Here is a 144179-nt window from a genome sequence, read left to right on the forward strand (position 1 = left end):
GAGATGAAGGAAAGCGGCCCAGACCTTCCAGTGTGCTCATTCTTGTTGTCTCTCTCTTTTGCCTCAGGGGCTATACAGACAGCTGTCTCCTAAGCATAGAGGGGCTGTGCAGAACGTGCCAGGTGCTGGGCATTCCTGTAGTTCACAAGGAGACAGTGGGTGCTGTCTGGCTTGAAGTTGCATCCCCCTCTCCCCTAGAAGTGGGTCTCTCCCAGCAGGCTATATAGGGAAACTGGTTCTTCTGCTTAACAGCAAAGCAAGAGAGATTCTGGCAAAACACTAAATATATTTATAAGTCATCTTTGTCTGGAACCAAATGAGGAAGAAACAGGTGCACAGGGGAAAGGAGGAGGGGAAGTGAGGTGAGGTTTAAAAGTTCCAATCATTCATGAAAGATAAAAGACATCTTCTGATAGCAGCACGGAAGCAGACAGCTGTGCTGGGCAGACCCTCCTGAGTCAACTGCAGACCGCTGTGTCCCAACAGGCGTCTCAAAGCCCCACTCTTTGGCTAGTCCAGGGAAAGTGGGTAGTATTTTGATTGTTACTGTTGTTGCTCATCCTGGTATTGGCAGATACGTTAAATACCGCAACTTTAATGAGTCCTGTGTGAAAACAGAGCAAATAATCATTAGTCCCTTTCCCTGTATTTCTCACTTGCTCTATGAGAAAAAGATTATTAGCTTAGCTATCAACTGGGAGAAAGGCTCAGAGTTCCTTCTTAATGCCTGCTCTTGGCCTATGCTAAGCAGGAGCTTCTGTTAAAGGCTACTTGGCCTGTCTGGGGACCTAGAAGGGGGCTCACTGACATGTTCAGGGCCACAGTGCTCACACAGAGGGACTCTGATGTCTTGAGATTAAGAGTGACTAAGGTGAGTGTAGCATCAAGCTTTTGCCTGCTACCTATAAAGGTACAGCAAGTAAGGACAGTTCTGAGGTTCTGGCCTTGAATGGTCTTCAAAGACAGATTTGTAGGTGGTGGCTGGATATGTGGTCTGGAGACTAAGGCAGAGGCTGGGACGAGAGAGGCACATTTGAGAGTCATCTACATTGAGATAAGAGCTGAAGCCTTGGGAAGAGATAAGGCAGCCAAAGAAGGGAGCTTAGATAAGGAAGAAAAGCCTGAGACAGACTCTTATGGGATGTGTATGTTTGAGGGGTGAGAGGGGAAGGAGAGCCATAAGAGCACCAGGAAGAATATTAAATATGGCAAAATGCCATAGAAATCTCAGGAACAAAAAATTCTGGCAAAAGGAGGGAATAGGTACCATGATGATTACAATATTAATACTAATAAACCACTTTTTTTTTTTTTTAATCCTCACTTGAGGACATTTTTCCATTTTTTTGTTCAGACAGACTGGAAGGGAAAGAGAGGAAGAGAGAGAGAAATATCGATGTGAAAGGGACACATCGAGTGGCTGCCACCTGTATGACCCAACCAGGGCCAGGGACAAACTGCAACCGAGGTAAGTGTCCTTAGTGGGAACTGAACCCGGGTCTCTCGGGATCACAGGCTGATCCTCTAACCACTGAGCCAAACTGGCCAGGGCATAAACCACTTTTTACTAAGGGCTTGTTAGGTGCTAGGCCTAAGAATTTTACATATAACATTTCAATGCAATCCTCAAAACAGCTCTGGGTAGTATGTACCGCAACCCTCATTTAACTAATAAGGAAATTAAGGCTCTGGGAAGTTACTTGCCCAAGGGCACACAGCTAGGATTCTCACCATGGTCTGCCTGTGTGACTTGGTTGAAGAGGCTGAGGAGTAAGGAAGCAGCATGTCCTCTGTGAGAAGTGAGCACTGAAATGAGCCCAGCAAGTCACAAACCACCCCACTCAGAAGAACCACTGTAAAAAGATGTGCAGGAAAGTGTACTAAATGCATACTTCTGCCACAAGCACTGAGGCAAGTGTGGGAAACGAGAAATCATAAGGATGGCGATGCTCCCCGGTAGTAGTACAGTTTTCCCAAATCAATGATAACTTTATGTATTTGAACTGGTTAGGACATCAGGTATGATCTGAATATACCACAATATAGATAAAGATGAATTTTAGGATCTTTTCCTGCCTCAGAGGGAGGATGAAGACTTGAATGGGAAAATACATGGAGTTCTCACCAATTCCAGACTTCTAGTTCTTTTCATTTTTAGAGGGGGTGAAGAGTGAGGATAAGGCTAAAAAACCCTACCTTTTATAATCAAGTGGCACTGACAAGGCAGAGCGGAGAGAGGTTAGCATATTTCACTATGAGATTTTCCCATTCACACATTAGATTATCTACCTGATTTAAAGGGTCTTTATTATAGGTACTGGTTTAATCGGGAACTACAAAGCCACAGGCTTTTGAGTCATTACTCTTAGTTTTGAAACTGATTCAAATCTCTTTCTTTTTTTTTTTTGAAAAATTTTTGAATTTTTATTTATTGATTTTTTTTAGAGAGAGAGAGGAAAGGATAGAGAGATGAAGAAAGAGATAGATTAGATGGGAGGGAGGGAGGGAGGGAGGAAGGAAGGAAGGTTGATTTATTGTTCCACTTACTTATGCATTCACTGGTTGATTCTTGTATGTGCCCTGACCGAGAATCGAACCTGCAACCTTGGCGTATGTGGATGACACTCTAATCAACTGAGCAGCCTGGCCAGGGCTAAATCATTTACTTTCTTAACAATCCCATTAACTGGGGCAGGGATTATTAGTTCTACTACACAAGGGTCATCTGGATCTAGTTCAAGAATCATCTAGAACTGAAGCTGGCTACCTCAATGAAGGCAGAATCCATTACACAGCCCCAGCCCTGTCTCATGATGTCTGCTTTCCTTGCTTTACAGGACTTGGAAAGATAAAGGATATGAGAAGGTTCCATGAACTGGCAACACCTTTACAGCCAATATTCCATCTCCTACCCACAGTACTATGTACACAATTCTTTTTCATACCTGGGCAAGTATGAGGTCAGTGTATGATTATTTATCTGGAGATATAGGTGTATGTTCGAGAAGGGGAGCGGGGGGGTTCAGCTTGGGCAGTTGGATCATTTAGAAAGTCCCAGATGAGGATTGTGTCATCATGTGAACTACTGACAATCTGGAATTCATCAAACTGGAGTCGGAAAACTCTTCCAGAATGCTCCTATAGAAGCAGAAACAGAAACTTCTGAACTACTCAAAATCAAAAGGACACAAATTCAGCAACACATCAAAAAGAGTCTATGGAAAGTCTATGTTATGTTGATAATTTTCTCTACCATTTAGCTGTTTCAAGAATACAGAGAAAAAAAACTTAATTTGAATGAAAGGCGAGATGGAAAAGTCAAATATTGGGCAGTTGATTTCATGCACAAAGTAATATTCATTAGAGCTGAGACATGTCAAATAGTATGCTAGTTTCTCATTGCTAACTCTCCTAGGCTTAGGATGAACAAGACCATTGCTCAGTACCTCCCTGGCCTTTACCTCTCTCTGTACCTCTAGGATTCTTCTACAATTAGAGGCCAAGTATTGATGAGCAATAAGAAGTGGTGTGCTAGTAAGTGTTTATCAATTAATTAACTCTCCCCAATTTGTAAAAGCATCTACACATTTTCATGGTGTAAAAATTCCTATCCTGGCCAATTTCAAGCTACCTGTATGAGGCCAACCAGCTTTAAACATTCATAACAATTTAATATTTGACTCTCATTAGCAGTTATAAGCATATATAGCACACCATTGTAGTAACCACTACCCTGATCACTTCCAGCATCCCAGAAAGCACTCTCATGCCCCTTACAAAGTCAATACTACCTTCATTCCACTGCTCTCATTAATTCATTTTTCCTGTTCTTAGATTTCCTATAAATACACTCATAACAGCATGTATTCTTTTTTCCTGGTTTCTTTCACTCAACAGTATAAGATTCCTCTCTGTTACTGCATGCAACAGAAGTTCATTCTTTATTCTACTGATTGATATTCCATTATATGAACACACTACAGTTTATCATCTCCTATGGTGGACATATTATAGCCTTACTGTAGTTTTGGCTATTATAAATAAAGTTTCTATGAACATTTATGTGCATGTCTTTTGATGGATATATGCTCTCATTTCACCTAGGAGTAGAACCGCTGGCCCATGAAGACGTATGTTTAGCTTTAGTAGAGATGGCAAAACAGTTTTTTAAAAGTTGTGCCAATTTATACTCCTACTAGCCATGTTATCAGAGTTCCAGTTGCTTCATTTCATCAATAAATTGATACTGTCAATCTTTTAAATTTTAGTTATTTTGATAGATGTATAGTGGTATTTCATTGGAGTTTTAATTTGCATTTTTCTTTATGAAGTTGAAACAGTTCCCCTCTATTCCTAGTTTGCTGAGAGTTTATCATGAATGGATGTTGGATTTAGCCAAATGCATCTATTGATATAATCATATGATTTTTCTTCTTTAACTTTTGATGTTGGGTTATATTAACTGATTTTTAAAAATATTATACTTGCTTTGAATAACTGGAATAAATCCCACTTGGTCATGATGTGCAATTAGTTTTATACACTGTTGGATTCAATCTGCTAATATTTTGTCGAAATTTATCTTAATATGTTACTTCATTTTATTGACATTATTTAAAAGGTATTAGCTGCCCTGACTGGTGTGGCTCAATGGCTACAGCGTCGGCCTGCACATTGAAGGGTCACAGGTTTGATTCCCGGTCAAAGGCACATGCCTGGGTTGCGGGTTCTATCCCCAGTGTGGGGTGTGCAGGAGGCAGCCGATAGATGTTTCTCTCTCACACCGATGTTTCTCTCTCTCTCTCCCTTTTTTTCTCTCTAAAAAAAAAAAAAAATTTTTAAAAAAGCATTTATTAAAACCCAACATATATTTCTAATAAAACTCTCAGCAACTGAGGAACAGAAAGGAACTTCCTAATCCCCTTATAATATGTATCTATGAAAAATCTATGGCTAACACATATCTCTATGTATGTATATATAAAATAGTGAAAGACCAAATTCCTTTACCCCAAGATAAGGACATGTACTGCTATTAATTCTTTTGAACATTGTACTGAAAATCTTAGTCAGTACAATAAAACAAGAAAGAGAAATAAAAGGTACACAGATCGAAAAAGTAGAAGTGTATTGGTACACACTTGCATTGAACAACCCAGAAATTTCAAAATACTATTTACAATAGCATTAAAAATATGAAATACTTAGGGATAAACATGACAAAAGATGTATAAGAGGTTTATACTGAAAGCTATAAAATGCTGCTGAGAAGTTTTTAAAAGACCTAAACAAATTGAGAGATATACTGTATTCATGGATCAGAAGACTTAATACTGTTAAGAAGTCAATTCTGTTCAATCCAAATTGATCTGGATTTAACACTATCCCAATGAAAATCTCAGCAGATTATTTTTGGGGCTGGGGGTGGGATAAAATTGGCAAACAGATTCTATTTTTTTTTTTATTTTTATTTTTTTTTTTAATCCTCATTCGAGGACATTTTTCCATTTTTTGTACAGACAGAGTGGGAGGGAGAGAGAGGAAGAGAGAGAGAGGGAAACATCGATGTGAAAGGGACACATCGAGTGGCTGCCACCCGCACGACCAACCAGGGCCGGGGACAAACTGCAACCGAGGTACATGCCCTTAGCGGGAACCGAACCCGGGTCTCTCCGGACCGCAGGTGGACGCTCTAACCGCTGAGCCAAACCGGCCAGGGCGGCAAAACAGATTCTAAAATTCACACGAAAATTCAAAGGACCCCAAAAATTTTGAAAAAGAACACAGTTGAAGGACTTGACTTCATGAGTTATTAAAAAGCTACAGTAACCAAGAAAGTATGATACTGGCATTAACACAGATAAACAGACAAAAAGATCAGTGGAATAGGTCCATAAGTAGACCCCCATACATATGGTTAATAGGTTTTTGACAAAGCCGCAAAGGCAATTCAGAGGAAAAAGGATAGTCTTGAATAAATGGTGCTGGACCAACTGGATATCCATATGAACTTTGAACCATAACTTGTACCACAAAAATTAACTCAAAATGAATTATAGACCAAAATGTAGAACCTAAAACTATAAAGCTTCTAAAAGAAAACATGGGAAAATCTTTGTGACTTTGGACTAGGCAAAAATTTAAAAAAATATATGTAATATCAAAGAACACAAACCATAATAGAAAAAGTTGATGTATTTGACTTAATCAAAATTAATAATTTCTGCTTTTCAAAAGATTTTTTAAGGGAATGAAAAAACAAAATGGGTATCCTGAATATGTAATGAAATCTCAAACCTCAATAAGAAAACCACTCAGTTAAAGAAACGGGCAAAAGATTCAAACAGATACTTCACCAAAGTAGATATAAACATGGCAAATAAACACATGAAATGATGATTAACATTAGGAATATGCAAATAAAGATCACAATAAGGTACCACCAGACACTTATTAGAATGACTCAAATTTTAAAAAGACTGTACAATAAGTATTGGTGAGGATGTGGAATAACTGCACATTTGTATTATAATGTTAAATGGTATAACTACTTTGAAAAACAGTTTGGCAGTTTCTAAAATTAAACATACATTTATTACCATATGATCTAGCAATTCTGCTCCTAGAATTTACCCGGGAAAATGCAAGCATATGGTCACATAAAGACTTGCACATAATGTTTATAGAAACTTTATTGTTAATAGCAAAAAATTGGAAACAATCCAAATTTTCATCAATTGGTAAGTGGATACACTGTGGTATAACCATACAATGAAATACTACTTAGCAATAAACTACTGATTTACATCAACAACATGGGTGAATATCAAAATAATTAGGCTTAAACAGGCAAAAAGAGTCCATATTCTTTTTTTTTTTTTTATCCTCACCTGAGGACATTTTTCCATTTTTTGTTCAGATAGAGTGGGAGGGAGAGAGAGGAAAAGAGAGAGAAAGAGAGAGAGAGAGAGAAACATCGACGTGAAAGGGACACATCAAGTGGCTGCCACCCGCATGACCCAACCAGGGCCGGGGACAAACTGCAACCAAGGTACGTGCCCTTAGCTGGAACTGAACCCGGGTCTCTCTGGACCTCAGGCCGATGCTCTAATCGCTGAGCCAAACCGGCCAGGGACCATATTCTTTTTTGATTTCATTAATTAAATCATAGAAAATGCAAACTAATCAATATTGACAGAAAGCAAATTAGTGGTTGCTTGGGACTAGAGCAGGGAAAAATGGATGGAATGGAAGGGGGGATTACATAGGGAGCATGAGGATACATTCATTGTCTTGGTTGAAATGATAGTTTCATTGATTAAAATTTATTAAGTTGCATACTTTAAATATATCCACTTTTTGTATGTCACTTATATTTCACTAAATCTGTTTTTAAAAATTTAAGACAACTCAATAAATGAGGACAAGATTTGAACAGACACTTCACAAAAGAACATGAAAGATGTTCTAGATGCCGTGGCTGGTTTTGCTCAGTGGTTAGGGTATTTGGCCCTTGGACCAAAGTGTTGCAGGTTGGATTCCAGTCAAGGGCATGGACCTGGGTTGCTGGTTTGATCCCCAGCCCCGGTAAGGGTTGTGTGGGAGGCAACCAAGTGATGTATCTCTCTCACATGAGTGTTTCTCCCTCTCTCTTCACCTCCCTCCTTCCCTTCCTTCTATTCTCTCTAAAAATCAACAGAAAAATACCCTCAGGTGAGGATAAAAATTTAAAAAAAGATGTTCCACACCGTTAATTACCACAATGCAAATGAAAACTATAACCACTACCCACTCACTCAAATGGCTATAATAAAAAAAAAACAAAAACTGACAATACTAGCCCTGGCCAGTGTGGCTCAGTCGGTTGAGTGTTGTTCCATGCACTGAAAGGTTGCTGGTTCAATTCCAGATCAGGGCACATGTTGGGGTTGCAGGATCGATCCCTGGTAGGAGGCAGCCAATTGATATTTCACATCAATATTTCTCTCTCTCTCTCCCTTTTCTTCTCTCTAAAAATCAATAAAAAAAAATCTTAAAAAAAAACCTGACAATAGTCCGGCTGGCATGGCTCAGTAGTTGAGCGTCGACCCCATGCACCAAGAGGTTGCCAGTTTGATTCCCGGTCAGGACACATGCCCAGGTTGTGGGCCTGATCCCCAGTGAGGGGCATGCAGGAGGCAGCCAATGGATGTTCTTTCTCATTGATGTTTCTATTTCTCTCTCCCTTCCTCTGTCTCTCTAAAATCAGTAAAGAAAAATAAAATAAAAAAACAAACACAAAAAAAACATCGACTGGTTGCTTCTCATATGCACCCTGATTGGGGACCGAACCTGAAACCTGGGCATGTGCCCTGACCAGGAATCGAACTGGTGATTTTTTGGTACATGGTATGGTGTTCAACCAACTGAGCCACATGGCCAGGGCAACAAGGATGAATCTTAAATGAAGTAAAAAGAGCCAAAGGCAAAATGCTACATACTGTATGATTTAATTTATATGACATTCATAAGACAGGAAAACTACAAGGACAGAAATCAGATGAATAGTTGCTAGGGGTGATTTTAAGGGACAGAATTTTGAGAGGATGATGGAAATTTTCTATAACTTGATTGTGGTATTTACACATCTGCAAAATTCATAGCAGTACACTAAAAATGAACAATTTTTCTATATGTAAGTTATACCTTAAAAACCAGACTTAGATTAATTGTAAATGAACGAAAGAATTTGTTTTAAAAAATGTGTGAAACATGAAGGTAAAGCATGTTTAGTACTGAAAGAATTAGCTTTAAATCCAAAAAGAAAGAAAGAAATGTAGCTCTTTTCTAGAGCAGAGCCTGCCTAAATGTTGAGCCAGGATTCAGAATACTGAGGATTCAAATGTTTGTTCTCATCTTTTTCCTGAATTATGCAAAAAACTCTGTCTTCCCTAGTGCCCCACCTAATCTTCATTTTCTAATGAAAGCAGCTTTTAACCTTAGAACATTTTCTAATCCAGGCCTTTGGCAAACACTATGATAAAGAATTCAATGCTTTCAAAGGTAACATTAGTCCTTTTGTGTCACTTCTTTTTCCAAATGTCAAGATGTTCAGGCAAGGGGGTATACAGGGAATAAAAAAGATGGGATTTAAGTTGCTGTAGGCAGCATCCCTTGAATAGGATGTAGAACTAAGGGGTTGACCAGGGGGTTCATGCAGACTCCCATGGCACTTTTTGCAGGTACAGGTGCGCAGGTCTTCAGATTCTGGACAGGTTCCAATTTGAGTAATTATGCTCCTTCTCCCTAAGTACCCCCTACTGTTTCTGGTGCATACAGAATTCTTATTCACTTCCTGTACTAAACTGATGTGTAGAGTTGCTGTGCAGCTGTTAAACAGCTGCCACATTTCTCTCCATATATAGTCTCTAAAGCACTTTTGGATGAAAGGCGCTATATAAACATATTTTATTGTCATGTATTGGTTGCCTTTCCACTTAGTAGTAGGTTTTGTGAGGTTCTAACTATCAAATCCAGATCTGTATTCCACAGCACATCAATGTTTAATTTCTTCTCCTTCCTGCTCCCCAACTCCCTTTAAACAATAAGACTCTTACCACAAGGGTCCGTAGACAGAGAGTCCCTGCAGGAGCACGGGGATCCAAAGCAGCTACAAGATCCCACACTTTAATTTTTCTAAAGATCAAAAAGGGGACAAAAACCTTATTTAAAAGCAAAATTAAGAGAGTACAAGAAAAATACCAAAACATCATGACAATAAATATGTATGGTGAAGAAATATATAAAAACTTTTTTGTTTTGGAGACTTGGTTCTTATATTCATTCTTGGTCTTGACAGGGGAAAATGTATGTGATTAACTTAAAAACGAGAAACAGGTTATCTTTAACCAAACTGATGAAGATACTGAACAGTAAAGTTATAACATATTTTAGGGTTAAAAAGATCTTATATATTAGACCTCTTAATAAAAGGATCACTTAGATCTAAACTTGTGCTCTGATGCATGTCCTTTTTGGTCAGTTTGAAGAATGGCCCAGGTCACATGTACTAGAGGACTGGGGTCCATTTAAGAGTTCTGGAGTTTATATTAAAAATACTCATATTTTGATTTAAATAAAAGTTTAGCCCTTCTAAACATTAATTATAGTTCATATCTCCTCAAGGTAAATAACAGACAAAACCCAAGAAAAGTGGGTACAGATAAAAACCATGGGAATGAGAAAATATAACCTTGGCCCTAACTGGAACATGTCATCACATCCTGAACAATTTCCCAAGGGTATGAGAGTGATGGCTGACTCAAAGCAGAAGAAGTAGGCCTGCTACACTTCCTGCTGATTGAATTGTCTTAACATATCAATATAGTCAGTTCATACACACTAACATAATGCTGTTAGGTTAGTTTCTGATATTTAAAAAGCTGCCAATATTTGAACTGTAGCTTTGTACCCCTCTAATTAGGTACCCTGAGAAGAAGAAATGATAAAGAGGTTTTCATAACCAAATATACTTTTGTAAGAATTTACTATGTTATTTAGTGTTGCTAGACATGGGATCCATCCACAACATGAATGGATTCTATATTCATTGGAAATGAGACAGAATAAAATAAAAATTATTAAACTCATTGTAACTGAAATGTGAGGAAAAGTAAAGACAAGGGAGCTGCAGTTTTTGGAAACATTCAAAGATATCAAAATTTAAGATCCTACCACTTTAAGCCCCATAGATATTGCCTTCCAATGTTTTAGTTTTATTAGTAAGTCACTATTTTATATTCATATCCCTATTATACTAGATTTGTTCAGTTTTTTGCTTTATAGAGAAAAACAGAAAAATATATACCCCAAAACCCAAATATCAATAAAAATCATAAGCAAACAAGTACAATTAAATAATTGGGAAGAACATATATATATATTTTTTTTAATCCTCACCTGAGGACATTTTTCCATTTTTTGTTCAGACAGTGTGGGAGGGAGAGAGAGGAAGAGAGAGAAACATCAACCTGAAAGGGACACATCTAGTGGCTGCTACCCGCATGGCCAACCAGGGCCAGGGACAAACTGCATCTGAGGTACGCGCCCTTAGTGGGAACCGAACCCTGGTCTCTCTGGACCGCAGACTGATGCTCTAACTGCTGAGCCAAACCGGCTAGGGCTGGAAGAATATTTTTGAAAAGAGTAAACAAAGGAGAGGTGACTACCTAAATTAGACAACAAGAACTATTATATTAGGTCCTTTCTGTGAAATCTATAATCTCTTAGGGACAAGGAGAAGCTATAGTTAATATCCTAAGGCAGGAGGGATCAAGATGTAGATGCAAACTCACCCATCATAGGCCCCACTGACTATCCTCTTGTTATCAAATCGAATACAGCGCACCAATTCCTCATGGCCTTCTAATACTCGTAAACATGCACCACATTCTATGTCCCATAACCTGGAAAAGAAAATTGAGTCACGTGAATTTTCATGTATTCTTCCCAAGCTTGGGATGTTATAATAATATACTTTAATATCTTAAAATAAATGTTTTCCCATTGATTTTTTTATTTTTTAGAGAGAGTGGAAGGGAGGGAGGTAGAGAGAAACATGGATGTTGAGAGAGACACATCAGTTGGTTGACTCCTGCACAGCCCTGGTCAGGGCTGAGGAAACCCGCAACCAAGGCACGTGCCCTTGACTGGAATCAAACCCGAGACCCTTCGATCTGTGGGCCGATGATCCAACTGCTGAGCCAATCTGACCAGGGCATACTTCAATATCTTTTAAAAAATCCACAGAAATAAAATAAATCAACACCCATACAAAAATGTACTGCTTTCAATGTAATTTATTTCCTTTCTGCCGTATAACTCAGGTAGAAAAATGTATGATTTAAGTTCAAACGTAGTATATATAGCACAATGCTTTATATAATTCTGTAACCAGGGTCTCCAAGATGTGAATTCAATGCACATAGTTGCCTGGGAAAGAAAAACACCAAGTCAAGAACAGTAATCTTCCTGAAATCACCAATAAGAACGAGATGAAGAATGTCAGTGACATCCTGCCCTCACAAAGCATGCCCACATCTTTCACTGAGGACACTCATGCTGTCACCCATTGTCAAGGACAGTCTTTCTCATTTAATGGAAATGCAAGGTAAGTTCTCAGAAACTTTTATATACTAACATACAAAAACTGTATGCTTTCAGACCAATCCAAATGATTTCTATGAATGATAATTTCCTTACATATAATGACAGCTCTATCAGTTGTTTTTTAAAATGGCCCTTTCATCCTCTTAGTACTTCTTTGAAGGAATGGAGAAGATTGATAAATCATCCAAATTCAATTCATATCTGTGTTGTTCATTTTTGTGAAGGGAAAACACCAAAAAATACTTCAACTTATGGATTCTTTATAATTTCAAAGACTGGTAACTCTCTGGCCAATTATGCAATGATAAGAAAACAAAATGTACACTTGCTAGTAGGGAAACAAATGTTTCTTTTTTTTAGACTAGTGGCAAAGAGAAATGGCCTTTAGCTATTTATTAGCACTTTCCAACTGTAGACAGGTGAAATTTAAAGAGAAGGGCTTTCAACCTCAATCTACTTATCTCTCTTACTACTTCATTCAAGCAGTACCTTTTAAATAGGTCTATCTGGTGATAAAACTATTACAGGAAGGAAACACATCAACAAAAGGCTTTGCTGTGCTGCCTCTCTGCTTGGGGCAAACTTTTGACCTGCAAGAAGCTACAGAAAGAAAAAACATTTTATTATAAACATAACACAGTTGAAGATTTGTTTGAACTGTGCACAAACAATAAATGGCAGGATAATACTGATACCTTCTGGGAATGGCACCTGCTGCTCACCTGATCGTGTTGTCAGATGAGCCACTAACAACCAGCCTGTCTCTGTACTGCAAACAGGCGATGCCGCGTTTGTGTCCATTTAAGGTTCTCACAAATTCACAGGTACTAGTGTTCCATACCTGAAACAGAAAATGGCATTTGGCAGTTGATTTGATGCTTTCACTAATAAAATCTATGGCAAGTGGAGTCCTGGAGAAGCAGAAAACAGGACTGAGCCAAGTCAACTTCTTGAGCTAAACCAAACCAATCCAATGACAAGTTTGATACATGGTAATATAGGGCAAATTTGTAGCTTGCTGCTATCACATGAGGATCCTTCAAACTGATTTACTCTTACGGTGTTAATCTGGTCTTACATACAAATTTTCTTGAACCTAAATTTACCCATTCTTCTTACACTCACCATTATTTATAGTAATAAAATACTTAACCAAAACTGTCACACAACTTATCTCACTTATTACCTTTTTACACATAGACTAGTATCTGAATTAAATATTAAGTTAGTCTATAGTGATGTTTCAATATGAAATTGCCCTTGATCATGTTTTCATATGAACTTCCTTATTCTTAAGTTGGGGACTTACTGAAAAATGCCTTTTACCTTTATAGTCCTATCTCCAGATGCAGAAACAATGTACTTGTCATCAAAGTCTACAACATTGACAGCAGCTCGGTGTCCGACTAGCACCCTCCGGAGGGTGATGTCAGTTGGGGAGGCCATATCCCATACAGCAATGGAACGGTCTTTGGAGCAGGTCACCATCATGCCATTATTGAAACGCAAGTGCAGAACTGCTTCACAATGATGAATCAATGTGTTTAGCATTTCACCTGTATTTACATCCCACACCCTGGAACAGAAAACATTAAGAAGGCTTTCTGAGATTTTGATGGTACTGATGCTACAGTCTATTACCAGTATGTGACCCCTGCACTTCCCATCCCTCCTGCCCCACCTTCATAGCTAGTACCATACCCTACTCTTCTTCTGCAGCTTTGAAGCTGAACTGAGGTAGAGTACTGATGGACCATGGGGAAGTGGTAGATAGAGGGCTGGACTAGGAGAGTGGGAAAAACAAGGAGATGGGATGCTGTCAATGTGAAATGCTTAGGACACACTACTTGAAATATGGCATGTGTGGGAGGTAGGAATGAGGTAGCAGCCACCATCATGTACTAATTGGACCCAGATCTCAAGATTATTCTAAATCTTCAGACATTTAATCTGATACCATTAATAAAATACATTTAAAACTGAGAATCTGATTAGTAACAGCAGCATTGGAGTCCTATGGATAGCCCTCAGGACTAGAACTGATATAGGCAAAGAAGCTTCTGCAACAAACTGATTTAGTACTGTGGATTTGAGCTTGATGACCCTGAACCTTAGATTTTACCACACAGGTCCAGGCCCAAAATTACTTAGACCCTAAGTCTAAGGCCCCACTTCTGTGCTTTGAGTGGGGACTGGGATCAAGAAGAGCCATCCACTGTAAATATGGCTTCACAGTAGAAGATGGGACCCTTGGATAGCGTGAGAATTTTATGTGATGAGGGATACAGTATTTGACTTTGATTACTCCATTTTTGTATATTTACTTTGGTTTTTATAACATCAGTTATTTCTTTTTCCAGTTTAACCCCCTTTTTTAGAAAATTGTTTTTGCCTTATCCTATAAATGATGTTAGCCTCTTCAATGCTTCAGCTTCCTTGAGGCACTCCACACGCACCAATAAATGTTAAATGTCGATAACTATAAGAACAGAGTTTGCTATGCCTTTAAGTCAAAAGACAAGAAACAAGAACAGCCTTTTCTATTCAGAGGATAACTGGGAATGGTAAACATTTAACTTCAGAGAATCTAACAATGCAGTTAACTGCTCCCCCCGCCACCACCATTTTTTAAAAAGTTACTTTTGATGCATTATGTTTGCTAAATCTTTTAGCTTACGGCAAAATTCCTAACAGGGTTTCCAGCAGTGCTTTTGGTACCCAGAACTCAAGCTACACTGGACTCCAGCAGCATAATGGCTGTGTCATCAAATCACTAATGCCTCTGGAAATTGAAGGCCCCTCCCTGAGTGAAGCTTGCAATTAAAAACTGCAGGGACAGCAGGGGAGGGGCTGGCAAAGAGAGAGCATTGCTCACCTATATACATTTTAAAGGCGATAACACATGCCTGCACTACAGTTATAAGCACCTGAAAGGAAGGCTTCATTTCATTCATGTCATTCCCTTGTGAAGTGTTTTTTGTAAGGAATGCAAGGTTTACCAAGTTACTATAATAGATGATTCCAGCAAATTAAAACAGAACGTGTAGTTTCTTAAATGTACAAAAATGTAAACTTACCTTAATCATTCCTAATTCAAGTTTTCTAGTTCTAGATTAACACAACAATGGAGGGAGAGCTGATGGTTTATTCTTCATTAGTTATGAAGTTACAGAACTATGTTCATGCAGATACATACAGAATTACTATCTATGATAAAGACAGAATGGATCTAATATTTCAGAGTTCAAAAGATCGTTTGAAATTTTCTACCTGACCGTGGAATCCGATGATCCAGTTATGATCACCCTCTCGTCATACTGGAGACACAGGACAGAACCCGTGTGGCCTGTGAGAATTCGCTTGCATTCCAATGTGCTTTTATCCCAGATCTAGGATGGCAAACAAGATCCTTTTGATCACTGTGATAATGGGGTGCTGCAGAGACTTGCTGGCTCTATTATGTGTTTGATTCCCCAAAAGAATCAAAGCCCAGAGTAGTATGGAATGCATTCTTTTCTCTAGGTATAGCTAAGCACCTATATATGTAGCTTCGGTACAAATGCAGACTTTATCCTTTTCATTAAGGAACAAGGTTAGCCTATAATTATTTGAGGGCCAAGAGTAATAGCCCATTCAGTGCACTTCAAGAAGAGAATTTAGCCCTGGCCGGTTTGGCTCAGCGGTTAGAGCGTAGGCCTGAGGCCCTGAGAGACCCGGGTTCGGTTCCCGCTAAGGGCGCGTACCTCGGTTGCAGTTTGTCCCAGGCCCTGGTCGGTTGTGCGGGTGGCAGCCACTCGATGTGTTCCTTTCACATCGATGTTTCTCTCTCTCTCTCTGTTCCTCTCTCTCCCTCCCACTCTACCTGAACAAAAAATGGAAAAATGTCCTCGGGTGAGGATAAAAAAAAAAAAAGAAGAGAATTTAGCAATCCATTTGTATACTCTTCTGGGGGGAAGCAGGTATCTGTCCTTTAAGGATTTTGGCTTTGGGACTAGAAACAATCTAAAATGCTCATTAACTTCCTGGAAATAATATTTAGAATTTATGCTTTCGATTGTTTTATGAATGTGGTCACCCTAGCTTCATTAGCTAAGTTCCCACAACTGAAGAAACCTTACCTTGATAGTGTTGTCTCGAAGGCCGCTTACTATCTTCTGATCATCATACTGTAAACAGTACACTCCTTTGCTTGTTTCACTTCGGCAGTGGATTCTCTGTAAACTGTGTCTTCCACATCTCCAATTAGATTCTATTGTCTGAAAAAAAAAATAACATAAGAGGCAGTAATTAGGAAAGGAACAGAACTAAACTCTTATTTGACTTTAATGGCAATCAATGACAAATGCTCAATGCTTCACTCTATTGGATATATAGCACTTAAGGAAAACTAAAAAAGCCACTATTTAAAATTATGAAACATTTTTCCATTTGTGAAGTAAAGATTTATTTTCTAGAACTCTCCATATAACTCATTCAGCTAAATCATAAACCTGGTGGAAAGAAACTGCTCACCGATAGAGGGCAAGCTATGAACCACATGAGGTTATGTGCTCAGTGTTCTTCTTACATCATGGTGGCCATTTCTACCAGCCAACCTCCATGGAGGCTCAATTCAGAAGATATCTGAATATCAGGTTAAGAGTGTAACTTTGGCCTGGCCGGTGTGGCTCAGTGGTTGAGTGTCAACCCCATTCATCAAAAGGTCATCGGTTTGATTCCTGGTCAGGGCACATGCCCAGGTTGTGGGCCCGATCCCCAGCGGGGGGCATGCAGGAGACGGCCAATCAATGTTCTCTCTCATCGATGTTTCGATCTCTCCCTCTCCCTTCCTCTCTCTCTAAAAATCAATAAAGACAAAAAAGAGTGTAACTTTAGCAGTCTCATTGCTATTATCTGAAGACATCATAGTCTCTCTTTCTCTCTCATCTATTTATCAGTAAACAGTGTTTAAATACAAATCTTTGCCTGGCTATTTACTATATTTTACCTTCTCTATTCTCTTACAAAGAAATAGATTTTTAACCCACATCAATAAACCTTAATGGGTTTGCTGTAACAATGCTATTACTGAAGATTGTTGATGATTCTCTAGTATTTGGCAAATACCCAAATATACATAGATTCTTACCTCAATGTCTTGTATAATTTTAGGATAAAGTGCTCTGTAAAAAGAGTTGGGAGGAGCATTCCCATCAGGAGGTTTGTTTTTGAATAAATATTGTCCCCTAAAAAACAATACATATTTCACAATAAAAATCATAATATTACACATTCACAAGGAGCTTCATATTTCTTCAAAGTGTTTCAAAGTTACCATTCATACAGTCTCCATAACTAGTCCGGAGAGATGTGAAGTTAAGTCTGGTTTGGGGAGTCTCACATCAAGGAGTAATTTTCTGGGCTCTAAGGAACTAGGCCAACATTGATTTGCTTTGGTGTAAATCATGATGATTTCCAGTGTAGAACATCCAAGTATCAGGTCTTCAGGAATATTATAATGTCAATAGATAAATAAAATACATATAATCAGAATTCATCTATTGGTCTATTAGACCTCTGGATAGAGAGATTTAATGACTATAACCTTTAGAAAATTTTGTTCATGATAATACCTATGTACTACCTTTGAACTACTAGGCGTATGCCTCACAGTCTTTTTTTCACTGAGTAAAGCTGTGCTAATCAGTGGAGCCTAGCATCATGGACAGCAGGAATGCCCTTCTGCCATGAACACTTTTTTTGTCTTCATTTATGTGGGTTATGGTATGTTGGCAACTCAGGCACCCAGGCTGCTGGTGATCAGTGTAGCTATGCTTTAAAAGGAGCAATTCAGTGTTCATTTGCACAGAAAACAAAAGGATCATAGGAGTATTCAGAAAAAGTTATGGAAGAAGAGGAAAAAAATGCCTAAAAGTACTATGCTGTCAAGTCTAAAGCATGAAATTGACTTTCACAGGTGTGTTCCAGGCTATGTACACACATACACACATCTTACTGCCTTTCCTTGATTCCAGTGAGCAACATTTGTTAGCATCTCCTTCCTCATGACAGCACATCTTTGGAATACTCATATCCCAAGCTAGATCTTTGCTACCAAAAAAAATCAGTAAATGGCAATCACTTCCTGCTGGGTAAAAAATTTAATTCCTTATCCTGAAGTTAAGAACCCACCAAACACGGTGTGGAAGCTAGTAAACCCCACTATGGGTGTACTAACTGCTGTTCTCACTGGCACCGTGCCTTGCAAAGTGGAGATAGGCAGAAATGCCTCTGAGTATAATCCTGGCACCAGAGAAATCATGTTTTCTCTGGGCCAGTCATCTACTCCTCCCTCTATAGCTCCATTACAATATAATTAATTGTTCAATGTCTCTAGGAGCGCTTCTCCCCTGCCCTCTTCCTATTATACACCTTGAAAATTAGCTGAGAAAATTTCCTATCAGGAAGGTAGCTACTGGCTCTGACTTCTGTGTTAATACAAAAAGGGAAATCTGCAGTGGAAAAGCTAAAATAATAGTTTTTAAAAAAGGATAAACAGGAGCAAGCAACAGGATACACCAATATAAAGAAAAGGGCAAATAAGATACATTGAAATAATTCTGGCTTAAAAGTATTCTCTAAACAATCTTATTCTAGCAACACATTGCTGACAAATAAATTCTAAATAGAGATTCTAAATCTGGTTAATAATTATAATTTAATAATTTCAATTCCAACATCCTTTAATGAGGTAGGAATCACTATATTAATTTTACAGATAAAGAAATCAAACGTGAGGGAGATTAAGTAACTTTCCCAAGGTCATATAACTAGTGAGTAGAGCTGAGATTTGAATCTAAGTCTGACTTCAGATCCCATACCCTGAACTACTATATTGTCTCTCGATGTCCACCATTCCTCAGAGATTCCTGTCCTCCTTTTAATCTCTGCCAATTACCAGGCACCCCAGGATTTTCTTTATCAGTAATGAAACTATCTCTACAAACTAAGGAAAGGGAAATCATATAAACCTCAGATCTCATTTTCTATTGCACTGTAGTTACCATGGCTTGCTAAAGAATCTGAATTCAAATCAGAGGTGCTCCAAAAAAGGGTGGCTAGGTATTGAAAACTGGTTTCTGAGTCTGTAAGTCAACACCTTTTATGATAGAAGCTCTTTGACAACAGGAAACACCTTCTATATGAAATACCTAGTACCTCTAAGAGTCTGAGTACATGATAAATGCTAAATATTAAATTCAGAATGTTATCATAAAATGTGATCTGCTGATTAAGAAAATGGAGTTTTCCCAAGTTGTCTTTTATTATACTTTTAAGAGTTACCGTTACTGAGCAGAGAGCATATTCAGTATTATTCAAGACAGGAAATAATGGAGTTCATGTCATAGGGTCAGACTGTAAAATTCATCTAGATATAAATTACAAAAGCAAAGCAGAAGTTAAACCTAAAGCTTTATTAGAAAATTATATTTACTTGTTTATTTTTGGTTGGACAAAATGGATGAAACTATCAATGACAGCATATGGGGACTTTATTGACATAGTAAGCTCAGTAAGATAACTTAAAAGAATAAAATGAGGCCAGGTTAGTGTGGTTCAGTGGTTGAGCATTGACCACTGGACCAAGAGATCACCAGTTCGATTCCCGGTCAGGGCACATGCCTGGGTTTCGGGCTCAATCCCCATTGGGGGTGTGCAGCAGGCAGCCAATGGATGTGCCTCTCTCATCGATGTTTTTATCTCTCTCTCACTCTCCCTTCTTCTCTCTGTAAAAATCAATAAAAACATAAAAAAATAAATAAAAGGAAAAATAAACAAATGGGACTATATCAAACTAAAAAGTTATTTTAAAAAAGGATAAAATGAATAACTGATCATAGACTAATTTTTTTTTTTAAGTGGGAGAGAGGACACTAACACAGGAAGAAAGGCAACATATAAGAATAGAAGCAGCCATAGAAAGTCAAGGGGATACTGGAAGAGGTTTTCATGGGGTGTACAAATATTAGTCACTTCATGGAGCTACATTAAAATAAGATGATAAATGTGGCCAAAGACAAAGGAATATAGTCAGAACTCTAAAGGATACTCAAAAGAGCAGAAATGAGTTCCTGTGGTTGAAGAGAGAAGAGAAAGAGTGATAATTAGAGCTGGATCCTGGATTATTTCTCAGCTATACCTTCCAATACTCCCTTTTAAAAGGCCAAAAGCCATCTCCTTCAATGACCTTATTTTTTTCTCTTTATAACTAACATAAAAAATCTTGCTGTTTAGTGCCAACTCTAAGCAAAATTGTGAAGTCTGCTTATCTTTGGCATTTTCACATGCATCTGCCCCAGTCTGCCCATATACTTCTTGTTTTCCCTATCTCAAAAAAAGACTTTGTAAACTCCCACTGTCTGATAAAGTTTCACTGTCCTTTATAGTCCAAATAGGAACAAAATATATTTTAATAGGGAACAAAACCTTTACAGCTATGGGAATGAATCTCTATAATGGAAATTTCAGGTCAGGAGTGATTTGGAGGAGAGTTTCTCCCTTCCCTCCCTTAAAGGGTAGAGGAATAGTCCTAGCTGCCCTAAAATTTTCCCATTAAGCAACTGTCTGCTCTACTTCTCAGGCTGTAAAGCTGGTCTTGGCACACTTGACAAAATGATAGACTTTGAATACCATACAACTACATACTATTTTGCTTTTTTTATACTATAGAGTTTATTTCCAAAGTATGAAATGTTATTAAAGATAAGGTTTCTATTTTTCTGTATAGTGAAATAAATGAGGATAAAATATATATTTGGAGAAGAAAATAACAATATTCTTTCATTTATGCAATTTTTTTTTTTAATTTTTTTGGGTACGTGTCGCTAGCGGGAACCAAACCCGGGACTCTGCTCCGCAGGCCAATGCTCCAACCGCTGAGCCAAACCATCCAGGGCCATTTATGCAATTTTTATATAGCTAAAGAATTGCCTGGCATTTGCTTCCTTTAATTGAATTTGAGAGAAATATTAAAGTCTTCCTAATAGCCAGAATGATAGAAATCTCTTGCAGCACTTGGTATATTTACAAGGCATTTTTGTTTATTATATATTAATTATTTTTAGAGATTAGAAAAAGAAAGGGAGCCAACTATATTTTTAAGAAAATTGCTAAGAAAAGCTGATCCTTAATTCTTCACTGTTTTGTATCTCTTTATGATCCAAGATAAACAACTGATAAAATTAATTGCTCAGGATAATGCTGAGCATATCTATCAACTAAAATATTTAATGTCACCTTTATTTTATGGAAATATTCACACCTGACTTTCTTAGAGTGACATTCTAGAGATATCCTCTAAGAGCAAATTATATTTGGAAGACACCTTCCAGAAGTTCTAATAAAATGGTACCATTATGTTAAGAAAACAAAATTGGTGAAGTCTCAGGCTGCTAACTACATAATGCCTTAAGAAATTCAAGATTAAGCAATAAAATAGAAGTCTTATGAAGAAACAATTATTTATACCAAATTTCATTTTTCACTTTTCTGATGGCTAAGGTTCTTCTTGTAGTTGGGCATAAAAATAATTTTGATTACAAAGGTGATAAAACACCACAGGCATGGACTAAAGGCAAGGAATCTTCTGAAGAAGAAAATAATTATTTTTTCTGGACTGTTTTAGGGGAAAGCTGGATCATCTGATGGCTTCTAAGTGATTCTAAGTCATCTACTTACCTTACAAATTGCACCTCAGCCCTTTTTCAGGATACTGTTTCTGCCTAGAGAACAGAATGCTTTAAACGGGAGGGCTGGTCAGTTTTTTGTTAGTTTTTGCAAAGCAGTATTAACACATTATTATATCATTTATGTGTGATTGGTCAGAAGAAAAACTGCTGAGTACATGAACAACTATTTTACATTTTTTGCTCTAAACCAGCAATATCACTGTATTAAATAAGAAGCAGTCTCACTGGTTCCCAACAACATTCCAGTGACTGAATGGCCAGGCCCTGAAGCTCTGTAATAGTAAGAAAGTTAAAAGGCTCACCATCCTCTTCGTTCTGCCAGGCCTCTCCACAGAGAATCTGTCCTGACCATTCTCTCGATGAGCTTTTTCCATAACATGCCATCAGAAGTCACTCGGTACCATTCCTTGCACACAAGTTCAGCAGCACACAGTGATTTGGCATCCAGATATGACAGAATATTCTCAGCAATGTGATCCAAACCCCGAGCTTTTGGTGGGGGGAGGTGGCAAAGAAGAAGAACATAGGTTGTGAATGATTTGTTGCAATAGGTCTTTGAAACAGAACAGAGTTTATTCTGCAATGAAGGCACATCTCTGTCCCAAGTGTGGTCCAGTTTCTTTTTCAAGCAGAGACTTAGGTCAAATGAGTGTCAATAATTTTTCCATAAGGTTACAGAAATGAACGCTATTTTCTATCTTCCTTTAGATAAGGAAGTTAAAGCTAACATCCAGCAAACCCCCAAGACATTAAAAATAAAAAGGATTCCAGAAAACAATTCACATCTATCTGTATGGATTTCAGCACTAGGGGATATTCTATGGATGGCATCTCAAACTCAAACTCTGTGATTCAGGCCCCCCCAAATCTCTATATTAGGTCCATTTCTCATTCTGTTTCTATTACTGCTGCAGTTCCAAAGCTGTTCAGTAAAAGAAATATCCTTTAAATGTACTGGAAGAGAGGCACTAAGTCAGAATGTGCTGGGTTATAGAATTTTGGGCATGCAGAAAGGAAAGAAGGAAATACAGATTGGTATAGGAACATCCCGAGAGAAAAGACAGAGAGGAATGTTTAAGTTCAAGGATGAGTTTAATTTCAGATGTTTTAAAAAAACTATATTTGAGAATAGTTGCTGCTATAAAACCTAAATGACAGTTGACCAAAAATGAAAAAAATCCCAGACCAATAGATAACTTGGTTAGAATTTCAGAGACTGTTTTGTAGGAGGTACAGAGAAAAACAGTGGAAGTAGATCTTGGGCTGTGAAACTAGATGGGCTTCCCAATTAAAATTCTCTACCACTGGAGTTTGTACTGAGGTCTCAGAGGAATAGATCCTATAAAATAGGATGATCACACTAATAAACTTTTGGCTGTTGTTCTAATTCACAAGTGAAACAAAAACATTCAAAGTTATTCTCTTTACAAGTTACATATCAAATGTTTCCTAAAGACATAAATAAAGCAGAAGGATTCCTTCAAACTTTGACTACCTTAGGTACAAACTTAACAAAGAGAAAAGTATACCACATTTTATTTTGTGCCCTTCCCCTGAATTATACAGACACACTTGGACGCCATTAGCAACAATCAAAATGTGTTTAAACATTTTTCTAATTATAAAGATTGTATGGATATCGTCACATTTTTCAGTAGATTTAGAAAAAAAAGCATTAAGTGAATTTTATTTGGTTGGCATCATGTTCGTGTGTGTATTTTTATCCTCACCGAGGACATTTTTCTATTTTTGTTTAGATAGAGTGGGAGGGAGAGAAAGGAAGAGAGGAGGAGAGGAAGAGAGAGAAACATCAACGTGAAAGGGACATGCAGAGTGGCTGCCTCCTGCACAACCCCAACTGGGGCCGGGGACAAACTGCAATCGAGGTACATGCCCTTAGCGGGAACCGAACCCAGGTCTCTCTGGACTGCGGGCCGACGCTCTAACCGCTGAGCCAAACTGGCCAGGACTCATATATATATTTTAATTTTAATCCTCACCTGATGATATGTTTATTGATTTTAGAGACAAAGGGAGGGAGGGAGAGAGAGAAACATCGATGTGAGAGAGAAACATCAATTACCTCCCGTATGCACCCAGACCGGGTATCAAATCTGCAACATGGGTTATGTGCTCTGACCAGGAATTGAACCTGCAACCTTTTGGTGTATGGGGTGACACTCCAAACAACTGAGTCACCTGGCCAGGGCAATCATGTTCATATTTAAGCATAAGCAGATGGAGGCATCCATAACCTCATTCTTATTAAAGGAACATGATCATAAGCCAATTAAAAACAATAATTAGCTTTTCATGCAAAATACAGTGATGGTACAATTTCTGCATCTTTTTTCCCTCTGAAATCCTTATCCAAGGATATTTTTCATTTATCTTCGGATAGAGTGGGAGGGAAGGAAGGAAAGAGAGAGAGAAACATTGATGTGTGAGACACATAAATTGGTTGCCTTCCACATGACCCTGACTAGGGTTCAGGATGAACTGCAATCGAGGTATGTGCCTTTGGCTGGAATCAAACCCTCGACTTCTTGGTCCGTGGGCCGATGCTCTAACCAATGAGCTAAACTGGTCAGACCAATTTCTGCATCTTTATACTGAAACTTTCTATACCATCAGAAGTTTCCAAAATCCATTCCTGTGCTTTTAATGGCTGCCATCAAATTGCTCCTGATCTTTCACAATGTCCATATCATAAGTCTTTGGAAGTAATTTCATCTAACACTCCAAACAAACTCATTACATTAATGGATTACAGGCATTTTTTGAAGTAGTTTGGTTTACTAAATGTAGCCAGATGGTGTAGGTTTACAAGTTAAAATGGCTGTAGAGCACTAGACTGATGATTTAATATCTTATAAAATGCTCAGCAGATACACACCAGGGATCAGTATTAGGCAAAGGGACACTCCAGTCTAATCAACTCCTATTCAATTCTTAGTGGTATATGCTTGAGATAGTAACATGCCTCAGTGAATGGGGAGAGCACAGTAATTAGGTACACATAGGTTGTTCACACAAAGAAAACTGTTTGCCCGTGGCTAAAACAAAATCCAATGAGTGAAGATGGGCCAAAAATCTATTCTATTTAACAAAAGATACAGGCACAAATTCAGCTTTAAAATGGTTATTTCTAAGTTATAAAGAGGCATTTCTTTTGTTTTAAAGGGCAATTTAAAATGCAATTTTGGAAAAAAAAATTTTAAGCTATAATTGGCAAAGATTAAGCAAGTGGTAACAAGCCGTTTTGGGGAGTGTATAAGTTAGTATATGTTTCTTAGAGGATAGTTTGGTATACGTAATAAAAGCCTTAACATGTTCATAATTCTTTAACATAGAAATCCCACATCTGGTATTTTCTCCTAGGATGCCCAAAAGATAAATGAATAAGAATGTCCATCACAGAATAGGAAAAACATTTAAAAATACCTAAATGCTCAATAAAAAGATTAAATAATAGGTGCTTCAGCCATCACAAAGAATATAGAATCCTATAAAAATATGTTTTTAAAAAACAAATACTTAGAAAAATACATTAAGAGAACATAATAAGAAAAAACTGTTATAGCAGGGCTGGTGTGGCTCAGTTGGTTGAGCATCGACCCAATCACCAAGAGGTTGCCGGTTCGATTCCCAGTCAGGGCACATGCCCAGGTTGTGGGCCCAATCCCCAGTGGGGGGCATGCCGAAGGTAGCCAATCGATGTTTCTCTCTCTCTGTCTCCCTCGCCCTTTCTCACTTTCTAAAATCAATAAAGAAAATTTTTTTTTTAAAGTTACACCCAGCTTTCAAAGGAAATATATACCCACACCTAGAAAAAACAGGAAGGCTACATGCCATAATGTTAATAGCACATTAGTAGTTTTCTCTGAATAGTGGGGTTCTGGGAAATTATATTTTTAAATTTTTAAACTTTTGTGAATTTGCTAAATTTCCTAAACATAACCTGTATAATCAGGAAACTGAAAAAAAAACTAAGATATGCTATTTTGGAGATTCACTCATCTTTGTACTATTTTTTCTTTTAGAAAAAGCTTTTCACACAGGTGAGAATCTTATATTTTCCCGAGATAGGATTTCCCCCAAATACTGATACCTATGTCATGTCCTAGATCACACCATCAAGCATTCAGTAAAACAAACACAGCACCCTCCAAAGAAAGGGTTTTAACTTTGTATATGTGTGTGTGTGTATGGATACTTAAGTGTGTTTGTGTGTATATATATTAAGTATATGTATTTAAAAACCATTATATATCTATTATAATAGCTATTTGATTACTGTGATAGCGAGACTGTAAAGTTGTAAAGTAATGTCACTACAAGGCTCCTGAGATACCCTTCTTTCTAAAATACTCAAAAATGTTTCTTATTCATTCTTACAATTTAAATATTATGTTGATAAACCCTCTTAGAAATTCAAAGCCAAGTATATAAGTTAACATATATTGAAACTAAGACATATCTCAAACCAGATAACACCTCAGAAAAGATGTTACTTGGACTGTTGTGTGGGTAAACAGGGTGAAGAGAAGAGCATGAGATAGGGAGAAGATAGAGAAAAGAGGAGTTTCTATTCCCAGAGTGTGATTTTTTTGTATTTATACCCCAAGAAGGTACGATTAAAGGACTCAGTTTGTAAAACTTAAGCCAATAAAGACGTTTAGAAAGAGAGATGTATAGCTGAAGATTCAGTACCACTACCATTGTAACATATCTTCCAGGCAAATTAATGGCTCAAAAACACCCGCAGACATACCTGGCAGAGCAGTTATGAAATCCCTCTGCAGCATAGGTTTAAGATACGAGTTTATGTGCCCATGTTGGTAATGACACATTTGGGATATAAGATGTTCCACAAATTCCACTTGATCGGACTCTGACCACTGCTCAAAATATTTGACACACAGTTCCTTTTCCTTCTCATAGCTTGCCGAGAGTTTCCGTTGCTTGGGCACAATCATACTGGAAGTGCCATTGGCAAGTTTTGTCTGTAGAAGGGGTGGATTAAAAAAAAAACCACATAACAATAAGTATTGAAAATGAGGGAAATATGTAATTTGCTGGCCTTGCATGCTACGTTATGTCTACATGATGGAGCCCACTCTGTTACTTTACTAGTAACTGAACGTTTGTAAACAGCATTTACAAGGAAAGACAGAAATACCACAGTAAGTTGGTAAATTGGGAATATTGATGGACAACTAAGCATCCATTTCCAAAAGTTCACAGGAAGACATTATTTGGGGATATACAGATGAAATCCAAAAGCTGAAAGCATGGTAAGTTATTTTTATTATTATTATTATTTTTTTATCCTCACCCGAGGATATTTTTCCATTTTTTGTACAGACTGAGTGGGAGGGAGACAGAGGAAGGGAGAGAGAGAGAGAAACATCGACGTGAAGGGACACATCGAGTGGCTGCCACCCGCACGACCAACCAGGGCCGGGGACAAACTGCAACCGAAGTACGTGCCCTTAGCGGGAACCGAACCCGGGTCTCTCCGGACCGCAGGCTGACGCTCTAACCGCTGAGCCAAACTGGCCAGGGCGCATGGTAAGTTATTATTACTAACAAGCAAAAAAGCTAATAATCCTTTTCTTTTGCCAGGCAAAAAAATTTGGACTTTATTCGGTAGAAAATGGCTAAATAGCAAAGCTTCTTGGACAAGAATAAGTAGAAAATGCAGGAAATGGCTTTGTAGTTAGAGAAGAAGTGGCACACAGCTCTAAACTGAGGTGCCTTAGGATGGAAGACAGATGAAAAGAACTGTGAGCAAGCTCTGTCTTCATTTGTGATGGGGATGTAAGCTGGGTTAGCACCTTATTTTCATTCTGATTTTTCCTGTTCTTTTTTAAGGCTTGTATAAAACCTTCTCTCAGTCTTAAAATACATTCATTCATAATTTGCTTTTTCTTGTATACATTAGTTACTAGACATTTATACAATTACTGACAATTTATTTTTTAATAGTCAAATAAGAAATCCTCCATACAAAGAAAGGACAATGAATAATGTGAGACTCTGGTACCTTTGGAACTAAAGCTTAAATAACATTTATATGCTTCATCTACCTATTTTCTTTTCTCCAAGAAAATCCCATCTCCAATGTCATCAAAATTATATGCCATAAAGACTTTTTTTTACTAATTGGTTCAGTCAATAAATATTAATTAAGCATTTACAACGTGCCAAACACTGTTCTAGGTGCTAGGAATACAACACTGAAAAATACCACTCTCTGTCATTGGGGCAACTTATATTCTAGTGTGTTCAGCAAGTTAAAAACATAACCAAATAAATAGAAAATATAATGTCTATAGTGCTATGAAGAAAAATACAGCAGGATAAGGGGATAGGCAAAATTGTATGATGGTCCTAAGAGTCTCGGCTTCTGGTGTACACACATCTTCTTTCAGTTTTTCAAACAAACATGTAGGTACTGCTGTGGTTTAATTAAGGTTCTGAATTAGTTGACCTCAAGGTTGGGAGATCACTCTGGTGGTTCTGACCTACTCGAATAACCCTTGTAAAAGCAGAGTTTTCACCAATTGGTTGCAGAAGAGGAAGAAGACCATGTGACAAGGTATGTAGTCATCCTCTAAGAGCCGAAAGCCAGTAAGGAACTGGGGATCTCAATCCTACAAAGGCAAGGAACTGAATTCTGCCAAAGACAATGAACTGAGAAGAGAATTTCCCCCAAGAGCCTCCGGATGAGAACTCAGCATGGCTAACCCTTGATTTCAGCCTTGTGATACTCTGAGCAAAGGATCCAGCCATGCTGTGCCAGACTTCTGACCTAGAGAATTGTGAGCTAATGGATGGATGTTGTTTTAACTTGCTAAGTTTGTAGTAATTTGTTATGCAACAAGTAAAAAACAAAACAAAACAAAAAAAACCCTAATATAGTTATTTAAGTCTAAGGGGGTTAGAGATAGCTTTCCTAAAGAGATGACATTTGGCCCAGCCAGTGTGGCTCACTGGTTGAGCGTCGACCCATGCACCACCAAGAGGTCACAGATTTGATTCCTGGACAGGGCACATGCCCAGGTTGCAGGCCCAATTCCCAGTAGGGGGCATGCAGGAGGCAGCCAATTGATGTTCTCTCATTGATGTTTCTATCTCTCTCTTCCTCTCCCTTCCTCTCTCTCTAAAATCAATAAAACATTAAAAAGAGATGACATTTGAACTGAAACATAAAGGAAAGAGGGAACTAGACATTTTATTACATGGGGGTAGAATGGTCTAACAAATGGGAATTTTGAGAGCAAACGTATTGGGTGACCAATAAATCAACATTCTTGATGATACTTATAATACTGTTGAAACTGGATTATCCCTCTCTTTTAAAAAATATATCCTTCTTTCTTACTGTGTGACATTTTTTCTATTTTAATTTTCATTGAGGTATACTATAAATAAAAGTGCATCATTTTAAGTGTAAAGCTTGATAAATTTTCACAAGGTGAACATATCCATGTAGCCAGCACCCAGATCAAGAAATAAATTATCATAAGCCTCATAAGCTCTGCCCTGTGCTCTTTCTTTTTTATTTATTGATTTTAGAGAGAGAGAAAGGGAGAGGGAGAGAGAGATATAAACACCGATGAGAAAGAACATCATTGGCCACCTCTTACGTGCTCCCCACTGGGGACTGGGCCCATGACCTGGGCATGTGCCCTGACCTGGAATCAAACCGGTAACCTCTTGGTGCATGGGTCAACGACTGAGCCATACCGGCCAGGCTGTGCTCCTTTTCTTTCATGTCACTAACCACCCCTCCCCCAAGGATAACCACTATATTTTTAAAAACTATCTCCCATCACAATTTATAGTAGCATCAAAAAAAACCCAAATGTGATATTTGCAATAAATTTAACACAATATGTGTAATACCTGTAAACTGAAACAATAAACATTGCTAAGGGAAATTTAAAAAGACTTAAATAAATGGAGAGATATACTCACAAACTGGACTCAATGTTGTTAAGATGTTTACTTTCTAACTGTTCTATAGAATCAATGCAATATCAATCAAAATCCCAGCAGGCAAACTGACAAGCTAATTTAAAAATTTGTAAGGAGCCCTGGCTGGTTTGGCTCAGTGGTTGGAGCGTCAGCCTCGAGACCAGAGAGTCCTGGGTTTGGTTCCCGCTAGGGGCACATACCAAAAAAAAAAAGGAAAAATTTGTATGGAAATGCAAAGAACCTAAACTTTAGCCAAAACAATCCTGAAAAATAAAACAAAGATGAAGGACAATACTACTGAATTTCAAGACTTACAAGAAAGCAATAGTAATCAAGATAGTGTGGTTTGGTGTAAAGACAAACACGCAGATCAATGGAATAGAATGGAGAGTCCATAGATAGACTCATACATGGCCAGTTGATTTTTGAGAAAGGTACTAAGATAATTCAATAGGGAAAGGATAGTCTTTTCAACAAATGATGTTGAAACAATTGGATATCCGTTTAGAAAAAACAACTTGTTATTTACTTTAGACCATATACAAAAATTAACTTATGTGGATTCTGGATTTATATATAGAACTTCTAGAAAAAATATAGGAGAAAATCTTGTTGCTATTGGGATAGGCCAACATTTCATAGAAATGTTAGTATGTAGAAAAAATATAAACTTCTGGTCTCCAAAAGAAACAGTTAAGAAAATAAAAATTCAGCCTTGACTGGTTTGGCTCTGAGGTTAGAGCGTCGGCCTGGAAACCAAAGAGTCTCAGGTTCGATTCCGGTCAAAGGCACGTACCTTGGTTTCAGTTCGGCCATGGCCCTGGTCAGGGTCGTGTGGGAGGCAACCAGTCGGTGTGTCTCTCACATTGATGTCTCTCTATCTTTCTCTCTCTCAGTCTCTCCACTCCCTCCCTCCCATTCTATCTGAAGATAAATGGAAAAATAGCCTCGGGCGAAGATTAAAAAAATAAAATAAAAATACAAATCACAGACTGGGAGAAAATATTTGCAATATATGTATTTGACCAGGTACTTATATCTAAAATATATAAGAAACTCTCAGAACTCAATAAGAAAACAACCCTTTTTCTTTAAATGGGTAAAAGATTTGGAGAGACTCTTCACCCAAAAAGATCCATGGATGACCAATAAGCACATGAACATCATTAGTGTCTAGAAAAATACAAATTATTGGCAAGAATGAGGAGGAATTGTGTCTTTTATACATTGCTGGCAGTAATTTTTTGTTTTTTAATCCTCACCCAAGGACATTTTTCCATTTTTTGTTCAGATAGTGTGGGAGGGAGAGAGAGGAAGAGAGAGAGAGAAACATCGATGTGAAAGGGACACATCGATTGGTCACCACCCACACAACCAACCAGGGCCGGAAACAAACTGCAACCGAGGTACGTGCCCTTAGTGGGAACCGAACCCAGGTCTCTCTGGACCACAGGCTGACGCTCTAACCGCTGAGCCAAACCAGCCAGGGCAGGAATTTTATTTTAATACTTATCCGAGGACACTTTTTCGTTTCTTGTTCAGATAGAGTGGGAGGGAGAGAGGGGAAAAGAGAGAAACATTGACATGAAAGGGACACATTGAGTGGTTGCCACCCACACAACCCAACCAGGGCCAGGGACAAACTGCAACCGAGGTACATGCCCCTGGCAGGAACCGAACCCAGGTCTCTCTGGACCGCAGGCCGACGCTCTAACCGCTGAGCCAAACTGGCCAAGGCGCTGGCAGTTATTTTTAATGGTACAACCACTTCAGAGAAACTGGTTGACAGTTTCTTATAAAGTGAAACATATACTTACTACATGACCCAGCAATTCCACTCCTAGGTATTTATACCCCTGAATGAAAACATATTTCCACATAAAGACTTGTCTATATATGAATATTCATAGCTGCTTTATTTAAAATAGTCCCAAATTGAAAGAATCCCAATGTCTATCAAGAGTTGAACTGATAAACAAACTGTGATGTGTCTGTACAATGGAACAGTATGCATTAAAAAAAATGAGCTACAGATACACAAAATGACAAGGATAAATCTCAAAAACATGGTGAACAAAAGAAGTCAGGCACAAAAGAGTATATACTTTATGATTCTATTTATATGAAACTCTAGGAAGAACAAATCTAATTTATAATAATAAAAACAAATCACTAGGAGCCTGGGGCTGATTGTGGGGGTAGGACTGATTGAGTGAAGGCAGAAGGAAAGTTTTTGGGGCAATGAAAATGTTCTATAGCATGATTGTTACTCAGGTGTATACATTTGCCACAAACACAATGGGTATATTTTATTATTTGTAAATTGCCTTAATAAAATGAATTTTAAAAACTTCTAAGGATAGATTATTCTTAAGGATAAATGTCACTGTAATATTAATTTCATTTTTAAGTAAGATATTATATTTGTAAAGAACGCTGGAGATACAGGCCTTTGTTATCAACCGTCTTCCCTCCATCATTCTCCCATACAGATTTTTCTACTAATGTTTGAAGTAAATGCAGCAAAATTTCAATTTGAGAACCTATAAAAATCCACAAGGGTACAGTGAAAAAGTTCAATTATTAAAAACCCAAAGGTTGTATATTTGAGTGTATGGGAGAGAGGGTAATGGTTACTGGTGGCAATAGAATTGATTTGGCTTTCCCAAACAAAAGCCCAATGACTCAACCACTACTGTTCAAATGTCTAGGAAAGCTGACAAACGACCTCAGTTTAATGGTAACACTAACTTTCTGCCACCCCTGCACATCTTCTTTTCTGCTTTTCTGTTTACAATGAACAGTTATCTCTAAAAGAAGGAAGAAAGAAGCTGTCAGGTGACAAGCACACAAAATGAAAGAAAAGATTTTATACGACTGTCCACAGCTTAGTCCTCAAAGGCTAAGGGCTAACATTCCCCCCCCACCCTGGCCTGAGGACATAGCACATGCATCACTTTCAAAATTACCATGAATTTCTCTGAAGCTGCTGCAGGGCCAAGAGAGAGAAAAAGACACACCTGCAGACACCAACTAGTCTAACCAAACACCATTGTCAAGTGTGATGACTTTGCTAACTATATAGGTTGGAAGATACAGCATGGACTGGCTAAACTTGATAGTAAAATGACAGATGTTTCTAATTTGCATGCAAAACCTGCTTTCTTTAACCACTAAGAAAGGAAGTGGTAAGCAGAGAATGAAAATGTTCCAGAAATAGGACACCATTTGGACTCAGGGGAGCAAGGCCTAGGTGAAGAGTAATATTTATGACTAAAATGATGCAAATGATATTTAAAGATTCTGTTTGGCTTTAAGAAGGGCTTTGAAGGAAGACTGGCATTGCATTGGGGGAAGGAGATATAAGGATTAAGATGATGGATGAATGTAACAATAAAATGGGCAAGGATTGTACTGGGGCTAATAAGGCTATAGAGCCCAGGAGGCATAGAACAAGAATTTTGACTAAGGCTGAAACTTTAGAGTTATCAAGCAACTGAAAGTCATTTATTGAGTGACTACTCTGTGCCAGGCACTTTTTCTTTTTAAAAAAAAATGTTTTATTGATTTTTTTTAGAGAGAGAGGAAAGGAGAGAGAGATAGAAACATCGATGAGAGAGAAACATCTATTGGCTGCCTCCTGCATGCCCCCTATTGGGGATTGAACCTGCAACCTGGGCATATGCCCTGACCAGGAATCGAACCAGGACCTCTCCATGGGACTATGCTCAATCCACTAAGCCACACTGGCCAGGCTGTGATGGGCACTTCTCTCGGTGCTAGGGAAACTGTAGTGAATAGGCACATTAAATTTCTTTACCTTCTCTGGGGAAGGGTAGAGAGAGAATATATAATAAATATGTTAATTCCAGAAACTAATAAGTATTGTGAAGAAAACAAAATAAGGCAACATAAAATACGGAGTGAGTAATACAACCTACTTTAACTGAGGTAGTCATGACAATATGCTGAAGGAGGTAACATATGAGCTCAGCTCTAAATGATAAGAGTCAGTCTTCTGAAGATCTGGGGGAAAGACCTTTCAGACAGAAAGAGCAAATCAAAGGTGTGTTCAAGTGAAAGACAAAAAGAAGGCTTGTACAGCTGGAACAGAGTGAATGAGAGAGACAGTGGTAGGAAATGAGGTCAGTGATCATATAAGGCCAGATCATATAAAGCCTTCTGGGCCTTAGTAAGGAGTATGGATTTCATCCTAAGTGTAAAGGAGAGCCCCTGAGGTTTTGAAGTAGTCAAATATGACATCATCTAATTTATGCTTTAGAAATATTTACTAGCTGCCACACAGAGAATGGTAGAGGGGCTGGGAGGTGGAAAGAAGATAACAAGAGCAAGTTGTGAGAGCAGAGGCAGGGAGACCAACCAGAAAGCTGATAAAATAATCCAGCAAGTGGTGATCGTGGCTAAAATTAGAAAATTAGAAGAAAGGTATTTTACCCTCACAAGAGAGGAAGGAAGAGAGAGGGCCTGCTGAGAATATGAGTCTGAATTATAATGCACATTCATTTCAGTATAATGATTTACTTCTTCAGGAGAGCTGATCTGTCAAATATTTAATCTGGTACATTAACCTGAATGGGGACTGGACAAGGATTCTTGCTCCTGCAGCCAAGAGAAACAAGGTAAAACATTCAAGAGTCTTGAGGAGGAAGGGAGGATTTTTTAAAAATATGTTTTTATTGATGGTAGAGAGGAAGGGAGAGGGAGAGAGACCACTGGGAATAGAACTGGTGACCTCTTGGTGCATGGGATGATGCCCAATCAACTGAGCCACACTGACCAGGGCATAAGGGAGAATTTTTTAAAGGTATACTATATTTTCTATTGGCTGCTGCCAGGCTTCAGTTAAATAAGAATTCAAAAAGTGATTTTAAAGTTCTTTTTTCTATTATTTTTGTTTGATTTCTTTGTAAAAATATCTCTTAAAGTTAACATGGTCTTGGTTGAATAAAGAGGAAACGGTATTGTCTACATTTTGATTAGGACAGAAGGAAATAAGCACACCTAGTGATGGAGATAGTGACAGCAGGGAGGTTCAGAAAAGCAAAAGGGACCCTGAAGAGATAGAGCCCATTGGCACGTTGGTGTCTATTAACAAGAAGATTTCAAGAGAAACAACAAGAATTTGGCCATAAATTGAACACACAGAGTAAAAAGTAATGAATGCTCAAAAGTGGGACATAACTTTTAACATTTCAGTTTTCAGTTCTTCCGAAACCAACTTTCAGTGACCAGAGAAGTAGTCCATAACTTTTTGGGGTGAGAGTGCAAATGAGAAAAAAATGGTTCCTGTTCATATAGATAGGACATACATTTCAACAGAAGTAAACATCACATTTCACAGTGGGATTATTGCATTAATATTTTAACAGCTTCTACTAAATATGATTACATATTAGGTGAACTCATAAGTATGTCAGATCTGATTAGTGAACATGGAAGACAGGAAGGGGCAGATTTGTCAGCAGAAAGAAAGTTTACGTTATGAATCTGACTGATTTCTAATAACCAACAAGAAAAAGCTTGCAATCATTTCAATTCTTTTAAATAAAACTCACTAGGAAATAAGCTCACAAATGTACCAGTATAAATGATTATCTGAAGTCTGGACATTTGCCAATCTTTTTTTTTCTATTTACTAATTACAAGAAAAAAAAACATTAAAAAATTGACCAAAATCAAAGCCAAGGCATTTTGATTATTTCTGGATTTTTGAGGTAGTTAAAGGAATAGGATAATCACTTAACATTTTTAGGTTTCAAAATTGGGGGTCTTGTTTCTGTAGTGGATTCCCTCATGCAACTTTATAGCTTCCAGGGCGATAGGTTCTTTTGTTCTAAACCAAGAAACTCACAGCAGTTTAATTTACTGCTGCATTATTGTAGCTACGAACTACACACACCTCCAAGGCTGGTAAACCCACTGATGTAGACAGTGCCACCTTAAAAGGATTTTTGGATGGGTGTTAGTAATGGAGGAAAAAAAAGGACATAATGTTTAATTATAAGAAATGATTGAAATAGGCACAGACATACCCCGGGTGCCTCTGCACTGCAGCAAGCTCTAAACTTGTTATCGTTAATGGTTTAAATTTCACTGTGCTAATCATTTCAGGACACAAGCCTTTCTTGATAATCTAATGAATTATTCCAACATCCTTCAGCAAAAAAAAATCCTCCATGACAGCACTAATTACAAGACATTTTCCCAGTGCTTATGTAAAATATGACAGAGCAGCAGCTTAGGGAATTGCAGAAAACTGCTTCTAATTTCCACTGAGAAACTGACAAACACCTCTCTTTCATCTCTCCCAGCTCTCAAGTAAGATTTAACTTTCTCATTTAGTTAATTACCGAGTGAGGATCATCATTTCCCCGGATCGGAGCGGCACAGAGCCTTTATCGTGTTAACTTGTGAACTTGATCGATGGCTGCTGCTAAAACTTAATAACTTCACCCCCTGGCAAATTGTAAGATAAATATAATAGGAGAAACTCTGACAGTAAAAACCTGCCAGAAATGAGCACTGTGTTTATGTTTCTTTGCAGGCAGCAAAAAAACAACCGACAGCTTATTACTGGTTGCGTGTTACTTATATTTAAAAGACTCCAGGCAGTTAACTTTCTATGTACTGTTAAAACTTTGCTCACAAGATGGGGAAAAATGGGAAAATGCACCAGTGATGCAGATCTGGGGAAGTGAAGAAAGAAGTGGGGGGGAAAACTGGGAGAAGAGCAAAGCAAGGGAGCAAATATATTGTGTAAAATCTTTTAAAGTTACCATGTTTATCATATAAAATGTCTAACCAGCATAAACAGGCATAGGATCTTTTTATTTTTTTTTTAAATTTGAAATTCTAGGATACTATATGCACTATATCTAGTAGCAAAGCAAGAGAATTTCACTCATTCATAATTTTTCAGTGACCATAAATTCATGCCTGAAGAATTCAATTAACTGCAGAATTCCTAGATCTCTTTTCAAAAACCCCTAAAGCTAGAAAACCATTCACTAACTACACCATTTAACCCTTTGTGAACCAAGTATCCTATAGCTAGGAAATGCGTAACTTTGTCTAGAACATGTCATCTAGTCTTATATCCATTCACCTTCCACATCTAAGCTGGCCAAATGAGAAGAAAATAGTCCGGAAGTTCTTATTTTGGTCAAACTTGAATATGGGCTTGGAATTTTAACATTTAACTGTGGAAGAGTTTGTATCATGGCCTAGGACAGCATGAATTTTATGCCTTTAACCAAAGTACCAAGGACAATAGATAAGGTAAAACAATAATAGAATGGCTGCACACCAATGACAGTCCCGTCTACCCCCCACGACTGATTAACAGGGCTGAAAACAAATCTATACATAAAGCGCCAGGTCTGTCACACTGACCATCCTCAGAACATAGAAATATATTACAAAAAAACAAAATGTGAACTAAATTTTGGTAAGGGTAGAGAAAGGTAGAAAAGTATTGTAGGACTTGAGTTTAAGCCTAAGTTGTAAGATTGTATTTAACATCCATTATGTGCTGTGAGAGCACTAATAGCTGAAGTCCAAGGGGCCACCATTTTGAAAGTTAAAAGGATTTGGAAAACTGAATATCAAAAGGAAAATCAAATTCATATCCACTGGAGGAGCAAATCTTATTCCTCATTTTATTTTGTTTTTCTTTTCTTTTTTTAATCCTCACCTGAGGACATTTTGGCATTTATCTTCAGATAGAGCAGGAAGGACAGAGGGAAGAGAGAGAGATAAACATCAACGTGAGAGAGAGACATTGGCTGGGGACAAACTGCAACCGAGGTATGTGCCCTTAGCGGGAACCGAACCCAGATCTCTCTGGTCTGCGGGCCGACGCTCTAACCGCTGAGCCAAACCCTTCAGGGCTTGTTTTTATTTCCATTAAATAGGGATCTATTGGGATCAGGCACAGAAAGATCAAGTGATTTATTAAAAAACAACATTTATAATAGACACACTTAAGAAAACATAAAAAACATAGAAGCACAAAGAACATAAAAATTGCCCATAATGTTCACCATCAACAAAATAAACAATGTTCACATATTGGTGGGTATATAGCTTTCTGGTTTTAAAAAAAATCATTAGTAAATTATTTGATATTGAGGGGAGGGTGTTTCTGTGTCATCTAGAGGATTCTTTGTCTATAACATCAAATTAATCATAGCAGGCAAAATTATCTCCTTTGCTGAACACCTTAGAAAAGTCAAGATCAGATCCTGTAGGATATGGAATTAAGGTGATAGTGACTGTGGAAAGAAGGGGAGAGAAGAGGAGGAAGAATGAAAGAAGAGGAAAGGGGGAGGTGGAGGTGGAAAGGGAAGAGGGGGAAGAATGGGGAAAAAAGCAGAGAAGAGGGAGAGGAAGAAGGAGGGTAGAAAAGAGAAAGGAAAGACAAAAGTGACTGGGGATGGGGTAAAGGAGAGAGTGGTGACTGGGGGTAGGAGAGAGATGGAAAAGAGACGGGAAGGGTTAAGTAGGGGTAGGGAGAGATGGCAAAGGGGAGAGAGATGAGGGGCTAGGGAAGAGATGGGGGAGTAGGGGTGAGGTGGAGAGAGATGAAGGGAAAAAGAGTAAGTATAACCAAATGTAAAATGGACCTAACATTACCAAGCTCACCTGCATCAAGAAAAACAATATGCTTGTTGGACAAACAGGTCCTCTCCCACACAATAAACAACAAAACAGAGAGGTGATGAAGGATTATTTTCTTAAACCACTACTTAATGTTTCAGGCAATGTAATAAAGTTTAATTGTCTGGAATCTGGCTGCTCTTTCTGTAAACTTCCTCAGAGGTTGCTCATCTGAATGTTAAATAATGTTAATATTACCAAATTAAATTTCTGTGTTTGAAAGTGAAGTTTAAACTAAGAGTCTTCTCCCTGACACCCTCTGATATCCTCCCTTTATTTTAGCATCAGAAAGTTAATTTCTACCATAAATAACAGGAAATGATGGAGGCATTGGCTACCAGAGGAAAACACAAAAAACACACTTAAAGCACAATTAAAAAGTACATGGGAAAAATATCGTCAGTTTTAAATAAACAGGAAGAACTATGCTTCTCCTCATTGTGCTCTTATCCTTACATTTTTGTGTCCAACAAAAAGGTCTCAATGACTTGGTAAAACTTGCTCCTGAAGAAATCCTTTGAGAAGTATATCTAAAACCTGGATTAAGAAAATACAAGGTTTGGGGGATAGGATCTCAAGAAGCCAACTCAGCTTTCTAGAAGAAATTCAACTCTTTCCAAATGCTTGTTAATGCATGTTAAATGCAGCAAGAAATAATCCTATGAGGCAGCAGCGCAGGCCTCTCTTAGCTGCAGTGAATGAAGTAAATGACTTGTAACTTCTGGAAGTCTTGGTTATCTGCAGGTAAAACTTTAATAACCCTTGGAGCATCAAGGGACTAAAGACATTTCTCTCTGGAACAGTTGGGTAATTGTTTTCTTAATTTATCCAGGAAAAAGCTTAGGTTGGATGCAACGTCTGTTTTTTTTAGCAGAGGCGATCAAAATAACTTGCTCAAATTCACATAAGTTAGTTGTGTTCAGACAAAATTTTAAAATGCAGTTGTTACATAAAGTGTACATTTTTTCTAAAATGAAATTCTGCTCCTTCTTTTTAATGACAATGAAGCTCCAAGTTAATGACTAACACTTATGCAGAAAACCTACAGGACTGTTTTGCATAGATGGATAAAAACATTTTCTATAGCCAAAGAGCAGTTTTTACATGAGCACCAAGACCACAAGTGCCACACTCAAGACAGTTCAAATGTCCTGAAGGAGTTATGTGTCTGTAACAGAATATCATAAAAAATAGCACTGTAATTTGGAAACAATTCTATCCCAGCTCTACCATTTACTTGGGCTAAGTTACTTAACCTCTCTGTGTCTCAATTTCCTTGTCTGTAAAAGAGTGATTGTTACAGTACTTACCTGGAAAGATTGTTAGGATAAAAATAAGATAATACAAGAAGGCATTTAGAAGAGCACCCTGCACATAGTAAGGGCATTAGCTGTCATTATGCTTTTAACTAGAAAGGACTATAATGTACATAGTTGCTGACTAAATATAATTTTCTTTACTTTTACAATAATTATAAGTCCAGAAACCTTTACTTTTAAACTCTGACATAAGCCCTTTATACCTATACCTAAAAATTGGTAAAATGAATTTTTAACTCAAACTAATAAAGGAGTAGATATTGCATTTTGAGAGTACAGCGGTGCCTGGCCGACGTGGCTCAGTGGTTGAGTGTCGACCCATGCACCAAGAGGTCGCTGGTTTGATTCCTGGTAAGGGCACATGCCCAGGTTGTGGGCCAAATCCCCAGTGGGGGGCATATAGGAGGTGGCCAACTGATGTTCTCTCTCATTGATGTTTCTAACTCTCTCTCTCTCAAATCAATAAGGAAAAAAAAAAAAAAAGAGAGTGCAGTGGTAAAATGCCTTGTAGTGTAAGCATAATTGAAATCCCCTTCTCTCACCAACAAGGATGATACTATCACTACATTGACACTTCATCCATAAGTACTCTAACTTGGTAATCTTTATTTTTTATGTTTTATCCTCACCCAAGGACATTTTTACATTTATCTTCAGATAGAGTGGGAGGGAGAGAGGGGGGAAGAGAGAGAGAGAGAAACATCTACGTGAGAGAGACACATCGAGTGGTTGCCATCCACACAACCCCAATCAGGGCTGGGGACAAACTGCAACTGAGGTACATGCCCTTAGCGGGAATCAAACCCAGGACTCCCTGGTCTGCGGGCTGACACTCTAACCCATGAGCCAAACCAGCCAGGGCTAACTTGGTAACCTTTAATTGTTTTCTAAGGTTAGTTTCAACACTTTTATGTATTAATAAAATATGTAAAATATTACAGTGCAAAATTTAAGAATCAAAGTAAAACTGAACTTCCAAAAGGAATAATGACTGATATTTAACAATTGGAGAAGACAGAAAAGAGCAAAAGAAGGATCTCAAAATATATTCTACAATATGGAATAAAAGACATTTGAACGTCAATTTTTTTTAACTTTCAATTTTTCAGAGCAATTGCCAAAACATATTCCCACAAAACTCAAATTTATTGAGGGAAAAACAGTAAGGAAATTATTGGAATGGTAACAAGACTCAATATATTACTGGTTTCTACCAAAGAGCTAACATCCTCTAGGGTACAGGGTGCATTTTGCTTCCTTCAGACTCTGTAGCTTGTTTTAATAATCAGCAAAGATAGAGAGCTAGGGCAGAAACCAGACTAAAATTCCAGCTGTCATCAGCACCCATCCTCCTCTCTCTCAAAAACTGGAAGAAAAACTATTAACTTGTGATTTTGTCTGAAGGTTATTTACATTTCCCTAACATGAGCACTATTTTTATGGGGTTCCATGGGCCAGAGACTGCAGATTTTTGGTGTTTCTGAGGGAAGACTGAATCTTGAGGATCACAAAAAATTTTCTTTTTCAGAATAGGACCAACTCCCACCAGGGATTTTGTGTGTGTATTTACTGGGAGTGAAGGTGGGATAAAAAAAGGAAAATCAGAAACAGTTACTTACATAATGAACTTGATTTAGAAATAGGAATTGTATTTTCTTTGCAGAATTTGGCTTTCTTAAAGCATAAAATGGCTTCTATAAAGACACTTCCAGGTTTACTCCCCAACCTTTTTACTTCACTTGGGTGTGGCTTAAGCTCATATGAAGCACTATAAATATGAAACTCAGGGGTAGCGGTTTTTTCCCCATGAAATTTTTCTGTGTCGAATGTTCTGAAGTTACGCTTGTTTCTCCTTTCTGTTTAAGGAATACATACTGAAATTTGATGCTTTGGAAATAAACCACTACAAAAAAGTATTTGTATAGTTGACACGCATGTAAATAGCCCCACAACAAAAATGAGGCAGCATGATGGTCCAATCCTATCACTAATTAGTTACGTGATCTTGGGCAGGTCTCTACTGCTATGGCACATCATCTATAAAATGAGTGCATGAACAGGATAAACTAAGTCTCAGTCTGGCTTTTATATTTTGAATCTATGATTCAGTTCCACAGTATACTAAAAGAGCTGAGCAAAAACTTTAAAAATAGAGACTCATTCTTCAGATTTTCTTTTTAATCCTCACCCGAGGATATTTTTACATTTATCCTCAGACAGAGTGGGAAGGGGGGGGGGGGAGAGAGAGAGAGAGAGAGAGAGAGAGAGAGAGAGAGAGAGAGAGAGAGATCTATTGGTTGTTACCTGCACAACCCCAACCGGGGCCGGGGATGAACCGTAACTGAGGTACATGCCCTTGGACAGAATCGAACCTGGGACTGGGACTCCCTGGTCCACAGGCCAATGCTCTAAACACTGAGCCAAACCCGCCAGGGCCACATTTTTTTTTACTAAAAAACTAACACATTAGAGTTTAAGGATATATCTAAAGTAAAAAGAGAAATATTTTTCATAATATAAACTTGGGCAAGCAATACATTCCAAAATTTCAAGAATAAGTCAAGCTTTTCTGCAACAACTGAGTTTTTTTATGCAAAGAAATGCTATCCTTCTGAGTGACAAGTACACAAGTAACATTATTATTCTGACTTTTATACATGCTAAAAAATTATTCCAAATTAAAAATTTAACTTTAGTCCTGGCTGGATAGCTCAGTTGGTTAGTGTGTTGTCCTAACAAATCAAGGCTGTGGGTTTGATCCCAGTCAGGGCACATAAAGGAATCAACCAGTGAATGAATAAATAGGTGGAGCAGCAGATCAATGTTTCTCTTCTCTCTCTTTCCTCCCCCTTACTCCCTCCGCCCAGCAAATCTATAAAAAAAATTTTAAAGAAAAAAAAAAGAATTTAAAACTTGTAAGTGTTAAACTTTCTCAGAGCTGACACTAGGATCTGAAAACCTAATAATGTCTTCTTGAAGTCAATTTGTCTCATTTCTGTCATATTTATGCTCTTATTTCTCCATTCATCTTTCTCCATAGTTTCCAGTATTTAAGGGAAGGTTTTCTAGAAAACTGTCAATAAATGAATACATCGCCTGGCCATTTTGGTTTAGCTGTTAGAGCATTGGCCTGTAGACCTAAGGGTCACAGGTCCAATTCCGGTCAGGGGCACATGCCTGGGTTGCAGGTTTGATCCCCAGCCCAGGTTAGGGTCATGTGGGAGGCAACCAATCGACATGTCTTTCTCACATCAATGTTTCTCTCTCTCTCTCCCTCCCTTCCACTCTCTCTAAAAATATTTTTAAAAAGAATAAATTAATATATCTCTTTATTAAAAATCCTTTTACTTCATATGATGGCAAAAAATTACATTAATTTAATACACCAACTTGTCTTAGTTAGGGCCAAATCAAAGCAGTAGGGCTACATGAAGAGCCCGCAAATAGCTATGAAAAGCCTACTGGGATCCTCTTAATGCTTTATCAAGGTTATAGTGGTCATAATCAGATGGCTGCTGTTCTCTGACAGTCTAATTTTCAGCATTATAGCCCGTAGTTTGCTATATCTTAAAAACCTTTTTCTTTCAGATTCCAAAGGCCAACAAGTTCCTTAAGGTCAGGGTGGCATATTAGCTACTGTAATAGATAAATAAAGATGAAAAAAAACAGGAGTTCAATTTTCATTTGAAAATTAAGTTTCAGTAACAGTTACAAACAGAATTTATGGCATCAACTTCCACGGTGATAGTATATTTTGAGTGAGCAATCTAATGGGCCTACATTGTAAGTAAAGCTGAAAGAATAGTCTGACTTGGACTAAGAGAGCAGCAGGGACAATGTGGAGTGGAGTGGAGTGGAAGGTAGTATCAAGACATTTTGGAGGACACAGTCTTCATAATAATAGCTAGGAGACTGAACATTACTTATAGAGTAAGTAAAATAAATGATTATTTTAAAAGTAGCACACTACATAGTGCCAGATAAGCCCAGGTACAAGCCCTGTGTCTGCAATGTACAAACTATGTAGGCTAGTTCTCCCCTGTAAGCCTCAATACTTTTTCACATGAAAAGGGGGATAATACCACCTATTTCCTAGGGTTGTTATAGGAAATAACAGGATATTATGTATAAAATGCTAAGCATATTAAGTCTGGCAAATAAATGCTTAATAAAAGTATCTGTTACTGTTTGCTATATATAGAAACCATCATAGCAATTCAGACTGTATCAGGACCTGACCATCAAACTCTGAAACTGAAGTTTTAACTGAACTTCATATCAAATTCCCCAAAAAGGGAAATTATTAATTTCAATATTTTAAAATATGCTAACTTGTTACCATTAGCTGATATGACTGGGGATAAAACTGCGAAGAAAGAAAAAATAATTTAAGGTGTGATTAGATTAAAAGAGCAGTCCAGTAAACCAGGTTCAAAGGCTCTGGGTGAAATAAGAGGAAACTACAATTTAGGAATTTCTGTCATATACTGAGTTATTGCATTTAAACAAATATGTTGAGAACTTTCTACGTGCAAGTGCTATACTAGGCAATGCAAAGGTCACACATATGGTAAATATTGACGTTGACTCTAAAATTTATATGGAAATGCAAATGACCAAGAATAACTAAGGTAATATTAAAGAAAAACACAAAACTGGAGGGTTTACCATCAGAGGTTAAGAACCGACAAAAACCTATACACGTTTGGCCGTGTCATTTATGACAAAGAAAACAATCCAGTACAGAGGAAACTACATATTTTAATAAATGGTGCTAGGTCAACTGAATATCACATTTTAAAACACACACAGCCCTGGCCAGTTTGGCTCAGCGGTTAGAGCTTCAGCCCATGGACCAGAGATACCCGGGTCCAAGTCCCACTAAGGGCACGTACCTCGGTTGCAGTTTGTCCCTGGCCCCAGTTGGGGTTGTGTGGGTGGCAAACAGTTGATGTGTCTCTCTCACATCGATGTTTCTCTCTCTCTCTTCCTCCCTCTCTCCCTCCTGCTCTATCTGAAGATAAATGCAAAAATGTCTTCGAGTGAGGATAAACACACACACACACACACACAACTTCTCATCTGCACCTAGTACCACACACAAAAATCTAAAAAGAAGCTCTGGCCGGTTTGGCTCAGTGGTTAGAGCGTCAGCCTGCGGTCCTGAGAGACCCGGGTTCGGTCCCCGCTAAGGGCGCGTACCTCGGTTGCAGTTTGTCCCAGGCCCTGGTCGGTTGTGCAGGTGGCAGCCACTCGATGTGTTCCTTTCACATCGATGTTTCTCTCTCTCTCTCTGTTCCTCTCTCTCCCTCCCACTCTACCTGAACAAAAAATGGAAAAATGTCCTCGGGTGAGGATAAAAAAATAAAAAAATAAAAAAAAAATCTAAAAAGAAAACATAAGAGAATATCTTCATGACACTAGGGTAGACATAGATTTATTAAGTAAAATGTCAAAATACTACATAAGAAAAAGATTGGTAAATTGGAATTATTAAAATCAAGAACCTCTGTTCCATCAACAGGCACCATTTAAAAAGTGCAAAGGCTAATCAGAGTAGGAGAAAATATGTGCAACACACATATCAAAGAACTTGTACCCAGAATTTATTAAAAAACTACAAATCATTAAGAAAAACATACAACCCAGTAGAAAAATAGACAAAAAATTTAAACAGGCACTTCACATTTAAATGGTCAGTTAACATATAAAAAATGCTCAATTTTAAGTGTTAAGTGAAAATTATTTACTTATTTTTTAATCCTTACCAGAGGATATTTATTTTTTCAATTGATTTTTTTAGAGAGAGAGAAACATCAATATGAGAAACATCAATCTGCTGCCTCTGGGGATTGAGCCTGCAACCTGGGCATGTGCCCTGACTGGGAATCAAACTGGTACCTCTCAGTCCATGTGATGACGCTCAATCCACGGAGCCACACCAGTTGGGCCAGAGGATATTTTTTTCATTATTTTTTAGAGAGAGTGGAGGGGGGCGGAGGAGGCAGAAAGCGAGAGAGGGAAAGATTGATGTGAGAGAGACGCATCAACTGGTTGCCTCTTGCACGTGTCCTGGGGCTTGGGATTGAATCTGTAACCCAAGCACATGATCTTGACCAGGAATCGAACCTGAGACCCTTCGGTGCTTGGGCCAACACCTTAACCACTGAGCAACACTAGCCAGTGCTGTACACTTAAAAATGGTTAAGAATCTAAATTTTGTTATATGTTAAAAAACCCAAAACCCACCCATAATGTAATACTGCTGCTATCTAATACCAGAATACTACAACAAAAAAGTCAGACAAATGTAGGTCAGTGAGAAAAAGGAACAATGGAACTCTCATTGACTGCTGGTGAGTGTATAAACTGGTACCACCAATTTGGAAACTCCAATTCCCTTCCTAGTTACATACCCAGTGCTCCTTAGAATACATGTATTCATTGTACCCATTCACTAAAAGATATATACAAAAGTTTTTGTAGTTATAAAAATCTGAAAGCAACCCAAATGTTCATCTATGGTAAAATGAATAAATAAATGTGGTATATTTATATAATGAAATATTGGACATCAGTGAGAATAAAAAATCATTACTGTATACAAACAATGACTCTCAAAAACACTGTTGAGTAAAATAAGTCAAACAGTAAATAACATATTGTATGATTCCACTTATATGAGGTTCTAAAACAGGCAAAACTAATGTATGATGTTAGAAATGAGAATAATGGTTACCACCCTTGGGAGAGGAATGACAAAGAAGGCAGGAGTAGGCTTCTGGAATGTTCTTTTACTTTCCTTTCTCCTTTCTTTAAAAAAAAATCTTGGTGGTAATTAACATAGGTGTGTTCACTTTGCGAAAATTCACTGAGTCAAATTTAGGGTCTCCTGAAAAACTGTATTAGTAGGAGATTATATTCATAGAAAGAGAGAGAAGGATGAATGAAGTCCTGTTTGGTAACAGATAGTCCTAACCCTTATTTTCAGATATAAAAGAAACAGGAAGTTCTAATAAAAATATTTAAATTTCTGCTACGGAACAGCATTAGCCTCTGTCTTCAATTGCGACCCTATGGCCACATACAGACAATTGTTCCCATATGCCACTACTCTGAACAAGGTTAGAGCTCCCTCTAGCACTTTTAACTAAGGAAACACCACAGGCCCTTACAGAGCTGACACATTTTGGTGCTGCCCATGGTTAAATGCAATATGGCAATTTTTATTTTTAATTTTCTTTAATTGTTGCTATGATATGAATAATTAAGAGGCTGCCTAAGCCAGTTTTGTAAAGTTCACAATACAGAAAGCCAGGAGAGAAATATCTACTTAGAAAGGAGGCTTAAAAATGGTTACAACTGCTATAATATTACAGAATTTGGAATATTTATTCATGATTTGTGACAACACTATGTCTCACCAACAGACATGCTACCAAGCACTTCCTACAAAAAAATTCTTCTGATCTTCACCCATTTTTCTCTTTATGGCTTCATAACCATTGTACCTACAATACTGGATAAGAACAAAGTAGGTCAGTGTTAGAAGGACCTTGCTCTTTGGTGGAAGAGAAGAGAGGTTTGGTTGTAAACACTTAACCTAGTTCCATCTATTCTAAACATCTATTATTTAATTAAGTATTTAAATAATACCCTGGACAATAGAGACCTATTCAAATTGAAGTCTGTATTCTTTTCCCATGCCTGTAAACTCCCTTCTCCACTGACACCTTAACCATTTGAAATTATGATATCAGGCCCTGGCCCGTTTGGCTCAGCGGTTAGAGCATCGGCCTGTGGTCCAGAGAGCCCTGGCTTCAGTTCCCGCTAAGTGCGCGTACCTCGGTTGCAGTTTGCTCCCGGCCCTGGTTGGGTTGTGCGGGTAGCAGCCACTCGATGTGTCCCTTTCCATTCCCCAAATATGGAAAAATGTCCTCAGGTGAGGATTAAAAAAAAAAAATGGTATCAGTGCTTCCACTCAACAATGTCTATTTTATGTTTGGGTATAACCAGGAAGTATAATTTAGATATGATGATGTAATCCTACACACTCCAGGCAGAATTTAGGCAGGCTCTAAAAGTTCAATGACTGTAATACAACCATCAGGGAATGCAGCCAGAAATAAAAGGGGCATCATTTCTCATTCTTCCCCACCCTGAAGGAAACACTGCTTTTAAACACTTTTGTTAAAATTAATACAAATGTAAAACTAGCTATAATGAATAAGTTCCTTGAATCAAGAAGAAAGAATGCAAAGGAAGAGAATGTAGGGTCACCTTAAAAGTAAATTCATTTTAGTGAAGACTATTATGCGTTATTCACTATTCTGAATTCTAATTCTAAGAAATAATTTTTTTGAGTTATAATATGGAACAAACATTTCCTATTGACCTGTTTTGGGCATATAGATCCCTCCAAAAAGTGTGTTCATAATTAAAAGAAACTTTAGCAGTTTCCAAGGGAAATTTTTATCAATTTTTTTTTAGTATTTTAAATGGTGATTAATACAAATCAGTACAACATCTCTCATGCTCTGGTTACACACAAGCACTCCTCTGCCAAAGACAGAAGTACACCATGAACATTAGTCCTGGATCTTTCCTGCACATACCACAAAGCCATGATGCCAAGTCGCCACTTAGTTTGGTTTTGCATTATGTCTTCTGGTCACATTAACACAGCCACACTCATTCCAAGGGCAGCTCAAACTAGAAGTGAAATATTGTCTGAAAACAGTTATTCATTAATCTACTGAGAGATTCAATCATGAGTTGTGTTTTTCCTAAGACAGGATTCACTACTGCTTCTCTTTCAATTCACCTAGTATCTGTTGGGAGCCATATATCATGAACTAGAACAAGAATTGACACATCTAAATTAACATGACAGAAAAGCTATTTGATGCTGCCTCTTGGTTTCTCCACTCCACTCTCTTTTGTGGCATCCAAAGGCTTCAGAACCCTGGCATTAATTAAGCAACAGTTTTATTACACAAAATCAAAGCCTGAAAAGAAAAGCCTAATACAGAACAGAGGAGAGTACAAAGTTCAATTAACTGTTTTGCTTTTTTGTGGTTGCTAATTGAGGTATGCTTAATTTTTATCATCTCACATGGAATGTTGCAAAGGAAAATACTGTAAGTGCAAAAGAAAAACATAAACCTAAAATGCATTACTGTACCATAATTTTATATAACCAAGTTGCTATACCCTTAGCCAAGTGTCTGGCACACTGTAAATATTTAAAATATTTAATAAGTAATGGTGTAAAAAGGCTGTCAAATTTGATGGCACAATCTCTGGATTTTAATACTTTAAACATATATTTCACTGGTTTTTTTTTTGGTTTATAAGTCAATCAGACTCAACATATATAATTTGAGGATCTACCTTTTAATTTACTTTTGCATACAATTTGCCTTTTATAAGTAACTTTTTTTTTATGTATTTATTTTTTATCCTTACCCAAGGATATTTTTCCATTTTTGTTCAAATAGAGTGGGAAGGAGAGAGAGGAAGAGAGAAAGAGAGAGAAACATAGATGTAAAAGGTACACATCAAGTGGCTGCCTACTGCATGACCTAACCAGGGCTGGGGACAAACTGCAACTGAGGTACATGCCCTTAGTGGGAACCGAACCCGGGTCTCTCTGGATCAGGCTGATGCTCTAACCGCTGAGGCAAACCGGCTAGGGCTATAAGTAACATTTTTAAAAATATGTTTTTATTTATTTTTTTTAGAGAGAAGGAAAGGGAGAGAGAGAGAGAAAATTGATGTGAGAAACATCGATTGGCTGTCTCTTGCACGCCCCCTAATGGGGATGGAGCCTACAACTAAGGCATATGCCCTGACCAGGAATAGAACCAGAATCTCTCATTCCATGGGACTATGCTCAATTCAATGAGCTACACTGGCCGGGCTATAAGTAACTTTTATCACACATTTTTAATTGAGGAAAAGCATAGAGTAAACAATAGTCTAAATTTTAAACTTCCTAAATTTTAAACAAAAGCACTCAATAATAGTATTAAATGACAATCAACAGCAACCTAAACATTTAACTAAATATAATAATTACATAAAGCTCTCACTTAGAATCTACCCTTATTGCATGTTCTCATGTTATAATGTTGAGATAGTGACTCCCAGAAGTGTCCCAGGCTAGATGTATTCAAGTTTATATTACTCAGTAGCCAAACCTTTGAAAAGCATCCCATATCCACAAAACTGTATCACTACAAAAAGAATTTACTGTAATTTGGATACATGTGGTGTCTACTCTTACTCCTTATCATTTATAACAAAATATTAAAATGCTATATTTCTTGGATTTAACTTCAGAACCCTTAAGTATTACCCAGAGAAAAAGTTAAAGAAAATTCCTTTAATCTATCAATTTTAAAGTAGAAAATGATACTATATTAATCCTACCAAACACACACACACACACACACACACACACACACACACACACACACGTGTGTGTATGTGTGTGTATTTATACTTATATCAGGATTCAAGGAAACTGATTTTAAAAAAAAAGTTCTCTCATTAAACTGTCAGGTTTGTAAGTACTCCAATAACAAGAATAAGAGAAAATATACAAACTGAAAATGAACCTCACACACAGATGTAAATAAAGCCACTCTTTAGGTTGCCCATTAATCCACAAGTGGCATATTCATCTTATTTACAGTATTATACCCCCTGCCATGATATTCCATTACAGAGTCACGCTACACACTCCATAGTTAACACTGTAGGAACCATCTCTTTTAAACATGGTCTTCTCTCTATATTTCCCTTTTGGCTTGCTCCCAGGTTAAAAACAACAACTTTATAATTAAATTTCTAATGCTATTAGATATCGTAAGAAAATGTGGATAAAGTTAAAGAAGTGATGTCTGAAGTATAAGACATAATTAAATTTATGTTCATTCTTCTAGAAACATTTCAACATTCCTGTTTGCCATGGTCTTAGTGCTCCATGTGAGCAAGTACTCCTTACATGTTTTTACAAGCCTCAGCATGAATTGAATGTTAATATTAACTATCAAAAACTTCAATTCTTTCCATTAGAGTGTGTGTGCACGCGCACACACACACACACACAATCTAATATTCATGTTTGTTTGCTTTTTGTTTTCATTTGCTTTTGATGAATCTATTTCTTCTTAACCACTTAGTCCTGGTTCCAAGCCTCCTCTCTCCTGTCTGAAACAGAGAATTTCAAGGTCTAAGTATTAATCCTCATCATGTTTTCACAATCATCAAACTATCTAGAAGTATGCACAAAACTATAAAAATATTTACTGAAGTTCAATCAGAGCCTGGGCTTTGAAGCCTTAAGGGATATTTTTTAAATTGACAAAGTTAACCAGGAAAAATAAAATTTTAGTACAAAAGGACTGCCAATATATGCTTACATTGTAAATCCTAAAACAAACAAACAGGATGAGATTTGTATTCCATAACAACTTCTAAAATAATTACTAAGGTATGAATCACCACTTTAAACAGTATTGGGCTCATACTGTTTCACTCATTTTATATGTAGAACAATGGAACACATAGCCATGAAGTCATATTAGATCCTTTAAGGCCTTTGTTTATAAGGTAGGTGATTATTATTGAGCAAGCATTTAAAGTAGAATCACTGAGTAGGTAACCCAGAAAAGAGATAATTTAGTATTCTGAATACAGTACTTGGCTCAGGTCAGTCAGAACAAGATATTTTATAAGCAGTAAAGGGAGGTGGAGAAAAGAGCTGGAGAGAAATAACATCTAGAAATAACATTTGCTAGATGTCGAAAATGCTATAAATATCAAATGGAGAATAGCTATAGGTGCTTCTTAGTGTGAGACCAAGTATAATGGTAGGAGAGATACACAGGACCTCCAAATACTATTTGAAAGGCAACTGACTGTGGTAGAGCAAGGACTCTGAAGTCAGACAGATCTGAGTTCAAAATTTGACTCCACAACTTAGAGATGTGAAAACTTGAGAAAAGGATTAACTTTACTAAGTTTCAGGCTCCTTTCCTTATCTGTAAAATAAGAATAATATCCATCTCATAAGATTCAGGTAATGATTGAAATACATCACATAGTGCCTGGCTGGTGTTGCTCAGTGGTTGAACGTGGACCTATGCACCAAGAGGTCACTGGTTCAATTCCCTTCACGGCACATGCCTGGGTTTTGGGCTCAATCCCCAGTAGGGGGCATGCAGGAGGCAGCCAACTGATGTTTATCATCGCTGTTTCTATCTCTTTCCCTCTCTCTCTAAAAATCAATAAAAACATATTTTAAAAAAATGTATCACATAGTTAGCAATATAGTGCCTAAACACAGGGGCAATAAATATTAATGTATTCTCTCTACACCTCAAACTTTGAGTAGTACAAAACTGGAAAGAAAAAAAAAATAAAGTAAAGGTCTTCCATCCTGAAGATACACAGAAAAGAAAATTGGCATTTTTCAATTCCTTATATAGAAATATATCCCCAAACTAAAAGTTGGTGGTGGTGGGGGGGCACTTAGAAAGGATTATAATAGACTCAGAGATTTAATTGGTTCCATACCTAAGAACTTTAAATAAGGGGATAAGGGTGAGTTCCAAAGGACTAGACTAATAAAAATTTCTCTAACCTGAACCCTACTGATGATTTGGGAATGGTAAATTTAAGGTGATTTGGTAACTCTAGCTCTGTCAGGAAATCAAAAAAGGAGTTTCTTGGTCATTCATCCAGTTAAACATTTCTGTAATTACTAGTGTAAACCAAAGAAAGATGCCTTCAAAAATGTGATTTCTTTTAACAATGATCTTAAGAAGCAAATCTTACTGAAAAAGAACTCTAACAACAAGAACAAATATTGGGAAGATCATTAAGTCAAATGGAATTCCAGACTCACAGAAAATGGAAAAATACAATTTTATTTTTGTAGAAACCTGGTATAGAGTAGAATAGTCACTTGAATTCATAGTTCATTTGCCGTATAAGCTGAAGTCATGACACAAGAATAAATTTTAACTTCTATGGGTCCTGAGCTCATGGGTACTAAAAGGTTCAAAAGGAGAGCTCAGGTTTCACATGCTTTTGTAAGTGATCTATTTATACCATATAACTAGGAACATATTTATTCATGGAGAGCTTATAAGCCCAAGCTTCTGAGACTGTCAAACTAGGAGAGAGGAGAATGAAGAACCACAAAAATTCATAGAATATGAATAAAAATCTGTCTTCTAGATTAAGGAGTGCAGAAAAGTATCATGCAAAATTCTAACAAGTGACCTTTACAATATTAATATGCACAATAACACCATTCTCTTAAAAAATGAAAGTCCTAGAGACTATTTAGAATTTAGCCACTGATCCTAATATAATGACCTATATCAGTCTAAATAAATATTTTCAGTAAAAGCTCACTATCAGTACCCCCCCCCCCAAAAAATCAGGTTTCTGACAGAATTCCAAAAGCTATACCAAAGATTTTGTGGGGAAGAGGGGTAGAGAGATGGGTATGAGGGGGAATTAAAGTGTCTTTGTTCTATAAATTTTGCATAGCGGTATAATATCAGGGACTTACATTCTGTAAATACAGTATCTTAGGGCCGCAAGGCTAGAATCACCATTAATTATATATGTTATGAAAAAGTCTTAACTATAATGAGAAAAGATCATCCACCTGAATATTGTATATTATACTTTAGACTCTTTCCTGCTAATTCTGTACTCAGATGGGCATTGATAACTTGATTTTTATTTATTAATACTTTAAATAAATGCTTAAGTCAATCAACAGTTAATATCAAAAAAATGAATGTATTTACATATCTTTGGAAGATATCTGGATTCATTTACATAGCCTATAATATATTACTTGCTTTTACAGTAAGCAACTAAGCTTAAGGTGTAAAGACTAAAATACCTCAAGTACTGATGGCCTCATGTACTTTCCCAAAGTTACAGCCTGCTAAAGAAGGCCCAGAAAACTGGGAAAGAGGAAATTTAGCTCATTAATATCTTCCATAGCCTTATACCATTATTTCCAATATTACAGGGATGATGAACAAGGTTACAATTTTAGTATAGCTGAGTGTTAAATGGATGAATCAGTTTTTAGTCACAGTTACTGCATAGACATTCCCTCTCTTCCTCCAATAAACAACATTCATTGACATTCAATTCTCAATTACATAAATTAAAATAATACAGCCCCCAATACTGAGAAGTCAATGGCATAGGGGGAACAGAAAACATCAAATTTCCTAATGAACAGTATCAGGAAAGAAACACAATTTAAATATGCCATAGCTTACTTGCCTGGATTTTGCTCCTCTTTTAAGCAACTCAAAAGGTGACAGAACTTGCTCCAAACTAGAAAACTCTCACGCTACTTGCAACTAAATTGGAGGTGTGGGGTGGAGGTAGGTTAACAAGGCAGACCTTTTTAAAATTTTATTTCTTTGGTTACCCAATTTTTAAATATTCAAAAGTTAAAACCCAGAATGCAATTTTAAAAAAAGTGTGCTGGTAATCAAAATCCTAAATAACACACAATAGAATTATAATCTATAGATCATCAGCCATATTTGTGACACTACTTTGGGAAATAGGCAGTATTTCTTAAAGTCTGTGAACCAGCTCTAGAGTGGAAACACAATGCCTGTATACTGCAAGAAAAGTGTGATCTTAAAACCCACAGATTCTCCACCCTCCCCTTTTTTAGGAATTGTGCCTGGTATTGTGAAGCTGTGGTGGTGCCTTCATCACTCTCTTCATTTCCAGTATTGCTAATTAAAAGGTTGATCACAGAACAATGCTCTTCTCATTAATTTCAGTGTTCCGATTGGGCAGGGTCCCTGCTTACCCCACCTGATCTTTTCATACTGCTGAAGTTAATGTGACAGGAGCCCAAAGATGGATTACCTGCTGCCATATTGCCCATCACCTCCAATCAGGAGCTATCTGTGTAAACTGATTGTTCTAATTTGCTCTCATTATTTTTACAATATCAGGAGAAAATAACGCACACAGCTCACTGTCAAAGCCATGAAAATCAGCCATTAGTTAAACCCAGACACTGAGTGGCTTTATTAGAGATACTGCAGTTTATTGATGTAGCTCCAGTCAAACAAGGCAGCATTTGCTTCAGAAAAAAATGTTTATACAGAAAGTAAATATTTATTATAATAATACCCACAACAACATGATATTTTGAAGAATCCTGTTCTTATTTCAAAAGCTTGGCTTTGACATAAATTAACAATAATGAAGAGTTATTGGCATAAGAAAGTAGGTAATATTTAATGTGTTCAGTTGCATGAAAACCTGTTTATTAACTAAAACCTTATGAGTACTCTCCACATCCTATACCTTGTATAAATAAGAAACTCTATTCTGTAACAACAAATGTTAATTAATCAATAAACAATGGAGGTTTTATTTTCTCCACACAACAACAAATATGTTTTCAAAATAAAAATTTATGACTTAGGAATCAAAATTATTTCTGTAATAATCATACAGTTATAGTTTCAAATTTTAAAAACTGCATTCTCATACAATTAAGTGTTCAACAAGAAAGATTATTAATCCTAGTATCATATATATTCACAATATATTTCAGTTTTAGAAAATAAGCAGTGTAGTAAAGTCAGTTAAGCCAACAACAAGCTGAGTTTTAAAATTCTTTAGTAAGAGACAGTTTCTTAAAGAAGACAGAACTGAACAGTTATTTGATATTCAATAAGATAATATCCTTAAAAAATGTGTCGTGGGCACAGAGAAACTATATTTTCCTGTTATAAAGAAAATGCTAAACTCTAGAAGAAAACATATTTAAACTTCATATTTCTAGGCTTGCTTGGCTATGAATATTTTGTAAAAATGTTACCCAAATGCTGTCTGAATAGCATTTTGGGGGGGCTGGAGGAGGGTAAAATAATAGAAACTGATGCCTTTTAAATATAGGGACTTAATCCACACATGATCCCCTGTTTAGTATTGGAAATATGGCTTCCTCCTGTTTCTTTCTACACTAAGATTCGTAGGTAATGTGAAGGCAAGAGTATGCCCTTCTTGCTGTTCCCCTTTTAATGGCCACTTTTCTTTTTTTCCAAGAAACATGTGCCATGCTTTCTCCTTAAAATTCCTGCACTAAAAGACTGCACCATACTGCACTCTGCAAAACGTGCTGATGGCGCCAATTACAAGCCCCCAGCCGAATGCTCCAGCCCCCACCATTCGGGCAGATTTATGCGGACTCTTGCCGACGTTATTACAAGTCAGAGTTTATTGGGAAATTGTTACATTATGCGGAGTGTCTAACAAATTGCTTATGCTGCTATAATTGGATTACAACAGCCGCTTGCTCCCACCGGTAAGATTAGGCAAGTAGGACTCCTGCCGATCTCTGAGCGTTAGCAGTAATTTTATTTGCCTTGCCTCTCTCTTTCCTAACAACATGCCTCTCTCCCTGCCAGCTGTCTGCTGAAAAGGCACAGGCTTGTTCCTTGGCCCTAACAATGCAATTACAGCCCCACAGATCGCACTGTTTGTGCATTAAGTACAGAGCCAAAACGAGGCGAATTGATCGTTTGACTTTTGGAGAAGCCATGTGATCTCTCCGTGCGGGTGATCTGACATGCATCAGCAGGCAATACTGCAGTCAATTCTTGACGAAGAACTTTCTTCCTTCACCCCTCTCTTCCAACCTTTCCTTTTTCACAGAGGTAGACACTGACTGGGCTCAGCTCATGCTAATCAATCCACAAAGACAAACTCAATCTTATTAGCTCCCTGGCTAGAAAGAAATGTGAATAGGTTCCAGCATCTTGAAGCATCTCAGTCAGATATATCAGTAGTTTCCAACAGTTGAACCACTGCTGCTACCTAAAAAAAGGTTCATAAAGAGTTCTCCGAGGAAAAAAAGTTTATAGAAACACTGTTGTAGTTAAAAAGAACTACAGAAAGTTTTCTGGTTTGGCTGATAAAACTGCCTTGGAAAGGCTTTGTTATAAGCTCTGTCTTATATTCAAGGGGCCATCAGGAAATCAGCAATGAAACCCGTGTCCTGCCTTTCTCTGAAGATCTGCTTTGCTCAAAGATGCTAGCGGCCAACATGCAGAATCAATGCAGCTGACTTCAGTCTTAAAAACAGCCAGTCTGATCTCCATTCAGCACAAAGTTTTAAACATATTTTGTCAACTGCTTTTAGTTTCTTGTTTCTTTCTCTTGTATACAAATGCAAGTAGCAAGGAGACTGTGCAAACAGTTACTCTGACTCTCAGGCATAATTCATGACGATTCTCACTAGAATCTGAACTTTTTAAAAAAGTAACTCTCTTGAAATGGTTGAAAATTACTTTAAATTTTACCAATTTTAATACAGACCAGGATTCCTATTTATACTTTCCTCTACAATGGCATATGATACTTAGGGTTCCTAAAGCTGATTACACAACAAATCTGCAGTCAATCTGCTGATCCATTTTGGTGCCCTTTGTCTGTATTCCTAAAAATCATGCACATCCAGGTTATGTATTCTTGTATCCTTAATCGGAAACACACAAACTCTTGTTTATAACAGTGTTCCTTGATTTTATTTTTACTTCAAAGGTAACTTGAAAAAGTCACTCTACTAGTATTTCTCAGTACCTCTCTGTAACCGCCCCCCACCATTAACACTCATTAAATTCATATGAACATTTGAAGATGAAAGGAACAATATTAATTCTAAACTTTGTTCCTGACTTAGTGATAAGCCTAATGTGTAAAATGTTACACTCCAGAGCTTTTCCAACCACACTGGCCTTAGTGAAATGGTTAAATCTAAATATATTCTCCACAAAGCTCATTGTTAGACCCAACAGAGAAGCCTACTTGAAGAACGGACCATCTGACATGCTACTTGTGGAAGAGTATATTAAAGAAGCCTGTTAACATGTAGTTTAAAACTCAAAAGAAACTCTGAACAGCTGAAATGCCTTATAAATAGCACAGACCCAGAGGAAGTGCAAACGTCTGCATTGTGAATTGTAGATCTTAATTACCGACAATGGCTGGTACAGCAAGTAGCACGGAAAAAAAGTGAAACAGTTGCACTGTTCATGGTTGGCAATAATTCTTCAGGAAAATATTTACTATCAATCAGTTATGAGAAAAGGGACTCTGTGCTCGTAAAACAGCACGTTGCTTCTCATACCAAGACCATTTTGCTTCAGCATAATCTGAATTTAAACAGCTTGTTTCCTGCGGATATAATTTTGGAAATAAATAAAACAAGTCTTCTATCAAAATCTAGAGTAAGTGGAAAGGAACATCACATTTTTCTGCCTCAGTCAGTTGCAAACAGATTATTAGTCGCAAGTAAAAAACAGTAACAACAAACAACAACTATAATACAGAACATCTACAAAGGACTACTGAAGTGGTTTATTTTCCAAACACAGAGGTGGTATTTCTTCCTACGTGGACAGAAATCTAGGTATATATGTTCAAACAACTCAATTTCAACCATGTGTGGGTGTTGTGTGTATAAGAATAAATTAGGGAAAAGCTGGAACCAAACTTTTCAGTAATATTTAGATAAAGTCAATTAAATGATAACATAAATAATTAATGCTCTTCATTTTTCCAGTTAGTTTTCTTTATCAATTAAAAAACATCATGAAGGTTGACAATTAGGTACAATGTAATTATTGATTTTAAAGACTAAGTTGGCAGTCAGTAATGACTGTCCATTTAAAGCTACAATAAATACAAAGCTCGTCATGTTCCAAACACAAATCTCATAAAATACAGGGCTATACTTAGTAAGAAAGAAAGCTTTGGAAGAAAATAAAAGACATTTCATTGCCTCCAAATACTACATGGATTAAGTTATACTGACAAAATGACCCCTCCTCCATTTTTATTTTTAAATCCTTTTTTAGGCCTCATTCTTCAAGTTAGAGATTCAGAAGATTATTATTAACCTAGGGTGACTGTAGTTTGTCTTACAACTTTTTTTTTTTTACTCTAAAGAAGACTGGCAGGTCCCTTTTTATAGGCCTATTGTAAACATTTATTGTAAAATATTTCTGGCAATGAAGAGTCACATACAGTGCACTATAGGGGTCTAAACAGAACAACATTGATGTTTTCAAGGGAATAACTGGTATTAAAGTTTTCTCTAAAACTCATCTAAACAGTATTCAATAGCAAGGTTTTATTTTTTATTTGTTTTTATTTTTTGGTTAATACCAACCAGAGGATATATTTCCAATGATTTTTAGATAGAGTAGAAAGGGGGGGAGGGAGAAAGAGAGAAACATCTATGTGGGAGACATATGGATTGGTTGCCTCCTGCACAACCCCAGGGGATCGAACCCACAACCCAGTAACGTGCCCATGACCAGAATTGAACCTGAGGCCCTTCGGTCCATGGGCTGACGCTCTAACCATTGAGCTAAACTGGCCAGGACTTTAACAGTAAGGTTTTAGACTTTAATTACCATCTCCACCTAAACCAAAGTCACGCCTACCAGAATCGACTGCTTTGAACTAGAGCCCAAAATGGTTGATATCACTATAGTATAGTTGCTTTCACATGGAGATGGCTGGGCATTCAAGACCACTTTGGAGTACAATTTGAATCAACAGACACTTGTACCAAGTTAAAAACCTCTGTGGCCGTATCAAGTGTATTAGATGAAACTATTCAGTTAAGGGCTGAAAGTGAAGAACAGGAAATAGGGACAAACTTAAAGACCTACAAAAATAGTAGCAAGTCATTATTTTTCAAAGGCCAAGCAATAAATGAGGTCAACAGAAATAGCACAGTATGATGAGATACTATAACACATGTAAATAAAAAAGGGAAAATTATTTCCCTATTCCATGTTATTGGTACCTCACTGAAGACTGTTGCAAGAAAAAAAATTCAGCTACATTTTTATTTGTTATTGATCAACTATTTATTTGGTTCAACTCTGAAGAAATGAACTAGAAGATAGGATGTGGGCCAATAAAAGGAGCCAGAAAGTTAGGTGGGTTCCAGTAGAAAATGAAAGAAATCATTATTAAATTAGAGTATTTAGGGAATCAATGAAAGTATATAGATATCAGAATAATGTTAAAATAAGCAAGAATGGGATGAGAGGGTCACCATCTGGGAGCAAAGGAAACAGACTGATGAGCAGCAATGAGCAAACTTATTTCCTCACCCAAGAGCATAGAAGAAATTATACCATTGTGCCAGATGCCAGAAGATTTCTAACCATGCACCACTGAAGTAGAGGGTGGGAGAGAAAAACAAAACAAAAAAAACACACACATCATACAGACACACACCAAAATAACTATGTAGCTTTGAGATCCTGGCTTACGAAGTATGGAGAAAACAAAAGGAACAGATGCTCACTTGGCCAGCTCTCAATGAAACTCATTAAAATCGTCACCCTGTCCTTGGATCGGTGCTCATGTTAAGATTTTACCTTGTTTAGCCAGAAGTCACCCACTTGTGATGAAACTGAGAGCAGTGTGGCCAAAAAGGAGACAGATTATTTTTATAGGCCCAAATAATTGGTCCCCCATCTCAATGCACAAATGCTAGATATAAAATAGGGTCAATTAACACTTGTTAGTTATAATTACATGGCTGAAAAATGAAATGAATATAATTTATAATAATCATATTTTACAGCAAATCATTAAGACATTCTAATTTAAGAGATATTTAAATGACTTTTTTAACTATAATTTTAAATTAATTCTGACATTTCTTATATGGATCATTTCCATTGATTATATTTTCTATGATATATTTTCAGTTGATAAAATACTGCATGTTTTAAGAAACAAAAAATTGCCCTGGCCGGTTTGGCACAGCGGTTAGAGTGTTAGTCTGCAGTCCAGAGAGTCCCAGGTTCAGTTCCCGCTAAGGGCACTACCTTGGTTGCAGTTTGTCCCCAGCCCTGGTTGGGTCGTGTGGGTGGCAGCCACTTGATGTGTCCCTTTCACGTTGATGTTTCTCTCTCTCTCTCCCTCCCACTCTATCTGAACAAAAAATGGAAAAATGTCCTTGAGGATAAAAAAAAAAAGAAGAAATAAAAAATATTGCTGTCCTTTGATTTTTGTAGCAAAGGATGGAGACTACATGATACCAGCCCTGGCTCTAATAATAACAGTAAGTAATTGAGAGCCTAACTGTATAATACAATAGAATAAACTTAAAGTACTTAAAATTGGGAATTTTGTAACACTGACAAAACAGTAATTTTGTGGATATACAAAGTAAAAATCTAGAAACAGAGCCCATATGGAACTTTATATTGTTGGAATAATCAAAATGACTGATATCTAAATTTCAGTCAAAGCTCCTGAGTAATTAGAGATACTTAGAAAATTTGTAGTCATAGTTGATATGTAGACTGTAAGATCTCTAATATATAAGATTACTTTTTGTGTTGAGGCTACAGAAATGGCACACATTTATACATAAGAAAGAAGGAGCTCATATGCATGATTTAAATATACTTGTCCACTCAGCCCTGGCCGGTTTGGCTCAGCGGTTAGAGCGTCGGCCTGCGGTCCCGAGAGACCCGGGTTCGGTTCCCGCTAAGGGCACGTACCTCGGTTGCAGTTTGTCCCCGGCTCTGGTCAGTCGTGCGGGTGGCAGCCACTCGATGTGTCCCTTCACGTCGATGTTTCTCTCTCTCTCTGTTCCTCTCTCCCCCTCCTACTCTACCTGAACAAAAAATGGAAAAATGTCCTCGGATGAGGATAAAAAAAATAAAATAAATAAATAAATAAATAAATAAATAAATAAATATACTTGTCCACTCAGACCGAGATCACTGAAAGGAATATTTCTACCATTAAGACACTGAATAAATAATAAGAAGTGATAGAATAATTGGATATAAATAATTACATTTAAAAGCCATGAACAAACTTATAAAAATAATTTTTGTATTTTCTTACACAAACCTTACTTTTTTGTTATAATCTCTAACTAGTGTCGAGCAACAAATGTGATTTAGACTAAAGTGGCTAGAATACATAATAGAAAAATTTTTTTGCAATTAAAAAGCTAGAGATTCCAACTTGCAATCTAATTTGGATAAAATGATGCCTGCTATATTATTCTTAAAATATAAAATCATGTAACAGTCTTTAATAGCAATAGCGAGTGAAGATGTTTATAGATAAGGCATTATTATGATGTAGTATACTATATATTGAGTAATATTACTTACTTTGGCCACACAATTTTCAGTCTTCATAGCAGTGCTTGCTAGACATACTGTTTCTTGGGTTAAGCAGAGTCTGGCACAGCTGTTATAAGTCTGTAAAGAGAGGTGTTTCTGTTTTGTTTTGTTTTTTGGAAACAGGTTTAAATGTTAAAGTATCATATACAATTTTCAGATTCTTCCCTATTTCTCAAAATCAACACGTGAATATACCCTATATGTAAATTGCAGATTTATGAGCACTGAAGGACAAAGTAGACAGAGGAAAACAAAGTATGTGAAAGCCCACAAGAGACACTGATGTTCCCATGAACAAGTATATGAGCAGCAGTGGTTTACCATATGTATGGAAGGTGAGGGTGTTAGCTGTTAAAAAATGAGCAAAGGCCCTGGCCGGTTTTGTTCAGTGGTTAGAGCATCAGCCTGTAGTCCAGAGAGACCCAGGTTTCGATTCCCCGCTAAGGGCACGAACCTCGGTTGCAGTTTGTCCCTGGCCCTGGTTGGGTCATGTGGGAGGCGTTCCTTTCATGTCAATGTCTCTGTCTCTGTCTCTGTCTCTCTCTTCCTCTCCCTCCCTCCTATTCTATCTGAACAATAAATGGAAAAATGACCTCAGGTGAGGATAAAAAATATATATTAATAATAAATAAATAAATAAAAAATGGGCAAAGGATTTAAATAGATATTTCTCCAAAGAAGATATACAAATGGCCAACAAGCACATGGAAAGATGGTCAACATCATTAATAATTAGGGTGGTGCAAATCAAAACTATAATAAGATATTACTTCACACCCATTAGGATGAGTATTAGTAAACACACACACACACACACACACAGAAAACAAATGTTGGAGAGGATGTGGAGAAATTGGAACCAATGAGCACTGTTAACAGGAATATAAAATGGTACAGCCACTGTGGAAAATAGTATGGTGATAGCTAAACAATTAAAAATAGAATTACCATATGATCTAACAATTCCACTTCTGGGTATATAACTCAAAGAATTAAAAACAGTTCTGGCCCTGGCCAGTTTGGCTCAGCGGTTAGAGTGTCGGCCTGCGGTCCGTAGAGACCCGGGTTCGGTTCCCGCTAAGGGCACGTACTTCAGTTGCAGTTTGTCCCCGGCCCTGGTTGGTCGTGCGGGTGGCAGCCACTCGATGTGTTCCTTCACGTCGATGTTTCTCTCTCTCTCTCCCTCCCACTCTATCTGTACAAAAAATGGAAAAATATCCTCGGGTGAGGATAAAAAAACAAAAATCAGTTCTGAAGATATATTTGTATATAGTGTTCATAGCAGCATTATCCATAATAGCTAAAATATGGAAGCAACCCAAGTGTGCAAAGATGGGTTAAGGGATAAGCAAAATGTGGTATATACACACAATGGGATATTATTCAGCCTTAAAAAGGAAGGGAAATTATGACACATACTACAACATGGATGAACCTTTAGGATATTATGCTAAGTGAAATAAGCCCATCACAAAACGATAAATACTGTATGGTTGCACTTATATGAGATATTTAGAGAAATCAAAATCATAGAGACAGAAGTAGAATAGTGGTTTCCAGGGACTGGGAGAAGAGGGAAATTGGAGTTACTGTTTAACTGGTACAGTTTCAGTTTTACAAGGTGAAAAGAGTTATGAGCATGGATGTTGGTGATGGATACAAAACAACATGAATGTATTTAATACCACTGAACTGTACATTTTTAAATGACTAACATGGCAAATGACATGTCACATGTATTTTACCACAATTTAAAAGAAAACAGGTTATACTTTATGGTAAGCAAAGATTATTAACAACTGGCCACTATATTAATAAAATTGTTTCCTTTTAGTCTTAAGTTTTTACTGATGGTACAAATCATGGTCCTCAAATTTTAGCATGCATCAGAATAATCTGGAGGGCTTGTTAAAACACAGATTGCTAGGCCCCATCCCCATCTGAGAATTTGCATTCTTAATAAGTCCCCAGTTGATATTAATGCTACTAGTCTAAGAATACTCTGAGTACTAGTATAAATGTATGTATTGAAATTAAAGAGAAAAATCTGAAGATACAAGTGATTTCTTAAAACTAACAATAGGAAAGAATTGATTTTTTAAAAATTTTAGATATATAGAACAGTTGCACAAATAGGTATGAGTTCCTTCCCTCAGCTTCCCCTTATGAGAATGTTTTACATTAACTACAGAACATTTATCAAAACTAAGGAATTAGCATGGTACAATATAAAGAACTTGAGTTTCACCACTTTTCCCAATAATGCCGCTTTTCTGTTTAGGGTCTAATCCAAGATCCCACATTGCAACAGTTGTCATGTCTCCTTAGTCTCCTCTAATCTGTTACAATACCTCATGTTTCATGACTCTGTTACTTCTGAAGAGTACTGTTCCTCATTTGGGGTTTGTCTCATGTTCTCTCATGATCAGATTGAGGTTATACATTATTAGGAAGGATACCACAGAGGTGATGTGCCTGTCTCAATGTATTAAGTTAGGAGGTATGTTGATGAATATTTCTGGTGATGTTAACCTTGATCATGTGCCTAAGATAGTGTATGCCAAGATTCCCCAATTGTAAGCTTATTATTTCTTCCTTTAGGAATTACTAAACATTGGGGGAAATACTTTGCGACTATGCAAATATTCTTTTTTTGCTTCAACTTTGCCTACTAATTTTAGCATCCATTGCTAGATCTTGCCTATGGTAATTTTTACTGTGGTGTTCTATTGGTAATTTTAAAATTTCTCCTGTTCTGTCTGCATTCATTTACTTATTTATTTTTGGTGGTACGTGCCCCTAGTGGGAACCGAACCTGGGATTCTCTGGTCTGCAGGCTGACGCTCAACCGCTGAGCCAAACTGGCCAGGGGCTGTCTACATTTATTAACTGGAATTTTTCTGTAAGGAAGAGCTATGACTTCTTTGCCCACTTATTTACTTATTCATTTATATTAGCAATGGTTGCATAGATATTTTAAATAATTCATTTTGGTCAATTATCATTCTTTGGAAAGAGAATAGGAAGACAAAAATAACATTTTAAAAATAAGAAAAAATATAGAATGGGTTTCCATTTAAACCAATTAAAATTTGAAAAATATATCCATTTCACTGTTTTATTCTTAAACCATTGACCTTGTATTTCAAAATACATATTTTAAAAGAATAAATGGAATCATCTGACATTAGTGTATAGGACTGCTGGTACATTTATAGTCTAGGCTCAGGGTTCAGTACTTCTTTTGCAACTACTATACAACAAACATTTATTATTCATGTACAGACAATATACAGTTTTTTAAACTTAACTGTGTTTTTTAAAGACATTTATGCAGTAATTGGTATATACTGAATACAATAAAACTTTAAACCAAAACATTCTGGTTCCAATAATGGTAGAAATGTTTGTATTAAATTAACCCTCTTGAGATAACAATTATAAACCACAGAAAAATATTTTAAAATAACTACTTAAAGGCAGGCGATTGACCTAAAGTAGGCAGAAACTGGAGGGGGGGGGGGGGGAGTGGACTGAGCTTGAAAGAGGATAACCACTCTGGGTGAGTTCCATGTTTATGTGCTTTTCCCCTAAGGGTACTACTACTCACCAGTCCACTTGGTGAAGGATGACTAAAATTCAATTAGACAGGCACAGTCTATTGGCTTGAGATGTCAGGGCTACCATAGTGGCTGGAAATTGAGAAGAAAAATCACAGAAAATAGAAATAGCCATGGGGGAGGGAATTAGTACCAAAACATGCTTATAAATTCCCCTCAAATCCATGGCTAACCCCCAAGCTACATACATGAGTGGGAGACTCCAAACATTCCAATGGAAAGTAACAGCTGGAAGATTGAAAGATCTGAGCCGAGATTCTAACTGCTGCCCGTGAGGGGAGACAGAGTTTATAATTTGATGCCTACTAAGTTAGAGGGGCTTAATAAGCCCCTCAAACTTTCCACTGAAAACTCAGAAAAACCCTGCATTGTGAGGGACTAAAGAATAAGTCTTAGGACTAAGAGATTTGCTTTAGGACTAAGGGCAAAATAAAAATACACCTGCCCTAATGGACGCAAAACCGAATCTATGAAGTCACAATTACCAGCTAGAAAGTTAATCTGTGGGAGATAAAACAATCCATAGTCTCTTATAATGCCCATTATATAATAATAATAAAAAAACAACAACACTTCTATATATGAGAAGAAGCATATAAATGAGATCCATAGTCAAGAGAAAAAGGAACAAACAGAATGACTAGTTGTAGGAATCAGCACATAAAGGCTCTACCGAAGCTATAATAAGTATGTTCAAAAACTTAAATAAAAAATATAGTTACAATGGAAATTTTGAGATGAAAATTTTCACCAGAAAAATGAAAACCTAAAATGAACCAAATAGAAATTCCAGAATTTATAAGTATATTATCTGAAATTAAAAATTTACTGGATGGGTTTAAAAGCAGATTGGAGATGGCAGAAAGAAAGTCTATGAAATTAAAGCGTGATCAACTGAAATGATCTAAACTGAAGAATAGAGAAAGAAAAATAAAATAAATAATAAACAATATCAGACACCTGTGGGACAATTTTCAATGATCTAACATATGTTTACTTGGAGACCCAGAAAAGAGGTAAGAATGGGGCACAAAAAAATTATAAAAATAGTGACCAAATATTTCTCTAATTTGGCGAAAGCCACTGGCTTTCTGATCTAAGATCAGCAAACCCCAGAGAGGTTAAATACAAAAAGAACAAAACTTAGGTCCAACACAGTAAAAACCACTGAAAACCACAAAGACAAAACGTTGAAGCAGCCAAAGAAAAAAGGGATTAAGCACACATGGAAGCAACAATATAGTGGCAGACTTTTCACCATAAACAAGGAAGGCTAGAAGATAAGAAACATTTTTAATATGCTGAAAGGAAAAAAACCTCAAACCAGATTTCTTACTATTAGAAAAAAAGAATTACAAATATGAAAAGGAAGAAATCTAGAATAAACTGTGGTGTTGGATTATATTTGGAAGCATTAATGTGAACTCATGGTTTTCAAAAAATATAAATATAGGTGTAAAATAAAAGTTAATGTTTCAATCTTGGCTTCTCAATACCATTTTGCACTAAAAGGAACCACAGTGTTCCCTCAAGTAATGGCTGATTCCAGGACTGAAAAGGGAGAATACAAGATGAACCTGGATATACTCAAGGAATGATGGAAATATGTCGGAGGAGCACTCATTAGCCCAATATGGAATAATCTGAGTATTAAAATAAAAGATATTAACAGATTGTAATGTGTTAACACATTTCTGAAAAGACGCAAATTACCCAACTGACATAATAAGAAACGGAAAACCTTAATAGCTCTATATCTATTTTAAAAATTGAAATTATTATTAAAAATCATTCTGTATAAATTTAAAAATATTTAAATTCTTTCTACCACCACAACAAAAACAAAAACAAAAAACTACTGGCTCAAATGGTTTCACTGGTGAATTCTATTAAATATTAAGGAAGAAAAAACACCAAGATCATACATAAACACTTGTAGAAAATGGAGAGGAAGACTTCCCAACTCATTTTATGAGGTAAGCATAATCCTGACACCAAAACCTGACAAAAAAAAGAAAACTACATCTTTCTCATGAACACAGACACAAAGAATTCGTATTAAAGGCAATTAATATAATTAACCATATTAACAGAATAAAAGGTGGGGGGCATTTAACAAAATTAAACACCCATTCATAATTTTTTTAAAATCTCAGCAAAGTAGAAATAAAAGGTAACTTTTATTCAAAAGGGAGCTCAATCCCATTAAAGAAATCTAAAAAAATTTCTACTAACATCATTCATAGTCAATGATGAAAGAATTAATATTTTCCCTCTAAGACTGGGAACAAGGTAAAGACGTCCTCTTATAACATGTATTCGACATTCAGATAAAGCAAGAAAAAGAAATAAAAGGCTTATAACTTGGAAAAGAAATAAAATTGTCTTCATTTACAAAAAACAGGAGACAAGGTCAAACAGTAAAAAATCAATTTTATCTATAATAAGCAACAAACAGAATGAAAAAAATTTACAATAGCATTGAAAAACTTTTGCTAAATTGATTCTAAAATTTAAATATAAATGTGAAGTATCTAGAATAGCCAAAATATTAAAAATAAAAACATGGAGGACTCATACTACCTGATTTCAAGACTTATTAAAGTTACAATACTCAAGACAGTGTTATATAATCATCCCTGGTATTCTTGGGGGATTTGTTTTAAGACATTCCCCCACCCCCACTCTCAAGGATACCAAAATCCTTGGATGCTCAAGTCCCTTATATAAAATAGTGTGATAGCCCAGTCAGTGTGGCTCAGTGGATTGAGCATTGTCCAATTGACTGAGAGGTCCCGCTTCAATTCCCAGTCAGGGCATATGCCCAGGTTTCGGGCTCAATCCCCAGTAGGGGGGCATGCAGGAGGCAGCTGATGGATGTTTCTCTCTCACTTCAATGTTTCTCTCTCTCTCTCCCTTCCCCTCTCTCTAAAAAATCAGTAAACACTGCTCTCTTCTCTCTTTTTCTCTCTCCCTCTCCCCATCTTCTCCCTCTTCTTCTCCCTTCCCCTCACTCTAAAATAGATGAGCATGTCCTCAGGTGAGGATATATATAAAAAAAAAACCCTGAAGGATCCTGAGTTCATCCTCTGTGTCATGTAGGGACTTGAAGCAGGAGTTGGTCAGAGCCTCAGCCGCTGTCACACTTTGCTCTGCATCCAACAGCAGCCTCTTCTCTAGAAGGTTCAGAAATAGAAGTATGTAGCCAACTATACAGACACTTGTATAGCCAACCGATTTTTGACAAAGGTACCATATAACTCAATGGGGAAAGGAAAGTCTTTTCAACAATGGTGCCAAAACAACTGGATATAAAAGCATGTGGATGTTTTCATCAAGCAAAATGAAGTTAATTGCAAAAATAAAAGATAAATATAAAAAGCATGGGGAAAGCCCTGGCCAGTTTGGCTCAGCGGTTAGAGCGTTGGCCTGCAGTCCGGAGAGACCCGGGTTCGGTTCCCGCTAAGGGCACGTACTTCGGTTGCAGTTTGTCCCCGGCCCTGGTTGGTCGTGCGGGTGGCAGCCACTCGATGTGTCCCTTCACGTCGATGTTTCTCTCTCTCTCTCCCTCCCACTCTATCTGTACAAAAAATGCAAAAATATCCTTGGGTGAGGATAAAAAAAAAAAAGCATGGGGAAAATAATGAATTCCAAATATACTTCACAACACACATCAAAATTAGAGATGGATCACAGACTTAAAGGTAAAAGCTAAAACTTATAAAGCTTCTAGAAGAATATATTCACAGTCATACGGTAAGAACTGATAGATAGACTTCATTCAAACACTAGAAACTTATCAAAACACACCATGATAAATAGGTAAGACATAGACTGTGAGGAAATATTCAGAACACTTATCTGACAAAGGACTGGTATCTAGAACTCAATACAGTTTATTTCTACAACTCAATAAGAAGACAGACAAACCAATTTGTTCAGATGACAAAAAACTTAGATACATCACAAAATAAAATATCTGAATAGCCAATAAGCACATAAAAATTATTCAACCCATGCTCACCAAAAAAGCTTTATATAAGAACATTCATGGCAACCTCATTTATAGAAATGGATAAAGCTTGCGCCCTGGCCAGTTTGGCTCAGCGGTTAGAGCGTCGGCCTGCAGTCCGGAGAGACCTGGGTTCGGTTCCCACTAAGGGCACGTACCTCGGTTGCAGTTTGTCCCCGGCCCTGGCTGGTCGTGCGGGTGGCAGCCACTCGATGTGTCCCTTCACATCGATGTTTCTCTCTCTCTCTCTCTCTTCCTCTCTCTCCCTCCCACTCTATCTGAACAAAAAATGGAAAAATGTCCTCGGGTGAGGATAAAAAATAAATAAATAAATAAGAAAAAAAGAAAAAGCTCGGGAGTCCATCAAAAGAATCGAAAATAAACTGCAGCATATTTATTCTATGGAGTATACTATATAATAAGAGAATAAACTACTGCTATATATAGTATCATAGATGAATCATATATCTTGGTAAGTCAGACCCCTAAAATGTATGATTCTATTACATGAAATTCTAGAAAAGGAAAAATTAATCTGTGGCAGTGAGTTGATCATCTTTGATTCACTGGGGTTGGGGAAGTTGTCTGGGAAGGAGACCAAGGAAACTTTCTTGGGTAATAAAAGTGTTCTATAGTTTGATTACATGGTGGACAGGCTTATAAAAAAGTCACTGATTTATGCAATTAACATTTACATAATTCACTGTATGAAAATGTTTTTTAATAAAAATATAAAAGTATACAGTTAACATATTAGGAGAAAAATAACAAATGTTTGTCCAGTTAATTAATACAACTATTATGTTATTTTTTGAGAAAAGAAAAAGTCATAGCAAATAGAAAACTAATTTGTTTTCCTACAAAATTCCCTTTCCATTTAGAAGTGAGTATAACTCACTCAGGGAAACATTAGATAGATTCAGAAAATCTATTCTAGACTTGTAGAAGTTTCCAAAATAGGGCTATATATAGGCTTTTATTTTCTAGACATTCCATCTGTAAAATGGGTATATAATATTGTTTATCTCCCAAGGAAGTTACACAGATTAGTAAACTAAAACTTGTCACAGTTCTTAGATCACTTTGGGATAAAAAGGCTAAAAAATGCAATATTTTACATTCAATATTTACTATTATGAGACTCCTTCCAAGCTATAATTAAACTAGTGAGTATAATAGCCACAAACGAGACAGGTTCTGTCCCCATGCAACATTTGGAAAGGTAGCTTCACTGCTGAACCAGAGGCAAAGTTTTGCGTTGGAGTACTTTAATATGTTTTTATATTGCATATAAAGCACATAAGCGTAAACCAGTAAGATGCCTTGCTGAAAACTACCTTTGTGAAAGCAGGCTGTAATTCTGAACAAGTTTTCAATTTTCACACTGCTGCTAGGGTAAAACATTTTAAAGAGTTTAATTTTTTACAATGGATTCAATGACATAGGATTATCTACCAAAGTAATGGCTAATCAATAGAAGGTTTAGTTGTCAGGTGAAACATATAACACACTAAAAGGGATTGATTGCCAGACTTCTCCTTATTTACTAGAAGGTATATATTTAAAATGACACAAACTTGTTACTAGGCTGCATTCTTTTAACCTTGCAAAAAGCTGCTTAGGAAATCTGTTCAGCAGCCCTTTAGCAAAACAAGATATAGTATAATGAAAATGGCTAGTGATTGGGGGGTAGGGAAGAGGGATACAGGGACCTTCAGATATATGGTAACATCAAATCAAGTCTCCAGCAAGAATATGGGACAGAAAAGGCAAACTACAAAGCGACATCTAGGAAAGCTGGAACTGGGCTTTAAAAATGTCACACAGATCTACCGAATCTCATTCAATAGATGCAAAGCTGTATCTGATCTCATTTCATGTTGCTCTTAGGGCAGATTTTTAAAAGATGCATACAACTGAACACAATAGGCTACCCCTGCCCCATGTGCTTTTCTTTTCATTTTTTAAAATGGTACATCCAGTTTTAGCACTGAACACAAAATGAATTAGGCCTATATGGACTTCAACCAGCATATAAGCTGTTTCCTTTATAATTTATTCACAGTATCTCAAGTCTCTATATGAAAATACACTTTTTATGGTCATTGCAACCCAGGAGTTCAATAATATTTTTTCTACTAAGTCAGTGATTACACAATTTATCAAAGCATGATTACACTGAAATAAAAATAAAACAAAACACCAACCCCCTATATAGTCTTCCTTCCTCAAAGTAATTTTAAGAAAGCTGGTTATTAAATTGCTGCTTTTTGAAGAAGGGTTTCTGTAGCTAGACACAAATTGCCAAACCACGTTTTTAAAAAAGTTATTAGACTCTGAAGGATTCAGCCGAAGTGGGAAGTTAAATAAACAAATCACTTCATCAGACTTGGAAAGATCACTTTTGTCTTACTTAAGAGACCTACGTTAATTACCTTTAAGGTCTTTTACATGAACTGTTTAAAAGAAATACAATTTATTTATTTATTTCAAATGAGGTGCTTCTTCCAAAGTATTAAATAATGTCTACAAATGCAAAAGCATTTTTATAAATAGGTAATTAAAACAGATGACTAAAATTAAGTCAAGCTGCAAAACATTACCCAAGATGCACTGTGATTTTTTTTTTTTTTTAATAAACATCATAGGCAATTTTTTTTCCATCCAAAGCCCAAAGCACTCCTGGAAAAAAAAAAAAAGAGGTTGGAAGTTTCATAGGGGAAAGGCACACATATATAATGAAATAATGCCAAACCCCAAACTAAAGTATTTACAAGATAGTCCCTTAAGCATAGTTTGTCACATTGCAATTACACCTTGCCTACTGCCAAGTCAAAGTGCTTACTATTGCCACTAGAGGGAGAAATGTCTTAACACAAAGCAACTGGCAGATAGAGAATGGGTTTTCTTGAGCAATTATCAGAACAAAGCTCCCTTGGCTGTGTGTACCTTCTAATTACTCAATACAATTAAAACGACTAACCTAAAACAAATAGAAAAAAACCCTGCCTGCCTGATATCAGGGACTTCATTAAACCTTTCCCCCTCATCAATCAAATCAGAAAGAAGGGAATGAAATCATATACAAGCACCGTAGAGCTATTAAAGGAAGCAAATCAGTGACTTTGTTTTTAAAGAAAGAAAAGAAGTGGCTCTCTTGAAAAAAGAAATGTCATGGTATTTACCCATCTGGATGCTGCTTGAAAACAAATTGTCCTCCAAAGAGCAGAAATACAGTATGTTTTTTCTCAGTTCACTGGCTTATGAATGATTTTTTGTTGTTGTTGTTGTTTTGTTAATACACACTATAATGTCATTTTCTGTGTCAGTGATGTATTTTACCCTCCTATTCATCCAACTGTATATAAGGAGCTATGCCAATCACTTCCATGCTTATGTTGGATGTTTTCACTTTAAGTTCTTCACTGCTGTTTTTTTGGTGGATCTCCTCCAAGGTAATGTTTAGAACAACATAGGAATTTGGGGAGGTGGTGTGGTAGGCAAGGAAACAGCTACTTACTCCTTTTAAAGACTTATGCAATTCCTTTTATAAGGCCCAGTCATTAACAGAAGATGACAACAGAGTCATTTTTCTTTCAGCTGACAATTGTGACATTTTTCTAGCCTGTGCAAGGTGTTGAAAACCTGGCAGCTGTTACCTCCTGGGATGAAGATACTTTTTTATCCTCCCTTGACAGTTTAACTCAGTGGGTCAGCACCTTTAAAGACTGCAAAGTATCCTTGAAGAGGATGGAAGCTTGAATTACTGCTCCCTCCCTAATCAATGTAAACCCTCACTGCAGGTGAAGTCTCCATCTATAGAGGTGCAAGGGGGAAGAAAATGTAATGCCCTGAGCCAGATGGTTTTTATCTTGTTTTTAAAGAATAAAGGAACAAGCTAACAAGGGAGACAGCTACTTTGTTAGCTTCTTGGCCTCTCTCATGGCTTTGCATCCCCAGGGTTCCAGCTACACAAGAGAAAGAATACAGAAAAACGTAAACACTTAAAGAAATATAACTAGAGGGCTGGCATCATGCTGCTTTCAGAGCATTGAGAGAGCTCTACTCAATGCTTTATTTATCACTGCCCACGTTCTCAGGATGGTAAGTGGACACATACACAAAGGGAATGGGGGATGGGGAAAGGATTAGACAGAGGTCACAATTTACTCAATTACAGAGAAAGGCAGGGCTGACAGATCCTATTAGCGCCAATGTGAAGCAAAGAAGGAGTTGCATGTTGTAAGGCTACATTTTCAAAAAGTAATGAGTATTTTCATGTATCCTCCCAGGCCTTTGCCCTTGTTTGCAGATATGAATAAAAGCTATAAAAACAGTTGCTATGGTGTCCTTGGCTTCACATTTTAGGACTAAAAGTAAAAAAAAAAAAAAAAAAAAAGAATTGTAATTCCTTTGTACATCCTTTAAACAAAAGTTCACACTTTCCTTAATGCCAAGAGGTAAAATTATTCTGAAACTTAGAAAAGTAAAAGGATAACATTGCTTCTCCACCCAACCCCCATCCTGCCTTCTGATGTTAGAAATGAAATGGAAAAGCAGGTATACAAAATGACTGGGTGATGCAGGAAGTAATGTCTCCCGACTTTCTCCTTCAGTATTTTCTTTTTCTGCTAATGTCTTTGTCAGGTTTGGGAATTACGGTTATAGTGGCCTTATAATACAAGTCAGGAAGTGTTCTTTTCTTCTCTATATTTGAAAAGAATTTATATAAGATTGGTGCTATTTATTCCTTAAATGTTTGATAGAATTCACCAGTGAAACCATATGGGCCTTTTGATAATTAGTTTAATTTCTTTCATAGACATGGGGCTATTCAAATTTTGTTTTACCTTGTGTTGGTTTCGGTATATTGTATTTTTCAAAGAATTTGTCTATTTCATTTAAGTTGCCAAATTTTTGGTTTAAAGTTGTTTGTAATATTCAATTATTCTTTTAACGTCTGTAAGAACTGTAATAATGTTACCTTTTCTCAGATCCTCCAATAATGAAATAACTCTCCAAGTTAACACACTGTGATCATATCGTATCAACAATGGTCATATTGTACTGTAGAATAATATATGTAAACTATAAAATTAGTTTAAAGTATTACTGAACTTGTTAGAATGTAACTGAGCATTGTAGAAATATCTGCAAAAGAATCTCAAGTTAAAGGTATTGTCCTACAAGCAAATCCTACTTACATCAGTATTAGGTAAAAGGCAGCCTTGGCTCCTTTTTATTTACATAACTTTACTAAAGCAGGGGTGGAGGCGACACAAGCAAATGACACTTCATTATTGTCATGTGCAATAGAGAAAAGAGAGAGTTTAAACAGCTTATATATTATGTCCTACATTAAAAAAATTCAGCAGTGGGGTAATCAAGTTCAGGGCAGTCCTAGACAGCTGCCCTGTGACCCGCTTCTATTGACCCCTGTTATTCATCACTCTTTCCTAAGATTGAGAGGGCAAGCTCCTAGGGAGTGACCACCACAATAGACAGACACAAGCCAACAGTAATCTGGTTCGAGCAAAAAACCAGATGGCACTGCAATAAATTTACAAATCTGCATTCATGGGCCTGTTAAAACACCCAGAAGCTAAAAGACTCTGAGGGCCCCAGGAGGATCTCCTACTTCCCTGTTTCTAAAGGCCATTTCTCTTTCCAAGAACACTGAGTTCATGCTCTTCACAAAGAGAATAGAGATAAAACCCTTTACAAAGAAAGGGGGTGGGGAGAGCCTCATGACCTAATTAATCTCCAGAGCTTGGATCGCAACACTGACAGTATCAGAAAAAGCATTTTGGAGCACTAGGAAGAAAAAAGACAAAAATAGTTAAAGTGGTGAGTGGCAGGGAAGTGAACCTGCTAAAAATCGATGGAAAAAACAAACAAACATTAAGTTTCTTTCAAATACTGCACACAACAGATCTTGCAAGTAGAAAAATGATTTAATAATGTATGCATTTATTTTAAAAATGAATCAGATTAGTCCCATGTGTGACCTGCTGGTCCATCTGTATGTGCTGGACTTAATAGGCATGCTTCTCTCTCTTGCTTCAGTTTGAAGTATGAGAGAGATAAATTTAGTTTAATTTTCAACAGATCAGCCTATCCATTTTCCAAATGGACCATCTGGATCAGCCTATTAAAATTAATTTATAACTTTGCAGAGTGAAAATTCGTTTGTTAGCTTAAATAAAGTTGCCAAAACTTTTTGTCATGTCATTGTTTTCTGACAGTTGTTTCCACCTCCAAATTTATCTTATTCAATATTGTTCTATTTATTTACATTTACAGATCAGGTGTTTATCTTCAAATAAGGTGTAACAGACAGTAAATAAAAAATGAGTGTCACAGTTTCAAGTACTTTTCCCCTAAATTAACACTGTATACAATCTGGAGTCCGAAGGCAGAAGTAGAAACATTTTGGCAACAGAGATCTGGGTTTCAAATCACTGACTAGCTAATAAACCATCTAATCTCTCTAAACCTCATTTTCTTTGTCTATGAATTGGAAATCATATCTAATAACTTTATAAGATTATTGTGAGTATTAAATGAAGTAAGGATCAGGTTCATGGTGGGTACTCAACAAATATTAGATCTCCTTTTTCCTAGAATAATGCCATAAATGCACGTAAATTAAAATTATTACTACTGCTGGAGCTCATCTTATCCAATTTTATATTAAAAATGAATAGGTGGTGTAATTGAAAAAAAAAAAACCACTAAAATAAGATGTCACGTGTCAAAAAAAAGTGTTATACCTATTCTCTGACAACACTTATGAGTTTGTTTTTGTTGCTAGTGGGAGAAAGAAGATAGAGGATGCTGCTACAGGCAGTGAGAAAAGCAAGTTTTAAAACCATTTTAATTTTTAAAAAGAAAGCACTATGGAATTGAATTTTCAAAGTAAAATGTGTTATCTGTGGAGAGTGTAGAGATAGTGGTAAGTAAAAAAAAATTTTTTTTAAGTTGTCATCAGTAATGGCCTTTATGCCCTGTCCAGTTTGGCTCATTGGTTAGAGTCGGCCCACGGACTAAAGAGCTGTGGGTTCAATTCCAGTCAAGGGAATGTACCTCGGTTGCAGTTCAGTCCCTGGCCCTGGGTGGGGTTGTGAGGGAGGCAGCCAATTGATGTGTCTCTTTCACACTGATGTTTCTCTCTCTCTCTCTCTCCCTCCCTCCTACTCTGGCTGCAAATAAATAGAAAAATATCCTTGGGTGAGGATTAAAAAAATAAAATAATGATGATAATAATAATAATAATGGCCTTTATTTCTAGGAAACAAACAAATATTGCTCAGACTAGAAGGAGCTAACTCACTATAGGCAGATTCCTTCTGATTATTAATTTTTATTTTAAAAATATTTTTATTGATTTTTTGAGAGAGAGAAAGGAAGGGAGAGAGAAATAGAAACATCGATGTAAGATAGAAACATTGATTGGCTGCCTCCTGCACAACCCCCACTAGGGACGGAGTCCACAACCTGGGTATGTGCCTTACCAGGGCTAAGCTGATTATTAATTTTTTAAAAGTATGGAGAATCTTAAAAGGAAAATGAGGGTTAAAGTAAACTATTCTACTATCTGTACTTAAGAACCACTTCAAGTAATTTTTCCTAAACAAGAAACTCTTTCTTTGATTTTGTTTTTATTATTGTTAAGCAATTGACTGTCTTTTGCTTGTATACCTAGGAGATATTTAAATCCTCACCCAAGGATATATTTATTGATTTTAGAGAGAAAGGAAGGGAGAAAGAGAAAGAAACATCGATGTGAGACAGAAACATCAATTGGTTGCCTCTTGTATGCTCCCCAACTGGGGATGAAACCTGCAACCTAGTCATGTGCCCCACTAGGAATTGAACCTGCAACCTTTTAGGTGTATAAGATGACAATACAGCCAATGGAGCCACTCAGCTGGGATACATAGGATATTTTTAAAGATTGGGAAAACAACGTTACCTGACTGAAAGGTGGCTAGCCACACCAACTTCAGAATATTCTTAATTTAAGCTCCAATGCTTAACAAATGGAAAATTAAGAGTTTCCTGTCTTTTGTTTTGTTATTAGTAGCTTTTTATTTTAAGTAAGACTGAATTTCATACCTGTCTAAGTGAATTCTTCTCTGGTATTATCTTCCTAGGGGGTTCGCCATTATTACAGTCTTCTCTCTCTGAGGAATTCTGTGAAAGAAAGTAAGCTTTAATTCACTTCTCATTATCTTCAATCTTATTCTTTGGGAATAAACTGAATTACATTTCTAATTCTGTAAGCTAGAATACCATGTTTACCTACGCATTTATTCATTTGAAGATTTATATACATATAGACATACACTTATGTAAAGAAAAACATATGCCCATGTATATAAATAAATGTATGTAGGGATTAGGTAGAAAGTATTTTATCTATACTTAAGCACTGCCCAGCAGATCATACTCATTAGAAGTCTGGTTTATTGCTTTTTGAAAATACAGGTTGATTCTGGGCACAAGAAAGCTCCAGTCTACACTTAGCTGACAAAAACTTAAACTATCATGGTTACCTTCATTTGTAAATAATTAGTTTAAAACTACAGTATATGTTTGGTTGGTACAAGTTCTCAAAGTCTGGATCCTAAGAAGTAGTTCTTTCTCTTCATCCTCTTCTCAGATGTGATTTTCTGTTCTTTATTAAAAATAGCATAATAGCTCAAAATAACATTTAACCAGTAGTTTAGGATTAGAGTCCATTCTTGCCACTATCATCTCAAACAGCAGCTAGAAGACCCTAGAACATCAGTGGGATTTTTAAATACTTAAAGAGAGGGGGGATTAAAGACAGTCCATTTGAAAGCAAGTTTAGAGTTCTAAACATCAACAGAGTGAAAAAAACAAACAAACAAACAACCCACAGAGAAAATATTTGCAAATCATATATCTGAAAAAGGATTAATGTCCTGGATATATAGAGACATTGTAAAATTCAACAATCACCACCAACAAACAAACAGCCCAATTCAAAACTGGGCAAAGAACTTGAACAGACATTTCCCTAAAGAAGAAATATAAATGGTCAAAACGCACATGAAAAGATGTTCAACATCACTAATCATTTTGGAAATGCAAATCAAAATTACAAGGAAATATCACCTCACATTCATTAAGAGGGCTACTATCAAACAGAGAAAAACAGAATGGTGAGGATGTTGAAGAATTGGAACTCTATGCACTGTTGGTGGGGGGAAAAAGGGCACTTTTTAGGAAATGTGTCACTATGGAAAACAGTATAGTGGTTCCTTAAAAATTAAAAACAGAATTACCATATGATCTACTTCTGGGTATATACCTCAAAGAACTGAAAACATCCAGTCTTGAAGAGATATTTGTACATCTGTGTTCATAGCAGCATCATTCACAATAGCTAAAACATGGATCCAAATATCCATGGATGGATGAAGGGATAAAAAAAAGTGATATATATACATGATGGAATATTCAGCCTTAAAAAGGAAGGAGATTCTGACACATACTACATCAAGGATGAACCTTGAGAATATATGCTAAGTGAAATAAGTCAGTCACAAAAAGATAAATATTGGATGATTAGACTTATATGAGATACTCAGAACAGTCAAAATCATAGAGATAAAAAGTAGAATGGTGGTTTCCAGGGACTGGGAGAAGGGGTGAATAGAGAATTATTATTTAATGAATAGAGAATTTCAATTTTACAAGATAAAAATGTTATGAAGATGGATGGGGGTAAATGAATGTATTCAATACCACTGAACTGTACACTTAAAAATGGTTAAGATGATAAATTTTATGTTATGTGTATTTTACCACAATAAAAAATAATTGACAAAAAAAATCTGGTAAGCAACACATGTAAATCACTATCCGTAAGGCAAATACAGAAAATCCAAACAAATACATATTATTTGGGGTCTAGTTTTCACAACTACATTTGTAATGTTAATATTTTAAAATTTACAGTTGAGCCCTGGCCGGTTTGGCTCAGAGGTTAGAGCGTTGGCCTGCGGTCCAGAGAGACCTGGGTTCGGTTCCCACTAAGGGCATGTACCTCTGTTGCAGTTTGTCCCTGGCCCTGGTTGGTCGTGCGGGTGGCAGCCACTCGATGTGTCCCTTTCACATCGATGTTTCTCTCTCTCTCTCTCTCTCTTCCTCTCTCTCCCTCCCACTCTATCTGAACAAAAAATGGAAAAATGTCCTCGGGTGAGGATAAAAAAATAAAATAAATTAAAATAAAATTTACAGTTGATATACTCATTATATTACATATATGCATCACATTCTACGTGACAAGTTATTTTATTTTTGGATCCAGAAATTCTTTTCTACACATGAATTTATCTGAAAATTTTCATACTGATATGAAATCATCAGTATAAGATCATAGCTGTATTTTAAACTAATATGTTACACTTTTTTGGTTTGTGTCAAATATGATATGTTAAAAGACATTAAAGGATAAATAATATATATATGTAGTGTCATTTAAAGGCCCTTGCACTTCTGTGGCTAACATCTGTGTGTGCTTCGTGCATTACCTTTAGTTGGCTTGACAGGCTAGTACTGTTCCTTTGTACACTGTTGGAACTAAGATGTTCCTTTTGGACAATAATCTCTTGTGAGGTTTAACTTGATATTTTACATTTGTGATGATCACTTTAAGGTAAAAGGCCCTAAAATTAAGACAAAGAAGAAAAAACATGCTATGGTACAAGTGAGGGACAGAGACTCAATAACTTAAGAGTTCTAACTGCTTTTCTCCCCGTTTTGAAAAAAAAAGAAAAAGAAAAAGGAATGTAGTGATGTAGACAAAAAAAAAATGAGGAAGAGATATAGTTAATAACTATAAAGCATTTCAAATAAGGAAACTAGTAATAGATGCTATTATAAAAAAAATCAAAGGAGGGCAAAGGTCCATTTGTATAAAGGCATACCTAGTCTTATTACAAACTGAAGACAAGATGCTCCACCAGCAAAAAGATTATGGCTCTCTTTACTACAATACTCACTATTATGGTTGTTGGGAACCAAACTCACAATATGTTTGAGGTATGCCTATACTCACTTTATTGCAACGGCCTTGAACTGAACCCACAATATCTTTAACTCTTTTTTTTTGTACAGATCACTGTTTTAAATACTGAAATTAAATGTCCTTTTCTTTTTTTAATCCTCACCCGAGGATATTTTTCTATTTATCTTTAGATAGAGAAGGAGGGAGGGAGAAAGAGAGAAGGAGAGAGAGAGAGAGAGAGAGAGAGAGAGAGAGAGAGAGAGAAACAGAGAGAGAAACAGAGAGAGAGAGAGAGAGAGAAACATCGATATGAGAGAGAAACATTGATTGGTTGCCTCCTGCATGACCCCAACCAGGTCTGGGGACTGAACCACAACTATGGTACATGCCCTTGACTGGAATTGAACCTGTGACTCTTTGGTCCATGGGCCGACGCTCTAACCACTGAGCCAAATGGGCCAGGGCAAATGTCTTATATAATAAAAACTTAAGCCAGTATTCAATTATAACTATATTCAATTAAGCCAGTATTCAATTATAACTATATTCAATTAAGCCAGTATTCAATTATAAACTTATAATTTACAAGTAACTATTCCCCAGATCACAAAGTTGTACCTTTCTTTAAATAAAATACCTTTCCAGATAATCAAAACCTGTTTAATTCAATGTAAGATCCTATATTTCAAAATGAATTAATTATGTTTTGTTAAAATGTGATTATAATAAATTTGGAAACCTAATTACTTTTTGGTGGAGGTTTGTTATACTAAAGTTATTATAAATCATATTTTTACTCCAAGGTGCTTGGGATGAAACAAAATTGATGGTAAACTCTCTATACTAAATTACACAGTGAAAAATAGTGATCTGAACCCTAACAGGATGAACAGTAACTACCTGTCCCATATCCACAATTGTCTTCTTCCTGACCCTCTATTTTATCTGATTTAGAAGGGGAACTATTGAGTTGGTATTATGAAAACATCTAAGGTATGAAAAGGTGAAGGGATCTTAAAGGATAATTACTGCCTGAGAGCAGGACACACAGCTGCAGAGGAGCTCCTTTCCCATCAAAGCAAAGGAGAAAATAAATATATATTCAATATATTTGTTAAAAAGAATAACTCTTAAATAGGGAAAAGAAAAAACAACAACATTGTTATACCTAGTTCTTTTTGGATAGATTGACCCAACATTTTTTACCTTGGACCATCCATCATGAGAAAGCAAATCAATACCAAAAATTCAACTACACTGTTATATAAAATAGAGGTAGTGACATTAAACAGTCATGATATCGGGAGCAAGGAGTAAGGTACCCTCCCAATAGTGTAGAGGAGAGCCAGAAAGCCAGTGAATAGGAGATCAATAGCTCTACAGTCTTGAAGGTGGAAGTATACATGAAATGGTCACATATACCTAAGTGGTCACCTCTGGTTCTCAAAGCCTGTGCACTCTCCAACATTACCCAGAAGAGCTCGCAGCACAGTTACTCCTTGTATATCGACCTATGATGCATCCTAATAAGTAATGTCCACAACTGCCTTAGGTCATCAGCTAAATTATGTCTAATAAGTTCTATTTAAGGGCAACTAATTAATGCAAGCACACAAATTAGCCGGTGAACGACAACCACATAGTTACATAATGCCAAAATATTTTTTTCATAAGATATTTAATAATTTCAAAAGGAAAAACAGAAACCTCATAGTGGAGAGATCTGGCAGATACCACCTTAACATTATGTGTCTCTTGATATGATGTATTGAGAACATATTATTACTTCTGAGATAAACTTGCCAAAAACACATAACCTCAATCTGATCATGAGAAAACATCAGACTAAACCAAATTGAGGGACATCTTATAAAGTCTGTACTTAACAAAAAATGTCAAGGTCATGAAAGACAAAGAAAGACTAAGGAACAGTTTCAAGTTAAAGGAAACTAAAGAGACATGACAACTGAATTTAACTTGTGATCTGAGATTATTTTATGGGGCTAAAACAAAACTGATGGTAAGCTTTTCTATACTGAATTATACGTGAAAAATAGTGATCTGAGCTAACAGAATGAGTAGTAACAATCTAGTCCATATTCACATTTTCTTCCTCCTGCCCCTCTATTTTACTTTATTTTGATGGGTAACTACTGAGCAGGTATTAAGACATAATGATATAAATGACATTATTAAAACTGGAAAATTTTTAATAAGGTATTCAAATAAGCTAATAACATTGTATCAATGTTAATTCCTGATTGCTTTCCCATTTTTAAAATTTACATACAGAAAAACTCATTCTTTTTTTGGTGTATGGTTCTATGAGTTTTGACAAAAGCATATAGTTGTGTACCTTCTGCCATAATTAAGATGTAAAGCAGTTCCATCACACCCCAAATTCTCTTGCACTGCTCTTTTACAGTTAAACCCTTTCCCCAATAATCACTTATTTATTTATTTTTGCCTCAATAACTGACTTTTCCAAAATGTCATAAAATGGAACCATATAGTATGCAATTTTTTGAGACTATCTTTTTTCACTTAGCATACTATATTTGAGATTCATCTGTGTTGTTGCATATATCAGTAGCTTTTTTCATTGCCTACTAGTATCAATGTATGAATGTACCACAGTTTGTTTATACATTCAATTTCCTGATTTTGATAATCTGTACTGTGATTACTTAAAAGAATGTCCTTGCCACTGGCCGGTGTGGCTCAGCTGGTTGGAGTATTGTCTGGTATACCAAAGGGTTTGAATCCCAATCAGGGAATGACATACCTAGGTTGCGGGTTTGATCCCTGGTCCGGGTGCATGTGGGAGGCAGCCAATCCATGTCTCTCTCTCCCCCACCACCCTTCCTCTCTCTCACTGAAATCAATAAAAACATTTCCTCAGGTGAGGATTTAAAAAAAAAAAAATGTCCTTGTTTTTAGGAAAAATACAAGTAAAACATTTAGGGGTAAAGGGACATTATGCCTGTAACTTTCAAATGGTTCAGAAAAATAATAAGTAAATGTGAGTGTATATATGTATATGTATAAATAAGAGATAAAGCAAATGTGGTAACATATTAATACATGGATAATCTGTAAAAAGTATAAGGGGATTCTTTGTACTATTCTTTTAATTTTTCTATGAATCTGAAATTATCTCAAAATAAAAATTACCTAAATAGATAAAACCCAGAAGAAAACATGTTAAGAAATAGAAAAATAGAAGTCAGATAAATGAAAAATAAATGGGGGGGGGGGGGAATTCCATCAACTATAAATAAAAGTTATACTCTACCATTTAACCTGGAGTCTGCTAGAAAAACCTGACTGCTCAGAATTCATTCACAACATTCAGATGGAAAGTTTCATTATAGTAAATTACTTGCAGAATGTATATAGTCCTGGAGTAACTATATTGTATAAATAGTAGCATTATATTAAAATATTTCTGAAAGCCCTGGCCGGTTTGGCTCAGCGGTTAGAGTGTCGGCCTGCGGTCCTGAGAGACCCAGGTTCGGTTCCCGCTAAGGGCGCGTACCTTGGCTGCAGTTTGTCCCCGGCCCTGGTCGGTTGTGCGGAGGGCAGCCACTCGATGTGTTCCTTTCGCATCGATGTTTCTCTCTCTCTCTGTTCCTCTCTCTCCCTCCCACTCTACCTGAACAAAAAAAAATGGAAAAATGTCCTCAGGTGAGGATAAAAAAAAAAAAATTAAAATATTTCTGAAAAAAAAAAATAGTATAGAACTTGTTACTTTTAATATTAACTCAAATATTTATCTCTCAGCTCAGTGCTTACTAACTTAAAATTAAAAAGGGAAGAATAAAAGGCTCACTGACAATTCTAAAATTAACTTCAAGCTGAAAGCGTTTGGGTTGTAACTCCTACAGACATTATAACAGAGATTTGGGTAGGAAAAAGTCAATAAAGTGAAATATTGCGCCCTGGCTGGTTTGGCTCAGCAGTTAGAGCGTTGGCCTGTGGACCAGAGAGTCCCAGGTTCGGTTCCCGTTGAGGGCACATACCTCGGTTGCAGTTTGTCCCTGGCCCTGGTTGGGGTCGTGTGGGTGGCAACCAGTCGATGTGTCTTTCTCACATTGATGTTTCTTTCTCTCTCTTCCCCATCTCTCCCTCCCGCTTCATCTGAACATAAATGCAAAAATGTCCCCCAGTGAGGATAAAAAAAAAAGAGAGAAATATTGCTAAAGCTCATACATTAGATCTCAGGGATGTACTTTGGATAAAATGTTTCCAGAAGTAACATAGGGGTGAATGAAAAGAGGAAGGAATCACATCAAAAAGTATTCACATGATAAACTGTCTCAACATCAACATACCCAAATTTAAAACACTATTTAATCATTTTCACCCATTCTAGGCCAGCTCTCTTACCCTTCAAACTTTGCATTCCATCCCACACATAAAGCCTCAGTCAATTTTTACACCCCCCCTTTTTTCTTTGAATATATCTAGCCAATTCAGTTCTTCAGTTTTTCTTGTGAATCATGTATTTCAATAGTTTTGTATTTCCGCTGCTTCTACTCTAGTCTAGACTACCAGCACCTCTTACCAGTGATATTACTACTGAGATATTCTTCTGATATTCTTTCTTACATTTAAATCTGATCCATTCTATACAATACTGTCAGCATCATTGTTCTAAAATGACGTTACTCTCTTGATCAACACCATTTATAGCTCTCTGTCACCTGTAAGTCCAAACTTCTTAGTATAGCATTCACAATCTGGCCAACTTACCTTTCCATCAAAGTCTCCTACATCATTTACATGACGTTATTTATCATTCTCCAAAATAAGAAAAACATCTCTGTGCTTTTGCTAATTCTATTCCCTCTACCTATAATAATAGCCTTCTTTTCTAATCTCTATTAAAATCCTGATTCAAGAGTCAACTGACATGATACCTTCTCTGAGAAGCCTATGCTTACCTCCTGCTCCCCATTCTACCTAGCCCCAGTTGAAATTAATTACTCTGAATTAGCATTTTATTTCTATTTTGGCACTTATTCTTTATATTCTACCTTGCTATGTTATATCTCTATATGAATGAGCTTCTTACCCCCACATTACACTGTAAGTTCTTTCAGGGCAGGGCCTGCTTCTTTTTCATCTGCATTTTCCAGTGTCTCAGCACAAAGCTTGAAAGTATAATGTGAGTTTCAAAATGTTTGTTGGGTGCCCTGGCTGGTTTGGCTCAGCGGATGGAGCACTGGTCCATGGACCAGAGAGGCCCGGGTTCGGTTCCTGCTAAGGGCACGTACCTCAGTTGCAGTTTGTTCCAGGACCCAGTTGGGGTCGTGTGGATGGCAGGCACTCGATGTGTCTCTCACATCGATGTTTCTCTCTCTCTCTTCCTCCCTCTGTCACTCTTGCTCTATCTCAAGATAAATGCAAAATGTCCTCAGGTGAGAATAAACAAAAACAAAAACAAAAACAAAATGTTTGTCGGGTTAAATACTATTGCCAGATCAATCTGTCTTACATACTACTGCTGTTATGGTGGTCTTTTACCCTCAAAAAATTTTAGTGGCTTGTCTTGGCTGAAGTTGCTCAATGGTTAGAGTGTCAGCCCGCTCAAAGAAGGGTCTCGGGTTTGAATCCTAGTCAAGGACACGTGTCTGGATTGCGGGGTTTGACTGGGTGCATGTGGGAGGCAACCAATTAATGTCAATGTCTGTCTGTCTGTCTCTCTCTCCTTTCCACTCTCTCTGAAAATCAATGGAAAAAATATCCTCGGGTGAAGATTAACAACAACAAAAAAACCTTTTAGTGGCTCTTGGTTTCTATGAAATCAAATATGAAGTTTGGGCCTGGTTTTCAAGATCTTCCAGAATTTTCTGCTGCATTACATCGTTACTTCCCTCAACATACATTTTCTGCCCTAGTTTAAGCAAATCTCCTCCTAGTCTCATAAATATATGATATGATCTTGAAACTTACAGGCTGGAAGAACCTTTAGTTCTAGTCTAGTTCACTCTACAATTATAAACACAAGAAAACTGTTTAATCTATTCAAGTCCTACCCATTCTTAAAATGAATTTCAACAGTCATCACTAAAAAAAACAAACCATAAAATCACTCCGTTTTATTTTACTGAAAATTACCTAGCATTTTTATCTTGGTCCACACAATTTGACATTTAGATAAATATTTGCATGTTATGCTCAACTACCCACAAAGATTGAAAACTTATTGGGCAAAGTCTTTGTGGCTCCCTCTACCTCTCAACCCATTAGATAATATAGGTAATAAGGGCTTAATAAATAATTGAAACTCTATATCACACTGTCCAGCTAGCTTTAAAACTGATTTTCATAGCAGAGAAACTTCAAAGTGACAGCTCAACTACAGTCCTACCATCCCACTACTTATAATGCCAGTATGAAAACTTAAGAGCATGAGTTAGCAAGTTCAGGCTTTAAATCAAGTTTTGTTTTTTGTTTTGCAAATAAAGTTTTATTGAAACTTAGGCACCCCATTCATTTACCTTCTGTCTATAGCTGCTTTCACATTACAATGGCAGAAGTGAGTAGTCATGACAGAAATCCTATGGCCCACAAAGCCTCAAATGGTTATTAACTGGTCCTTTACAGATAAAATTTGCAGACACTTGATTAAGAAGGAAAAGTTCTTCTGTGGACAAGCAAAGCATTCCTGACTTTTCAGGGGTTTATAGTGTCTAAAACAAGAAGTTAGAGAGGCTTTGAAAGTAGCAAGCAGCAGTTTCATGGCTGGGCAATATTCTCCATGATCTAGTAAGTAGCTTATTTACTGTTTTCAGTTATCTAGTCGAACACACACTACTGATGACATGGATAATTAAGAGTTGATTATATAATCAAATAAAAAACTAAACTAATTTACATAGTGATGAAAAGTCAAGCCACTCAAAATGACTTATAATAATCTTTGAGTAAGCATCTTGCTCAAGTTTGGATGATGCAACAGAGTCTGAGCCTGTTTAAATAGATGTCTATTATAAATAAAATAACCAGCTCCCAAACTAAAATAACATTTTCCACCTATACCTTCTTCATTGGGAGAATTCAAAAAACTCTGTAACCAGTGAAATTATATCATTTTGGTAAAACAGGTAAATTGTTGTGAATTATTAACTCAAATTTCAAACACATTTAAAAAATGGAATCATTTGTTCCTTAACATGTAAAATGACAACCCACAGGAAGAAAAAAAAAATCTCGACACCAATTTCTAATTGCTAGTTGCAAACATCATATAGTGGGCTTGACTGGTAAATTAGTAGCTGGATTACTATTTCTCTCATTAACTTATTATACGATTTGTAGCTAATTATAGCCTCCAAATTTACGATTTATAATTTTCAAAAGCAGAAACAATTATACTTCTACAAGGTTAAAAGGTAATTTAGTTACATAAAAATAATTCAAACTCTTCAATGAAAGGTGACATAAATAAAACACTCTGTGTATATATGTATATATTCAAACAAATTTTAATTAATCCTGTAGGATACCAAGGGAAAACTTAGGTCACTTAAGTTTAGAAGCTGACTGAAGAATCCTACTCAAGAAACAGTTTTAGGGAGGACCTCATAAAATAATGTTTTCACAAACACTGCTTCTCTAGCATGTTTATCATTTGACATACTCTATTAAACCACAACCATATCAAAGCCTCCCTATACTCTAAACTTCAACAAGATCCACCAGTTAAAGCTTTCAAGAAGTGATATTTTCTAGTAATACACCAATTGAAGCACAGTACTAGGAACCAGATATAATGGAAAGCACTCTCAGGGACAACCAAACACACAGAACTTTCATTAGTACTGCCTTACTCCCTGTGACAGAAGTAAAAAAAAAATGCCAAGTAGGTTTTCCCCCCTGCTATACACTGTCCGACACTAATTATAAAACACTACAGATGCAGCCTTTCTCAAAATGCAAAGGGATTGTGTATATTTGCAAAGAACAACTATTTTTTATGCTTCCAAATTCTTAATCCTGTTTGGAGCTGTCAGTGGGGGTTAATGGAAGCCTTGGATAGGAGAATTCCAATCTGGTTGGCAGATGGATAGGTTGGTTATAGCTGCATAACTATGTCTTGCCTGCAGGCACAATTCAGAACACTGTTAAAGCAATATAAAGTCTCTGTCAAGCTGAACCATTTGGATCAGTAGCAAGGAGAAATAATAATAAAAAAGAAGTTCATTTCTGGGCCTTGTGCATTTATGCTAGTATGCAGAAACTGATTAATTGTCATAGTGTGCTGGTCTTCTATACCTCAGATTTCTACTTCTGGAGTAGGTTTTGCATGCTAATATAATCATTCTCCCTCTTGAGACATTAGCAAATAATCAAATGAAAAACAGGATCATAATTTACTGAGATTCGAGCAATTCTCTATGCAAATTTGACTTGTTATTGCTGCTGCCTCGTTAATCTGAATGCCTTTGACAAACTCCTTTGATTTATGAACTCGTGACAACTCCAATGTGTATATATTTTGCTAGATTGACATTATCATTAAGAGTGGGTGGACTGAGCTCACATGAATGGCTGATTTTATTCGCTGGTGTCTGCTGCTCAACAGCTGAGCATCTCCTCCTCACAAAGCCCCTGAGCGTCAGGCTCTTCCCATCTTCCCATCCATTCATCATCTCGATGTTAATTGGCCCAGGCTTTAAGCAAATTTTCAACACGATTTAAAGGCACGATGACACTGATTACTGACCCTCTGCCATACGGTGCCTATTGATTAACCTGACAGAGATGATGAGCTTGAGGGAAACTAGGTGTGTGGGGACCTCAGGGGGAAAAAATATATTGTCTATTCAGGCAAACACTTGTCATTACCTCACAAGCCAGAATTTGCACAGCACACATTCTTAAAACACACTACTGCTTTAACACCTACAGCTAGTGCAGAAAGTGCTTTCCGTATTCAGAGATATTACAGATATGTCATGTCAAAGCACATGACACATTCAGTATTTAGAAGAACTCCCTAGATAGATGGCTGCCTTTCAACCAATTATGCTTGTGCTGGCTGATGTATTTTAGGTTAAATTCAAAGAAAGTGCTGGGTGGCCTGGTAGTGTTGTCTCATATCAGAAAATAATTAGAATAGGAAAACAAATTAGGTTCTTGAAATTAGATGGAAGAAGGAAGAAAGGAAGGAGTAAAATTGCCTGCTGCCATTCCACCACTCCTACAATAAGCTGCCATTCTATCATTATTAAAATAAGAGGTAGTCTTAAAAAGGAAGAAAACAACTTGATTTTACAAATTTTATTTTCTGTTCTTTAAATACTGCTACCTGATTCTAACTGTCAAACTATTCCTGGCACAGAAATTATCAATAACTGAATATTTTAATATAAGCCGAGTAACATTTAAGACTAACAACATACCCCTTAAATTCTTACTTGCCATTTTCAACAACGGTACAAACTGCTATATTTAGGGAAATTGTACAGGACAGTTGAAGAAAACTAAATGCTTTCTTATTCAAGAAAAAATATGAAAGCTCATAATTATTAGTTACTGAGCATATGCATTAGTAACAAACAAAAATTTGCTTTAAGATATTTCTATATGCAAATTTACACAAAGTCATGCAACACACTCTCAGGGATCAGACAAAAACCATCTTTAGATAGGCAAGGTTCTTATTTAAAACAAAGCTAACAAAATATGCTCCCTCTGGCCACACATATCACCTTGTTTACTTACGAGTCCTTGGGGGACGGCCAATATACAATTTTAAACACGAAGATTTTGGAGCGGCACTGACAGTTATTTCAAAGCTAAAATAATAGAAAACTGAACAACAGCCCAGCTGTAGTCCCTATTACAGTGACATGGGCTGTTAATGTAAGAGATCAAATGTTTTTCAAGTCAAACAGCATTGGTGCCTGTTACACTGGAACATGTAGCTTACACCCTAAAAACCTGCCTCCTGCTCTTTAAGATAAACAAGCTCAACTAAGTACTGAGATACTCTGATAAGGAGGGTGGAAGAGACTAACTGCACCAGAGTGACAAGGCAAGGGCATAAAGGAGCAGCATTGCTTTTGTTAACTTTCAAGTTATAGAATATTATCATAATACAGCATTTTAATATTTCACCATTAAAAGTATAGCTGAAGGTGGAGGGAAGGTGGAAGAGGGTATAAGAGGATAAATGGTGATGGAAAGAGACTTGACTTGGGGTGGCAAACACACAACACAGTTTATAGATGATATGTTGTGGAATTGTGCACCTGAAACCTATATAATTTTGTTAATCAGTGTCACTTCATTGAATTCAATAAAAAGGAGAAAAAAAAGAGAAAAAATTATAGTTATAGGAGAAGGACAAATTCCTACCAATAAATATGGGGACCAAAAAAAAAAAGGTAAAACAGTTATCTGTTTTGTGAATAGGAGAGAGATTACACAGCTGTCTGAACACATTCAGCTTTGTGACTTCTTAATCAAAGGTTTGAACATCAACTTAGCAATAACTATGAGTATATAAGAGTTTGTAATTATGTTAATATGCTCCATATCAAAAGTAATAGTCCATTTAAACTCTAAAGATTTTCTGACTCTAAAGGCTTAATTTAAAAATAAACAAAAATACTTCGTACCTTGCCCTTTCAAACAGATTTTTTACATTTTATTCTGCTTAACATCCCAAATGCAGTTACCAAACTACATTAATTTATAACAATGTGGTTTAATATTTTTAAAATCTCAACTGGCTTACAACGGGGGCATTTATATACTATTGTAGGTTGTTTTTCTTGACAGAAATAAGATGATTATCATTCGTTCAGGGGAAAAAATGAGTTTCATGCATATGTTCTTCACTGTTTAAAATACAATGACAGTGCACAAAGTAGTTAAACAAGCTCAGTAAAATAGATAAAAATTCATCAGGGGGAATTGAGATAGAAAGACATACGTAACTAAAAAAAACAACAACCACCTATCATGTGAACCTTTAAATCTACATAAATCTTCTTTTTTATTTTTCCTTTTCAAGATATAACCTTTATGATTAAGTATGCAGGACAGATCCTTTCATGACACAGTTTTTTTTGCTGCCATATTTACACACTACTTCATCCAGAGATCCTCTGTATATAGTTTTGTGTAAATTAAGAAGCAAACATTTGCTTCTACTAGTAAGGACATCTGGTTATTTTTGTAACTCAAAGACATCTGCATTCTGTAGATCTTCTTGATTTTGAGAAATCAAGAACTATAGAACCCTTAGGACATATGCCCCAATTTTTTCTTTCTGCAGAATAGTTATTTCTGTCATCCTTGTTCCTGATATTTTTTTGCTAAATGACTTTCATCAGCTTAGATATCTTCCTGCTTTGGTATTCCCATTTTATTACAAACAGAACAATATTGTGAAATTTAAGATTCCTATAAGTTGATAAACTGTAATATCCCCAAATGTCTACTCATTTTGAAATGAAAATAAAATCATCCCATGAAAATAAGTAAATTTCTGAAAACCAGATTAGGCTAGGTTAAGATTTGTGTGTAGGTGTTTATTTCTATTATGAATAGCCCCTTATTTAATCACCCTCTGTTTTTTCTTCTTAGTTATTTATGTTCTACACCTGAAAGTAATATAATATTGTATGTCAATTGTAATTGAAAAATAAAAAAAATTATTTAAGAAATCATTTCAACAAAGTAAAAAAAAATACTCTATGGAATTATTATTCTATGGATTTTCCCACTAATTATACCGTCTTAATGAATTTTCAGGTCTTTTAAATTATAAATACCATCTCCTCTCATCGACTCATATAAACTTCTGGTTTCTAAAGGTAAAAGAAAAAAAAGTGGCCCAACATAGATCTTGAAGGGTAAAGAATAATGATTTATCAATAAATAAAATCAAACATCACATTTTGCTTTATATCCCTTGCTTTCTTCTTAAAATTCCAAGTGTATTAACTATACCCCTTATTCAGGATACTTGAGTTTAAGATATACTTTTGCTTTTATTATAAATTCTGCTTTCACATTTTCTGCTCATTGCCACTGCAAAAATAAAAACAGGACAATGAGGGAAAATATGTTTTTAAACAGAAAACAGCTAATATAATTCACACTGAATGCATTCTCATAAGTCTCTAAGTAGCCAGACACCAAGATAGAATTGGCCTAAAGGATTTAAAATTTAAGCCAAAGGTTATATACACCAATTAATGTCTTCAGTTTTTCATTTGTTAATATTACCAAACAACAAAATGAAAATAAAATCAAAACAGAGTAACTTAGATTTCTACCAGGAGTAGTTTAATAAATTTATTTGGGAAGATGGTTAATTTTACTGCCCCAGGAATAGATAACTTTGTAGGTTTGTTTCTTCTATACCAATGAAAATGGTTTGTATTTAAAGGCTATGTCTGTGTGTTTTTCTAACAAAATTATTTCTCTTAAGCTTATGGTCCTAAACTATTAGAATGCTAGAGAATGGTAATATACCTTAAATTTTTCATTTTGCTAAGTATACAGAATTTTGTTTGTGCAGTTCTGTCAAATCTGACAAATAATTTGATTATGGTGTGTTTGTTCACTTTCTCCACCGTAACTGTTCTTAATCTAAAGAATCACAAGAAATGTACATTATTTTCTTTCCTCAGAATTACTTGATAAGTCAATACAATTACAAAAAGCAAATTTTACTATCATTTAGCAGGAATAAAGAGTTTTCTTTGAAAATATGAATGATTTTTTGTTTACTAAAAAAATGAGAAACATTAATCCAAATGTTCTAGATTTATAGTCTTGCGGTCAGCATCTCAATTTTAAAGTAGTCTTTTTATTTAGATAGTTTAGCATGATTGTTTAATTGAATAAATAACAATTAGCCGATTTAAACTGGCCTAATTTTAATCAATGATCTTTTAAAATCTGTTATTAGTATCATCAATAGCATTTTGCTGTGTAATGAAAATTGCTTCACTACTGAGTCTGGTAATGGTGACTGGTTTGACAGATATCAAACATTAGTTTTAATACCATAATACTTGTTCTTATAGTACAGAACCTGTGAATACCGTAATAGCCAACTTTGGTATTAAAGTCTGTTTTGCCACAAGTCCCTCTTGTGGAACCAATATATCTCTTGCTCCTGTAGACAATGAAGGTACAGTTGACTTCAAAACCAGTTGCCTATCACTGACTGCTATACAATGGACATTCTGGGTAGCGGTCAGTAAAGAAAGTATAGCCATTTCTAAACGCCAGTAGTTTCCAGTATCTCCTTTCCTCTGGGTGGAATGAAGTCTGCAAGCGATGACTTGTGGGTCATTCGACCCATGAGGGCCTGGAAAGGTTTCAAGAATAACAGAGGTCATGTAATTGCCAAAAGAGCATTAGCCACTCAATCATAATGGATAATTAAATGACCTACACGATTCCTGAAATAGCTGCTCTATATTTGGTCTATTACTTACGTCCCTCAAGATAAGCTACTCATCTGGTCTGCCTTGACCTGAAAAAGTCCAAACTGCACCTGAAAACCAGCTGTATATTTCCATTGCTTTGTAAACGCCCTCACCCCCAAAACACACACACACACGTGTGCACACATACATTCACACACACGCAAACATACACACACAAGTAGTCATGCCCCAGACTATGCTTTCAAGAGGACACACATAAAAAATCAATCTTGTATCCTTCTCCCTATTGTGCTCTCTGGAATACAAATGATTAAAGCAAAGAAAAAAATTGGTAAATTCCTGGTTTAAATCTTTGGGGGAATAGAAGGAAGAAACATAAGAACTACAAAGAAGAAAAGTCATGATAAAATTTTTTGAAATTTTGCTCAATATGCCTCCAAAGAATTTTACATTTGATTATAAAGCTAGTCAGGGATTTTTTTGTGGGCAGCGAGTCATTAAAACTCCAATTGCCTGGACTGCATTTTTGATGGTGTGGGCTATTAGATCTTTCCTGGCCTAGTTTTTTAGTCCATACAGAAAGCAAACTGCCTCTTAACAAAATAAAAAATAAATGAAACCAATTGTTTATATAATAGCAGTAGCAAAAGTGACAAGAATCTATATGCTTAACATTTTCATCTAAATAGTTCAATAATCTCACTATAATACTTGATCAGATATACAACCAAATAGAAGCTGGCTGCATGAAATAGCAAAAATGTAATGAAGAATATGCTTCTTTAGGAGAAAAAGGTCTGCCTGTGGCCACAGAGGTAGCTGCACATCAAGCAAACACTACTGAGAGAAGCAAGACACAAGTAACCAAAGACAACTCTACAATAATGGCAAGGGACAAGGGATATGAGGGACAAAAGAGCTCACATTTAGAATACCTTGGAGGCTAGTAGGATTTTTCTGTTTCCACAGGAAATTATTTAGCTTGAGGCTACTGACTACCCTGATATCTTACTAGTACATGAATGGCTTATTAAACCTAGAACATATCTGCTTTAGTTAACTTCTGGGCAGGGAGGGGTATAGAAGGAGAGAAGAGAACAAAATGTACTTAAATGCTAAATTTTTTCTCCAGGCTGAATGCCTTTCATCCAATAAGACATTCAAAGCAGTGACCCAGCAAATGGATTGAAAAAGCAATCTTCCGTCCCAGTGCTACATTATCATTCCTATTCAGTATTCTCCATGAGATATCTCAATCAGCTGTGTGTAAGTGACAACGCAGCCCATTGCTGGGTTAATTAAACATTTGACTTTAACACCCTCCCCGTCATTAAGCAAATAAAAACAGATAATTCAAACTGCACTTCATCCTCAGGGTACACAACACACATGTCAAAATTAAGAGAGTCCAAGGCCTCTAGGGAATTCTGTTGGGGCTATAATCAGTTTAAATCTTATCTGGTTTATCAATTATTCTATTGATTAAACCAAAGCGGTTATACACAACTCCTCTGCCACATGGGATTGATGTCAGCAGAGCAAGAAAATAACTCCAGGAGGTTCCAAACTGATTTAAAAAGAGATCAACAGACAGACCAATAATAGTCGATTATTATATAGCAGTGATCCATATACTGAAGAGTTGATTCAGAGTTTCAGGCAGGTGAAGTGAACTGTTTCCAATCACTATGTCCCCCCTGCTATACCTTATAGTCGGCTTGAGTAAATTTATATCTTGGAAGATCAACATATTTTCTACCAATTTAAACATGCTCAGCAGTTAAAATATATCATAGATACTGACCCCAAACTGTAACAGAGAAAAATCTCAAATAAGAAAAACATTTTTCTAATCTTATTATCTGTCTGCAGGTGACCATGAACATGCAAAGGGGGCATACTTGAGAGTTGATTTCTTAAAAATATATAATCACCCAGCTATTCCAGTGTCCTAAAATATTATATTCTTGAAAAAAGAGAATCTAAGAAATCAGAAATACCTCACCATAGAGAATCATGATTCCTTTTATTAATTCCAAAGACAAACATCTTCAAAGCCATTAATTAACAGTGAAAATAGAGCTATAAGTTGTATCTTTAAATGATATGTTGATATCCAAACACTAACATACCGAGTTTCTACTGGATTTTTTAAAACACAATTTAGATACTCTCTTGCCCAATTCTTTGTGTAATATCCCTTAAATGTCCAGAACCTTTATCATCTCCAGGCCATGCCCTTATATATTTGAGAAAAGCACTAATAAAACCTACTAACAGAAATGGGGGGTGGAGTAGAGGTGGGCAGGGTAGATTACTCCACACCTGAAATTTGTGTACTCATAGATGCTCTTCAGAAACAAAATTTGTTCATGGCACCACATGTGCAATCAACCATAATTTAACTTCTCTCCTTCAGATTTTTTGTTTGCAGGCAGACTAAGAAACCTGCATTAGCATGCTGTTTCTATGTTCACCACTAGAAATACTGAGGGTGCTATTTGTAATTGTATTCTTTTTAAGAGGTTTGTTCTCTGCAGCTGTTTTCTGCTTGCAGTGTATTTTGTGTAATCAGCACATCATCATAAATACATTGGCTGTTCCCCTGAGGGTAGCTGTCAGTGTTTAATTTACAGAACAACCTGGCCAATGTGAATTTTAACACTATAGCACTATGGCAAGAAGTTACCACACTCTGTGAAAAACAGGTTTCTATGAATTTTTATATCATGAGCTGGTCTCAGGACAATTTAGGTTCTAGAAATAGACTGTTTAAAGAAACACTTTATACCTAGTATGCAATGAACTCTTTCTCATTTATAGCTTTAGAAGAAGTCCTGAACGAACTACCAAACCACAAGTGGGCACTACAAATTCTGACGACAACAAGGATTGAAAAATCTATGATCACCAGCAGGAGGCACTATAATAAATGTCACCTGTCTCTTTTTAAGATACATGTAAAGCTATCAAAAACAAAATAAACACTGCTCCCTTAGAAGGTGTGTAAAGGCATAAGTGAAAATCATTTAAAGATAGAACAGTCTGAAATATGTGTATCACTCTTCTTGCTAAGATGGGCTGTATCTGATATAAACACAAGTATATTGCTTCCTTAGGGCAGCTATTGTGCCAGAACTCTAGCTCAATGAATGGGGAAAATACAGGAAACTAATGGCTATTCATAGTAGTAGTTTCCTGTATATGCATAGTGCCTAGGACATACTCTCAATAAATATGTAATAAGCAACTACAAGCTCCTTGAGGACAGGGTCTGAATCTTAATTTATGTTCAATACTTTGTATAGCACTTAGAGCACAGAAGGTACCCTATATATAAATTAAGTGAACCTGTGGCTAGTTGTGATATGGCAATGTCATTTTTTTTTTTATTATTATTATTATTTTTAATCCTCATCTGAGGACATTTTTCCGAGGACATTTTTCCATTTTTTGTACAGACAGAGTGGGAGGGAGAGAAAGGAAGAGAGAGAGAGGGAAACATCGATGTGAAAGGGACACATCAAGTGGCTGCCACCCGCACGACCAACCAGGGCCGGGGACAAACTGCAACCGAGGTACATGCCCTTAGCGGGAACCGAACCCGGGTCTCTCCGGACCGCAGGCGGACGCTCTAACCGCTGAGCCAAACCGGCCAGGGTGGCAATGTCATTTTTGTAAAGCTTGCAGGGGTGGGGAACCTTTTTTTCTGCCAAGGATCATTTGGATATTTATAACATCATTAATGGGCCATACAAAATTATCAACTTAAAAATTAGCCTGCTATATTTGGTCAGGCTAATTTGGTGAGTTGTATGATGTTAGCTGTTATTGATTTTGAGGGCCTTATACAACCCAAGGATCGGACGTTCCCCACTCCTGCATCTACATGATGCCAAAATACATTTTCTAAATCAGTAAAATGCCCTCAAAGCTTATCTACAGAGTGCACATCATATATTTTAGTCATTTTAAGCTATTTGTACAAGAAACTAAGTAGCTCAATCTTACAATAAAAAAACAGCCTACAAGATACTGAAATATTCAAATATACATTTTATTTTAATATAGATCATATAGAAGAGATTAAAACATTTTTACACCTTATATTTGCTTCTTTCATATGACAAGATTGAAAGAGATCATTTTAAATGCTCAAAAAGGTAACCTTTAGCAGTTTTCTATTATTGAAGTGGTATTACAAGCACACATAAACACTTTATAAAGCAAGTGATTATACATATATATTTTTCTCTTAAGGGTTATTTTTATAAGTTAGAATGCCTAGAGTTAAACTGAATCAAAATATAGTTCATGCTGAGTTCTCCTCAGTGTATTTGCTTTTAAAGTTGTAAAGAATTATATTTTTATGTTTTATAAAAATCATTAAATTGTGACTAACAGATTTTTTCAGAAAAAAAAGAAAATTACCTACTTCACTTCAGAGGAGTTCAAGCTTACTTAAATTTGTGGTTAAGTTAAAATTTAAACAGTTAACTGGATTTGTAGAACTTATTCTCATACTTCCATAATTAAAGTATTTTTTCTATAACAATTTTTTAAATTTTAGGTAAGCATAATCATATATAGCAAAATTTGATTAACACCCTTAAATTGACTCACTTCAGTATTTTGACAACCAGAAATAAATTTTATTTAAGAACACAAACACTATATCATTCATTTTCTGGGATGCTAAGACATTTCATAAAGATAATTCTTTTTTACATTTATGTCATATGAATGCAAAATGAGAAGAAACATGATCCACTGACTCAGTACATTTGGATTTGTTTTCACCAATTAAATTAGAGGGTAGAAATTTTTAATTCAGTTGAATATTTGTGACAATACTTCATAAAAACACTATGCCTAATAAAACATATCTTAATTTTTAATGGAGAAATTAATCACATTCTTTTTGTCCCTTATTTTTAGAATTACAAAAATATATCCTGGGATCTTTTGAACTAAACTGGATAGGGTTAGACTGAGGTCACACTAGATCAGATGACTGCATTCTTTCTTCCCTGGAGACCATGTAGTAGTTCCAAAAACTGCCATTAGATAGCAGCATAGTACACACCATCAGTCATATCTCCTACATTCTCCACTTAAGGTTGGAATTATCTGTTACACACACACACACACACACACACACACACACACACACAGAGAGAGAGAGAGAGAGAGAGAGAGAGATTGATTCTAATTCAATTAGTGCAGTCGGCAACTCCAGAAAAGAGTAATTCAATTAGTGCATTGTGGAGCTCTACAATACCTCTAAGCAGATGTTCACCATCTTCAGGAACTGGAGCTAGGTTTAAAATACCTGTACTGCTCAGATATGCTACTACGTTATGTCATTTGTCAAGGTGCTTACATATACTTTTCTGGCTTCAAAGAAAAGGTGAAAAACAAACCCCGGCTAAGTTCCTACAGATTTTTCCACCATCTACATAAAAGAATTTTAGGCTGCAGTAATTAAATTATATCATCCAAATTATGTTCAATACAAGTTGTATCACTGTATTCTAAACTATTACACACTTTTGCAGCACTGTCTCTAGTTATGCATGCCATATTATAATGAGGACACTGTCAAGGTGGAATGCATTCACAAGGAAGGACAACCAGAATGATAACATCCTCCACCAAAATAGGAGATTATGAAAATGGCAGGAATGATTACTGATATTTTCAAAAGAAACACTATCAGAACCAGGAGTATACACCCTGGAAACAGAAAACATGCTTATAAGCAACATGATAGCTATATCCTCAAACATAGATATATGAAAAATAAGACAATTACTTTATATTACTATAGAAGGCAGAACTAGAATCAGTAGGTAAACAGAGAGTTCGACTCCTTCTTGAGGGAAAACTTTCTAATAAAACCAACAGTGAAGAAGAAAACAAGATGACTCAAGAAATTTAGTTTGACAATACTGGTAGTGATCAAGCAGAGATTAAATGACCCCCTGCAAAGAACACTTCATCAAGAATTCTTGTATGTGACTAGATGGCCTTCATGTCTCTTCCAATGTTGAAATTCTATGGTTCTATGAATGCACTGATTTTTGTTCATGAGGCAAGCCTGGACTTTAAAAAAGCTAATCATTATTATGGAGGTGTGGCTATATAAAACCATGGGCTGTGAGGCATTTTCATAGTAATTGATGCATTAATAATGTCCCAGGGGAAGAAGAAATTTTGTAGTTTCTCTGTGCTGAGATTTAGGAGATTCCATAAATGTATATATGCCTAATCTTATTTTTAGATAAGCACTTGTACTTTTATTCTTCCAAGATTGAAAAGAATGGTTTGTTTTTACTCTTTCTCAGAAAACCAGACAATGAGAAATCAATTTCTAGAAGAATGATTTTTGAAAACTCCCCCACTGAGTCCAGACAGTGGGTTTTCATAGCTTAAATGTAAATCTACATCAATATTTATGCTTTAAAAATACAGAGCAATACTTAAGCCAACAGTAACTAATTCTCCATATCCCTCCCTTTGGTCTTGCTTTCTGTGCTCTATATTTTGTAAATGAGGACATAATTCTGGGTACAAGGGAGTAGGACATTCTTTTACAAATACTATCTCCTTTCTTTCCAATATGACCTCAAAGCAGGGAATTAAGAAATGTCAGGAATGGACTTCCGGTCAAGATGGCAGCGTAGGTAAACGCGGTATCGCATCCTCCCACAACCACATCAAAGTTACAACTAAACTACAGAACAACCATCATTCAAAACCGCCTGAAATCAAGTTGAATGGAAGTCCCACAACTACGGAATTAAAGAAGCAGCCACATCGAGACTGGTAGGAGGGGCGGAGGCGGACGGGCTGGTCCCACACCCACGCGTGGCGGATAAAAATCAGGAGGATACCTCGGCTGGGAAGGTCCTCCCTGAGGACTGAGGGGTCACTGTCCCACACCAGGTGCCCCACTCAGGGTTCCAGTGCCTAGAAGAGAAGTCCCCATAACCTCTGGCCGGAAAAACCAGTGGGAACTGAGGCTGAGGCAACTGGAGCCCCAGGCAGCTCCTCTTAAAGGGCCCGTGCACGGACTTATCAGACTCACTCCCTCTAAGCTTGGAGGGGAGGCAGCTTCAAGGGGCGCCAGAGACATACAGGGAAGAACTGAGCTGTTTGGCATTGGAGAGAGGGCTGGAGAGGGGGCTTTCTCTAGGACAAATGTGCTATCAGAGGCCTTTGTTCCTTTGGTGAGCCCTTTCCTGGAGCAGCAGACAGCTGCCATATCTGGGACTCCAGCAACCTGGCTCATACTGGTTGCCCCGCCCTGGTGATTCCCTGAGGCCCCGCCCAACCCAGCTTTCAGGCCCACCCAAGCTGTTGCCAGTTGCTTAACCATAGGATTGGCCTGTCTTGGATCCTGCTTCAGGTTTTCCTAAATTCTTTCAAATGAGCAGCATCTGGTCTCAGCTAGCCCCATACCTCCCATTAAGTAATACATAGAAACAAACACAGGGAGGAAGCCAAAATGAGGAGACAAAGAAACAGGTCCCAAATGAAAGAACAGAACAGAACCCCAAGAAAAGAACTAAGCGAAATGGAGATAAGCAACCTAACAGATGCTGAGTTCAAAATACTGCTTATAAAGATGCTCAGTGAACTTAGTGAGAACCTCAGCGAACTTAGTGAGGGTCTCAAGAGCATAAAAAAGGACCAGTCAGAAGTGAAGGATGCACAGTCAGAAATGAAGGAGGCACTAACTGAAATAAAGAATAATTTACACAGATTCAATAGTAGAGTAAGTAAAGCCAAGAAGCAAACCATCTATTTAGAATATAAAGAAGCAAAAAACACCCAATCAGAACAGCAAAAAGAAAAAAGAATCCAAAAAAATGAGGATAGTGTAAAGAGCCTCTGGGACAACTTCAAGCATGCCAACATTCACATCTTGGGGGTGCCAGAAGAAGAAGAGAGAACAAGAAATCGAAAACCTATTTGAAACAATAAAGGCAAAAAACTTCCATAACGTGGTGAAGGAAACAGACATACAAGTCCAGAGAAGCACAGAGAGTCCCAAACAAGATGAACCCCACGAGGCCCAAACCAAGACATATCATCATCAAAATGCAAAAGGTTCAAGACAAAGAGAGAATCTTAAAAGCAGCAAGAGAAAAGCAGTTAGTTACCTACAAGGAAGATCCCATAAGACTGTCAGCTGATTTCTCAAAAGAAACTCCGCATGCCAGAAGGGAGTGGCAAGAAATATTCAGAGTGATGAAAAGCAAGAACCTACAGCCAAGATTACTCTATCGTGCAAAGCTGTCATTTAGAATCAATGGCCATATAAAGAGTTTCCCAGACAAGAAAAAGTTAAAGGAGTTCATCACCACCAAACCATTATTATATGAAATGTTAAAAGGTCTTTTTGAAGAAAAAGATAAAATATATGAACAAACAAAATGCCACTGTCCGTATATCTATGGACAGTTGAATCTACAAATAAAATGAACAGGCAGAACAGAAACATTCTCATAGATACAGAGAACATTTTGTTGGTTGACAGATGGGAGGGGGGTTGGGGGAATGGGTGAAAAAGGTGAAGGGATTAAGAACAAATTGGTTGCCAGACTGACAAACCTCAAAGGGAAGGGGTTGGGGGGTGAGAATAATAAACCAAAGAACTTATATGCATAACCAATGGACACAGACAACAGTGTGGGAAAAGGCAGGAGGGGGGGCGGGAGTGGGGAGGAGGGAGTCAATGGGGGAAAAATGAGGAACATCTGTAATACATTCAACAATAAAGATAAAAAAGAAAGTAAAAAAAAAGAAAGAAAGAAATGTCAGGAATGATTACCAAAAATTTCCCACTGCAGCCCTGGCCGGTTTGGCTCAGCGGTTAGAGTGTCGGCCTGGGGTCCTGAGAGACCCGGGTTCGGTTCCCGCTAAGGGTGCGTACCTCAGTTGCAGTTTGTCCCCGGCCCTGGTCGGTTGTGCGGGTGGCAGCCACTCGATGTGTCCCTTTCACATCGATGTTTCTGTCTCTCTCTCTGTTCCTCTCTCTCCCTCCCACTCTACCTGAGCAAAAAATGGAAAAATGTCCTCGGGTGAGGATAAAAAAAAAAAAAAAAAAAATTTCCCACTGCATTTCACATGAATGATAGAGAATAGCTCCTGCCTTTCATATTTGCAGAGGGAGAGGGTTAAACGAAATAGTTGTCCTTTAAAACCATCAATAAGCCCAGCTGGTGTGGCTCAGTATATTGAGCGACTGTCCCATGGACTGAGAGGTCCTGGTTTGATTCCCAATCAAGGCATAAGCCCAGATTGCAGACCTGAACCCTAGTGGGGGGCTTGCAGGAGGCAGCCAATTGATGTTTCTCTCTCTCTCTCCCTCTAAAAAACTCAATTAAAAAAACAAAACAAGCCCTGGCCAGTTTGGCTCAGCGGTTAGAGTGTCAGCCTACAGTCCAGAGAGATCCGGGTTTGGTTCCTGCTAAGGGTGCATACCTCGGTTGCAGTTTGTCCCCAGCCCTGGTTGGTTGTGCGGGTGGCAGCCACTTGATGTGTCCCTTTCACATCGATGTTTCTCTCTCTCTCTCCCTCACCTCCCTCCCACTCTATCTGAACAAAACATGGAAAAATATCCTCGGGTGAGGATAAAAACAACAACAAAAAAACCCAAGAAGAAAACCATCAATAAGAGTTAATTCAAGTACTTTAAGTACTTTTAACACAAATTCCTACTTTTTCATAATCCAGAAGAACTGCAAAAGGTTGTTCTCACTTAAAACTTTACTTGTGAGGTCTATGCCCCAAAAGGATTAAGCACTCATTTAACAATAGTGCTGCTTTCTTAGGAAGAAAAAAAAATTATTATGTTTTTGTTCATCCTCATCCCAGGACATTTTTCCATCTATTTATTTTTTAGATAGAGTGGGAAGGAGAGAGGGAGGGAGAGAGAGAGGAAGAGAGAAAGAGAGAAACCTCTATGTGAGAGAGACACATCAATTGGTTGCCTCCCACATGACCCTGACAGGGACCAGAGATCGAACCCACAACTGAGGTACATGCTCTTGACTGGGAATCGAACCTATGACTCTGGTCCACGGACCAACGCTCTAACTGCTGAGCCAAGGGGCAAAAACCATTTTTTAATATAAAATATTTATTGTTTTAAGATGAATGCAACTTATGGTTATATTCATAATGCTTCTTCACTATTACCTATTCATCAAATTTCTTACTATAAATACAAATTTTGCCAATTTTATAAAAAGTTATTTGCTTGCCAAAATATTGTCTTTTAGAGAAATAAACAACAAAGCTGGATTAATGTTGATTTGACTGGCCATACTGCCATATAGTAGGCTATCAATTCAAAAATACTATGTCACTCTACTACAGCCTTCCTAACTTCCTGCCTCCACAAAAACAGAACCAGAATCTAAGCTGATGCTTCCTTACAATACAGTGTTCCATAAACTCCAATAACAAGGCACTAACCCAATGTTGGTCTCCTTCTGCCCACACCTCACAACCTGCATTTATGTTTCAGTGTTAAGTTTACTTGGCTCCATCAGCACCACTTCTCTTTAACATTGTCCCTTTTCACGCATTTAAGGCAACTACTTCCAACCCTATCAATGAAAGCAGACAAATGGTGGAGAGAGGAATGAACTGCAAACACCTCAAACAAGAAAGGTTGCTTAAAAAACCAAGTGTCACATTCTGACAGTTCAATATTTCATAGCCAATACAAGGAATGTGCAACGACACTGCAACTTTAAATCTTTTCCTCCTATGTCAGTCTCTCTTTCTCTCATTGTAATGCCAAAGGGAACAGCAATCAGAGTGGAGATGTTCAACGTGATAGAGGTCAGGACACCATCGGATCAACGTACCAGAAACACGACCTTGTTTATTTTTTTTCCCACAGTATTATTGTTTACAGGGTGCTTTGCTCATGTACCTTGTGGTTCTTAGCTAAAAGATGAAATTACAGCCCAGGATGAAGCGCTCAGGCACACATCCAATTTGTGTTTCCATCTCAGAAAACAAAAAGCTTCTAAGGCCCTCAGGCTGCCATTCAAACTTGGAGGCTGACATTTTTAACAGCATGAACCAGAGACTGGCAGAGAGAATGATCTAATGCATTTCTGACTTGTCAATCAAAGATCTCACCTCTGCTGTCTTGTAAACAGTTGGGGGCCATCTAACTACATTCATAAACCTAGGGAGAGCTTACTGCCAGCTGGGGTGCTGGAGCCACATGCTCTGGCTTCTATTCACCAAAATCGTGATTCAGTTTTATAATCTCACTGTAAATAGTCCATAGGCACATTTCCAGGACTACTGGAATAGAACCAGAGTGGGAATACAAAAGAGATTTTGGTCAAATATGGTGTTATTTTCAAGCTGCTGGAATCCTATACCCATTTTATCCTCATTTTACCAATTCACCCCAAAGGATTGCACTGTGCTGCAACTGAAATGCTAAAAAAATTAATGACCTGCCAATTAAAAAGTCTGGGGGAAATGTACTAATATTTTACTGGAAATTTCCCTTATGTTTCATTACCAGGAGGAAAAACAAAAACAAAAAAAAGGCACTCCCCAAAAGACAGCTCATGCCAAGGGTAGAAACTGCAATAAACAACAGCAACTATATTTTAGTAAAACTAATCATGTACTTTCAAATATAAAGCTTCCCATGTTCATATACAAAAGCTCTGTATTTACTAGTTTGAACTAGTGCAATGTGTGTGTGTGTGTGTGTGTGTGTGAGTGAGAGAGAGAGAGAGAGAGAGAGAGAGAAACATGAAAACAAAATGAGTACTTACCCCTCTACTCTTTCCTTTCTGTTTATGACCTTTAACACGCACAAAAGATAGACCAAATCAGGCTAAGATTAGAACTTTTTGCTAAAGGATCATATATGAAAATGAATATACTCTTTTTTTTATGTCAATTTTACAGGGCATAGAATTTCAATTTAATTCATACCAAGCCACAGATACTAGGTCTGCAGCAAAGGTCTTGAGGATTTGAATGGTACACCTGAGAACTTTAAAAAGCAGATGACAGATAACCCAGCAGGGGGAAGACACACTACAAAATCCTGTTTCGTGATGATGTACTACATCCTAGGCCCAAATAACTATTTCAAAATATAATAGACTTGGTCTCCAGAGGACTGGCCAGAGAATAGAGAAAAGCTCAAAGCAACTCAATATCACTCTCATGAAAAACAAAACTCATGGGTATCACCTCCCAATAGTAAAATATTACAATTCTTAAAGGCCTATGCAGCTAAACAAGAGATTAGTCCTCCCCTTTCCTCTTCTCCTCCCCTAACAGTGAGGTTGTCATAAATAACTTGGGTTTTCTCTTCATGAAAAATGACCCAAAAAGGAGTTCCCTTAATGCTGCCTTATCTACCAAGATTCCAAATCTTGATAGTCCATATAAAATACCAAGTCTAAAAAATAACACAAGGAAGGACAGTAAGGCAATAAAACAATAAAACACTACCACATAAAGCAACAATAGTGAAAGAAGGTACAAATGGCTGTAGCAGTCCCAAAACAACCAGCAGTGATTCCTGACTGGCACAGAAAGAATTCCTGTGGTACTTTGGCATCTACTCAGCCAAAGATGGCAATAACAAGAAGGTAATCTCGGAATATAAAGAAAATGGTATGTACCTATCCAGAAGATACAGATCACAGCAAAAACTTGTCTGGTAAGAACAGTGTATCCACAGAGGCTCCCATCACCCTTAGAATTTTCATCAATTCCATTCTTCCGGTATGTGCTTCTTACACTGGGGAAACTCCAGGCCCCGAGGGGTACCTGTACTCTCTCCTTTCTGCCATTAGTGGTCAATTAGAAAAATACAATATTATTCAACATAAACAAAAGCAGTGGACCCTCTTTGTCGTGTGAAGAGTTTAATTTTTCAGATTCATCAGGAAAAAAATTTAAGGATATCTGATTGTTTCACAATAAGAGGATTTGGTTTACTTTATAAATATTAGATAATATTGAATGTTTAGCCTACAAATAAACATTACCTGCATCACTGACATGTCAAAATACTCAGCAATAGAGAAATCTATTATTACAAAACTCAAGAAATAGAGAGTATTTAAATAACCAAGTAGGTATCTTGAAACACAAATAAGTCCAATATTGTCCTTTCTCCCAGACTACTGTATTTCCAGGATAATGCAGCAAATTCAGGTAATCTCTACTTTTCTTGGTGAAATATATATAAAAGTTGAAAGCCCACAAGCTGAACAATACATTTCAATGTTAGTTGAAACATTTTAAAATCTATAATTATACTTTTTTTTTTTTCCTCACCCGAGGACATTTTTCACTTTTTGTTCAGATAGAGTGGGAGGGAGGGAGAGGGAGAGAGAGAGAAACATCAATGTGAAAGGGACACATCGAGTGGTTGTCACCTGCATGACCAACCAGGGCCGGGGACAAACTGCAACCGAGGTACGCGCCCTTAGCGGGAACCGAACCCGAGTCTCTCTGGACCGCAGGCTGACGCTCTAACCGCTGAGCCAAACCGGCCAGGACCATAATTATACTACTTTCTTTTTAAGAAGCAATCTCCAATATATATTTCTAACATTTTGCACATGTACTTTAATTTTGTACCTAATCAAGACTAAAGGGTCACATTCAGTGTGCCTGATTTCCATCTTTTCTCTACAGTTTTATCACTACTATCATCATTTTAATTTTCCCAGTATCTATTCTTTTATGGAATAAGGGTAAAATGCAATAAAATAGTCAAATAATTGCACAAGCATACACTGCTGTGAAGATAAAGATGTTGACACCATTGAAACTGAACTGTTAGCTGGCTTGCAGTGCCACTATTTAATAGCTTAAAATGTGCATTTGTTCATCAACAAGAGTCCAAATTCAGCATGCAAAATCCAATTCACAGGGGATCATCATGGTATGAGTTGCATGTAAACCAAATGTATAAAACTTGAGGACTGCCTATAAAATCAGACTCAGCATTTTTTTCTGTTTTTCCATGTAAATGTGTGGATTTTGGAGTAACTGTTTAAGTATGACTTATTTCTGAATACAGAACATTTTTGTGTATGTATATGCAGGTACCACAAACAATACAGTGTTTTCTCTCCTCCCACCCCGTATATGTTATTCGATGGTTTTCTTCAAATTATCTAAGTCTATTCATTCACTCAGCAAGAATTCATAAAGCACATACTCTGTATCAAGCACTGTACTTGACACTGGAAAACTAAAATGATCAAAATACAGTCCTACTCTCAAGGAACACACAGTGTAGTGAGGGGATGATTACAGTAGCTGTCAGTGCTATTACAAAGTTATCTATTTACATGCCCTGGATACAGATGCTCTGACTAGGTTAAGAAGGAAAGTGAAAAGATTAGTGAGGGCTTTTATTCTATAGGTAAAAGAACTTAAGCTGAATCATGGAGATTAAGAATTAGCAAGGTAGCCTGGCCAGTATGGCTCAATGGATTGAGCATCATCCCAAGGACTGAGAGGTCCCAGTTTGTTCCTAGTCAGGGCACGTGCCCAGGTTTTGGGGTCAATCCCCAGTAGGGGGCATGCAGGAGGCAGCTGATGTTTCTTTCTTACACTGATGTTTCTCTCTCCCTTCCTCTCTAGGAAAAAAAAAAAATCAATAAAAATAAATAAAAGAATTAGCCAGGTAGATAAAGGTGGGAGGTAGGGTGTGGAGGGAGAATAGGTATTTTTAGTAGGGTTCTCCAGGTAGGGAAAAGAGGATATACAAAGACACAGATGCATGAGAGAGCACAGCACTTTAGAACCATAAATTTGAAATGGCTAAGAATTACATGAGAGGGAATTGGTAGTAAGCCACTCAATTACATGAGTGGTAAACCAAGTTCAAACTTTATTCAATTTACAAACAAACATGTGAGCAACTAGCCATGAGATAAAGAGTGATCAAAATCAATGTAACCAGCTGGCAAATGAATTTGGACAAGAACATACAATAGTCCAGTCTTAGGGAATACATGTTCCAAGACCCTAGTAGATGCCTGAAACTGCAGATAGTGCTGAACCCTACATATACTATGTTTTTCCCATACATACATAACTGTGATAAATTTTAATTTATATTAGGCATAAAAAGAGATTAACAACAATAATAAAATAGAACAATTATAACAATATACTATAATAAAAATTATGTGAATGTGGTCTCTCTCTCAAAATATCTGGAATTTTCCATTTAATATTTTCAGACTGCAGCTGACCGTGGGTAACTGAAACCATAAAAAGTGAAACCAAAGACAAGGGAGAACTACTGTAGTTGAGATTCAATGACTATTAGTACCAATAAAATGGTAATTTCTGGAAGGACATTTAAAATATTTCCTTTCTTCTTTCTACTTCTCTGTATTTTCTACAATTCATATTAAATGTTTTTTATATTTTATAAGAAAATAGTGATAATAAAAATATGTTAAAAGAAAACTATTTATCTGGTTATGTCTCTGGGTGTACATGCATGTATGGATGGATAAGTCATTCCAGATAGAAGGAAACTAACAAACTGATAATTACCTTAAAGTGAAAGGATTATAGGTGATACTTTCTTGTTTATATATTTACCAAATAATTTACGTAGTTCATAATAAACAATTCGTTTATAAGCAGGAGAATATGTGGGGTCTCTTTTCACACAAAACAAAAACATTTTTTTTTCTTTATTGGTTTGAGAGGGAGAAGAAGGGAGAGAGAGAGATAGAAACATTGATGAGAGAGAACATTGACTGGCCACCTCCTGCATGCCCTGCACTGGGGATTTGGCCCACAACTTGGGCATGTTCCCTTACCGGGAATCAAAACGGTGACTTCTTGGTGCATGGGTCAACACTCCACCACTGAGCCACACTGGCTGGGAAACTAAGACATTTTTATTTGTCACTATATTCAAACTCCTAATATAAAGGGTGTAGGTAGAATAAACATAGGTCAATGTCAACATACGTACAAAAAAGAAATGAATTTTTACACAGAAATTGTGCTGAATTGATTATTCATATACAACAGGGGGGCTTATTAGCTAGGGCTTGATATGTGTTTTTGTCATGGGATAATTTTTCTTATGGTATTGTTTTGTAATAAGACTTAAATGTTAATTTACACTCAATCTGATAATCCATATTCCCCTAAAACCTCAAATAGTCTTATGTACATACATACATACATTCTGAAGAATACTTAATTGTCCTAGTATTGTTTTATTTTAACATTTTAGTAGATGATAAGATTTAGTAGACTTCTAAATGTTCTTGAACAATAAAATATATCTCCTGATGTCTACCTTCACAACTTCAACCTTTGACAAGGGACCTTGGCTAATATTAAAATATTATATGGTTCATTTAGCTCAAGATTTCCTTAAAAGTCTAGCTATACTTGACACATAAAATATATTAAGGTTATATAAATATACTTATCTTCTTACTGTTAGAATTTCTCTTCCCTTTCAATGTCTAAAGAAAAGAAGGTATCTTAATTACTTGTTTTTAAGCACTTTCTCTCTACTAATCATTGTTATTTAATTTTATAGATTATAAGATCACCATTTGTTAAGGATAAACAAATGACTTCACATCTATTGTTAATCATTCAGGATAAATCAATGTAATGATGAAAATGAAAATATGGCCCTGGCCAGTCTGGCTCAGCAGTTGAGCGAAGGCCTGCAGACCAGAGAGTCCCAGGTTCAGTTCCTGCTAGGGGCACGTACCACAAAAGAAGAAAAGAAAAGAAAAGAAAGGAAAAGGAAAAGGAGAGGAAAGGAAAGGAGAGGAAAGGAAAGAGGAGAGGAAAGAGGAGAGGAAAGAGGAGAGGAAAGAGGAGAGGAAAGAGGAGAGGAAAGAGGAGAGGAAAGAGGAGAGGAAAGAGGAGAGGAAAGAGGAAAGAGGAAAGAGGAAAGAGGAAAGGAAAGGAAAGGAAAGGAAAGGAAAGGAAAGGAAAGGAAAGGAAAGGAAAGGAAAGGAAAGGAAAGGAAAGGAAAGGAAGATGAAAATATGTATAAACATGTCCTCATAGAATCTATTTAAACAATATTTCCAGCATCTTCTCTGTCACTAGTTTAAAATGTGTGGTTTGAAATGTCAATAATCAGTTAAACTGTCTCAATGTTGTCATTTCTATCTGAGTTACTGAGGATAATCCAACAAATTCAACAACTCCATGGCTTTCTTTTCTATTGTCATGGAATTTGACTTCATAAGATGCTTCAAACTTACTAAAAGAGTGCAATAATTTCAAGGGGGAAAAATGCCATGAAGTTATTACTAAGTCACTTCCTTAAACATATCTGGCAATATTAGTAAAAATAAGTATACCTACTTGCCTGTCTCTTTTACAGTTAAAAATATACTTACTCTATGACTCAGCAATTCTTAGGTATTTACCCAAGGGAAATAAAAACACTTGTCCACAAAATGACTTGTACAAACTGTATAAAGTAGCTTTTTCCATAGTAGACAAAAATAGAAACAATCCAAATATTTATGAATAGATGAGAGATAAACAAATTGTGATATATTAATACAATGAGAGATATTCAGCAATGAAAAGGAATTACTGATAAACACTACAAAATGGATAAATCTCAAAAACCTGGCCAGTGTGGCTCAATTAGTTGGGTGTCATCCCATGCACCAAAGGGCTGTTGGTTTGATTCCCATTCGGGGCACATGCCCAGGTTTTGGGCCTGATCCCCAGTAGGGGGTGTAGGAGGCAGCCGACTGATGTTTCTCTCTTCCTCTTCTCTTCTTTCCTCTCTCTCTAAAAATCAACAAAAAAATGTTTTTAATACAGACACAAAATAATGTGTACTATATAAGTGCATTTACATGAAGTTCAAGAACAGGCAAAACCAGTCTTTGGTGGCATATTAAACAGTAACTGCATATGGAGGATAGGTAGTCATTGAATGGGGGTACAAAGGAACTTTCTCAGACTATGGAAATGTTCTTGAGAATAAGATTACACAAATGTATACATTTGTCAAACTCATCCACAGTACACTTAAGATCTTTGTACTTCACTGTATATAAATTTTACATAAACAAAAATCTAATAATAAAATAAAACCCAAACCAGAAAGATACAAATGTATTAACACTGTTATAATTCTAGTGGTGGAAACATGAAAGACTAGATTTAAATCCTGTATCTGCCAATTAGTCAACCAGTGATATTGAGCCACCTGAGCATACTGAACGTGACATAGAAAAAATTTTGGGCCCTGCCCGGTTTGGCTCAGCGGTTGGAGCATCAGCCTGCGGTCCAGAGAGACCCGAGTTCAGTTCCCACAAAGGGCAACTACCTTGACTGCAGTCTGTCCCCGGTCCCGGTTGGGTCGTGCGGGTGGCAGCCACTGGATGTGTTCCTTTCACGTTGATGTTTCTCCCCCACCCCCACTCTATCTGAATAACAACAACAACAAAAATGGGAAAATGTCCTCTAGTGAGGATTAAAAAAAAAGGAAAAAAAATTTTTTTGAACAACAATAAAAATAGCATATTAGCTCATTTCTTCCATTTCTGCTACACAGACATAATGAATCTCTCTGAAGAAAAGAAAAATAAACATTCATACTTATAGCAATGTTGGGAAAAGCTAAAATTTTCAATACCTGAACCAAGAGTAGGATTCCCTATGATACAGAATTGGACTGTAACATATAAAAAATGTAATATTTTAGCCCTGGCCAGTTTGGCTCAGCGGTTGGAGCGTCGGCCTGCGGTCCGGAGAGACCCGGGTTCGGTTCCCGCTAAGGGCACGTACTTCGGTTGCAGTTTGTCCCCGGCCCTGGTTGGTTGTGCGGGTGGCAGCCACTCGATGTGTCCCTTCACGTCGATGTTTCTCTCTCTCTCTCTCCTTTCCTCTCTCTCCCTCCCACTCTATCTGTATAAAAAGTGGAAAAATATCCTCGGGTGAGGATAAAAAAAAAAAAAAAAAAGTAATATTTTATTTAATAGCATACTGTTTTACACCAAGGTAAAAAGCAGTATTTGTTGAAAACTTCCAAACCTAATCTTATGTACATTTTTCTAATAATATAAAACCCAATAATCTGTCAAGCACTATTCTAAGACCTAATATAAATCAATTAATTTAATCCTAATTACAACTCTATAAAAGATCCTATTATCCCCGATTTACTTATAAGGAAAGTGAGGTATAAAGAGGTCAATATTTGCCCAGGTCATACTTTGCTCAAATCTTAAGCAGTCTGGTACCAGGGCCCATGCTCTTAACCACTACACCATACACTGGCCTCTGGGCTTCTTTTCTATGATGTTTCTTAAACATTTCTTTTCTGCCTGTACCCACAATTTCACTCTTGCAATATAATTCAAGGACCACACACTCAAATATATTCCTGAATTTTCCAGTAAAATCTCTAAATCAAACTTTCTTCAAATACACTCCAGATGTAGCAACTTATAAGGGCACTTAAATTTTTTAAAATAAACATTTGTTGACTTTTGATTAAGATCAAATAAAGACAACCCTGACAGTGATGGTGAATTTGTTCAGAATTCTTTCCTACTGACCTTAGACTCAAGATTGCTTTAGACTAAATGAAAATTTGGATTTTCTTGGTATCTTGGTTCCAAGTCAGATGATTTTAACATATAATTTTTAATTGCATAAATTATCTTTAACACTTATCTAATATAGTTCAATAAGTTATCAGCATTTATTGAGTCCCAACTACTAAAAAACACTTTACAGAGTACGGTGGGGGTCAATGGATAAGTTTAAGAATCCTGTTTTTCCCCTGGCAGGTTTGGCTCAGGTTAGAGCATCAGCCTGCAGACTGTCGGGTCACAGGTTTGATTCCTGGTCAAGAGCATGTACCTGGGTTGCAGGTTCAATTCCTGGCCCTGGTTAGGGTCGTGCGGGAGGCAACCAATAAATGTCTCTCTCTCACATTGACGTTTCTCTCTTCCTCCTCCCTCCAGTCCACTCTATCTCTAAAAATAGATAAATAAATGATAAGAATTCTGCTTTCAAGGCCTTTTCTAGTACATTTCTCATTATTACACTAGGATGTATTAACTACCTAAGGTCTACTGAATTCCCATCCCAACATCCCAGGGTTGGAAGAGGCACTGGGTGGCAATGTAATAGTATCACACTGTGATTTTAATTTTCATTTCCCTGATGACTAAAAATATTGAGCATCTTTTCATATGCTTATTTGTCACCTGTATATCTTTTTTGGTAATGTATCCATTCAAATTTTTTGCCTATTAATTGCCCATTATTTCATTGGGTAGTTTATCTTATTGTGTTGTTAGAATTCTTTATATATTCTGAATACAAGTCTTTTATCAGAAATGTATTTTACAAATGTTTTCTCCCAGTCAGTGCCTTACCTTTTTGTCTTTTAACAGAGTCATTTGAAAAGCAGAAGTTTTAAACTGTGATATGTCCAACTTATCATTGATTTCTTTAAGGTTCATGTTTTATGTATTTTATCAAAGAAATCTTTTGCCTAATTCAAAGTCACAATGACTTTTTTGCCTCTCTCATCTTCTTGTTTTATAACCTTAGTTCATATTTAGGTCTATGATCTGGTTCGAGTAAATTTTTGTATATGGTGTAGTGTAAATGTTGAGAGTCATTATTTTGCACTTACATGACCCATTGTTCCAACATGATTTGTTGAGAAGAGTGAGAACAATGCATTTTAAAATAACAGAGCACAATAAATTCAGTGAGATGATTTCAGATTTTATACTGCAACTAATCTTTTAGCAATTAAAACTACCTGAAAAGGGTACTAAGATACCTCTCCCTTTTCAAACTATATATCTGTGTGAGGCTGGATATTCTTCATATACAGTAAACCCTCAATTTTGCAGAACTTGACTTAATGAACTTCGGATTTAATAGACAAAATTTCTGGTCCATATGTCATATGTGAAAATTAACACACTGTTAATTTTAAAATGCTTTTAACCATCCTGGCTGGTTAGGCTCAGTGTTTGGGTGTTTGTTAGCCCTCAGACCGAAGGGTCTCGGGGTCAATTCCAGTTGAGGGCATGTGCCTGGGTTGCAGGTTCGATCCCTGGTCCTGGTCAGGGTCGGGTGGGAGGCAAGTAATCAATGTCTCTCTCTCGTTCCCTTCCTTCCACTCTATCTAAAAAAAAATCAGTGGAAAAATATCCTCGAGTGAGGATTAACCAAAACATAAATAAAAATAAATGCTTTCAACCAAGATTTGCTTACAATTAAACAGATTTTTTTTTGTTATTCACTTATTTTTTTAACAAATTTTAGTGAATACGCCATATATTGGAAAAAACACTGTAGCAATTTCATCAACATAAATAAATATTACATATCTACAACTATAGTCTACACATTTAAATCCAAGAGTCACAGCTCATAAACAATGAGCTGTTTAGACAATCATTGTTCAGACAATGATTAGTACGTGATCATACCACATTAGTTCCATTGTCGCCTGGAGTGACTTTCTGAAGCAGCTTTAACATGGGCCAGTGGGTGTTCCCATGTGTGTTGAGCCATGCCACAGCAGTGTGTAGTGTTTTTTGTTTTTGTTTTTGGTACGTGCTCCTAGCAGGAACCAAATCCAGGACTCTCTGGTCCGCAGGCCAACGCTCCAACCACTGCTGAGCCAAACCAGCCAGGGCAGCAGTGTATATTGTTTACTCTCAGTGACTGGTTAATGCATGCATTTACTAGAGCTATTCAATATAAATTTAAAACTGCAGTAATACATACAGAAAACTTTTCTGTGAAACTAAACTTTTCATACATAATTGTAATTACGCAAACATGTCTACGTAAGTAAAAATAGGTAAACTAATTTATTAATTTTTAAGCATACACATTTGGAAAACATACTTGATTATGTAACAGACTTTCAGCTTTAATGAACAATCTACCCCACCCCCACCCACCCAAATTAGTTGGTTATATCAAGGTTTTACTGTACTTCAACCAAAACACCACATCACAACAGACCGAATGCAGAACCAGAAATAAGAATCCAGCTGTCTGTTATTAATTCAGACTTTATTAAATAGATTTATAAAAATGTAATACAATGCCAGTCTTAATTTGTTTTAAAAAATGGTTTTCATAAAAACACTTTATTTGCATTAACATGTAATGGGATTATAGCTATTTAAAATAAATTAGTATTTAAATTTTTTTTCTCACTGTGGCAGGTTTGGCAGCAGTTAGCCTGTGGACTGAAGGGTCACAGGTTCAATTCCTTGTCAAGGGAACATACCTGGGTCCGGATTGAGCAGGAGGCAACCAATCGATGTCTCTCTCTCACATAGATGTTTCTCTCTCTCTCTCTCTCTCTCTCTCCCCCCCTTTCTCTCTCTCTCCCCCCTTCCCCTCCTTCCCTTCCACTCTATCTAAAAAAAAAAAATCAATAAAAAAAATCCTTGGGTGAGAATTAACAACCACAACAACAACAAAAAGTTTAAAAAAATATTTTCTCGCCCTGGCCAGTTTGGCTCAGCAGTTAGAGCGTCGGCTTGCGGTCCTGAGAGACCCGGGTTCGGTTCCTGCTAAGGGCATGTACCTCGGTTGCAGTTTGTCTCCGGCCCTGGTTCGTTGTGCGGGTGGCAGCCACTCGATGTGTCCTTTCACATAGATGTTTCTCTCTCTCTTTCTCTCTCTCACTCCCACTCTACCTGAACAAAAAATAGAAAAATGTCCTCGGGTGAGGATAAAAAAATAAATTAAAAATATATATATATATATATTTTTTTTCTCAGTTGTAATTTTGAGTATAGTAAATATCAATAGATACAAACAAAAGCACTTTGGGTTCCTCAATAATTTTAAGAATGCAAAGGAATCCTGAGACCAAACAAAAATGCCACCACCTCTCTTCAATTGCTTAGCCTTATTATAGCGAGAGTAATGCATCTAAATGCATATACAATGGGTCAAACTTGTGTTTAAATCCTTTCAACAGCTCACTACTCTTCTTAGCATCAAGACTAATCCTGCATGATCAAGATTCTCCCTTCTCCTCATTCTCTGATACAATAGTCTTTTTTCAATAGAGTCCTTAAATGCACCAACCTCCACTTATTCACAGAACCTTTGCACTGCCTCTTCCTTAGGCCTGAAATACTCCGCCCTCCTCCCTTTTGCTTAATTTTTCCTACTCAGACACTGATTACCTGATTTTCCTTACCCCTATTCTTAGATTAGATCAAGTTCCTCTTTTATATATTCTTTTTTTTTTTTTTAAATCCTCACCTGAGGACACTTTTCCATTTTTTGTTCAGATAGAGTGGGAGGGGGAGAGAGGAAGAGAAAGAGAGAAACATCGATGTGAAAGGGACACATCGAGTGGCTGCCACCCGTACAACCCAACCAGGGCCAGGGACAAACTGGTTCCCTTAGTGGGAACCAAATCCGGGTCTCTCCAGACTGCAGGCCGACGCTCTAACCGCTGAGCCAAACTGGCCAGGGCATATATTCTTATGGCTTTCTGCACATTTCCTTCATAGATTTATCCGTTTGGGACATTAATTTTGGGATTATGTGATTTAATAGCTCTCTCACAGTAAAATATAAATATAATAATCCTACATAAAAAAACTATTCAGTAAAATTTAGTCTATGTATCGCAATATTTTTCCAAGGTCAATAGTTCTCATCAGGTCATCAAAGGAGTCCATAACTTATGCTGTAGTGAAAAAAATTAACCTTACCCAAAGAGAGTCCTGGCCTTTGACCTTGGCTACTAGGAAGTAGTATCTAGGCCTTTGGAACTTCTTACCTAACAGGAGTGTCTTTGTTTGCCTGGGGCCTTTGGCCATTAAACAAAGGTGATTCATGATGGGGGTTCTGTGCTACACTTTAGCAGTTTCAATCCTGAGAGGATATGGAGACTGAAAGCATTAGTGTGACCAACAAGAGACTAAAGGTCAATATTTGGGCGGTTTGTAATTCAGTCCCAATAAAAACTCTGGACACCAAAGGCTTTGGTGAGTTTCCCTGGTTGGCAATATCCTATGTACTGTCACATACCATGGCCTGAAAGCAGCAATGCCATCCATGACTCCACTGGGAAAGGATGACAGAAAGTTCTACATTTGGACACCTTCAGATTCTATCCTGTGTGTCTCTTCTTTTGGCTAATTTAACCTGTATCCTCTTCCTGTAATAAAATGTGAATATAGTAGCTTTCAGTGAGTTCCGTGAGTCCTCTCTGGTGAATTATCAAACGTGAGGGTGGTAGTGGGGGCTCCTAAACAGGCAACTGGTGTCTCAAGTGACTGCAGTCTTGTAGGGACTATTTTGTAGACTGCAGATTGGTTAAACTCATTGTTAACGACAACAACAACAAAAACTAATAAGCTAAGACTACTAGTTCCTTGAGAACAAAAACTTTATCAATATGATGCAATGTAAAAATATAAGATATTTGAAACAAATTGATATTCTCAGGCTATCAATATTCTCTAACAATAATAGCAATAATGCTAATGAGGATGAAGATGAAGATGATAAAAACAGCAGCCATTTACTGCATGCCCTTACTATAATCTCCATTTACAGATGAGGAACATAAAGATTAAATGACTTGCTCAAGATCATACCACTAGTGACAGTATATAAACCCTGATTTAACTAATTTTAAAGCCTATGTACTTTACTATATTGTATGTCATAAGACAAGCAAAGAAGGTTTAATGTTATATTTTGCAAAGGACAATTAAAATTATCCAGCATTATCATCACTAAAATAGTATCATTAAAGACTAGTAACTGTTAGCACTGTTAAGGAATGTGGAATACTTAAATTCCCCTCTTTTAACTAAGACTTAGTCACAAGCATTCTGATGCTTACTTACAGCTTGTCTTTGAAATTTGTCTAAATAAAATATGTTACACAGGTTAAAAACAAAAAGTAATTTGTTGTGTTACTATCCTATGCTAAACACAAATTCCAAATACCTTAAGTAGACAAAAAAATCATCACATATGGTACGTTAATCTGTACACAAGGGCATCAAGCACTTTCTTATATTTTTCTCTACAAATTTTCCCATTCTCTTTTTCTATGGTTTTCTCTCATAACCTGGAAATGTCCTAATGGCCTCCAAAAAAGGCTGAAGAGAACTAGAATCTGTTGGTCCACGCAAGATCAGTTGGACTGTCTTAAACTGAATACTGCTGTACTACTCAAAGATGTTAAAGGCCTTTCTACCTTGAAACTAGACCTATTAATTTGTAAGTTTTTACAAAAAAAAATATGTATGTGTATGTGTGTACACATATATAGTAATATAGTAACTAGGAGACACTTTGACAGAGCACTTTATATTTTTAGTAATCATAAGAAAAATATAAGAAGGCATTCAAGCAACTGGCTATAAGTGATTCATTATATAATTTGTCTTTATGTAGGTCCAGAGCAAACATTACATACTGAATACTATTTGTTGAGATTACTTTAAAGTTCACTATCATACTTCTACTAGATATGAAAACCAGCAGTTAAGTTGTGCTGTCAATTTTAACAAACCAATCATGATAATAAAAATGTCTTAAGAATGGGTCAGTCTGGATCTACATTAGAAATTAATCATTAAAGGAGTACTGAGTAACATGAAATACAGACAATATGAAGGAGGAAAGGTGAACTAAGTAAAGCATGGAAAAGGAGGGACACACTTATGAATTAGACACACACACTAAAGCCCGCAAATAACCCACAGAGACAGAGAAAGTACCTGGAAAGCTGTGAGTGCGCCAGTCCCTGGGTTATACAGGCATCGCAGCGAAGGCATGCTGTCCGCCAGGCTGGAGCAGCCCAGCCACAGAGACCTGGGCATAGAGCACTGCAGAGAGAGGACAACTATGAGATGGGACAGTATGAGACAGGATGGTACAGATTACAGGAATTTTCAAGGCTTGGCTGAATGCAATATTCCAGTTGTAGCTGCCCTTTATGATAGAAACATCTTCCAGAAATATACTACTTATTAGTTCTAACCCCAGAGAGAGACTCAAAAGAGGCACTAATTGCCAAAAAAGCAAGGGGGGAAAGGCTACAGGTCAGAAATTACAGTTAGTAAAAATTTCTGTCTCTGTTCTTCTATGCACGTCTGAGTGCAAAGGAAACCTACATCTTAATCCAATTAATCAATTCTTTTCCTCTGTACATCTCAACTCATCTCCCATAAATTCACCATAGGGTGAAATATTGTGCAGACTAAGCAGAAAAATAAATAGTTCATGTTAGCATTTCAGTATTAGAAATGGTAAAATAGGAAACAAAATACCACAGGAAAATCAGTGTTTTATTTTTAGAAGGTAGGAAGAAAGAAAAGTATTATACTTCTATTGCTTTGACAGCAACTAACTCTGTACGGTTTACATATGTTTTATTTATCTTGGTAGTCTGCTATGCGTTAACCAAAATGCATAGTTACCAGAGCAGTTACCTCTTCATCTTTCCAGATGGATTAAAAGGGGAAGGGGAGGAGGGCAAGAAACAATGCAAATAGAAGGGAAAACAGCAGCAAAGAAAGGAGAAACGGGGAAAGAAAAAAGGATTAAAGAAAAAGAGAACCCCAATGTTGCTGGTATTAAAACTTTCTAAGCATAAACGTACATGTGAGTGTAAATATACCTATAGTGTATTCAATAGCAAAATAAGGTAGAAATGATGATTTTTAGTAATATTAATGAAACGGTGTCAGTGTTATTCTCCTACAGTTTTATAAAACATTTCATCATTTAGAAGTTTTATATTCTTCAAGTTTCTCTAAAAATATCCAGGCTGGCCCTGGCCAGTTTGGCTCAGCGGTTAGAGCATCAGCCTGTGGTCCAAAGAGACTCGGGTTCGGTTTCCGCTAAGGGCACGTACCTTGGTTGCAGTTTGTTCCTGGCCATAGTTGGGTCGTGCGGGAGGTGGCCACTCGATGTGTACCTTTCACGTCAATATTTCTCTCTCTCTCTCTCTCTCTTCCTCCACTCTATCTGAACAAAAAATGGAAAAATGTCCTCGAGTGAGGATAAAATAAAGAAAAAAGTATCCTAGGCTGAAGTTTTGTCCATCACCTTGGGTACTATTACAGCCTAATAATACTAAAACAATTAAATATCCGATAATAGCACATACAAAAACAGGAATACATATATATTTTAAAATATAGCCATCAATGAACATAATACTAAACTTTGTAAGTTTAGAAATATTAAGTATCATTATGGGGACTTTTTTCTTCTTAAGACACTCTAGTTGTAAGAATTAATATTAGGTGCCCGGCTAGTGGGGCTCAGTGGTTGAGTGTTGACCCATGAACCAAGAGGGCACCAGTTTGATTCCCTGTCAGGACACATGCCCAGGTTGTGGGCTTGATCCCCAGTGGGGGGTTGGGGGTGTGCAGGAGGAAGCTGATTGATGTTTCTATCTCTCTCCCTCTTCCTTCTTCTCTCTCTCTCTCTCAAAAAAAAAAAACAAACAAAAAAAAACCACATATTTTTTTTAAAAAGAATTACTATTAGTAAACAAAATATAGTATTCATTGTTCACACTCACTATAATTGATATAAAAATAGTAAGGACACCAAAAAATATCTGGTCTTTCAGATCATTACTTCCTTATTTTGTAGTTAAGGTGAATGATGCCCAGGAAAAATTAAGTATTTATCCATGATCATAAATTTAGAAAGTAGAGAAGAGGGAACTAGAATCATGGCCTATTGCTACTTAGTACAACACTCTTCTTCCTGACTCCATCCATCCCTAGATCATCAAGTGGAGGGAGACATCAGACTTCAAAGAAGGATATCTGCTAACGGTATCACTGGGTAGCATACCAAGCAAAACAGCTAAACTGCATTGAACTATAACAATCTCCTAACTCTGTTCACTATTTCCAATGTTTCTTCACCTCAGGCTACAATCCATTTTACAAACAGCAGCTAAACAGAATAACTATGTTCACTTTGTTATCATGTCACTCTCTTCAATAATTCATAATGGCTCCCTGTATCTATTGTATGAAATCCAAGCACTCTATTAATCTGACCTTTCCCCACTGCCTACATTAATTCACCTTCTCTGTCCTTTCAATTGGCCTACCATGCTAATTAACTACCTTGATGATTTTTTTCAAATATCCATCTTACCCCCTTTGACTAGGAAGCATCAAGTTCTTCACTAAAGTAATTTTTGTAAAATAAATAAGATTAACTGTTTCTAAGTAATGTTTCAGTCATTTATTCAACAAGTACATCTTCCTTGTACTAGGCACTGTTCTAAGCACTAGGGATAGAACAATGAACAAAAGAGACAAAAATCCTTTACATTCGAGTGATACTCTCTCAACCTTAAATTCTTTTATTTTTAAATTCCTTAATGTAAAAAAAAAAACTCCTTAGTGAGTTTCTCTCATTGTTAATGAGAGACAATGTACATATTATTAAGCAACTGGTTCTGTGTGTGACGGATAGAAGAAAGTGTCATTCCGAAGGAGGGACTGAATTTGAGAAAAGTGGAAGAGAGAGAAGAGTATTCAAAAGAGGAGAATGAAAATACAGAGGAAGAAAAAGAGAATAATGGAAGAAAATGGAGTAGGCACTGGAAGATAACTTGTTACTTCTCCCCATTCCCTTCTTAAGAGGAAGATGGCTCAAACACTTTTAGCCATACCGAAGCCACTTGCATGATCTCCTTTTTTTTTTAAATTAAAATATGCATATTTACTTGTATTTATGAACATTCCCTCGTAAGTTTATAAGGCATTCTCTTTTGAATGTTTGTCTCCATTTTATCTTAGGTCTTGTGTTATTTTTGCAGTATATACTTGCTTAATAATCATCTGACTTTCCTTACTGTAACTTATTCTAATATTCTTCCTCATTTACTCATCACTATCTTCCATCAAAACTCCTAACAACTAAGTATTTGAAAGGGCTTACCCCAGCCCCTTAAACTAAATTTCAAATTAAAATTATAATCAATAATGAGCCACATACACCCAGGAAAGCCACTAGATATACTGGTGTGATTTCTAAAATAGCATTAACTTGTAAACACCACACAGAGGATACATTCCCGATTATTACAAGACAATTGGTGTGGGTATGAAAACTGCACTTGAATATAGTCAGATCTGCATATTACCATAAGATTTTATATATTATAGCTCAATTTAATAACCAATTTTCAAATTGGTTTGTATTGTAACAATTAATCTTACCCATACTGGTAAATGCCACTTGAAAACATTGAGGAAAAAACATAATTACAAAATTAATGAAATAGGCTATAACTTCTACTTCTTTTTACCTTCTATCTTCACATTGAGGAGCATTTTCTACAGAAGGGAAAAAAAAATCAAAGGAAATCTGCAAAATAAGTAACAGAGTGGAAAGGATTGCCATTTTGCTTACTATTCTTACATATTCTATACACAAGGTGGGGCGAATGTAGGTTTACAGTTGTGAGTACACAAAACACAGTTTATTCTTGTATTATTTTTTATTAATTATTGTATTATTTTCCATACAAACAACTGTAAGCTTACATTTGCTCCACCCTGTATTTCAGGGCCATCCTGAAGAGTCAATTTGTTTTAATCCTCACCTGAGGACATTTTTCCATTTATCTTCAGATAGAGTGGGAGGGAGAGAGAAGCATCCATGTGAGAGAGATACATCGACTGGTTGCCTCCCACGTGACCCTGACCAGGGCCGGGATGAACGGCAACTGAGGTGGCTGGAATCAAATCCAAGACTCACTGGTCTGCGGGCGACGCTCTACTGCTGAGCCAAACTGGCCAGGGCCTGATGGGTCAATTTTTGACAAAGATATAAAACTTTTTCTGTCCTTCAAATTATAATAAATAATCGCCTTTAAAATTTACCTTTAAAATACCCAAAAGCACACACAGTTTTCTACTTAAAGTTTGGGCTGCAAAAGTTTGTTTCTCCTTGCAAATTATATTTAAATTCCTAAGGATTTATAAACTTAAAATTTAAATTAAAAAAAAAAAGCAGATTCTAAACTAAGCTGGAAACCAGCAACTACATTTCATGTTTAAATATTTAACTTCTATTAACTGTTAAAGAACTTGTGAATTCCGCCCTGGCCGGTTTGGCTCAGCGGTTAGAGCATCGGCCTGCGGTCCTGAGAGACCCGGGTTCGGTTCCCGCTAAGGGCGCGTACCTTGCGCGGGTGGCAGCCACTCGATGTGTCCCTTTCACATCGATGTTTCTCTCTCTCTCTCTCTGTTCCTCTCTCTCCCTCCCACTCTACCTGAACGAAAAATGGAAAAATGTCCTCGGGTGAGGATAAAAAAAAAAAAAAAGAACTTGTGAATTCCTTAAATGTTTCTCCTAAACAATCTTAAAACCTACCACAAAGTTTGGATCATACATGTACCTCCATCCTACACAAATCCAGCCATGCAGAGCACACATTGGCTTCTTCAGCTCATCTTCCACTTAACTTCACCCCAATTAACGCTCTTTTGCAAAATCAAAGAAAGCTGTATTAAAACTGAGGTATGTTACCCAATTGAATGAGTTTACCAACTTTAAAAAAGCATACCCAGCATTTTTAAATGCTGGAACTTGTTTTCTACTACTTGAAGGGATGAGAAAAGGAGACTAAAATGTTGTAACAAAGGTTCTCTAGTGCTTCAGGGAAAATATAGTATCTAGTGCCCATCAGGTTCAACAGCACCAATTCATTTTCACAGAGAACACTAAAAACCTTGACTCCTCCCCTTAGTTGGCTGCCTAGTGCGAAGTCACAGTTCCTCTTCCCTGAAGGCAAAGGGCTGGCCTCAGCATTTACTATAGGAAAGCTGAATGACAAAATCTCCTAAACTCAGATCCCTGTTGCTCAACTTTTAGGAATAATAGAAGCTATAATAATCAACAATAAAAAGATTGCTGCATTGAGAGTTTATGTATCCTTAAGCCATGGAATAGAAGAATTCCCTTTTCACTACTATATCAACTAAAAAATTCAGGCCAAGAGAACTACAGTATTCCTTAAGCCATATAATACATTCAAATTTTACCTGCACAAATTCAATGATTACCTCTTAAGAATTCTAAATTTAGCCCAGCCAGTGTGGCTCAGTGGACTGAGCATCATCCCATGGACTTAGAGGTCTGGGTTCAATTCCCAGGCAGGCCATATGCCCGGATTACCAGCTCGGTCCCTAGTGGGGGGTGTGCAGGAGACAGCCAATTGACGTTTCTCTCTCACATCAGAGTTTCTATCTCTCTCTCCCTTCCTCTCTCTCTCTAAATAAAAAATCAATGATTTATTTTTTTTATCTTCACCCCAGGGCATTTTTCTATTTTTTGTTCAGATAAAGTGGGAGGGAGGAAGGGAGGGAGGGAGGGAGGGAGAGGGGGAGAGAGAGAGAGAGAGACATTGACATGAAAGGGACACATCAAGTGGCTTCCACCCACACAACCCAACCAGGGCCAGGGACAAACTGCAACCGAGCAAGATACGTGCCCTTAGCGGGAACCGAACCCAGGTCTCTCTGGACCACAGGCCGATACTCTAACCGCTGAGCCAAACCAGCCAGGGCCAATGAAAACATTTTTAAAAAAAGAATTCCAAATTTAGTTTACTCACTTCAAAAATGAAACTCCCAGTACTTCCGATCAAGATGGCTGCATAGGTAAACACGGTACGCGTCCTCCCACAACCACATCAAAGTTACAACTAAACTACAGAACAACCATCATTTAAAACCACATGAAATCAAGCTGAATGGAAATCCTACAACTACTGAATTAAAGAAGCAGCCACATCAAGAGGACAGTGTAAGGAGCCTCTGGGACAACTTCAAGCATGCCAACATTCACATCTTGGGGGTGCCAGAAGGAGGAGAGAGAGAACAAGAAATCAAAAACCTATTTGAAACAATAAAGGCAAAAAACTTCCCTAACTTGGTGAAGGAAACAGACATACAAGTCCAGGAAGCACAGAGAGCCCCAAACAAGATGAACCCCAAGAGGCCCACACCAAGACACATCATCATCAAAATGCAAAAGGTTCAAGACAGAGAATCTTAAAAGCAGCAAGAGAAAAGCAGTTAGTTACCTACAAGGGAGATCCCATAAGACTGTCAGATGATTTCTCAAAGAAACTTTGCAGGCCAGAAGGGAGTGGCAAGAAATAAATATTCACAGTGATGAAAAGCAAGAACCTACAGCCAAGATTACTCTATCCTGCAAAGCTGTCATTTAGAATCAATGGACTGATAAAGAGTTTCTCAAAAAAGGAAAAACTAAAGGAGTTCACCAACACCAAACCATTATTATATAAAATGTTGAAGGGTCTTCTTGAAGAAAAAGATAAAAACTATGAACAAACAAAATGGCAGTGGATACATATCTATCAACAACTGAATCTACTAACAAAATGAATAAGCAGAACAGAAACATTCTCATAGATACAGAGAAATTTTGTTGGTTGCCAGATGGGAGGGGGGTTGGGAGAATGGGTGAAAAAGGTGAAGGGATTAAGAAGTACAAATCAGTTGTTAGACTGACAAACCTCAAAGATAAGGGGGTTAGGGGGTGGAAGAAATAAACCAAAGAACTTATATGCATATATGCATAACCAATGGACACTGACAACAGTGTGGGGAAAGGCAAGAGGGGGGCTGGAGTGGGGAGGAGGGGTCAATAGGGGAAAAATGAGGAACATCTGTAATACATTCAACAATAAAGATAAGTTAAAAAAAAAATGAAACTCCCACTTGTCATAGAGGATAATCATATCTGCCTAGCCTTATTACACAAGTTGTGGTACAATTAAGATCAAGGCTCTAACCCTGGCCGGTTTGGCTCAGCAGTTAGAGCGTCAGCTTGCGGACCAGAGAGTCCCAGGTTCAGTTTCCGCAAAGGGCGCGTACCTTGGTTGCAGTTTGTCCCCAGCCCTGATTGTAGTCGTGTGGGTGGCAACCACTTGATGTGTCTCTCTCACTTCAATGTTCCTCTCTCTCTTCCTCCCTCTCTCCCTCCTGCTCTATCTGAAGATAAATGCAAAAATGTCCTCAGGTGAGGACAAAAAAAATAAATAAATAAAATAAAATAAAGGCTCTAAAAACTTCAAGTACAAAAGAATAAAATGCCGCCCTGGCCAGTTTGGCTCAGCGGTTAGCGCGTTGCCCTGCGATCCAGAGAGACCCAGGTTTGGTTCCTGCTAAGGGCACGTATCTCGGCTGCAGTTTGTCCCCGGCCCTGGTTGGGTTGTGTGGGTGGCAGCCACTCGATGTGTACCTTTTATGTCGATGTTTCTCTCTCTCTTCCTTTCTCTCCCTCTATCTGAACAAAAAATAAAAAAATGTCCTCAGGTGAGGATAAAAAAAAAAACGAATAAAATGCCAAGTGTCATCATTACCAATAGTGGGCTTCCATGAATGCCACTTGCATTTCAAAATGTTCTGGGAAGCCATTATGAACTGCAGACCATGGAATCAATAAATCCATCCATCAACCAAATTTATTTTTTTTTCTTTTCAGAAAAATTTTATTGAGTTTATTGGGGTGACACTGGTTAATAAAAATAGGTTTCAGGTGTACAACTCTATAATTCATCATCTGTATATTGTATTGTGTTCATCATCCAAAGTCAAGTCTCCTTCCATCACTATTTATCGCCCCTTCACCCTCTTCTACCTCCCACCACCACCCTTTATCAATAAAACTTATTGTTCATTATCAGAATAGAGTACAAGAACCGGTAGAGTACAAGGACAGAACCAAAATTGATCAGACATAAAGTGTTTGCCAGATATTGTGCTAATTATTTATATACATTATTTCATTTAATCATTACAACCCCGTCAAAAAGTTATTAGTATTTTCACTTTAATAGGAGGTAAAGTGAAGATCAGAAAAGTTACAGTTACTAACTGGCAATGGCAGAAATAAGACCCCAATGTGTTTGTCTCTCAAAATCCATAAACTCACCACTACAAAGACCAGTTCTCAAGTAATTTACATTCTATTTTAAGGAGACAAATTAACTAACACAAATAGTAACTACAAGGAAAAGTACTAAACTGAGTACAAAAGCTGCTATAAAAGTTTAGTAAAATTTTTTTTAAAAGTTCAGACACAGGCTTTAATTTTATTGTAGGGCATGCTACTGTATATAATTAAATATGTGTGTGCCTCCTCTACCAAACTGTATTCCTCAGAGACATGGGTCATATCTTACTTTTTTTTTTTTTTAATCTCCTGTATCAGGTCATAGTAGATGCTCAATAAATGTGTGCTTAAAGGTGAGAGATGGGCCCTGGCCAGTTTGGCTCAGTGGTTAGAGCATCGGCCTGCGGTCCAGAGAGACCTGGGTTCGGTTCCCGCTAGGGGCACATACCTCAGCTGCAGTTTGTCCCTGGCCCTGATTGGTTGTGCAGATGGCAGCCACTCAATGTGTCCCATTCACGTCAATGTTTCTCTCTCTCTCTCTCTCTCTTCCTCTCTCCCCCTCCCACTCTATCTGAACAAAAAATGGAAAAATGTCCTCAGGTGAGGATAAAAAAAAAAAAAAAAAAAAGGTGAGAGATCAGTGAGAGCTACATACCAAAGAGAAAAAAGGAAGTATTTTTTGGTTTATGGAATAGTGAGAAAATAGATAAAATAACATTGGTTACTTTACTGTGATTGATCTTACTAGATAGGAAGGTACATAAGTTGGATAAAGTTTTCACAAGTCACTATCTTACTCACTTGGAAAACAATCTAGTTAATTAAATAAGATCCAAAGAGGTTAAATCACTAAAAGTTGATGGGTACCTAGCATGTGGTAAAGATGGGATTCAAAGCTTGATATTCTGACGACCTAGGATAATGCCACATAAAAATGGCACTTAAAAAGTGACTTCAGCCCTGGCAGTTTTGCTCAGCGGTTACAGCGTCGGCCTGCAGTCCAGAGGGACCCAGGTTTGGTTTCCACTAAGGGCACGTACTTCAGTTGCAGTTTGTCCCCGGCCCTGGTTGGGTCGTGTGGGTGGTGGCCACTCGATATGTCCCTTTCACGGTGATGTTTCTCTTTCTCTCTCCCTCTCATTTTATCTGAACAAAAAAAATGGAAAAATGCCCTCAAGTGAAGATTAAAAAAAAAAAAAAGTGACTTCAGCCCGGCTGGTTTGACTCAGTGGATTGAGTGTGGTCCCATGAACTGAGAGGTCCCGGTTTGATTCCCAGGCAGGGCACATGTCCGGATGGTGGGCTTGATCCCAGTAGGGGACATGCAGGAGGAAGCTGATCAATGTATCTCTCTCACATCAATGCTTCTCTCTCTCTCCCTTCCTCTCTCTCTAAAAAAAGCAATAAAAACATTTTTTTTTTTAAAGTGACTTCATTTATTTTTTTAATTCTCACCTCAGGATATTTTTCTATTCTTCTTCAGATAGAGTGGGAGAAAGAGAGAGGGGGAGAAAGAGAGAGAGAAACATTGATGTGAGAGGGACACATCGACCAGTTGCCTCCCACAGGACCCCGACCAGGGCTGGGGACGAACCACAACTGAGGTATGTGCCCCTAACTGGAGTCAAACCCGTGACTTGCCCTGGCCGGTTTTGCTCAGTGGTTAGAGCATCAGCCTGCGGTCCCGAGAAACCCAGGTTCAGTTCCCGCTAAGGGCATATACCTCGGTTGCAGTTTGTCCCCGGCCCTGGATGGGTCGTGTAGGTGGCAACCACTCGATGTGTCCCTTTCATTTCAATGTCTGTCTGTCTCTCTCTCTCTCTCTTCCTCTCTCTCTCCTACTCTATCTGAACAAAAAATGGAAAAATGTCCTCGGATGAGGATTAAAAAAAAAAACACAGAAGAAGAACGATGAGTTAGAAATAACTCCAAGATTGAATGCCTTTAAGAATGGTGTTACCACTGACAGACACAGGTAAATTGAAAACTGCTTGTGTGTGGGGGAGGGATGGGCTAGATAAGCTCAGAAACCATTAATTTGACATACTAAATCTCTAGTATGTGAATAGAAATATGGCATGAAAATCTGGGTACAAACCTGTAAGAAATACCCAGTTTCTACAAGTTGTAGAAGTTGTAATGCATTAGGTTTAAAGCATTTCCTGTAAAAATACAAGTGAGGTTTTGTTTTTTAAAATAAAATTTAATTGATTCCTTTTCACTCATCTCCTTTCCTACCTGAACAACTCAGTTCAGCAGCCATTAAGTGAAAATAGGCTAAGTAGGCATCAAGCTGAGTGGCAGAAATGGCTACAGTCTGGTGATGTGAGAAAGGTGTCCCTGAGGGGGAAAAAGCCTGGCATACAGTTTCGGAGTCCAGGTAAGATGAGAGGAAAAATCTGCATGGAAGGATAACTTGGCACGGGGTGCTACAACCCTAGTAGAGTGAGGAAGGCTTCCACATAGGGCACTAGAGTCGCAGTGAGCATAGGGCACTAGAGTGTCCACATGATGGGGAAGAGCAGCAGAGGAGGCTAGAGCAGTTAGGGTTCCCAAAGTGGACAGAAGACATTCATTGAGGGTGGAGGGACAGTGGCCCAGCACAGAGTTTCAGACCCAATGGGAAGAGTAGGGTGGAATGGGCAGCCCAGTGCAAACAGATCCCAAAAGGGTGAGGAAAGCATCCATGCCAAGTATGAGGTGGGAAATTGAAAGGAATTTGTGTCAAAAACAGGAGATGAGTTATATAGAAGGATTAAATAAGGAGGTAGATCAAACATTGAAGATAGTGAGAGCAAGGTTTATCATAATCAGAGAAGACTTACAAATACAGGAAGGAAGAAAACTTAGAATGAATACTGTGCTGCTGAACTAAAATTGAAGGTATCATTGTGAACTCACAGCTTACTGTATATATAGAGACAGAAATCTCTAGGTAAATGATGTACACACATACATATAAACACCTCTATTGATAAGACAATCAGGCATCAGTAACACCCCAATAGCAATGAGTACATTTAATGATTCAGAGTCACTCTCCACTAACAGAGTACCAGAGTTCCTTAGAACAATGGCTAATTCCAGGCTTGGGCAGGGAAAATATAAGATACACTTAGAATACTTGTGGTACTCAAAAAGTAATGGAGACATGGCAAGATGACACATGGGCCAACATGAAAGGCTCTCACAGGCTAAATCTGGGACAGACTGAACATTAAATTATAATAATAGATTACAACAGTTGGCAGGCAAATTCTAACATGTCCCCCCCCAATGATCCCTACCCTCCTGGTGTTCATAACCCTTGTGTAATCCCGTCCCTTTGCTTCTAGGTTATATAAAATTTTAACTTCCATTTTGCTAACAGACTCTATTGCCTTCTTATCTTGCATGTTTTTATGAAGCAAGCAGTCATATGGAAGAGGTCCACCTGGCAAGGAATAGTTAGCTGGGAATTGAGGCTCTCAGTCCAATAGCCTTTGAGGAAAAGGAATTCTGCCAAAAACAATGTAAACTTAGAAGTGAAACTTTCCCCACTCAGGCCTCCAAATGAGGCCTCAGCCCTAGCAATACCCTGATTATAGCCTCGTTAGAGATCTTGAAAAAGAGGACCCAGGTTAGGCATGCCCACACTCTTAACAAAAAGAAACTGAGAAATAATAGTGTGTATTGTATGTTATTATAAGCCATTACATTTGTGGTATTTTGGTATGCAGAAAGATATAATACAATAAACCACTAAATAAAATAAATATCCTTCACTCTATTAATGATATAAAGAATAAACTAGCCCTGGCCCTGGCCGGTTTGGCTCAGCGGTTAGAGCGTTGGCCTGCGGTCCTGAGAGACCCGGGTTCGGTTCCCGCTAAGGGCATGTACCTCGGTTGCAGTTTGTCCCCGGCCCTGGTTGGTTGTGCGGGTGGCAGCCACTCGATGTGTCCCTTTCACATCGATGTTTCTCTCTCTTCCTCTCTCTCCCTCCCACTCTGTCTGTACAAAAAAAAAAATGGAAAAATGTCCTCGGGTGAGGATAAAAAAAAATAAAAAAATTAAAAAAAAAAAAAGAATAAACTAGCCCTGGCCAGTTTAGCTCAGCTGTTAGAACATCAGCCTGTGGACAGAAGGGTCTTGGGTCTGATTCCCAGTCAAGGGCACATTCCTGGGTTGTGGGTTTCATCCCCGGCCTGGTTGGGGCATGTGCAGGAGGCAACCAACTGATGTGTCTCTCACATCAATGTTTCCTTTTCTCTCCCTTTCTCTCTCCATCCTTCCTTCCCTTACTCCCTTCCACTATAAATCAATGAAAAAATATCCTCGGGTAAGGATTAACAACAACAACAAAAAAGAATAAACTAAAAGTTAAGTTTGATAAGGAATATGATACTTGAATAGTCTCAAAATATCTTCCCACATAATACTTATTACATAGGAGAAAACAGTAACTTTATAGTGGAAAAACCTGGCTGACATCTTAATCAAGCGATCACCTAGAATCATAGAGTCTTCCAAAACTTAACTGGAAAGAGTCAGAAAACCTGAACAGACCAACAACTAAGGAAATAGAAACAGGAGCCAATAAACTCCCAGACAAGAAAAGCCCTGGCCTGAACGGCTTCACAAGGGAGTTTTATCAAACATTCAAAGAAGAACTAACACCTATTCTCCTCAAAGTATTCCAAAAAATTCAAAAGGAAGACTCCCAAGCTCTTTATATGAGGCCAGCATAATCCTAATCCCAAAACCAGATAAATATACTACAAAGAAAGAAAAGTACAGGCCAATATCCCTGATGAGCATAGATGCCAAAATCTTAAACAAAATTTTAGCAAATGGGATCCAGCAATATATTGAAAAATCATATGATCATATCAATAGATGCTGAAACACATTTGACAAAAATCAGCACCCATTTTTGATAATTAACTCTCAACAAAGTGGGAATAAAAGGATCATACCCCAACATAACAAAGGCCATATATGAAAAACCTACAGCCAACATCACACTCAATGGGCAACAAGACAGGGATGCCCACTTTCACCACTCTTATTCACCAGAGTACTGGAAGTCTTAGCCACAGCAATCATATATGAAGAAAAAATAAAAGGCATCCAAATTGGAAAGAAGGAAGTGAAACTGTCATTATTTGCAGATGACATGATATTGTATACAAAAAACCCTAAAGAATCCAACAAAAAATTACTAGATTTCGCTCTGGCTGGTTTGGCTCAGCGGTTAGAGCATCAGCCTGGGGTCCAGAGAGATCCAGGTTCGGTTCCCGCTAAGGGCACGTACCTTGGTTGCAGTTTATCCCCGGCCCTGGTTGGGTCATGCAGGAAGCAGCCACTCAAAGTGTCCCTTTCATGTCCTTCCTTCTCTCTCTCTCTCTCTTTCTTCCTCTCTCTCCCTCCCACTCTTACTGAACAAAAAATGGAAAAATGTCCTTGGGTGAGGATAAAAAAAAAAAATTACTAGATTTAATAAATGAATACAGCAAAGTAGCAAGATACAAAATCAACATCCAAAAATTGTTGGCATTTTTATATACCAATAATGACCACACAGAAAGAGAAACTAAAAAAAAAAATCCCATTTACCATTCCAACGAAAAAAGTTAAAATACTTAGGAATAAACTTTACCAAGGAGGTAAAAGATCTGTTCTCAGAAAACCATAGGACATTGAAAAAAATAGAGGAAGATATTTTAAAAAAGAGTGGAAGAATATACCAAGTTCATGGATTGGAAGAATTAACATAATTAAAATGTCCATACTACCCAAAGCAATCTATAGATTCAATGCAACCCCCATTAAAATACCAACGACATATTTCACAGACCCTGAACAGCCACAGCAATCTTGAAAAATAAGAACAAAGTGGGAGGGATCACAATTCCCGATAAGTTATACCACAAGCTATTATAATCAAAACAGCCTGGTACTGGCATAAGAACAGGCACATAGGATCAGTGGAACAGAACAGAGAACTAAATATTGACCCAAGACATTATGCTCAATTAATATTTGACAAAGGTGGCAAGAGCATACAATGGAATAAAGACAGTCTCTTTAATAAATGATGTTCGGCCCTGGCCAGTTTGGCTCAGCGGTTAGAGCATTGGCCCGTGGACCTGAGACTCCGGGGTTCAGTTCCCGCTAAAAGCACGTACCTTGATTATAGTTTGTCCCCACCCCGGCTGAGGTCATGTGGGTGGTAGCCACTTAATGTCTCTCTCTCACATCGACGTTTCTCTCTTTCTCTCCCCCCCCACCCTCCCTCCCTCTCTATCTGAAGATAAATGCAAAAGTGTCCTCGAGGGAGGATAAAAAAACAACAACAAACAAAATAAGTGATGTTGGGAAAATTGGACAGCTACATGCAACAAAAATGAAACCAGACCACCAAATTACACCATACACAAAAATAAACTAAAAATGAATAAAAGACTTTTTTTTTTTATCCTCACCCGAGGACATTTTTTTCCACCATTTTTGTTTAGATAGAGTGGGAGGGAAGGAGAAGAAGAGAGAGAGAGAGAAACACTGACGTGAAAGGGACATATCGAGTGGCTGCCTCCCGCACATCCCCAACCAGAGCCAGGGATGAAATGCAACTGAGGTATATGCCCTTGACGAGAATCGAACCCACGATTCATTGATCCAAGGACCAATGCTCTAACCATGGAGCCAAATCAGCCATGGCTGGATAAAAGACTTAAATGTAACTCAAGAAACCATAAAAATCCTAGAAGAAAATGTAGGCAGCAAAATCTCAGACATCACATGTAGCAGAATTTTCACTGATACATCGCCTAGGGCAAAGAAACAAAAGAAAAAAATAATAAATGGGTCTATATCAAACTAAAAAGCGTCTGCACAGCAAAAGAAACCAACATCAAAATGAAAAGGGAACGCACTGTATGGGAGGACATACTTGCCAATGATACATAGGATAAGAGGTAGATTTCCAAAATATATAGAATACTCATACAACTCAACGAAAGGAAGGCAAACAAGCCAGTTAGAAAATAGGCAGAGGACCTAAACAGACAATTCTCCAGACAGGACATACAAATGGCCAAGAGACATATGAAAAAATGTTCAGAGGTGGGTTAAGATGGTGGCATAGGTATATGCACTATCGCCTCCTCCCCCAATCACGTCAAAACTGCAACACAACCATCATTCAGAACCACCTGAAATCAAACTGAAAGTCCTACAACTATGAAATTAAAGAAGCAACCACATTGAGACTGGTAGGAGGGGCGGACGGGCTGGTCCCACACGGAGTGAGGGGTCCCCATCCCACACCAGGTGCCCAGCTCAGGATCCCAGTGCCAGGAAAAAAAGTCCGCATAACTTCTGGCTGTAAAACCAGCGGGAACTGAGGTAGAGGGAGGCTGCGGCTGCGGAAGCCCCAGCAGCCAGCCAGCCTTCCTTCCTTCCTTCCTTCCTTCCTTCCTTCCTTCCTTCCTTCCTCCCTCCCCCTCCCTCCCTCCCTCCCTCCCTCCCTCTCTCTCTATTATTTTATCCTCACCCGAGGACATTTTTCCATTTTTTGTTCAGATAGAGTGGCAGGAAGAGAGAGGAAGAGAGAGAGAGAGAGAGAGAGAGAGAGAGAGAGAGAAAGAGAGAAACATGGATATGAGAGACACACATCGAGTGGTTGCCACCCACACGACCCCAACCGGGGATAAGGACAAACTGCAACCGATTTACATGCCCTTAGCAGGAACCGAACCCGGGTCTCTCTGGACCACAGGCTGATGCTCTAACCGCTGAACCAAACTGGCCAGGGCCTAGCAGTTCTTCTTAAAGGGCCCACACAGACTTACTCAGACCCGCTCCCTCTAAGCTCCGAGGGGAGGCAGCTTGAGGGGCGCCAGGGAACAGGGAAGAACTGAGCTGTTTGGCCTCCGGACGAGGGCTGGAGGGTAGCTTTCTCCTGGACAGATGTGCTGGTGGAGGCTGTTTTTCCTTTGTTGAGCCCTTCCCCCACAGGGGTGGCAGACAGCCGCCATATCTGGGACCCCAGCAACCTGGCTCACACTGTTGGCCCTGCCCTGGTGATTCCCTGAGGCCCTGCCCCACCCAACTATCAGGCCCACCCAAGCTGTTTCCAAAGGCTTTACCATAGGATTGGCCCATGTTGGATCCTGCTTCAGTTTCCTAAAATCTCTCAAACAAGCAGCATCTGGTACCTGAGCCCACCAGTGCACCTGGCACCATCGGGCCAGTGGACACCCTGGGGCAACACAGACCAGTGAACAGTAGTAGAGCTGTCAAGATGCCGGTAGCGGAACCGCAAACGGCGGGAGCCCAGCACCATCCCCTGAAGTAGCAGCCTGATCAGAGTCAAGATATACCCCCAGCAACAGAGGCTAGGGAGCAGACATCCATCCACAGGCAACAGAAGCATAGACCAGCAGTGGAAAACTATCCCCCCGCAAAAAAAAAAACTACAGCAAAGGCTGAGCAGGAGCTGAGACCCACTGGGCAGCAGCACTCCCCAGCCACCAGCCATGGGATCAGGAGCGCTGTGTGACCTAGCAGCCCACAAGAGCGGTGCAGAGCTGGGGCTCAAGAGGGGCCAGTCTCAGTGAGCCCCACACCTCTCGTTAAGTGGCCCCAGGCCTGGCACTAGAAGCAGCTAGCTTTGGTTCACAACTTGGCTTTTCCTGGACACCTCCAAGCCCAGCACAAAAAGCAGCCATATGCAGTTTACTTTGTAGCTTATGCCGGGTGGCCCTGGATAGAGCATAGGCAGTGGCTGACCTTGTCCCATAGCCAGCACACCTGGTGGACAGCTTCAGACCACATCAAAACACCACCACTCAACCACGTCCACAGTGACACACTCAATGAGTGGACTCAGTGGATACCAGAGCCCTGCTGAAGTAAGTCTTGCTCTGTGTGGTAGGACCCTACACCGCTGATCCTCCAAGGTAGTGGCTAGTGGGCACAGCCAATCCTTGCAGCCGACCAGCCTAAGTAAACCCCACCCATTTATGTGCCAACAGCAATCAAGACTCAATTACAAGAGAAGGGTGTCTGGTCCACACCAGGGGTGCACCATGAGGGCCCAGCTGGGGTGATCAGGGAGACTGTGCCACTAGATGCTATAGGACACCTACAACAGTAGGCCACCCTACGAAGCCTAGGAGGCATAGCAACTCTGCCTAATACATAGAAACACAACTCTGCCTAATACATAGAAACAATCATAGGGAAGCAGGCAAAATAAGGAGACAAAGTAACATGTCCCAAATGAAAGAAAAGAACAAAATCCCAGGAAAAGAACTAAACAAAATGGAGATAAGCAATCTAACAGATGCAGAGTTCAGAACACAGGTTATCAGGTTGCTCAGGGAACTTGGTGAGACATCCAAGGGACTTAGTGAGATCTTCAAAGAACTTAAGGAGACTTCTGAGGAACTTAGTGAGAACATCAACAACATAAAAAAGGGCCAGTCAGAAATTACGAATGCACTAACTGAAATAAAGAATAATTTATAGGGAATCAATAGTAGAGTAGGTAAAGCCAAGAAACAAACCATCGATTTGGAATATAAGGAAGCAGAAAACACCTAACTAGAACAGCAAAAAGAAAAAAGAATCCAAAAAAATGAGAATAGTGTAAGGAGCCTCTGGGACAACTTCAAGCGTGCCAACATTCACATCATAGGGTTGCCTGAAGGTGAAGAAAGAGAGCAAGAAATTGAAAAACTATTTGAAACAATAATGACAAAAACTTCCCTAACTTGCTGAAGGAAATAGACACAAGTCCAGGAAGCACAAAGTCCCAAACAAGTTGAACCCAAAGAGGTCCCCACCAAGACACATCATCATCAAAATGCCAAAGGTTAAATACAAAGAGAGAATCTTAAAAGCAGTAGGAGAAAAGCAGTCCGTTACCTACAAAGGAGCTCCCATAAGACTGTCAACTGATACCTACAAAGGAGCTCCCATAAGACTGTCAGCTGATTTCTCAAAAGAAACTTTGCAGGCCAGAAAGGAGTGGGAAGAGATATTCAAGGTGATGAAAAGCAATGACCTACAACCAAGATTACTCTAACCTACAAAGCTATCATTTAGAATCGATGGACATATCAAGAGTTTCCCAGACAAGAAAAAAACCAAAGGAGTTAATCACCACCAAACCAGTATTATATGAAATGTTGAAGGGTCTTCTTGAAGGTGAAGAAGAACAAAATTATGAACAATAAAATGGCAATTAAAACATATCTATCAACAATTGAATCCACAAACAAAATGAGGAAGCAGAACAGAAACAGACTCACAGATACAGAGAACTTTTTGTTGCTTGCTAGATGGGTGGGGGCTGGGGGAATGGGTGAAAAAGATGAAGGAATTAAGAAGTACAAATTGGTTGTTAGACTGATGAACCTCAAAGGGAAAGGGGAGGGAGGGTGGGATGAGATAAACCAAAGAACTTCTATGCATATATGTATAACCAATGGACACTGACAATAGTGTGAGGAAGGCAGGAGGGGGTAGGAATGGGGAGGAGGGGGGTCAATGGGGTAAAAAGGGAGAAACATCTGTAATACATTCAACAATAAAGATGAGTTTTTAAAAAAAGAAAAAATGTTCAACGTCTCTAATCATCAAAAAGATGCAAATTAAAATGACTTTGAATTATCACCTCACACCTGCCAGAATGGCTGCCATTAACAAATCATCAAACAAGTGCTGGTGAGGGTGTGGAGAAAAGGGGGCTCTAGTACACTACTGGTGGGAATACAGACTGGTGCAGCCACTATGAAAAACAATATGGTGTTTCCTCAAAAAATTAAAAATTGAACTGCCATTTGATCCAGTGATTCTACTTCTAGGAATATATCCTAAGAAGCCTTAATCACCAATCAGAAAGAATATATGCACCCCTATGTTTACAGCAGCACTATTTACAAAAATAGCTAAAATCTGGAAACAGTCCAAGTGTTCATCAGTAGATGAGTGGATAAAAAAGCTGTGGTAGCCCTGGCCAGTTTGGCTCAGCGATAGAGCATTGGCCTGTGGTCCAGAGAGACCCGGGTTCGGTTCCCACTAAGGGCATGTGCCTCGGTTGCGGTTTGTCCCTGGCCCTGGTTGGGTCGTGCGGGTAGCAGCCACTCGATGTGTCCCTTTCACGTTGATGTTTCTCTCTCTCTCTCTCTCCCTCCCACTCTATCTGAACAAAAAATGGAAAAATGTCCTCAGGTGAGGATAAAAACAAAAACAAAATGCCAAATGTTAAAGACAAAGAGAGAATCTTAAAAGCAGCAAGAGAAAAGCAGTTAATTACCTACCAAGGAGCTCCCATAAGACTGACAGCCAATTTCTCAAAAAAACACACAAACGTTTTAGGCCAGCAAGGAGTGGCAAGAGATATTCAAAGTGATACAACCAAGATTATTCTATCCTGCAAAGCTATCATTTAGAATTGATAGACATGTAGTTTCCCAGACAAGAAAAAGCTAAAGGAATTCATCACCACAAAACCAGTATTATATGAAATGTTGAAGGGTCTTCTTGAAGGAGAAGAATAACAAAGTTATGAGCAATAAAATGTGCCCTGGTCAGTTTTGCTCAGCAGACCAGAGTCTAAGGTTCGGCTCCCGCTAGGGGCACGTACCTGTTGTAGTTTGTCCCTAGCCCTGGATGGGGTCATGTGGGTGGTAACCACTCGATGTGTCTCTCTCACATTCATGTTTCTCTCTCTCCCTCCTGCTCTGTCTGAAGATAAAATGCAAAAATGTCCTCAGGTAAGGATTAAAAATAAATAATAAAATAAAATGGCAATAAATACATATCAACAATTGAATCTACAAACAAAATGAGCAGTCAGAACAGAAACAGACTCATAGATACAGAGAACTTTTTGTTGCTTGTCAAATGGGAGGGGGCTGCGGAGATGGGTGAAGAATATGAAGGAATTAAGAAGTACAAATTGGCCCTGGCCGGTTTGGCTCAATGATTAGAGTGTCAGCCTGTGGTCCACAAAGACCCGGGTTCGGTTCCCGCTAAGTTCATGTACCTTGGCTGCAGTTTGTCCCCGGCCCTGGTTGGGTCGTGTGGGTGGCAGCCACTCGATGTGTTCCTTTCATGTTGATGTTTCTCTCTTTCCCTTCCTCTCTCTCCCTTCCGCTCTATCTGAATAAAAAATGGAAAAATGTCCTCAGGTGAGGATAAAAAAAAAAAATTAAAAAAAAAAAAAGTAGTACAAATTGGTTGTTAGACTGATGAACTTCAAAGGGAAGGGGGGAGGGAGGGCAGGAAGATATAAACCGAAGAACTTCTATGCATATATGCATAACCAATGGATACAAACAATAGGATGGGGGAGGCAGGAGGGGGGCAGGAATGGGGAAGAGAGGTCAATGGGGGGAAAAAGGGGACATCTGTAATACATTCAACAGTAAAGATAAGTATTTTTTAAAAAGCATTCATAGAAACTGTAGGCAACAAAATTTCAGACATCATACGCAGCAGAATTTTCACTGATACATCACTTAAGGCAACAGAAACAAAGGAGAAAATGAACACATGGGACTACATCAACTCAAAAGCTTCTGCACAGTGAAAGATACAATCATCAAAATGGAAAGGCTACCCACTGTACGGGAGAGCATAATTGCCAATGATATATCAGATAACGGGTTAATGTCCAATATATATAGAGTGCTCATACAACTCAACAAAAGGAAGACAAATAACTCAATTAAAAAATGGGCAGAGGAACTAAATAGACACCTCTCCAAACAGGACATACAAATGGCTAAGAGACAATATGAAGAAATGTTCAACATCATTAATCATCAGAGAGATGCAAATTAAAACAACAATGAGGTATTACCTCACACCTGTCAGAATGGCCGCCATCAACAAATCATCAAACAACAAGTGCTGGCGAGGGTGTGGAGAAAAGGAGACTCTAGTGCACTGCTGGTGGGAATGCAGACTGGTGCAGCCACTATGGAAAACAATATGGTGTTACCTCAAAAAATTAAAAATTGAACTTCCATTTGACCCAGTGATCCCACTTCTAGGAATATACCCTAAGAAGCCTGAAACACCAATCAGAAAGAATATATGTACCCTCATGTTTGTAGCAGCACTATTTACAATAGCTAAGATCTGGAAACATCCCAAGTGTCCATCAGTAGACAAATGGTGGTACATATACACAATGAAGTACTATGCAGCTGTAGGAAAGAAAGAGCTCTTATCCTTTAAGACGACATGGATGGACCTGGAAAGTATTATCCTAAGCGAAACAAGCCAAACAGAGAAAGACAAGTATCATATGATCTCACTTATTTGTGGAATATAATGAACATAACAGTCTGAGGAATGAGGTAGTCAGTCCCAGAGACGTGGAAGTGGGGTACAGACTGACAATCCCCAGAAGAGGGGGTGATGGGGGAGAGATAAACCACAGAACTTATATGCATGTATGCATGAACAATGGACATAGACAACAAAGCTGGGGACAGGGCAAGGGGGGGGGAGGAATCAGTGGGGGGAAAAGGAGAAACATCTGTAACAAAAATAATTAATTAAATAAAAATAAAAATTAAAAAAGGCATTCATGGTGCCAAGGAGCCAAAAATAGGAGTACAGAGCCCATCAAGAACAAGGTGCCCTGGTTTAAAAAAAAAATTTTTTTTTAAGGGCTTTGTTGATACAATGGAATGGCACCAGAAATAGAGTAGCCTCAATCAAACCAAAGGGATGTGTCCATGAAAACACTATTAAGCCTTCTCTGAAGGGAGATATTACCCAGAGTCTCTACCACTTTCATTTTTAAAAATTCTAGCATTCAATAAATAATTGTCAAGAATTCAAGAAAAAGGGGTCAAATGCCCCTAAGACAGAAAAGAAAAACAGACCCCCAAACAGCCAAAATGGGCAATTACCCAAGTGTCTACTGATAATAGTTGGATAAATAAAATGTGGTATATACATATAATGAAATATTACTTAGCCTTAAAAAGGAAAGGAATTTTGACATATGTTACAATGTGGATGAACCTCCAGGACATTAGACTAAATGAAATAAGCCAGTCACAAAAATACAAGTACTGTTTGATTCCACTTATATGAGGTACCTAGAGTAATCAAATTCAGAAAGAATGGTTGTTGCCAGTGGCTGGGGGTAAGGGTAGTGGGGGCAAGAAGAATGGGGAGTATAATGGGTATAGAGTTTCAGTTTTGCAAGATGAAAAAGTTCTGGAGATAGGTTGCACAACAATGTGAATGTAAAGCTACTGAATTGTAAATTTAAAAATGATTACAATGATACATTTTATTTAATGTGTATTTTAACACAATAAAAAAGCCCCCAAACTGATACGTATTAGAATTCCTAGATACAGGCTTTAAAATAACCATGTTTGCCCTGGTCTATTTGGCTCAGCGATTGGAGTATCCGCCTGTGGACCAGAGAGTCCTGGGTTCGGTTCCCGCTAGGGGCACGTACCAAAAATAAAATAAAATAAATAAATAAAATAAAATAACCATGTTTAAGATATTCAAGAGTCCTGGTCAGTGTGGCTCAGTTGGCTGAGATTTTTCCCATGCACCAAAAGGTTGCAGATTCAATTCCCAGCCGAGGTACTTATGGAAGGCAACCAATCAATGTTTTTCTCTCACATTGATATTTCTCTCTCCCTCTCCCTTCCTCTCTCTCTAAAATCATTTTAAAAAGACATTCAAAAAAATAAGTGAAAAAGTGAACAGTTCCACAAAACAACTGAAATCTGTAATAAAATATATAACATGAAAGTCCTGTAAGTAAACAATACAAAGCTGAAATTAAGAATTCTTTAGATTGGTTGAAGAGTCAGTTAGAAACAGACCAAGTGAGAATTAGTGAACAGAAAGAAAGGTCAGTAGACTATCATTTGATTGAAAATAGAAATAAAAGACAGAAAAATACTGAAAACAATGTAAGAAATATAAGTAACACAGTGAAAAGTAAACAATGTATATTTGACTCATAGAAGGAAAAAGAGAAAATGAGGCAAATGCAACCATTAAAGAGACACCAAATTTTTCAAAACTGATGAAAAACATCAAACTACAGAGTCAGCAATCTACAAACATATAAAGAAAGCACATTTTCTATACTTCGGCAAACCATTATTCTAACTTTGAATCAATTTATGCACTTTTATTTTTTATTATTTATTTTTGTTACAGATGTTTCTCTTTTTCCCCCATTGACACACTCCTCCCAATCCCGCCCCACCCCCAGCATTATTGTCTATGTCCTTGTTTACGCATACATGCATATAAATTCTGTGATTTATCTCTTCCCTCTCCCCACGTCCACCTCTTCTGATGTTTGTCAGTCTGCACCCCTCTCCCATGTCTCTGGGCCAATTTTGTTCATCAGCTTGTTTTGCTCATTATATTTCATAAATAAGTGAGATTGTGTGGTATTTGTCTTTCTCTGATTGGCTTGTTCCGCTTAGGATAATATTCTCCAGGTCCCTCCATGTTGTCTCAAAGGATAAGAGAGCTTTCTTACAGCTGCATAGTATTCCATTCTGTATATGTACCATAGCTTTTTTATTCATTCATCTACTGATGGATACTTGGGCTGTTTACAGATCTTAGCAATTGTGAACAGTGCTGCTATGAACATAGGGGTACATATATTCTTTCTAATTAATGTTTCAGGCTTCTTGGGGTATATTCCTAGAAGTGGGATCACTGGGTCAAATGGAAGTTCAATTTTTAATTTTTGGAGGAAACACCATATTGTTTTCCATAGTGGCTGCACCAGTCTGCATTCCCTCTAGAAGTGTACTAGAGTCCCCTTTTCTCCACACCTCGCCAGGACTTGTTTGATGATTTGTTGATGGCAGCCATTCTGACAGGTGTGAGGTGATACCTCATAGTCATTTTAATTTGCATCTCTCTGATGATTAGAAACATTGAGCATTTTT

At 37.4% G+C, this 144179-nt stretch overlaps 1 protein-coding gene across 19 annotated transcripts; it reads right to left on the bottom strand.

The window, feature by feature from the left end:
• Positions 1-271: 271 nt before the first annotated feature.
• Positions 272-90661, bottom strand: BTRC (beta-transducin repeat containing E3 ubiquitin protein ligase). Of its 19 annotated transcripts, none has more exons than XM_036264510.1 (15): positions 80316-80451; positions 79091-79165; positions 77869-77946; positions 62107-62196; positions 26650-26881; positions 22178-22364; positions 17276-17372; positions 16266-16403; positions 15418-15536; positions 13474-13723; positions 12870-12988; positions 11334-11444; positions 9597-9675; positions 2946-3138; positions 272-604 (listed from the first exon to the last, which is right to left on the bottom strand). In XM_036264510.1, the coding sequence occupies exons 2-14, from the start codon at positions 79133-79135 to the stop codon at positions 2977-2979; spliced, it is 1707 nt and encodes a 568-aa protein (XP_036120403.1). In that variant the 5' UTR covers positions 79136-79165; positions 80316-80451; the 3' UTR covers positions 272-604; positions 2946-2976. The 19 variants fall into 19 exon arrangements, 18 of the variants coding, with proteins under 18 accessions (XP_036120403.1, XP_036120414.1, XP_036120415.1 ...); XM_036264524.1 differs by lacking the exons at positions 272-604; positions 79091-79165 and adding exons at positions 38997-39077; positions 65729-65810; XM_036264521.1 differs by lacking the exons at positions 79091-79165; positions 80316-80451 and adding an exon at positions 90527-90659.
• Between the last annotated feature and the right edge of the window lie 53518 nt (positions 90662-144179).

Source organism: Molossus molossus, unplaced genomic scaffold (assembly GCF_014108415.1).
Source record: "Molossus molossus isolate mMolMol1 unplaced genomic scaffold, mMolMol1.p scaffold_m16_p_17, whole genome shotgun sequence".
NCBI lineage: Eukaryota > Metazoa > Chordata > Mammalia > Chiroptera > Molossidae > Molossus > Molossus molossus.

Bases quoted from the DNA above. Each gene is read 5' to 3' on its own strand.
- BTRC (XM_036264509.1), bottom strand. From the start codon at position 79,135: ATGTACAAATATCTCTTCAAGACTGGATGTTTTCAGTTCTTTGAG. The intron at 11,445-12,869 runs GTGAGCAGCAGG...TTTCTTTTCCAG, and splicing joins TCATCTGACAACACGATCAG to GTTATGGGACATAGAATGTG. The intron at 3,139-9,596 runs GTAAGAGTCTTA...CTGCTTCTATAG, and splicing joins TCTGTCTACGGACCCTTGTG to GAGCATTCTGGAAGAGTTTT.